Source organism: Geotrypetes seraphini, chromosome 1 (genome assembly GCF_902459505.1).
Source record: "Geotrypetes seraphini chromosome 1, aGeoSer1.1, whole genome shotgun sequence".
Classification (NCBI taxonomy): domain Eukaryota; kingdom Metazoa; phylum Chordata; class Amphibia; order Gymnophiona; family Dermophiidae; genus Geotrypetes; species Geotrypetes seraphini.
Genome location: NC_047084.1, coordinates 275,978,246 through 276,107,396, shown reverse-complemented (window position 1 = coordinate 276,107,396; position 129,151 = coordinate 275,978,246). Strand labels below are relative to the sequence as shown.

At 43.5% G+C, this 129,151-nt stretch overlaps 1 protein-coding gene across 4 annotated transcripts; it reads left to right on the top strand.

The window, feature by feature from the left end:
* Positions 1 to 23,852: 23,852 nt before the first annotated feature.
* On the top strand, positions 23,853 to 128,407 carry SMYD1 (SET and MYND domain containing 1). 4 transcript variants are annotated; one of them, XM_033952270.1, is made up of 10 exons: positions 23,853 to 24,123; positions 48,531 to 48,707; positions 61,057 to 61,270; positions 74,558 to 74,688; positions 83,684 to 83,722; positions 93,130 to 93,319; positions 101,109 to 101,201; positions 103,354 to 103,517; positions 127,510 to 127,678; positions 127,858 to 128,407. In XM_033952270.1, the coding sequence occupies exons 1-10, from the start codon at positions 23,987 to 23,989 to the stop codon at positions 128,017 to 128,019; spliced, it is 1,476 nt and encodes a 491-aa protein (XP_033808161.1). In that variant the 5' UTR covers positions 23,853 to 23,986; the 3' UTR covers positions 128,020 to 128,407. The 4 variants fall into 4 exon arrangements, with proteins under 4 accessions (XP_033808161.1, XP_033808151.1, XP_033808181.1 ...); XM_033952260.1 differs by having other exon boundaries at positions 93,130 to 93,352; XM_033952290.1 differs by lacking the exon at positions 83,684 to 83,722.
* Positions 128,408 to 129,151: the final 744 nt, after the last annotated feature.

Here is a 129,151-nt window from a genome sequence, read left to right as displayed (position 1 = left end):
CTGAGTCCCGAGACCATCCTGGTGGCCATTCTCTGGACCGACTCCAGTCTCAGCACATCCTTGCGGTAATGCGGCCTCCAGAATTGCACACAGTACTCCAGGTGCGGTCTCACCATGGATCTATATAGTGGCATAATGACTTCAGGTTTACGGCTGATGAAACTCCTGCGTATGCAACCTATGATTTGCCTTGCTTTGGATGAAGCTTGCTCCACTTGGTTTGCCGACTTCATGTCTTCCCTGACAATCACTCCCAAGTCTCTTTCTGCTACAGTTCTTGTCAGGATCTCGCCATTTAGGGTGTAGATCTTGCATGGATTCTGGCTTCCCAGGTGCATGACTTTGCATTTTTTGGCATTGAAACTGAGTTGCCAGGACCTAGACCAGTGCTCCAGCAGAAGTAAGTCATGCACCATATCGTCTGTCATTGTTTTTTTGTCTGTTGTGCTTTTGCTCACTACATTGCACAGTTTGGCATCATCGGCAAACAATGTTGTTTTACCTCGAAGCCCTTCTGTCAGGTCTCTTATATAGATGTTGAACAAGATCGGGCCTAGGACGGAGCCCTGTGGCACTCCACTTAACACCTCCGACATCTCGGAGGGAGTGCCATTCACCATCACCCTCTGAAGCCTACCTCCAAGCCAGTTCCCAACCCATTTTGTTAAAGTGTCGCCCAAACCTAAAGAACTCATCTTGTTCAGCAACCTGCGGTGTGGCACGCTATCAAATGCTTTGCTGAAATCCAGATAGACGATGTCCAGGGACTCACCAACATCCAGCTTCCTCGTCACCCAGTCAAAGAAGCCGATCAGGTTGGATTGGCACGATCTCCCCTTAGTAAATCCATGTTGGCGGGGATCCCGCAGATTCTCCTCGTCCATGATCCTATCCATTTGGTGTTTGATTAGGGTTTCCATTAGTTTGCTCACTATTGAAGTGAGACTCACTGGTCTGTAGTTTGCCATATCCACCCTGGAGCCTTTCTTGTGTAGTGGAATGACGTTAGCCGTCTTCCAGTCCATCGGGACGTTACCTGTACTAAGGGAGAGATTAAAGAGCGCGGATAGTGGTTCCGCCAAGACATCTCCCAACTCCCTGAGTACCCTAGGGTGTAGGTTGTCAGGCCCCATTGCCTTGTTGACCTTGATTTTTGACAGCTCGCAGTAGACGCTGCTGGGTGTAAATTTGAAATTACTAAACGGGTCTACTGATTTAATCCTTGTATGTGGTTGAGGGCCGATTCCCGGCACCTCGCGGGTGAAGACTGAACAGAAGTATTCATTTAACAGTTGGGCCTTTTCCGAGTCCGTCTCCACATGGTCTCTGTCTGGTTTTCTGAGTCGTACTATCCCGCCTGAGTTCTTTTTCCTGTCACTAATATACCTGAAGAAGGATTTATCTCCCTTCTGGATATTCTTTGCTAGAGACTCCTCCATGCGGAATTTGGCCTCTCTAACTGCCGCTTTGACGGCTCTTGATTTGGTCAGATAATCTACTCTGGAGTCCTGTGTCCCTGATTGTTTGTAAGAGATGAATGCTTTTTTCTTCTCTTTGATGAGGTCTGAGATCTCCATAGAGAACCACTGTGGCTTGTTGTTCCTACTTCGTTTGCTTACTGATTTAACATAGCGGTTTGTTGCTTCCTGTATGGTGGTTTTCAAAGTTGACCACATTTCTTCCACGCTGTCGGTATCTGCTTGGGTTTGTAGCGCCTGGTGAACGAAGTCTCCCATGTCCTGGAAATTTGTGTCCTTGAACTTGAGAACCTTGGTCAATGTGGTAGATTTCGTGAAACCTTTCCTGAGATTGAACCAAATCATATTGTGGTCACTGGAGGCCAAAGTTTCACCCACCGAGACCTCTGTGATACTTTCTCCGTTGGTAAGTACCAGGTCCAAAATTGCCTGATCCCTTGTTGGCTCAATTACCAGTTGCCTGAGTCCTGCTCCATTCAAAGAGTTTAATAGCTTCCTGCTGCTGCCGGAAGCAGAGGAAAGCGTGACCCAATCCACATCGGGCATGTTGAAGTCACCTGCCAATACTGTGTCCCCCCGCAAGGTGATATTCTCTATATCTCCGATTAATTCCAAATCTAGGTCTTCTTGATGTTTTGGGGGTCTGTATACCACGCCAAGATATAGGCATTTGTCCTTCCCTCTGGCCAAATTTACCCAAAGGGTTCCCCAGTGTACTGTACATCTGTGATTCTGGTGACCTTAATGTCATCTTTAGTATATAATGCTACCCCACCTCCCATTTTGCCCTCCCTGTCCCGACGAAGCAAGTTGTAACCTGGTATGACCATGTCCCACGCGTGGGAGTCTGTGAGCCAGGTCTCAGATATCGCCACCACATCCAGGTCGGCATTCCTCATTTCTATCTCCAAATCTAGGATCTTGTTTCCCAGACTGTGGGCGTTGACGTACATAGCCCTCCATGTTGTGTGCTTGTTGTATCTCAGTGGGGACAATCCCTCTATATCAACTAGACCACCATTAGTATTTTTCGCTTGTCTCTTACACTCCCTAGACCCAGAGCTACAGCTTGTACCTATCCCGGACTCCCCATAACTGCAGTGCGTTCCTATCAGAGACTTGGTAATGTGTGTACCCTGTGGGGGTATTCCCGTTTGGGCTACTTGAGCTCCTTTAGTGCAATTTGCAGCGTGTGCACTCTCGCTGGTCCCAGAATTACAGTGTGTACTCCCTCTAGACCTAGAATTGCTACGTGTACTCCCCTTAGACCCAGAATTGTAATGTGACCCAATGCAGTGTTTACTTAGTTCAGTTCCAAAATAGTATTGGTAGCCCGTACCCTCCCCCAACTCACCTAGTTTAAAGCCCGTACCCTCCCCCAACTTACCTAGTTTAAAGCCCTGTGTAGTAGGCGGGCTAGACGGTGTCCAAGGACATTCTTCCCCCTCTTGGTCAGGTGTAACCCGTCTGGTCCAAGCAGTCCCTGCAGTGCCTCTCCGTGGTGCAGGAACCCAAAGTTCATCTCCCTACACCATTCCTGCAGCCAGTCGTTCACCCTCCGGACACGATCCACCCTGGCACTGCCCTTGCCCCTCACTGGGAGGATCGAGGAGAAGACCACCTGCGCATCCATCCTCCTCAGCTTCTCTCCTAGGGCTCTGAAGTCTTCGGGTATGCTTTCTAGGGTGCCCCTGGCAGTGTCGTTGGTTCCGACATGGATGAGAATCATAGGGAAGTGATCTTGGGGCTTGATGAGTCTGCCAAGGCTAGCAGTTACATCCCGGATCTTGGCCCCCGGCAAGCAGCAGACCTCTCTTGACTGCAGATCTGGTCTACAAATCGGTCCCTCGGTGCCCCTTAGCAGTGAATCCCCGATGACCACAACTCTGCGCTTCCTAGGGGTGGGCCGACCTGTGGACTCTGGAATCGGAACCGTCTGTTCAACCACTTCTTGTACCTCGTTGTCAGGACCTTCCTGTAGCAGCTGGTATCTGTTCTTAAGGGGGATATGTGGCGTCGATGTAGAGCTGCCCTGTATGTGAGAGAGAGAAACAGAATTAGGTTTTCTGCGTTTACCTGTGGATGAAGTCACCAGCTGCCAGGTATCGGCGTCTCCAGTGACTTCCTGAATTCCGACGGTAGGATTCAAGTCTGAAGTTCTGGAAGCTCTGGGTGACTCAAGGATGGTCTTGTCAGGCTCTGGTTCGGCGATCTGAGACAGTTCCTGGATTATTCCGTCGATGAAGGTCTCGTCATCACGGATACTCCTTAAGCGTTGGATCTCTTCTCTCAGACTCCTCAGCTCTATCATAAGGCTTTCATCTGGTTGATCAATTGGTTCTGTCTGAGTGGAGGCTGAAGACATCTTTGAGGGGATGGCCTCGGTCTGTACAGAGACCTCTGTCCTCTGTCCAGGCTCCCCCTCAGTCTGTACGAAGACCGTAGCCATCTCCTGGGCACTCTCGGCGACTGAGCTGCCTGTCTTGACTGAAGTCTTGCTGCCTCTAGTTCTGCCTGCCATATATAAAGGTTTTTGTATTATTAATTATTTATTTAAAAATTTTTTATTTTTTATTTTTTATTTTTTTATAGATATGTCAGAATGTGTTGAGGTTTGATTTATTGTTGATTTATTGTTTGCATCACACAAAATAGAATGAACTTGGCTTACCTCAGCCAAGCTAATCAAAATTTACCTCAGCCAAGCACATACAGACATCAGTCTGTTTTCCCAAGACCTACCTCTGCCTATCTCTAAGGAAAATTTTAGAGTTCCTCTTTTTCTCTTGGGGACCTCCCCAGAATAAGCCTAGCCTAGGCAGAAATACCTCTCTGCTGTGAATCCTGCCCTTGTGACTCAACACTGAGCTCCATAGTCCAGTGCTTGCTAGGACCTGTAGTTTCACATTTGAACGCAAAACTCCAGATGAGGTCACACCATTGAGTGATACAGGGGCAATATAACATTCTTAGTCTTGTTAACCATCCCTTTTTTAAAATAATTCCTAGCATCCCATTTGCTTTCTTGGCCGACGCCTGAGTGTCCCCTTCTTTCTTTCTCTCTCCATGCCCCCTTTTGTTCTGTATGTCTCTTTCTCTCTCTTTCCGTGCCCCATTTCTTTCTTTGTTTCACCCTGCCCCTTCTTTTTTTCTCTCTCCATGCCCCCTTTCTTTCTGTATATCTGTCTTTCTCTCTCTCTCTCTCTCTCTCTCTCTCTCTCTCTGTGCCCCATTTCTTTCTTTCACCCTGCCCCTTCTTTCTTTTCTCTCCATGCCCCCTTTCTCTCTCTATGTCTCTCTCTGTGCCCCATTTTTTTCTTTTTCTTTGTTTCATCCTACCCCCTTTCTTTCTTTCTGGCTCCCTGTCCCCCCCTTTCTTTCTTTCTCCCTCCCCTCCCCTCCCCCATGCCACTGCCATTGGGAAAATGCTGCCACTGCCGCTGGGGTGTAACACATTCCTATATAAGTATAAAGAAACAGCTTCAAAGACTCAACAAGCTTAGAGAGCAGCAGTGGCATACCAAGAGGGGCGGGGGGCGGTCCGCCCTGGGTGCACGCCCCAAGGGGGTGCACAGCTGGCCACCCTCCAGTGTTCTCCCTAGGCTGGCAAACTGCGGCTCACGAGCCGCATGCAGCTCTTTAGCCACTTGAGTGCCACCGCCGCCATCGGGAACAGGCCAGCACCGAGTTTGCCCTCCTTCTCTTTCCCACGGGGCCGACCAACTCTCGCCACCCGACGTCAATTCTAACATCGGAGAGGACGTTCCGGGCCAGCCAGGTAGTGATTGGCTGGCCCAGAATGTCCTCTCCGACATCAGAATTGACATCGAGCGGGGAGAGTTGGTCAGCCCCGCGGGAAAGAGCAGGGAGAACTCGGCGCCGGCCTGTTCCCAAAGGCGGCGGTGGCACTCAAGTGGCTAAAGAGCAACATGCGGTTCGCGAGCCACAGTTTGCCGGCCTAGGGAGAACACTGGAGGGTGGCCAGCTGTGCATCCCCTTGGGGCGTGCATCCGGGGTGGTCCACCCCCCCCCCCCGCCCCCTCTTGGTACAACACAATGATGTAGACACAAAAATTGACCTTACTATCGACCCCCCAGGACAGACGGAGGAGACAGACTCAGAAATGATAGAGGAAATTAAACAAGAATGTAAGACAGGTAATAATCATGGAGACTTCAATTTCCCGGGGATAGACTGGAACCTGGGAACCTCGAACTGCGGCAAGAAGGCCAAGTTCCTGGAAGCACTAGGGGACAGCTTCCTGGAACAAATGGTGGGAGAGCCGACGAGAGGAAACGCCACCTTGGACTTGATCCTAAATGGCATTACGGGACCGACAAAAGAAGTAGAAGTCACGGTCCCGCTGGGGATGAGCGATCACAACATGATCAACTTTAAACTTGACGTTGAGAAAGGGAAACGTACCAAAACCTTAACCACGATCTTAAACTTTAAAAAGGGAAGAAACGATAGCATGAGAGCCATGGTGAAACAACGGCTCAAGAAAAAGATGGACAAAGTTAAAACGGTAGATCAGGCATGGTCCCTACTGAAAAATACTATCAAGGAAACACAAAATCTCTACATTCCGCAGATTTCCAAAGAAAGGAAAACTAAAGGCAAAGGAGAACCGGCATGGCTTACTATAGAGGTGAAGGAAGCCATAAAAGAAAAGAAGGACTCCTTTAAAAAATGGAAATGCACGAAAACAACCGAAGCTTGGAACAAACGCAAAGATGATCAGAAGAAATGTCACAAGGCGTTGAGGGATGCCAAAAAGGACTATGAGGAGAAAATAGCGCAAGAGGCCAAAAATTTCAAGTCCTTCTTTAGATACGTAAAAGGAAAAAACCTGCAAAAGAGGCGGTGGGACCGCTGGATGACCAGGGAAGAAAAGGGTACATCAAGGAAGACAAACAAATTGCAGACAGACTAAATTCCTTCTTTGCATCTGTCTTTACGAAGGAGGACACTGCAACAATACCAGAAGCAGTGAAAGTGTTCAAAGGAGTAATAGACGACAGTCTCACCACAGTAGAAGTGGACTTGGACCAGATATACTACCAGATCAACAATCTTAAAAGCGACAAATCCCCTGGACCTGATGGAATTCACCTGAGAGTCTTAAAAAAACTGAAGGTTGAAATCGGAGAGCTTTTGCAAAAACTTGCCAACCTGTCAATTAGAACTCGACAGATACCGGACGATTGGAAGATAGCGAACGTCAGGCCAGTTTTCAAAAAAGGATCAAGAGGAGAACTGGACAACTACAGACCTGTGAGTCTTACGTCTGTCCCTGGAAAGATGGTTGAAGCACTGATTAAAGATAGCATAGTCCGGCACTTGGATACACACGACCTGATGAGAGCCAGTCAACATGGCTTCAGGAAAGGGAAATCACTTCAGGAAAGGGAATTTACTTCAATTTTTTGAGACCGTGAACAAACAAATTGATAGTGGAGAACCAGTGGACATAATATACTTGGATTTCCAGAAAGCGTTCGACAAGATTCCACATGAAAGACTTCTCAGGAAACTACAAAGCCATGGAATAGAGGGAGATATACTAAGATGGATAGGCAAATGGCTGGAGAACAGAAAGCAGAGAGTGGGCATAAATGGGAAGTTCTCAGACTGGGAGAAAGTGACTAGCGGTGTGCCCCAGGTCTCGGTACTTGGGCCCATCTTATTTAATATTTTCATCAATGACTTAGAAGAAGGAACATCCAGTGAGATCATCAAGTTTGCAGATGACACAAAACTATGCAGGGCAATCAGATTGCAGAAGGATAGCGAGGAACTCCAGAGTGACTTGTGTCAGTTAGAGAAATGGGCGGAGAAATGGCAGATGAAGTTTAATGTGGAAAAGTGCAAAGTAATGCATTTGGGCAGAAAGAACAAGGAACACAGATATAGAATGTCGGATGCAACTCTGGGTAAGAGCAAACAAGAAAAGGATCTGGGTGTACTGATAGATAGGACCCTGAAACCGTTGGCACAATGTGCGGCAGCGGCAAAGAAAGCAAATAGAATGTTAGGCATGATAAAGAAAGGAATCACGAGTAGATCGGAGAAAGTTATAATGCCGCTTTATAGAGCAATGGTCAGACCACACTTGGAATACTGTGTCCAACATTGGTCTCCCTACCTAAAGAAGGATATAAAACTGCTGGAGAGGGTGCAGAGGTGAGCAACGAAGCTAGTAAAAGGTATGGAGAACTTGAAATACGAGGAACGACTTAAGAGACTGGGATTGTTCTCCCTTGAGAAAAGGAGACTGCGAGGGGATATGATCGAGACTTTCATTCTTCAATTGGCTATAATAAAGAAATTGACTAAATCCATGCCAATTTGGATTGAGACCCAGTTATGGAAAAGAGAGGCTGATATTCCGTTCTATTTAGCCGGCCAGGAAAGGCTCCCAACCAGCTAGATAGCACATAGCAGGCTATCCAATGATATTCAGTGGGGGATAGCTGACTATCTCACACTGAATATCCCAGTCTGTGGTTTGGCCAGTGACCAGCTATGTTATGTGTCATTGCAGGTCAACACCAATATGCAGTTTGCTGGCTAAGTTACTTGGAATCTAGCTAGGTACTTGGGACATTCAGTCTGTCCCAGTATGGCAATTCTTATGTCCTAAGATCGGCACCCAAAGACAACTGCCTAAAAGGGTGGAACAATTACTCGTGCCTTCTACCTATGGAGAATTCAGGAAACGCCTAACACACATCTGTTCCTGAAATACTTAAGAAACCAATCTAATCAAATCTAATCAATCTTAGTCCTCAACAAATGATCGCAAGAACTATCAATCATTAAGTCTGTACTTTGTTTATTCACTCAAACTGTAACATTTCTAATCATTGTAAACCGCATGGAACTTCACGGTCCTGCGGTATATAAACTATTATTAGTAGTAGTTGTAGTAGTATATGTTTGGCTATTAAGACTTAGCTGGCTAGCTTCTGAATATTGGCATAGCCAGCTATATCCCAGCCGGCCAAAAATAGACTGGAAATTCAATGCCAGGAGCTGGATATGGTGCTGGCATTGAATTTCTGGTATTGCTGTGGATCATAGGAGATCACTGGCGACCTCCCAAGGTCTGAATATGAGCCTGAAAGACAGCCCTCATACCCCTGCTAGATGACCATTACAGAACCCAAGACAAGGGATTTGCCTCGGTGTTAGGACTGTTGGATTTCTCAGCAGCTCGATACTGTAGACCACAATGTCATACTAGCATGACTGGCAGAAATAGGTATCAGTAACACAGTACTTGCTTGGTTCGGGTCTTATCTATCAGATAGGCAGCAACCCTAGGGTTATCATATGGCTCCAGAAAAAGGAGGACGGATTGCAACATCCAGGTTTTACTTTCATCAGAAGCAATGAAAATAAGGAGGACAGATTGAGATATCTGGGTTTAATTCCATTGAAAGCAATGGAAGTAAAACCCGGATTTCTCAATCCAGCCTCCTTTATCTAGAGCTATATGATAACCTTAAACAACCCATACTGTTTGGCAGCACCTCATCACCACCATAAGCACTGACTTGTGGGATACCACAAGGATCATTATGTATGTCACCTATTCTGTTTAATATATATCTCAAGCTACTAGCCAAGCTGATTCGGCTGATAGATACTCAGCTCTGTGTCACATGGATGACATGCAGCTACTCATATCTATTGAACCAGATGCCTACAGTCCTGAACTTGTTTAACAGCAATTCAAGAATCAACAAAAACAACAAACCTTTGCCTGCACTAAAGTAAAACTGAGCTCCTCTGGGTTCCTAACAAAGTGGGCACATATCCGACAATCAAAATCTCTTTTGGAAGATCCAAGCACCCTCCAAAATCACAAGTGAGGAACCTTGGGGAACATATAGACTCAACACTAATGCTGATCCCCCAAATCTAAGCAACATCCAAGAGCTGCTTCTGTCGTCTCTGATAACTATGCTGCCTCTCTCCTTACATCAAGAAGGCAAGTCTTGTCATAATGGTTCATGGTTTGGTGACATTTCATCATATGATACTTCACCGTGGGACAGATCTTCTAAGTCAGTTCATTGCATAACACTTCATCACCATAGACACTTTATTAGGCGAACCTTCATCACATATTCAAGCTAAATGTATTCAAATCAACACAGAAAACTTGCAGAAAATGAAAGGGGGAATGCCAGCACACATCAACACCTGTTGGGTTTTTTTGGGGGGAGGGGGATGCACCTAAATATTAGCCTCACTATAAATTCTTGCAAATAAAATTTTCATGGGGCTGATATTTAGGCACAGAAGAACATCGTTTTCATCACTCAACATTTCTTACATGGAAAGCTAAATGTACTTGTATTCAAAAAATACGCTCATAAAACTTGTGTGGCAAATTGAACAAAGATTTTTACTTATTTGTTTTTAAAAAATTTATACCGTTTACAACTAAACGGTTTACAAAATTTACATACATAGTTTTAAAACAGAAACATAATAAAATGAACATATAAACCAACCTTAAAAATCATGGCTAGAAAATAATGGCATAACTTTGCATAATAACAGTCAAACAATTTATCGATTCTACTGGAGAAGAAAATTATGTCTAGAAAAAGGCATCTACAAATAACTGTATTAAAAGTAATTTTCTAAACATATCCTTTTCACGACAATTCTGTATCTGACCCACCAAAGAGTTCCATATCTTAACTCCTGTGCAACAAAAGGTCTTTTTACCAGTGTCAACAATTAAAATAGCACTTATCACGTAATGCACTAGAAATATGCTTGGAAACTTGTGCACAAAGGTGACGAAAAGTCAAAACCTTGAAAGTTCATTACCATCAGTAACAGCACATATCGCATTTGGATTGGGGAGGATGGGAATGAGGTGAGGAAAGGAAGCGAGGTAACATCTTGGCATCGTGTATAGATAAAACTGGAAAGAAAATCAGGATTGTGCAGATTTTGTATGTGATAGTGAAAATGTGATCTATATCTAGAAAAATGACGGCTACATTTGCTGCAAGTTTTCTTCACATATAATTTGAATACATTTAGGGCCTCTTCTATTAAACTGCGTTAGCCGTTTTTAGCGCGGTGAGCCGTGCTGAATGGCCCGCGCTGCTCCCGACGCTCATAGAGTTTTTATGAGCGTCAGGAGCAGCACGGCCCCCCTGTGCTACTTACTGCTAGTGCAGTTTAATAGAAGAGGGGGTTAGTTTGAATATGTGATGAAATGCTGTGCGATGAAATATCCACAGTGATGAAGTATCACATAATGAACTGTCATGAGATGAAGAGTCTTGGCGATCAAGTGACTTGGCGATGAACTGTTGTGTGAAGCAATGTCAACAAACAGCTGGTTGGAGGGGAGTGGAGCTGTGCGGGAGAATGTGGAGATGCTCAGATAAAAAGGAGAGAGGTGAATGTGGGGAGGGGAGAGAATTGGTGTAGGACAGGGCTGCCCAAATCCGGTCCTCGAGAGCTACTGGCAGGCCAGATTTTCAGGATATCCACAATGAATATGCATGAGAGAGATTTGCATACCAAGAAGGCAGTGCAGGCAAATCTCTCTCATGCATATTCATTCTGGATATCCTGAAAACCTGGCCTGCCAGTAGATCTCGAGGCCCGAACTTGGGCAACCCTGGTGTAGGATGTACCCAGAATTGAAGTTTCAGATATTATGTGTGTTACGTATATCTTCATTTTGTTATCCCGCACCTCACAACCTACAATGTAAAATTTAATGAAGATCAGATGATATTTTGAGGATGCTCATGTCATCTGTCACCTAGTAATAAAACTTATAAAGCAGTCAGCAACCAGCTACTTAGCGTACATCATATATTGAACTAAAATCAACTGCCTTCACCGTTCAGACAAATTTGACAATGTATTTGCAACTTAATAATAATAATAAATTTATTTTTGTATATCGCCATACCCAGAAGAGTTCTAGGCGGTTCACATTGGTTAGAACAAATTACAAGTGGTTACATGCCAAATTGATCATAGAGTTGCGAACAGCAAGGAGAAAGAAGTTACGAGTGGTTACATTCCAAATTGATCATAGATTTGCGAAAAGCAAGGAGGAAGAAGGGGGGAGAGGAGGGAGACGGGGGGGGGAGAAGTTTCGGTAGGAGGGAGGAGGAGGATTGAAGAAGGGGCATTAAGGGTCTTTAAGGGTCTTGGTCTCGGAATAGGTGGGTTTTAAGTGTTTTTCTGAAGTCGAGGTAGTTGTGGGCTTTGAGGACCATTTGGGCCAGCCAAGGGTTTAGTTTGGCGGCTTGGAAGGCATAGGTTTTTTCAAGGAATTTTTTTGAGTGGCATAGTTTTAGGGAGGGGAAGGTGAAGAGTTGAATTTTGCGGGAATTCTTATAGTTGTGGTTTAGGGTGAAGTGAGGGGTGATGTAGCTTGGGAATAAACCAAATATTGTTTTGTAGCAAAAACAGGCGAATTTGAATATGATTCTGGATTCTAGTGGGAGCCAGTGGAGTTTGTGGTAGAAGGGGGTGATGTGGTCCCATTTTTTCAGGTCGAATATGAGGCGGGCAGCAGTGTTCTGGATCATCCTAAGTCTCCTGATGGTTTTCTTTGTGGTGCTCAAGTAAATGATGTTGCAGTAGTCCAATATGCTGAAGATGGAGGATTGTACTTAGAGGCGGAATGAAGTGTCGTCGAAGTATTTTTTTATGATGCGGAGTTTCCAACTTAAGTGATTCCTAATAATATTGTTGCAGCTTACAGCAATAATATTTATTGGTGGCAAACAAAATGTGTTAGTTATTGTTTACTGTCCAAACTGCAAGGAATCTCATATTTATCCAGCCAGTATTACTTTTTCACTTCTGAAAATACAGACCAGTGTTCTGATACAACCCAAAGGAGAAATTGCTTTTGTACCTCACGTTTAGTGATGTTGATATTGAAATCTTGGATTCGTTTTAATGCCCCTCTCGGCTGTGTCATTTATGACTGAGACTTGCTACAGTTTTTCTTCAGCTGCTCCGTCTCAGTTCTTCTGTTGCAATTCTTTTTAACGTCTGCTACCTGTCAATCATCTTTTCTAGCTTCTCAATTGTATTTCATTCTATGAGGGGCCACTGAAAAGTTCTCATCCCAGCCAGCAAGGGTGGGGAGTTTCCATTGAGGGCTATATACTTAGTCCAGTGATTTTCCACTTTTTTCGTTCCATTGGAAAAATACAGAATGACGGAAATGTAGTTGTACTAAGTTCCCTAATTACATATGGCATTTTGTTTGAGGAAAAGCAAATGACTACTGATGGTGATCTGTACAAGGGGCTGCTGAGAAGTTCTCAGTCCAACCAAGGCTTGGTAGGCTTAAATGGCCATTTTTTTCAATGGAGGAGGGTAAATAGTGGTATGCCACAGGGATCTGTACTGGGACAGGTCCTATTTACCTTATTTATAAATGATCTGGAAATTGGAACTACAAGTGAGATGAGTAAATTTGCAGATGTCACTAAACTGTTCAAAGTTGTTAAAACGCATGTGGACTATGAAAAACTGCAGGAAGACCTTAGGAAATTAGAAGACTGGGCGTCCAAATGGCAGATGAAATTTAATGTGGACAAATGCAAAGTGATGCACATTGGGAAGAATAATCCAAATCATCGTTATCGGATGCTAGGGTCCACCTTGGGGGTCAGCACTCAAGAAAAAGATCTGGGTGTCATCATGGACAATATACTGAAACCTTCCATCCAAAGTGCAGCGATGGCCAAGAAATCCAACAAGGTGCTTGGAATTATTAGACAAGGGATGGTAAACAAGACTAAGAATGTTATAAAGCTTCTATATCACTCAATGGTGTGACCTCACCTTGAGTATTGCGTTCAGTTCTGGTCTCTTTATCTCAAAAAAAGATAAAACGGCACTAAAAAAGGTTCAAAGAAAAGTGACCAAGATGATAAAAGGGATGGAACTCCGCTCGTATGAGGAAGGACTAAAGAAGTTAGGGCTCTTCTACTTAGAAAAGAGATGGCTAAGGGAAGTTATGATTGAAGTCTACAAAATCCTGAGTGGTGTAGAATGGGTACAAGTGGATCGATTTTTTTATTGTGTCAAGATTTACAAAGACTAGGAGATACTCAATTAAGTTAGAGTAATAAAAACCAGTAGGAGGAAATCTTTTTTTCACTCAGAGAATAGTTAAGCTCTAGAATGCATTGCCAGAAGATGTGGTAAGAGCAGTTAATATAGCTGGTTTTAGAAAAGGTTTGGACAAGTTCCTGGAGTAAAAGTCCATAAACTGCTGTTGAGACAAACATGAGAGAAGCTACTGCTTGCCCTGGATTGGTGACATGGAATGCTGCTACTATTTGGGTTTTTACCAGGTACTTGTGACTTGGACTGGCCTCCGTGAAGACGGGATACTCAGCAAGATGGTCTGATCCAGTAAGGATATTCTTATGGACAAATTCCTGGAGAAAAAGTCTATAAACTGTTATTAAGATAGACCTGAAGAAACCACCAGTTATTATTAAAAAAAAATGCAGGTTTGGAGTTTAATCAATGCATCTATACATGTCAGATACTTTTAATGAAATATGGGTGTTACATTTCAAATCACACAACTCAAAAGTGGAGGAAAAAGCCTCAGAACTCAGAATCACTCCTGCATTATTTAAGCATACTGTGTAATGACTCATTTGATAACTTCATTGGCGCACAAACTGGGCAGGTAGCACTTTGGTACTCTCCTTTCATCCCACATACCACAATATATATATGGATTTATTATGGCTGCAGCAAGGTGCTGCTTACATATGTTAACCACATATGCAATGACATATATGAATTCTTGTAAATATTCTATCTAGATCATTTCAGAATAGGGTGCCTACCTTTTCAAGTCACACAGCTTCCATTATTTTTCCATCTTTCCATTATTCCCCTCCTTAACCACTGACTCCTTTTCTGATGCCTTCAGCAACCCCTCCCCCCATTCCATCCTTCTGTTTCTCTGGCACTGAATCCATCCATAGAAGTGGGGGATTGTCCCAGTTCTTTTACATCATTCATGTCACTGCTAGCATGTGACAAAACAGCTTCACATTTGGCCACTGTTAAGCTTGATTCAGTCAAAACATACTACTGTGTGCTCTGTCAGGCTAGGACACCCTGCCACAGCCAAGACAGCAAAACCTCACTTGTCATGGTCTCCCACCTATTCTACTCAGAGCTGTGTCCATTTCCTAACTCAGATATTCATGATGCCTGGTGATAGTCAACTGTAACCCACATATAGGACAACTTCATAATACTATTTGTTTTAACAGTAATACAATTTGATGCCCCCTTATAGCAGCTAGAAGCCAACTGTATAAATGGCTTGAACACTCCCTCCTGTGACAGCCACCCTGGTTATGTATCCCGCCTAGGGTTACCAGACATCCGGGAAAACCCAGACATGTCCTCTTTTTAGAGGACTGTCCAGGTTCCCAAACAGACTTTCTAAAACCTGGCAGCTTGTCCAGGTTTTGAAAAGCCCCAATGAGCTCCAGTAGCATCTGGAGGGTCTCTGAGCATGTGCGGATGATGTCAACACAGCTGTGCATGCTCACCAGGTTGTTGTGTCTCAAAATATGGAAACGCTAATCCCATCCTAACTTTAAACTCTGTATAGGTAATAGGTGTAGGCATCACTCAGGTGCATCAAACAGCAGTATATTGAAGAATATATTTGCATATACAGTATTTATACTATTCACCATCCAGAAGGGTACTTATTTTTGCAGACTATCAAAACTCAATAGACTTGTAAAGTTGGAGTGTGCAATTTAGCAAATCTTTTGACGCACGTGTAGGAGTCATTTCATATAGGCTCCATAGGAATTCAATAAAAGGGAATTAAACTGCTATGATCTGCAGCCATGCCTGTCTGGCAAATGAACCAAGACAAGACTGGCACCAGAGCTAACCAGCTGATGGCATCATGAGCAGTGGAAGTTTAATGCAAGAATTTCATGTTTATTTTGAGTGTAAATCTTGTTATGAATGATTCTCTTCCCCATCGATTTTAATGACGTTCGTTTCCTTTTATATATTTGTGTTTTAGTTATTGTAAACAGCTTAGATCCTTTGATGATATAGGCCAAAGATTCTCAACACATGATGCGCATACCCCAAGGGGTACGAGTACCATTGTTAGGGGGTACACAGCACATTGCGTCTTATAATCCTCCTTCTGCCTTTGTATACCTCCCATTTTCCTCTTCTCTCCATAGCCCATCCCCCTCCCCCCAGACTAGCAGCTGCAGCTCACCATGTGACTTTAGCTTCCCCACACAGCTGCCACTAGCATTAGTTTAACTAGCAATTCCATCAGGCAGCCTCAGGTCCTTTGCTAGCCTGGCCACCTCTGACAAAAGAGGAGTGGAAGCTTTGCTCTGAAGAACCAGTGGAGGCTACCTCCCAGTGAATTTAAAATCACTATTGTGACGATAGGCATCGGACGGAGGGGGAGGGGACACAGAGGCCATGTCCTCCCTATAAATTGGAAGTCAGAAGAGCTCCTTTTACTAATGTCTGCTATGAGGGGCCACCAAAAAGTTCTCAGACTAACTAACAAAGTTGGGGCAGTCTCCATCGAGGGCTATACACTTAGTTCAGTGATTTTCCACTTTTTTCATTCCATCAGAAAAATACGGAACGCAAAAAGTGGAAAATGCTGGACTAAGTGTATAGCCCTCGATGGAGACTGCCCCAACTTGTGGGTTGGGCTGAGAACTTTTCAGTGGCTCCTTATATGTGAAATATTGTGTCTGTTTAATATTTATTATCCATAACTGATAAACTGAACACATTTTTTGCGTCTGTATTTACCAAAGAGGATATACACAACATACCAGAAGTCAACAGGCTATATGCAGGAAACGAAGATGGGAAGCTGACAGGGTTGATGGTAAGTCTAGAAGAGGAATGCAGTCAGATTGATAGGCTTAAAAATGATAAATCCTTGGGACCCTATGGCATCCATTCGAGGGTAATCAAGGAACTGAAAGGGACTATAGCTGACCTGCTTCAACTAATAGCCAATCTGTCGATCAAATTGGGAAGGATTCCGGAAGACTGGAAGGAGGCGAACGTTATGCTGATCTTCAAGAAAGGTTCAAGGGGAGATCCGGGAAACTACAGACTAGTGAGTCTGACCTCAGTACCTGGAAAGATGGTAGAGGCGCTGATAAAGGACCGCATCATTGAACACCTTGATGGACCCGATCTGATGAGAACCATCCAGCAGGAGGATTGTGAACATAAGAACATAAGAATTGTCGCTGCAGGGTCAAACCAGTGGTCCATCATGCCCAGCAGTCCGCTCACGCAGCGGCCCTTAGATCAAAGACCAGTGCCCTGAGTCTAGCCTTATCTGCGTACATTCTGCAACGTGACATAAACATGCTCAAGAAATGGGCTGCGACATGGCAAATGAGGTTTAACGTGGATAAGTGTAAGGTGATGAATGTCGGTAAAAAAAATCTATTACACGACTACAGGATGTCCGGTGTGGTACTTGGAAAGACCCCCCAGGAAAGAGACTTGGGAGTACTGGTCGACAAGTCGATGAAGCCGTCTGCGCAATGTGCGGTGTTGGTGAAAAGGGCGAACAGAATGCTATGGATGATTAAGAAGGAGCTCATGAACAGATTGGAAATGGTTATCATGCCACTGTACCGAGCCATGGTACGCCCTCACCTGGAATACTGCGTCCAGTACATGAAGAAGGACACGGTACTTACTCGAAAGGGTCCAGAGGAGAGCGACTAAAATGGTTAAGGAGATGGAGGAGTTGCCGTACAGTGAGAGATTAGAGAAACTGGGCCTCTTCTCCCTTGAAAAGAGGAAACTGAGAAGGGACATGATCGAAACATTCAAGATAATGAAGGGAATAGACTTATTAGATAAAGACAGGTTGTTCACTCTCTTCAAGGTAGGGAGAACGAGAGGGCACTCTGTAAAGTTGAAAGGGGATAGATTCCGTACAAACGTAAGGAAGTTCTTCTTCACCTAGAGAGTGATGGAAAACGGGAACATTCTTCCGGAGGCTGTCATAGGGGAAAACTCCCTCCAGGGATTCAAGACAAAGTTAGCCAAGTTCCTGCTGAACCGGATCATACACAGATAGGGCTGGTCTAAGTTAGAGCACTGATCTTTGACCTAGGGGTCGCCGCTTGAGGGGACTGCTGGGCACGATGGACCACTGGTCTGACCCAGCAGCAGCAATTCTTATATTCTTATTAGTATAGCTGTGTCTGGAATGAGATTGGCATAAAATAGGAGTGTGTTTGAGAAGTTTTATAGGCACCCTGTTTTCAAATTATGTTCATGAAAGCAATTTACAAAAGAGAATCCATAGTAAAAGATAATTCCTAATAACTAGTATATTCAACAAAATTTATTATTTCTAACATCATAATCATAGATAAACATATACAAACATACATACATATATAAAGTCCAGAAGGAAGTCCAGAAAGCTAAAATAAATAACATCAGGCTCTAGAGAACTCTCGAGATCCACACAATCAGCAAACGGATATTCCGAGTTAGATAAAGTGTAAACTTATCTGAAAACAGTTCCAACCAGCACAATATCCAATATCTAATATCCGTTGAAGCTGATTAAGATCCAATAGAGGCAGATGAGAAATTCATTGCAGTCAAGTCCTTCTGAGAGCTTAAATGTTCATCTGTTCTCATCTCTCACATCTCAGGCAATCAAACATCAATCATGAAGTGCAAGTGTAAATCCATTTCAAAAGTGACGAGTGCAAATTCATAAAAAATCAGTTCATAACATTCAACTCCCTGAACACAGATCGTGTTTCAAACATCTATTTGTCAAGAGGAAGATAAAGACTAGAGAGTAGAAAACAGGCATAACATATCACTACTGATAAAATCAAGAATCAATCTGTTTTCAGATAAGTTTACACTTTATCTAACTCGGAATATCCGTTTGCTGATTGTGTGGATCTCGAGAGTTCTCTAGAGCCTGATGTTATTTATTTTAGCTTTCTGGACTTCCTTCTGGACTTTATATATGTATGTATGTTTGTATATGTTTATCTATGATTATGATGTTAGAAATAATAAATTTTGTTGAATATACTAGTTATTAGGAATTGTCTTTTACTGTGGATTCTCTTTTGTAATTTATAATCTCTTTATCGAGTATCCTTGTTTTGATTTAGTACCTCCTCTGCTTTTGCTTTGTTGGTTTAACATGAAAGCAATTTGTCATTATTCAGGCACCCTGACAGGTCCTGCTCCAGTATTAAATTGCAAAATGGGGTATTCACAAGTTGACCCAGATGACTATTCTGGTCTGACCATTTTATTTATTATTTCAAGTTAATTTGGTCTTATAGTAAAACTAAAACACGTCCAATGATAAAAAGAGAACACCACACAAGAGGCTATATTAATCCAGAAGAATACTAGTCGCACTACGAACTGCAAACGGAGATAGAAGGAATCGATTTCTAGGATCACTGGATGATAACCAGCACATCCATTCTAGATAAAATTGCCCCCAAATGTAACAGCAAAAGCAATGTAAACAAATATAACAAATGGTTCGACATCGAACTTCTAAAAACGAAACAACTAGCCAGACGATTGGAAAGAACCTGGAAAAAAACAGGAGAATCAGCATACCGTAACAAATGGAGAGCTATTATAAAAATATACAAACAAATGATAAAAGACAAACCTAAAGCATTCTACTCCACTAAAATTAACTCATCTTGCAATGATTCGCAAGGAATCGATACAAAAGAGCTATTCAACCTGGTCACAAATTTATTCGACACCACTCGATACACTAAGTTACCCTCTGCAAATAACTTAGCACTGCACTTCGATTCAAAAATTAAAAACCTTAGAAACAACTGCTCAACAAACGACCCTAATGATCATCAAATAGCTAACACCCAAGGAAATGACATACCAGCAGACATGATCTGGAGCTCCTTTCAAGACCTAAAATGGAGTGATTACACCAAACTATACAACAAATACTCTAAAACTTTTTGCGTTCTGGACTCATGCCCCCCAGAAATTATGAAAGCGGCACCATTACAATTCAAACTATCGCTGCTACAATATCTGGCCCACAACTTAAAAAATGGGAAGTTCCTCTCTAATAACGGTCACATAATAATAACCCCAATTCTAAAAAAAATCGAAAAGAACCCTCCCCCCTAATAACCAACTACAGACCGGTAGCATCCATTTCGTTTATTGTAAAAATCATGGAGGGACTAGTACATACCCAACTGATGGATTATCTTAATCAGTTCTCTCTTCTACACGAAACACAATCCGATTTCAGACCTTTATTCAGTACGGAGACAGTAATTGCAGCTATTTTAGACAACCTGCGCCTACTGTTTAGCAGGGGCCTCAATGCATTGGTTATGCAATTCAATATGAGTTCAGCCTTTGACCTAGTAGATCATAGGAAAATGCTACTAGATGCCATTGGTATCAAAGACAAGGTGCTGAACTGGTTTTGTGGATTCCTTACATCCCGCACCTATCAGGTACGCTTCAATTATGAGCTTTCCGATACCTGGAGCAATCCATCCAGTGTGCCACAAGGGTCACCATTGTCTCATTGCTATTTAATGTCTACATGTCCTCACTGAGCTTGCAATTAACTCAGCTGGGGATAAAACTATTCAGTTATGCAGATGACTTCACGATTATAATCCCATTTGCTGATTCTATCTCGGAAACTATTCCCAAGGCTTCAGAAGCCATAAACATGATGGAGCAATGGATGACAAACTTCAAGCTCAAACTTAATTCAGAAAAAACAAAATTCTTCATTTCTTCACCACATCCGTTTGACACCAAAACACCTCTATGCATCAATGAACTTAATCACCCCATCCAGCCCACCATAAAGATACTAGGCGTAACTCTAGATCAATGCCTAACCATGAAAGACCAGGTGGACTCCTTAATCAGAAAGGGTTTCTTCACTCTCTGGAAACTCAGATCCATTAAAGCTTATTTCGATACGTCGGCATTCAGAATCCTGGTACAATCCCTCGTACTAAGTCAACATGACTACTGTAACATCGCCTACTTAGCTATTTCCCCAAAAAATATGCGACGTGTACAACTAATGCAAAATGCAGCGGTCAGATTAATCTTCGGACTAAAGAAATTCGATCATATATCACCCTACTACCGGCAGTTACATTGGCTACCGATGGAAGCACGCATAAAGTTTAAATTCGCCTGCTTCTGCTTTAAAGCGCTAAACGGACTTGCCCCTAAATACATAATTGACCTTTTCTTCTTCTCTGCCAACAGACACAAGAGAAGCTCTCATTCCTACTTCGTCCCCCCCCCCCCCCCCCCCCGTTAAAGGTTGTAAACTGAAAAAACACCATGAACACCTTCTATCACATCAAGCAGCATTGTGGGGTACAGACCTAGATCAACTGCTTTCGCCCACTACTTATGAGGAATTCAGAAAACGTTTAAAAACTCAACTGTTCCTAAAGTATCTAGACAACTGACCCACTCATCTTCTTTCTCCTCCATAGTGATTCCTCTGTCCTATTAATCTCTTTCTCCTCAACAACGCATTTCCGGTCCTATTAATTCTCCTCTTCCCCCCTCTTAAATTCAATCAATTTGTACCTCGCTTAATCTATTGTAAACCGCATAGAACTTAACGGTATTGCTGTATATAAACTGTTATTATTATTATTATTCAGCTCAGCCTCTTATCTGGTCCCAACAAAGTTAAATCACCCCACATTTAGCAGTTGATATCTCTTTGAATTGTGACTGCCAATGAGGTTGCCACCTAGTAGAAAGTTAGGAAACACTTATTTTAATAGCAAGAGTGCTCTGGAAGGAATGAAAAATTTCCCCAATTATTCCTACCAGTTAGCTCTCTTCCTAGATAATCTGGGTATCTTTTGAGTTGGAAAATCCATTCATTCTTCAGTGTGTCCACAATTACATCTATAGAAGCAGAGGGAAGGGAGAGACACTTCGTAGAAATGTCTTTCTATTTATAGGCAGTGATGTGATGCATTATACAGGCAGACTAAAGGCACCAAAAGATAAAAAAGGAATTTGTCCTTTTAAATATTTGACTCTGTGCTTGTTTTGTTCTTTGTCAGATTGTCTTGCAGTACAGCAGGCAAGAAATAGCTGTGGCACGAAGGTTCGCTTGGCAGATCCTAGCTGAATTGAGATTAAGCAAGCAGTAGTTGGATGGATATAAATTGGATAAAAAAAAGTTGGGTATGCAGTTGTGTGTCACCAGAAACAATCATTTATTTATTTAAGTTTATTCTGGGGACTATGGCTTAATGAAGAGATTTTAAAAAAATTAATATTTAATAGGTCTTGATATTCAGCCAATGCTGGGCAGTGCACTGTCCACTCAACTTTGGTGCTCAACCCAGATATTCAATGCCAGGGCCTTTCCAGTATTTGTTTTGTTTGTTTTTTTTGGTTGGCTCAAAATTAGGGTTCCTTTTACTAAATGGCGCTAGAAGTTTTTAGTGCAGGCCGGCGAGGTAAATGCTCCGAAGCTCATAGAATTTCTATGAGTATCAGAGCATTTACCTCGCCTGCTGGCCTGTGCTAAAAACCCTCTAGCGCAGTGGTCTGAAACTCGCGGCCCGGGGGGCCACATGCGGCCCGCCAGATACTTTTTTGAGGCCCTCAGTATGTTTATCATAATCACAAAAGTAAAATAAAACAGTTTCTTGATCATATGTCTCTTTAGCTATAAATTACAAAATTATTATTAAGACTTAGCCAAAAGGAAAAATTTATAAACTATAAAGAGTTTTACCTCATGCAAAATTGTCATTTCTTTAATAAGACATTAACTCTTTTTTTTCTGAGGCCCTCCAAGTACCTACAAATCCAAAATGTGGCCCTGCAAAGGGTTTGAGTTTGAGACCACTGCTCTAGTGTCATTTAGAAAAACCCAGTATTAACCGGCTGAATGGATATTCAACACTAGCTGGTTAAAAAACACACACACACACACATACACACACCCCTTTTACTAAGCCACAGTAGAGGTTTCTAACGCAACCTGGGGCACTAAACGCTCTGATGCTGATCCAACGCTCATAGACTTCTATGAACATCAGAGCATTTAACACTCCAGGCCACGGTAGAAACCTCTACCACAGCTTAATAAAAGGGGGTTTAAGTTAATGGTGGGCAAAGTTAGGACTGCTATTTATTTGCCCATTAAACTCAACCAGTCAGCTGTTAATTTGTGTGACATAGCCAGTTACCAGCTAGCCACTAACCATAAATATTCAGCAGAGATAATTATCTATCGCCCACTGACTATTTGCAGCAAGCTGATTAAAAGCTATTTAACCAGCCAGGAGCCTTTCTTGTCCAGTTAAATAGCGCTGGAGGATAATATCTAAATGCTTAGGCTACCTACTATTAAGAGGTGATAGGCTCCAGAGTAATCTAAATAAATACTTTTTTTACGGAAAGGGTGGTAGATGCAAGGAGCAGTCTCCCAGAAGAGGTGATGGAGACAGAGACTGTGTCTGAATTCAAGAGGGCCTGGGATAGGCACGTGGGATCTCTCAGACAGAGAAAGAGATAATGGGTACTGCGGATGGGCAGACTAGGTGGGCCATTTGGCCTTTATCTGCCACCATATTGTACTGTATTCTGTCATTACTATACACACTGTGATGATGCAAACAATTTATTTTTGCCTGGTATAGCTAAATGTGCTCTTGGTTCCCTTGGTCTCCACTTAACTGTTCAGGAGTATTTCAGTAGCATTGTCATATTTTCCTCTGGTGTTTCAGGCACAGAGACACTATTTATGCCATCTCAAAATTGTATACATGGATGACGTGTAGCCCTTACAACATTTGTCTAAGGTCTGGCAATCAACATAAGCTTCTTGGGAGTTTTGCACTGCAAATTAACGCTGCACTTTTGAAATTATCTTTCTTTCCATCACAGCCCAAAAGTTAGGACCACACACACTGCACAAGCAATGAGCAGTTTGCTGGTTATCAGTCTTTCAGCTGTCGAGGACTGAAAGGCACAAGCAACTGGTTTCTAAAAATACTTCTGTTAAACTCTTTGCTTTCCAGCTGGATGGGCACAGATTTGACACTAAACTGTACATTCTTTTCACTGTATATTCTTTCTTCTCCCATCAAATTATAAGCATATTTGTCTAAAATTTGTTGCCATAAGAAAGCAAGCTGCATTTCTGTTATATATTCTCCTTGTAAGTTTAAAGAATTACGGTAGGTTCAGTTTTGAAGAAGCTCTCCCCTCCCTCTCCCTCTCCCACTCCCTTCGAAAATGGGATTGACTAGGAGGAGGTGTGTAATGGAAGTCCATTTATAGAGATGGGCTTGAGGAATTTGAAGGCGCTGAAACTGAAGATCTGATACTCACGTAAAGCCTGCATTGGTTTCCTGTAATGACAGCAGACAGCATGGAGAACGTGGAATTGTTCAGCTCAGAAGGCAAAGGCCGGGGGCTAAAAGCAGTGAAAGAATTCTGTGCTGGAGATGTCATTTTTGCGGAGCCAGCTTATGCTGCTGTGGTGTTTGACAGGTATGTTAAACTTCATGGTTGCCTGGGACATATACATTTTGGATTACCAAGTTTCCAAGTTTTATTAAAATTTGATATTCCGCTTATCCAATTTCTAAGCGGTATACAGGTAAATATATAATTAAAAAGTACAATCAGGGGGCATGGACATTATGACAAACTGACATACCATACATAGGGGAAGAGGGGGAGAACAACATGTCAAATAGGATAGAGAGACAGGAAAGGGTAGCACAATTGGATGGGACCCTTCTGTAAGAAAGAGTCAAAGTAAAAGTAAGAGTAATATTCGTTACTAAGATTAGATTAAACGTCGAAAGCATCCTTGAATATGAATGTTTTTAATTTTGTTGTAAATCGTTCTAAAGATGTTTCTTCATGTAAATGGTCCACAGAGTAGGAGCTGTAACTGAAAAGATTGTGAATGATACCTGTAATTGAATGAAAGGCTTATAGCTAAAAGTCCTAAAAAGTGTCCAATATTTAATGGTAACGATTAGAAGGAAACGCATAGTGACAGAAATGCAGATTATAATATGGCAGTAAAGAGGCTCATCACCCAGATCAACCAAACAGGCCAAACAGTTCCACTCCTGGTTTTGCCCTGTTGCCTGTATGAATCGGTAGTTATGGTTTTCTGACTGACGTCCCAAAACCAAAATCTGTATTGCAAACCTATGCAAACAACGAGTATGACCGGGACCAGATCGGCTTGCTTGGCTCACTCGGAATCAGGTAGAAACTGTTATGTTGTTACACTTTATTTGCACTTGTACAGACTATAATGCAGACCACAGTTAAATTTCTCACAATACCTTTTCAACCAGCTTTAAACTTGGTTGAGGGCAATTTGATGGACCTATTGTATAAAGAGTAATTCTATAAACTAGGCGCTAATGTTTACACACCCACTGGGTATGTAATAACTGTGGAGTCCTATGATTGGGTGACCAGAGAATTGGATCAAAGACGCTAGATGTAATTTTTACTTAGATTTCAGCAAAGCCTTTGACGTGTTCCTCATAGGAGGCTCTTGAAAAAACTTGACAGGCTGAAGTTAGGACCCAAAATGGTGAACTGGTGTCGAAATTGAGAGGGTCCAGAGAAGAGCTACACGTATGATAAAGGGTATGGAAAACCTTGGGGCTCTTCTCCCTGGAGAAGCGGAGACTCAGAGGGGACATGATAGAGACATATAAGATCATGAAGGGCATTGAGAATGTGGAGAGGGGCAGATTCTTCTGCCTGTGGGGAACTACAAGAACAAGAGGGCACTCGGAGAAACTAAAAGGGGACAGGTTTAGAACCAATGCCAGGAAGTACTTCTTCACTCAGAGGGTGGTGGATACCTGGAATGCACTTCCGGAGAGAGTGATAGGACAGAGTACTTTACAGGGTTTCAAAGAGGAATTGGATAAATTCTTGAAAGAAAAAGTTATTGAAGGATATAGATAGTGAAGATATAGGATAAAGAAGGATACAGTTAGAAGGATATAGATAAGGAGGGACAAAAGGGATGGAAGGATATAAAGGATCACTTACAGGTCATGGACCTGATGGGCCGCTGCGGGAGCGGACTGCTGGGCGCGATGGACCTCTGGTCTGACCCAGCGGAGGCAAATTCTTATGTTCTTATGACACTGTGGCATACCGAGGGTGAGAGGTGCCTAGGGCAGTGGTGTCCCTTTCCCATCCTCTTCACCATTCCCCCCCCCCCCTCTTCCCTGCTCCTTCTGCTGCACGCATGCACCCCTTCCTTTCACCTGTACTTCTTCAACTTCCCCAGCGTGAGCAGCATCACCAACTTGCTGGTCTTGCCAGCATCGACTCCCCTTCTGATAGCACTTTCTAGGTGCAGGACCCAGAAGTGACATCAGAGGGTGAGCCGACGCCAGCATGAACAGCAGGTTGGAGTTGCTGCCTCTGTCGGTGAAAAGCTAGAGGTGCTTGGGGGGGGGGGGAATGAAGGTGCATGCGCAGCGGGGGAAGAATTAGAGGTAAGAGGAGGATGGATGCCGGCACCGCCCCCCCACCCCCCTTACTATTCCACTGGATGAGGGTGGTGCCAGAGGGAATTCACTTGGAGGAAGGAAAGGTGAGTAGTAGAGTATCTCAAGGATTGTTACTGCTACTACTACTACTACTATTTATTATTTCTATAGTGCTGAAAGGCATACACAGTGCTCTACATTCTAACACACAATAGACAGTCCCTGCTCAGAAGAGCTTATAATCTAATTTGGACAATTCAGGGTTGGGGAGATTATAGTGGGCATAGGTATCTGACAGCAGTGAGTGTGAGCTAAGAGTTGAAAGCAGTTTCAAAAAAGTGGGCCTTTAGTTTGGATTTGAACACTGCCAGGGACGGAGCACAACGTATTGATTCAGGCAGCCTGTTCCAGGCATACGGTGCCGCAAGAAAGAAGGGACGGAGTCTGGAGTTGGCTGTGGAAGAGAAGGGTACAGATAACAGGGGCTTGCCCAACAAGTGGAGATCACGGGGGGGGAGGAGCATGGTGGAGATATCAGGGGGCTTCAGAGTGAATGTACTTGTAAGTCAGCAAGAAGAGTTTAAACTGTGCAATATACAGTGCTCCCCCGCGAATTCATGGTCCGCAATTTGCAGTCCCGGTTATTCGCGGTATTTTCCAACCGTAAATGACCGGGCAGGAGAGGGCAGCCAGAGAGGCAGGAGAGGGTAGCCGGAGCTCTGGCAAGTGAAGGAAATCAGTCACGGTATGCTCCGACTGCCTCTTCCTGTACTAAAGTCGGGCCTCACCAATCAGGAGCTGCGTGTCAAAGCCTTCACTCACCGGCACTCCGGCTGCCCTCTCCTGTCTCCCCTGCTAAAAAACGTATCTGCGGTTTTTCAACATTTGCAGGGGTTCCTGGAATGGAACCCCCGCAAATATTGGGGGAGTGCTGTATTTGTGAACGACATTGCCAAAAGGTTAGAAAGTAAGGTTTGTCTTTTTGCTGATGATACTAAGATTTGTATAAGAGTAGACATAAATAATAGTAACAATACTAAGTGATTAAGCTGGATATTACCACAGTAACTGCTAAGGAATCACTTTAATTGCTGCATTAATAGCTAATGCAGGCTTATAAAGAGAGGTCCAAAGATTTTTTTCAGTCTATGAGCTAGATTCATTAAGGCAGTGGTGGGCAACTCCGGTCCTCGAGGGCCGGAATCCAGTTGGGTTTTCATGATTTCCTCAATGCATATGCATGAGATCTATTTGCATGCACTGCTTTCAATGCATATTTGCATTGAGGAAATCCTGAAAACCCAACTGGATTCCGGCCCTCAAGAACTAGAGTTGCCCACCCCTGCACTAAGAGCATGGATCGGATTCGATCCGTGTTTGGGGGACTGATTCATGAATCGCCCTAATGCAAATGAGGGTGATTGGAATCAGGCCTCAACCGAGCGCCCGGATCGCTCTATAGTAGGGATCTCAAAGCCCCTCCTTGAGGACCGCAATCCAGTCGGGTTTTCAGGATTTCCCCAATGAATATGCATTGAAAGCAGTGCATGCACATAGATCTCATGCATATTCATTGGGGAAAATCCTGAAAACCTGACTGGATTGCGGCCCTCAAGGAGGGACTTTGAGACTCCTGCTTTATAGCGATCCCGACGCACGCACAGATCATCTGTAGATGGTCTGCGGATGCGCTGGCCCTCCATGCCTGGCAGAGCAGGAAACTTCTGGAGTTTTTTTGCTTTTTTTTTCTTCACAAGCACATGGTTTTAACCCGCTTTAAGTCCGCGGGTTAAAACTACAGGCTTGCACTGCGGGGAAGGGCAGAAGAGTTGAGGCAGCAGGAGAGATTCGGGACTAGAGCAGGAGATGGGACAGAGAGCAGATCGTGGCAGGCTGGAGATTGGGGCTGAGAGCAGGAGATTGGGGCAGGCAGGAGATTGGGGCTGACAGCAGAGAAGCAGGGCAGAGAGCAGGGCGACAGAAGGCAGGGCAGTCGGAAAAGACTTGAGCAACTGGTCCTCAGCAGTCGCTTATTTTTGGATCGGTCAGCCCAGTCGGTGTCCCTCTTTTTTTTTTTTTGTGAATCGCTGCCTGCCTACATTTGAATACATTTGTCCCTCATTTGCATGCGCGGATTGGAGGATGATTGGGACAGAGGTTAGTGAATCGGGTCAGAGGGAAATCAGGTTGCAAAGGGGTCGCTAAGTGCTTGGAAGTTGATCAGTGGGCTTAGTGAATCTAGCCCTATGTCTATGGGAAAAATACCTGGGGTCCTAATTGATATTTAAACTAGTATCAGTACTTACTGGGGAAGAAAGTGGAATAAAGGGTGGTACGCAGACACATGTTGCCAATTCCCTGAGCAGGGATAGCTATCTTTGTGTAGACCAGCAACACAGTTATGGCCCAAACTGAGTGTCAGATGATTTGAAAAAAAGATTTGTTCAATATTTGTGCTGGTTAAATGCAACCAAACAATTTCTCAAGCAAATCACACAAATAATATTTTTAAATTATAAATTCTGAATTTTAATGGAGGAAAAAGACCTAAGAGCCCCTTTTACAAAGCTGCGGTAATGATGCCCGCACAGCAAATGAGATACAACTCATTCAATTTCTATGAGCTGTGACTCGCTACAGCAGCTTTGTAAAAAGGACCCATAGTGAAACTCTTATCAACAGCTCAAAACAGCTGTCTATTTTGTATTTTAAAATCATCAATATTCAAACAGATCATTTTACATCTCAAAACCCATGACTATCCCCCTCTTTTACTAAGGTGCGCTAAAGCATCATGGGCAAAAAACTTTCACACAAGTTTAAAGTGAGCATTTTCATTTCCCTTTTGGGTTTGTGTTTTGTGTTATAGGATAGCCTGGATTTAGCGCTAAGGCTCTGAAGCAGTGGCCTGGCCACGATCGTCGGCCTGGCCTGTTTGTGTTCAGTGGTTTTTACCATTAATCGTTCTCGGCTATTTTTTACTCCCACCTGCTAACTTTAAACTTGTACGAAAGTTTTTTTTGCCTATGATGCTTTGGTGGAAGAGTGTGGGTACACCTCTCCGTTTGTCTAAGGCTTTTCTTTCGCTTAAGTAATAAGCTAGCTTTCTTGGCTTGTGTGGCGCTTTTGTCTTGGAGTGATATTTTTGAATCTTTGTACTATAAAAGCATAGCGCACCTTAGTAAAAGAGGGGGTACGGGAAATTATTCCTAAACGCTTATGCATGATTACTTTTACAGTACATAAAATAGCATTGGGGCAAAAATCTGGCTTAGTGAAATTGACCAAAATGTCTAAAAGTGAAACAGAATGGTGACTGACTTTAGGCATCATTTATAGAATCTGCCAGTTAGTGCGCAGTAATGTGAATGAACTAGCTGGATAATGTGTCACGCCTATTCCCTGCCTATGCCACACCCCTTCCAAAATATAAATACAATAAATAAATAAATAAATAGTGCACAATTAGCATGCACAAGCAGGAAAACTTTGGCAAGATGATTTAGTGCATGTGTCCTACAGTAATTTTTTTTACATTTTCAGCTCACGTTAGGGCTTAGCATACCTTAGAAAAAGGGCTCCAAAATATTGCTACAAAGACCTTCTCCAAATCAGGTTAAATTAAGGCCCTCTTTTACTAAGGTGCGATAATCGATTTAGCGCGCGCTAAATGCTAACGCATGCATGTTAGTCTATGGACGCGTTAGCATTTAGTGTGCACTAATTAAATTAGCGCATGCTAATCGGTTAGCGCATCTTAGTAAAACAGGGGGTAAATCTTCTACATGGCTCTGGGATGCTATTCCCAGAAAGGCCGGCTTTAGAAGTTATCTTCAATTTAAAGAATCTGTCAAAGAAGCGTTTATTCGCCTTAGCCCTTAACCCCCCTCATTTACTAACCCCCCCCCCCTCTTTTACTAAGGTGCGCTAGCCGATTTAGCGCACGCTAAATGCTAACGCATCCATAGAATATAATGGATGCGTTAGCATTTAGCGCACGCTAAATCGGCTAGCGCACCTTAGTAAAAGAGGGGGTAAGTCACATTAGAGGTTTCTACCGTGGCCCGGAGCGCTAAATGCTCTGACACTACTCCAGCGCTCAAAGAATTCCTATGAGGGTCGGAGCAGCATCGGAACATTTAGTGCCCTGAGCCATGGTAGAAACCTCTGTTGCAGCTTAGTAAAAGGGGGGTGGGGATGAAATTTAACTCTTTCAATGTGAAATTAGGTTTTTGATACTATTACTTGTCATTTCTATAGCAATGCCAGGCATATGCAATGCTGTGCATTAAACATGTATGAGACAATCCCTGTTCAATCCCTGCTTATTGTAGCTACATGTTAATTAATCTTTAAGAACATAAGAAGTTGCCCCCGCTGAGTCAGACCAGAGGTCCATCTTGCTCAGCGGTCCGCTCCCGCGGCGGCCCATCAGGCCTAGTGCCTGAACAGTGGTCCCTGATTAATTTTGTAACTTACCTCTAATCCCATCCCTATAATCTACCTTTACTCTTATCTGTACCCCTCAATCCCTTTGTCTTCCAAATACCTATCCAAAGCTTCTTTGAACCCCTGTAGCGTGCTCCTGTTTATCACATCCTCCGGTAGCGTGTTCCATGTATCCACCACCCTCTGTGTGAAAAAGAACTTCCTAGCGTTTGTTCTAAACCTCTCCCCTTTCAATTTCTCTGAGTGCCCCCTTGTACTTATTGATCCCCTTAATTTGAAAAATCTGTCCCTGTCTATTTTTTCTAAGCCTTTCATGATCTTGAAGGTTTCTATCATGTCTCCTCTAAGTCTCCGCTTTTCCAGGGAGAAAAGCCCTAGCTTTTTCAGTCTGTCAGTATATGAGAGGTCCTCCATGCCCTTTATTAGCTTAGTTGCTCTTCTCTGGACCCTCTTAAGTACCTCCATGTCCTTCTTGAGGTACGGCGACCAGAACTGAACACAGTACTCCAGTTCTGGTCGCTGTACCTCAAGAAGGACATTTTAAATTTATTTTTAATTATTTGTTTGGATTTAGCTTGCATCTTTTCAGTAGTAAATCACAGTGTGTTACATGCAGGTACAATAGGGCTTAGTCTAATTTTGTACCTGAGGTTATGGAAAGTTAAGTGACTTAGCCAAGCTCACAAGGAACAACAGCAGGATTTGAACCAGGCTTTAGGACTAGCACTGTATTACAGCCTAGTGCTCTAACACAGGACTGGCATAACCTTTGGACCAGGTAATGCACTGGCTTAAGGTGCTGGCAATAAAGGGCGCCAAATGCCTGAGCCCGTGATGTTATTGGCCTCATAGATTAAGCCTGCATGAGGCTTACCTCAGTGCTGCCACTAACACAGTGCCTTTCTCTCCAGTATCCATCTGTTTCTTCCCTAGCCTCCTGGAGCATTGCTGCTTCTTAGTCAGCCGAAACCTGCTCTTGTCCATTGAAGGCTAATGTTGGATACTGGAGAGGGAGAAATAGGGAGCGGGAGATCCTAGTGGATGGATGAAGGTGGAAGAGACAAGGAATCTGACACTGGCAAATAATAGGGTAGAGGGATCTGCTGTGGGTACAGGAAGAAGACTGACTGGCAAATCATGGGGCTGGGAGAAAAGGGAGGATGCTGGGATAAGAGGGTTACGGGCAGAAACTGGGATTCTGTGTTGATTTGGGAGAAAGGGACTAATTTAGGGACAGGGGTCTGATGCGGGGGTTGGGAGAAGGAGGCTGAAGCCTAATGTTGGGGTTATGAACATATTTAGTGAGGAGGCTGGGGGATGATGTTGGGAAAAGGGGCATGAAGGTCGATACTGGGGTTCTGAACTGACTTAGTCAGAAGGAGACTGGGGGATGATGTTGGTCTAAAGGGAGAAAGAGGCAGAGGGTTGTGAAGAGGTTGAGCTACAAATGAAGGAAACAGCAGTCTACCTGACCAAGGAAACAGCAGACTACCTGACCAAGTCAAAAGCAGTCAAAACAGCAGTCAGGGAGGCTAAATTTCACATGGAGGAGTCTCTGGCAAAGAACATCCAGAAGAGAGATAAATCCTTCTTCAGGTATATCAGTGACAGAAGTAAAAACTCAGGCGGGATTGTACGTCTTAAGAAACCAGATGGAGACTATGTGGAAAAGGATTCCAAAAAAGCCCAACTATTAAATGAATACTTCAGCTCAGTCTTCACCCGTGAAGCACCGGGGCTTGGCCCTCAGCTACAGACAAGGGCTGACTCAGTTGATCCGTTTAGTAACTTCGAGTTTACGCCCAGCAGTATCTACGATGAGCTGTCAAAACTCAAGATTAACAAGGCAATGGGGCCTGACAACTTACACCCCAGGGTGCTTAGGGAGTTGAGTGATGTTTTGGCGGAGCCACTGTCAGCACTCTTCAACCTCTTCAACCTCTCACTGTCAGCGGTCTTCAACCTCTTCAACCAGTCCCGCTGGACTGGAGGACGGCTAACGTCATTCCACTCCACAAGAAGGGCTCAAAGATGGAGACAGCAAACTACAGACCAGTGAGTCTAACATCAATAGTGAGCAAACTAATGGAAACTCTAATCAAAAACCAATTGGATAAGATCCTGGATGAGGAAAATCTACGGGACCCCCGTCAACATGGATTTACTAAGGGGAGATCATGCCAATCCAACCTGATCAGCTTCTTTGACTGGGTGACGGGGAAGCTGGATGTTGGGGAGTCCCTGGACATCGTGTACCTGGACTTTAGCAAAGCATTCGATAGCGTACCACACCGCAGGTTGCTGAGCAAGATGGGTTCTATAGGATTAGGTGACACTTAGACGAAATGGGTTAGGAACTGGCTTGGTGGTAGGCTTCAAAGGGTAGTGGTGAACGGCACCCCCTCAGAAATGACGGAGGTGATCAGTGGAGTGCCACAGGGCTCGGTCTTGGGCCCGACCCTATTCAACATCTTTATAAGAGACTTGGCAGAAGGGCTTCGAGGTAAAATAGCATTATTCGCTGATGACGCCAAACTAAGTAATGTAGTGGGCAAATGCACAACGGACGAAGATTCAATGCCCGACAACATGATGCACGACCTACTCCTACTGGAGCGCTGGTCTAGGACCTGGCAACTTAGCTTCAATGCCAAAAAATGCAAAGTCATGCACCTAGGCAACCTTAATCCATACAAGACTTATACCCTTAATGGTGAGATCCTAACAAGAACGGTAGCAGAACGAGACTTGGGGGTGATCGTCAGTGAGGACATGAAGGCTGCCAGTCAGGTGGAGCAGGCCTCATCCAAGGCAAGACAGATCCTAGGTTGCATACGCAGGGGTTTCGTCAGCCGTAAGCCGGAAGTCATTATGCCATTGTATAGATCCATGGTGAGGCCCCACCTGGAATACTGTGTGCAATTCTGGAGGCCACATTATCGCAAAGATGTGCTGAGATTGGAGTCGGTTCAGAGAATGGCCACCCGGATGGTCTCTGGACTCAAAGATCTTCCGTACGAAGAATGGTTAGACAAACTGCAGCTATATTTGCTCGAGGAGCGCAGAGAGAGGGGGGACATGATCGAGACGTTCAAGTATCTCACAGGCCGCATCGAAGCGGAAGAAGATATCTTCTTTTTCAAGGGACCCACGGCAACAAGAGGGCATCCGTGGAAAATCAGAGGTGGGAAACTACAAGGTGACACCAGGAAATTCTTTTTCATTGAAAGGGTGGTTGATCGTTGGAATAGTCTTCCACTGCAGGTGATTGAGGCCAGCAGCTTGCCTGATTTTAAGGCCAAATGGGATCGACACGTGGTTTCTATTCACTAAGCAAAGGTAGGGGAGGGTCATTAGGGTGGGCAGACTAGATGGGCCGTGGCCCTTATCTGCCGTCTATTTCTATGAAACAAGTCTTTAAAGGAGGTGAGAGAAGGTGAAAGTGGGGAAGTAAAAGGGGACATGAGAGCCTTATAAGGGGTTAAGTAGTAGACAGGGGATGAGTGACAGGGAAGGAACAGGTATGGTAAGGTGATAAGAGTCAGGGATAGAAGAGACTAGGTAGGATATGAGTACAGAGAGTAGAGATTGGGAGTTACTGTAGAAGGTGTCTGAAAGACTGAAATGGACTAGAGAAGCAAGCAACCATATGAAGTCAAAGGACACAATACTGGCGAGGAGATAGGGAACGGTGGAATAAAATCTAGCTAAAAGATAATAAACCAGATAAGAGAAATGTAGAAATAAGCTGAAATCAGAGAGAAATGAAGATAAGAAGATGGGGTGGGGGAAAGGGGGAGATGAAGTCAGAGAAACATGAAGGAAAGAAAGAAAACAGACATGAAATCTTGGAAAAGTTCTCAGCCCAACCAAGAAGGGAATGATGTGAAGCCATGAAACTTACAAGTTATTCCACATATTCACCCCTAAGTTCAACATACTTGGCACATTGTGTCTGAAGTTTCTGTAATCCTTCCAAATAAACACTCTGATGTCTGGTCACTGAAATACTGCTCTGCAGCTGCAGTCACCTCTGAATCACTCGAAAATGTTGCCCTTTCAAACTCTTTTTAAGGTTTAGAAACAGAAAATAGATGGAACAAGATCTGGTGAGTAGGGTGGATGGTCTATGCACTGAAACCCCAACTGCATCAAAATATCCATCATTTTGCCAGCCTTGTGAGCTGCATTGTCTTGCAAAAAAGAAAAGTCCTTTCCGCAGCTTCCCTTTCCTTTTTTCTTTCAATGACTCCTTTAATTGGCACAGCAAATTACAGTAGTATTCTGCATTAATTATTTGGCCCCTTGGAAAATAGTCAGTCATTGCAATACCTTCCTGATCCCAAAACTCTGTGGCCATGACCTTTCTTGCTGACTCTTGGGTCTTGAATTTCCATGGCCTTGGAGAACCTGAGTGCTGTCATTGCATGGACTGTACTTTTCTCTCAGGATTATAGTGGTGTAACCATGCTTCATCAACAGTAACTAGTCGTTCCAAAATGTTGGCACCAACTCACTGAAAATGTTGCAAAATCAACTTGGAAGTGTCCACTCAACATTGTTTTTCATCAACATTCATACATCTGGGCACTCACTTGGCTGACAACTTCTGCATACCCAGCAGCTCATGGATTATACATCCAATACATTCCCAAGATATCTGTAGAATCTGAGCAATTATTTTAGCCAATATTCACTGATCTGCCAAAATCAGGTCATGGACATGGTCAACAATTTCAGAAGTAGACACTGTTTGAGGCCTCCCAGACTTTGCTGCATCTTCAGTCTTGAAATCTCCACACTGAAAATTTGATCACCATTTCTTCACTGTGGAGCATGATGGACATTTGTCATTTGCATCAAATATTCATGGTTTTCCTTTGGAGCTTTCTTATGCAGGAATAGGAACTTCATGACAGCTTGGAGTTTCACACTTAAAAATTCCTCACTTTTCGTTGACATGGTTCAATCAATGATCTGAAACAATGTCAAAACATAGCAATATGATTCTGCAAATTGGTACTTTGCAAAATAAAATAACACTCTTTTCAGCTATAGCAACAAAATAAAACTCAGAATTTAGGAAGTTGGGTGGGCTGAGGAATTACTAAAGACAGACCAAGACCAACCCACATGGAAAAATTAACACCCCCCCATACAAAACTGCAAAAGTGTTTTTTAGCACTGGTTGGAACGCTGAATGCTGTGTGCTGCTCCGACGCTCATAGAGGTCCCATGAGAGTCAAATCAGCACACAGCATTCAGCGCGCAAGCTGGTACGAAAAACCGCTTTCACAGTTTTGTAAAAGGAGGAGGTAAATGATTAGACAAAGTCACAAAATATTTATTTTAATTTTTTTTAAATGCCAACTTTGAAAATGTGCATTATTTATATTTCTGCAGCTTATTCCTCTAGATCAGAAGCAGCCAATTCCCGGTGCTCGAGAGCCACAAGCAGGTCAGATTTTCAGGATATCCACAATAAATATGCATGAGATAGATTTGCATCTCAAGGAGGCAGTGCATGCAAATCCATCTCATATATATTCATCGTGAATATCCTGAAAACCTGACCTTCCTGTGGCTCTCGAGGACCGGAATTGCCTACCCCTGCTCTAGATTGGCCCCGAGGCAGGAGGCAGAATAGGTGGGAGGTGGGGCCGAGGAGTGGGGCTGGTGAGAGGTGGGGCACAAGAATGGGGCAAGGGGGTACAAACCATATGAGTTCATGGGAATGAATTACTAAACATACACTTGACAGAGTTTGTATGTAACATTGTGTGATGTCTGGCCTTACAAAAGAATCTGTGGTCTGTTGTTCATCGCTACAGCTGTCGAGTTGTTTGTTCTGTGAAATGAAACACGCATCTAAAAAAAGCAAAGTTTCTCTGTTGGATTGATTCAGAATTGTTCTCATTCCCCTTGTCAGAGTCTGTCTTGAGGCTTTAGAGAGATACAGCAGCATTTTGAAGTGATTACTAAACCTTAGTTACTTTCCAGCAGTCATGTGAAATTTCTGCACTTCCAAAAATGTAAATGAATCTTAAAATTCTCATCTCTTTGTAGAAAATAGGTCCTTGAGGCAACTACAAGTGATACATCTTTATTCAGCCAACTTAATCCATTTATCATTAGCTCTCAAGAGCTAAAGTTCCCTTCAAGTCAAGGCCAAAAATATGCAATGAGGCCCTAGATCCCTCATCTCGCTATAATTGACCCCATAGGAAACCTCACAGCTGTTACTGCATGTTACGGCACAGTGGGATAATAATTAAACAATTCATTACCTCCCATTTCCATGTGGACTGAAATATTTGAATATGTGACTGCTTTACAATTAGCTCAGCAATGCCTATGCTAATTACCTCATTTGTGGCCACACAGGAGCTGTTGTAGCTAACATAGATTCACTGCTTAGTAGAGAATTGGCACGGGGACAGAAATCAAACCCGTCCCTGCCTATCCCCACTGGAATCAAAACCATACTTGCCCACTGCAATTGACTCCATCCTCATCCATCCCTGCAAGTAATCTCTTCAGTCCCTGCTCATCCCCATAAATTTCAGAAGTAATTATTTCATTTAATTATGCTACTGAATACAGAATGACATAGTGACTGTTACCCGCATGAATCGGGTGAAATATAAGATTGATGGCCGTGGGTATGGGGACAGGGCCATTCGCTACCCCACAGAGCAGTGAATGGCCTTGTTCCCGCAGTAAAGTATCTGTCGCATGTTGCCTCCCTTCCCACCCCTCCTGGTCAGCAACCTTCCTCGCAATCATGCAGTTCAGCAGCCCTCTCCTTCCTCCCTCCCAATCAACATGGTCCAGGCATCTCTTCCCCTCATCGGGCCATCTCCCTTCCTTCCCCTCACCTTTGCTTGAACTTTTCAGAGTTTTCTCTCTCCAAGCAGCCCAGACGCCACAGTCTTCTCACAAGTTGTATGCCACCCAGGAGAAAACAGGAAGTTGCATCAGAGGAGATGCTTGAGGGAACTTGCACACGACCTATGAGAAGGCTGGCATTCGTGCCACTCGGAGAGAAAACCTTGATTCTGAAAAGCACCCGCAAAGGTGAAGGGAAGGGAGGGAGATGGCTTGACGAGGGGAAGAGGTCAAGTGGCATTGAAGGGGAGGGGAGAGAAGAACAGACACTGAAGGGAAATGGGGAGGAGAGGAGGGAGCAGACGCTGCATGGAATTTGGGAGGGAGAGGGAAGCAGATGCCACATGGAAGTGGAGAGGGGAGAGAGAGAGAGAGAGGGGAACAGACACTAGAAGAAAGTGGCGAGGCAATAGAGGGGAAAAGACACCAAAGGGAAGTGGAGAGAGAGGGAGGAGCAGACGCTGGATGGAAGCATGGAGGGGAGAGAGGGGAACAGGCACTGAAGGGAAGTGGAGAGAGAAGAGGAAGGGAGAGAGGAACAGATGCCAAAGGGAAATGGGGAGGAGAAAGAGGAGCAGATGCTGGATGGAAGTTGGGAGGGGAGAGAGAGGGGAGCACATACTGGATGGAAGGAGGAGATAAAGAAAAAAAGGGCACATGCTGTATTGGGGGAAGAGGATAGAGTTAGTGAGATACTGGAAGGGGCGAGGGAAAGAGGTGGCAAGCTGTAGGTAGAAATAATGAAAGGGAAACTGAGGACTGAAAAGTACAAAAGTAGACAAAAGGTAGAAAACAAATTGAGAAGGAAGAGCAGAAAAAAGGAAAGGGAGAGGAGAGAGAGAGAGAGATACCAGAGCATTGAGGGAGGGGAAGGAGACAGATTCCAGATCTGAAGGGAGAGATATGCTAAAAACCACCTGGGGGAGGGAGTGAAAGATGGAAGGGAAGAAGACAGAGATGCCAGACCTTGAAGGTGAAGAAGATATGTACCAGCCCAATGGGGTGGGAGGGAGAGATGGAAGGGAAAGGCAGACAGTTTCTGGTAGAGGTATAGAAATAGAGCAGATGTTATATGGAAGAGGCAGAGAGAAGGCAAAAAGTGGATGGAAGGAAGAAATGACAAGAAGATGAGGAAAGCAGAAACCAGATAATAAAGGTAGAAAAAAAATTCTATTTCTTTTCTTTTTTTGCTTTAGGATAAAGTAGTACACTTCTCTCTCCATATTCATGGGGTTTAGGGGCAGACCCGGCCCATAAATATGGAAAAATTGTGAATAACTTTAGGGCCAACTCTGACCCACCCCTGCCTCCCTCCTGCCTCCCGGACCAGTCCAATGTGCTTACTTTTTAAAGCCTGGTGGTCTAGCAGTGAAAGGGGTAGGAGCAATCTTCCTATGCTCCTGCCCCATGCAGAACAAAAATGGCTGCCGTGAGTTGCCTCGAGACCATGGGAACTCACGGCAGTCATTTTTTTCTCAGTTCTGCACAGGGCAGGAGCGATCTTCCTACACTCCTGCCCTACATCACTACTAGACCACCAGGAGAGGGGTAATGTTTGCATAGCAACACTGGTGGAATATAAGTCATACAGTAGAATTTTGAACATATTGAAGGGGAGACATAGTTTAGGCGAAGACCTGTGAGAAGCTATTTGCAGAAATCTAGGTGAGAGGTGATAAGAGTGTAGATAAGGGTTTTGGTTGTGTGCTCAGAAAGGAAAGGTCAGATTATGGTGATATTATAGAGGGATAAATGACAGGCTTTAGCGGTCTGTTGGATTTGTACAGCGAAAAAGAGAGAGGAATCAGACCAGTGGTCCATCATGCCCAGCAGTCCACTCACGCTGCGGCCCCCAGGTCAAAGACCAGTGCTCTAAAAGAGTCCAGACTCACCTGCGTACATAAAGATGCAGGTGATGAATTAGACAGCACTTCTTCGAATGCAGATAATAATCACAATGATAATTGTAAAGTATGTACTATATGAAAAACAAGTGTTTCAGACAAAGTGTTCCCCAGAAACACTCAGCATCTCCCTTCCTCCCTCCCCTCCCCCCGCTCCCTTGCACCAGTCCTTCAGAGAAATTATCAGTGCCCTTCCCTTTTCAAACCCAGTATTTATTTCAATGCATTTCTTTTACCCCCACCTCCGGTTTGCCTCTTCACGCACAAACCTCTGAGTCAGGGTGTACTATGTGCTCTACACGCTGGTCTAGCAGTGCTCTCCTCTGGCTCAGGAGTCAATATAACAAAGTTTAGCTCAGCTTTTGTACACAATTTTATGCACTACTGTGGATATGCTATGTTAAAATGAGCTTTGCACATAAGCTGAGCACAAAGACTTGCTTTGATGTCAGCACCATAGACATCACTATGAGGGGGCAAGTACCCCCCTCCCATAAAATGGCTTGGCCCCCCCCCTTTGCTATCCCAGTTTCACAGACCTGCCAAGTCTCCCACTTTTATGGAAACTCCCATTTTGGCTGGTTATCTCCCAATAAGCAGCAGCGGCGGTGGCAAAACAATAAAAGGAAAGTGAGGAGCTGCAGGCTTCAAGCATGTGTTGTCGGCACTGCCGGTCCTCTGCCCCAGAACAGGGAGTTGACATCAGATGAAGTGGGGAACTGGCAGAGCCGACAGTGCATGCTTGAAGCCTGTGACTCCATTCTTGCTTTATTTTTTTAGTTTTTACCACCACTACCACTGTTACTTATTCGAATGGAAGAGAGGGGAGACGCTGAATGGGTAGAGACAGAAGATGAGGGGACATGTGGGAGAGAAATAGGTATGAAAGATGCTGATGAAGAAAAAAAGAGGGGAGACACTGGAAGGATGGAAACAGAAAGAAGGGAGACATTGGTTGCAAGGAGGAAGGGAAAGAAAGAGGGGAAATGCTAGAAGGATGGGGACAGAAAGAAGGAAGAGAAAAAGGAGGGATGCTGGATGGAAGGATAGAAAGAAAAATAGAGGAGACACTGGATGGAATGATAAGGAGAGAAAGAGAGGAGACGGATAGAAAGGAAGAGGAGAAAGAAGGGAGGTGCTAGATGGAATAGTGGGTAGAGAAAGGGGAGATACTAGATGAAAAGATGGAGAGAGGAAAAGATGCTAGATAGAAAGATGGGGAAAGAGAGGACATGCTGAATTGAAAAGGGTAGAGAGAGAGAGAGATTGCTGGGTAGAAAGATGGAGGAAGAGTGGGTAGATGCTGGATGTAAGGATTAGGAGAGGGGTGAGACACTGGATGGAAAGATGAGGAAGAAAGGGGGGATGCTGGATAGAGGGGTGGGGAAAGAAAGGGGAGATGCTGGATGGAAAAGGGAAAGAGGATAGCATTAGTGAAAGTGGGGAATAAGAGAAAGGGGCATGGAGAGAACAAGGGTGAGAGAAAGATGACAGGCTATAGGTAGATGAAGTTAAAATAAGGACATTAAAGACTGGAGTAAGAATTAAATCTGGAGAGAATGGCAGAAAAATAAATTGAAGAAAATTCAAAGAAAGAGAAGACAATGACAAATGAACAGGAAACCCTGTTAAGAGAATTAAGAGAAGATGAAGGAGAGCAGAAACAAGGCACTGGGACCAACACCATTAGAAAAAGAAAATCTATTTCAAAAAAAAAAAAGAAAAAGAAAATCACCAGACATCAAAGATAGGAAAAAAAAAAAGAATTTTATTTTTAATTAAGAACATAAGAAAGAAAATAAGAATATCTGTACTGGGTCAGATCAATGGTCTACCTAGCTCAGTACCCTTTTCCAACAGTGGCCAATCCAGGTCACAAGTACCTGGCAGAAATTAAAAAAAAAAAAAAATAGGGTCAAGTAAACTGGAAGCTATGTTAATAAAAGTTGATAAATGCAAATAAAACACAAAATAGAAAATAAGGCAATGCTTTATATTGAACTAATTTAAATACATTTATGACTAGCTTTCACAGACCAACACTTGCTTCCTTAGGTCAGGAGAAGATACCATAACAACAGTATACTGTTCTGACCTGGTTTAATGGGGTATGATGGGCTACCAGATTTTTGATTTGAAAAATGAGGACGTATGGACCTGCTCCTTTCTGCCTCTGGCCCACCCCATTCCACTTTGGCCTGCCCCATTTCACCTCTGGCCTTAACTCTACTCACAACCCTGCCCCATTCTGCCCCAGAATCCCAGCCCCACACAAACCTCATCTCTTCAAGGCCACTTCTAGAGGGTCCTCTAAAAACAGGACATGTCCGGGTAAATCCGGACATCTGGTAACCCTACCCCCTCTTATACCTAACTTATTCCCCCTGTTGCTACCCCAAATATTTCTGTCTAGAGATGCCACTGGTCAGCAAACATTAATGAAGATATTAACTATTGCAGCAGATGCAGACCAGAAGGCTGTGTGCAGGGTTTTCTAACCCAAGGATTTTAATGCACGGTCTGAGGAGAAGTAAAAGGTTAGCTTGGGGTCAGACTTAATAAGGATTTCATGCCTGTTTCTTCTGTTTGAGCATACAAAGCTGCTTTGCTGAAGAGGATAGATTTTAAAAAGAAAGACAGAGCTGAAGGGAGGTGTGCTGACTGGAACAAAGAGCAAAATGCTGGATTGCTGACAAATATTTGGTATTGCACAAATTGTATAGCCTTCTCTATGGCAATTTGTTGGACTGTGTTTGTTTTCAGTCTTTCATTGGCATTACATGTTATCTTTAACTAGGCAGACACCCTACTACCCAACTCAGGTACTCTCTATCTCTTTCTTTCTTTCTTTCTCTCTCTCTCTCTCACAAATTTCCCCCAGCACAGCAGCATACTCTGTCTTTCTCTCTTCCTTCCTCTCAATTCTTTCTCTCTCTCTTCCTTAAGTCCCTCACCAACACTGTCTTTCTCCCATCCAGGCTCCTCTGTCTACTTGTCTATGAATGCATGCGTGTGTGTGTGTCTCTCTCTCTCTCCCTCTCTCTTTATTGCCTTCCCTTCACCAGACATTCTTTCTGCTGCCCTGTACTCTCTCTCTTTCCCTCCCTTCTGCCCTACTGTCACAGCCTGCTCACCAGCTGCTGCAGCCCTTCAGTTTTCCTGGGCCTTGATGTTCAGAACCTAACTTCAATACTAGGGCAATTAGCACCAGAGTAGCACTCGCATTAATCTGTACAGGATATTTAGAAGGCACTAGAAAAGGAAACAATGTGTGGGCCAACGATGATTGCAGATTGTATTTAAATGTAGTCAAACAGATGTTAATGAGGTAATTTGGTATCTCCCTCCCCCCACCCCACCCCATGTTCAAAACAGCACAGAAACAAATGCTGCCTTTAATGCTGGAAACATTCCTTCAGCTTGAAGGTACGATTGGGCGGTTTAAAGAGAGAATTTATTCTGGATTTTATTCTTTAAACTACTCATTTTGATTTGGAGGGGAGGGGGAAGTGGAAGGAAGCCCGTGCAAGCCTCCAAGCACTGGTAGCGAGAAACAAATATCCGTGAGGCTAAGCAAAACTGAAAAGTGTAAGCACATATTGGCGCCTGTTTTCTGAGCTTAAATAAAAGCCTTTCAAGTGGGGAAAAAATGAAAACGTTATATTTAAAGGTGCAAAAGAATGGTGCCAATATGTACTTCACTTCCGGGTTTGGCTGGACATTCGCACAACAGCTGCACTAACCGCTAAACTTATGTGCATGTACCAGGCATATTCTTCTCCTTACTTTCAGTCTCATAGCATGCATATAATTTGAATGATAAGTGCCTTGCCTATTATGAGTGTTTAAATCAAACTTTAAAATATATTTAACACTGATTTAAAAATAGTACGGAGTTTTGTGAGACCTAGGATGTATTTCTCTATGGCAACAAAGCACTTGCCATAGAAAGTTTCCTCAGATTATTCTGGAAAAACACTGAGGTCTCTTTCTCCGTTTGTGGAAATTAAAGAGCAAAAGGCATTTGTTTCTGATAATACGAATTTAGATGAATATTATTTTTGTGTGGCCATAATTATTGAAGATATTCAGCTTGTATAGAAATTGATTTTGTCATTGAATAATGTCAGCCAGTGCACATAACAATTTTAACTGAGGGTCCTTTCTGGAGAGAAGTAGCCTGATTATAATAAAAATCATACGTCAACACTTAAAGGATGTTGATGTCAATACCCATTCTAACTGATATGGTTAGCTACTGTAACTATCCAGTATGTTTTTATCACTTCCATAGCTTTAATTTCCTTATAAGGAGGTAGCTTGCACTCCCATCTTCTTGCCCTCTTGACTTGACAACTGATACAAAGCAGGTTTCTGCTGCTCCCAAGTATCAACTTGCCATTTCAACACAAAGAAACTGTAGCACACGTTGCATACATTGGACCATAATCATTAAGAAATTGTTTTCCTGTTCTATGCCTCCAAAAAAAATATCTAAACTGAGATGGCTATAAATAAATAATGCTTTCTCCTTTTATTATTCAGTGTTATTGTCCTCACTCCTTTAATATCTATTCTCAGAATATATACTTGCATACAGTATTATTTGTGAAATAAATAGTTCTGAGATCTTATCTCATGAAGCCACATATGCACCTTCTGTAAGTTGCCTGTATAAAGTTGGCATAAAATAAGCGTCTTGTTTTTATAGGCATCCTCTTCTGAAATTACTGCCTACCTGTTTAGTAGTAGTAGAAAGAGAAGGAGATAAGAGGCTACAATTAATGGCATATCAAAAAACAACTTATTACAAGTATCATGGTAAAGGGTAAAGGAGTTGGGACTTGAATATCAAAGTGGTTTACATGGGGCAGTGAAGCATTAAGTGACTTGCTCAGTGGGAACTGAACTCACAACCTCAGGGTGCTGAGGCAGCTAATCTAATCACTTAGCTACTCATCCACCAATATACAGTGGAATCTTGGTTTACGAGCATAATTCGTTCCACAAGCATGCTTGTAAACCACATTGCTCGTATATCAAAGCGAGTTTCCCCATAGAAAGTAAGGGAAACTCATTTTGATTCGTTCTACCTCCTCCTTCCCCTCCCCCCCCCCGAGGCTACCGGCGCTGCTCCATCACCTCCTCCACCCCCGCCCGAACCAGCATCGCCCCCCCCCCCCACACCCGTGAATGCCCCTCCCCCCAAGAACCACATCGCACCCCCATGCTGGAAGCGGCATCCGCCCACCCTATCTCCCAAACAAGCTCCTTACCTCATCTGCTGCTTGCCGGTGCGAGTGACAGTAAAATCTCGCCTCTTCCTGGGCTGGGCCTTGAACATCTGCGCATGCTCAAGGCTTCTGGCTCTCGTTCTCTCTGAGATCTCGGAGATAAAACTGATGTCTTAATACATACATGATGCCCCACTACAAAGACATTTAAGACTGCTTTGGCATCCCTGTCTCCTGCTTACCACCTATCCCTCCCTCTTCCTGTGATACTATCATTAAAATACTTTCATGTTTTCCTTATATAGAGACATTTGTCAACATTTGCTTATTTTTGATCTGAAGAAAGAAAGGTTACCTTTAAAAGCTCGTCACACAATGCATACTTGTGCATGCCAATCTACACATGTAAAAGTTGCTATTTAGACGTGGAAATGCTTCTAAATTAAGAGCTATCGAGGAGTATTTTCAACATGACGTCTAATTACGATTTTGGACGTTTGGGGAAAAATACCCTAAAATCCAGTGAAGACAATGACCATCTTCAAACCAGAAAAACATCTTTTTGTTTTGAAAATGGCCATTTTCTAGATGTTTTTGAGCTTAGTGTGTCTATTTTTGACCAAAATATGTCCAAAAGGAAAACACACACAAACAAGCCATTGGGATATAGGAGGGGCCAGCTTTCTTAGTAGAATGACCACACAGACATCTCAGCAGAGCATTGGGGTATTCTAGGGGGCACTGCAATGAACTTTAATTTAAAAGGTCTCAGGTACACATCTCACCATAACTCGCTTATATTGTATGGTGAGCCCTACAAACCCCACCCCAAACTACCTCTACACACCTGTACACTCAGTGGCGTAGCGAGGGTGAGAGGTGACTGGGACGGTGGTCCTCTTCTCCGTCCCCCACCTCCACACGCTTCTTCCCTGCCCCCTCAGGCCACATGTGCACTGTTTCCCGTCCCCATCCCTCTAACGTTCCTGGCGTGAGTAGCAACCCCCAACCTGCTGTCGCACCAACGAAAGCTCTTCCTCTGACTTCACTCCTTAGGCGCGGGTCCAGGAAGTGACATCAGAGGAAGAACTGACACTGACGCAACAGCAGGTTAGGGGTTGCTGCTCATGCCAGGAATGTTACAGAGGTACGAGGGAAGGGAAGTGGTGTGCATGTGTGGCAGTGGGGGAGAGGGCGGGGAAGGAGCTGGAGGGTGGAGAGGAGGATGGGTGCCTGCGCCCTCACCAAGACGGCACCTGGAGCAGACCGCCGCCCTTACTGCGTCATTGTGTGCACTATAAAAATAGCCCTTATGCCTGCAGGTGTCATCTTTACTTATATCTGGCCAAAAATAGACCAGATATACAATTCCAGTCACCGGAAACGGCCCAGCATTGAATATCTGGTACACCATTGAAAGCGCACAGGACATTGGTACGCTAACAATCTTACCCTGACATTTGCAGCAGGACAAAGGTGCGCCATTGATTCTTCCAGTTTTAAGCCTTACTGTTTGCGTTCTGAAAGGGTTGGAGGGAACTCTCCCACTACACTTATAAGTCCTCATGCTCCCGTTGGGGGGGGAGAACCCCCCACTCCACTGAAAACTCTCGTTCTCCTTCCCATTTTCACTCTTCGGGAGTTTTCAGTGTAATGGGGGATTTCCCTACACCCACACACCCACACCCTCAGCGGGAGCGCGAGGAGTTGTTGATGGAGTGGGGGGGGGTTCCCCCTCAGAGCGCAAAGGGTAAGGCCTAAAACCAGCCGAATTGGCAGCACGCAAATGGCAGAGCGGGATTGTCAGCGTGCCAATGTCCTGCATGCTTTTGACGGGTCACCGAATATCCAGGCTCAGCGCCAACTGCAGGAGTTAGCTAGAATCCCTCCCACAGCCTCAATATTGGCCCCAAGCTGTTTAACATATTAATTAATGACCGGGAGAAAGAAACAATGAGTGTTTCTTCAGCAGTAGCAAATGGGGGGGGGAAAGCAGCATACATACTAGGGGGGGGGCATGTAATCTTGAGCAGGGCACCAGGATGCAATTTTTACGATGCCAAGGCAACCCAGCACCCAAAGGTTTTTCAAGCCCATTGAACAAATCCATAGTCAGATCATATCTACAGTACTGTCTGCAGTTCTGGCTCCCCCAACTCCAAAAGGATCTAATGGAACTCAAAAAAGGCCAGAGAAGAATGACAAAAAAGAAGAAGGGCTGGAACACCTCCCTTATAACGAAGGGCAAAACAAGTTAGGCTATTCAGCTTGTAAAGGAGATAACTGAGAGGGGATATGATTGAATTTATAAAATTATGAGTGGACTGGAATAGTTAAATAGGGAATGATTGCTTAGCCAACATTAAAACAGGAGGACACTTCATGAAACTAAGAATCAGTAAATTGACAACAAATTGTAGAAAGTATTTTTTATGCAGCTATGAAGGTGACGTTCAAAAGAAGTTTGGACAAGTTCAGGAAGAAAAGTTCATTCAAAATGATTAGCCAGGTAGAATTATCACTTGTAATAAATTCTGAGAAACTAATCAACCTTTTGGCATCTGCCAGGTACTTGTGACCCATCCTGGCCACTGTCAGAGACAGGTGTTGGGCTCGATGATCCTCACTCAACATGGCATACCTTAAGTTCTCATGTTTACTATGAGGTGACAAAAGTTTGAGAATGATTCAATTAAATGAATAATGTCCCTTGAAACTTCTTAAACTTGAACAAACTGGGGGAATGGGCGGCGAGATGGCAGATGAAGTTCAACGTTGAGAAATGTAAAGTATTGCATGTGGGAAGCAGAAACCCAAGGTACAACTATACGATGGGAGGGATGTTATTGAATGAGAGTACCCAAGAAAGGGACTTGGGGGTAATGGTGAACATGACAATGAAGCCGACGGCACAGTGCGCAGCGGCCGCTAAGAAAGCAAATAGAATGCTAGGTATAATCAAGAAGGGTATTACAACCAGGACAAAAGAAGTTATCCTGCCGTTGTATCGGGCGATGGTGCGCCCGCATCTGGAATACTGCGTCCAATATTGGTCACCGTACCTTAAGAAGGATATGGCGTTACTCGAGAGGGTTCAGAGGAGAGCGACACGTCTGATAAAAGGGATGGAAAACCTTTCATACGCTGAGAGATTGGAGAAACTGGGTCTCTTTTCCCTGGAGAAGAGGAGACTTAGAGGGGATATGATAGAGACTTACAAGATCATGAAGGGCATAGAGAGAGTAGAGAGGGACAGATTCTTCAAACTTTCGGAAAATAAAAGAATAAGAGGGCATTCAGAAAAGTTGAAAGGGGACAGATTCAAAACGAATGCTAGGAAGTTCTTCTTTATCCAACGAGTGGTGGACTACTGGAATGCGCTTCCAGAGGGCGTAATAGGGCAGAGTACAGTACAGAGGTTTAAGAAAGGATTGGACAATTTCCTGCTGGAAAAGGGGATAGAGGGGTATAAATAGAGGATTACTGCACAGGTCCTGGACCTGTTGTGCCGCCGCGTGAGCGGACTTCTGGGCATGATGGACCTCAGGTCTGACCCAGGAGAGGCATTGCTTATGTTCTTATGTATGTATTTCAGATCTCAGAGAGAAAAGTTCAATTTAATGACAACATGAATGAGGTTGCGAGTTCAATCCTGGCATGGGTCTTGTGACTCTGGGCAAGTCACTTAGCACTCCATTGCCCCAGGTACCACAGTTAAATCTATCCCGATAGGGAAAATACTTAAGAGTACCTGATTAATATTCAATGTACTGTAAACCACTTTGGGTGCATCTCTGCATAAAAAAGGTTGTTAATACATCTAAATAAATAAAAATTAATTTACAAATTGTAATGCAAGTGAAAACAACACATACTACTAAACTTGTATCATTTGGCCATTATAGTTGCTGATTGATGTTTTATTCTGGTGTGGTTTTCAGCCTTACTGCCCATGTGTGCCATAACTGCTTTAAGAGGCAAGAGAAGCTCCAACGTTGTGGACAATGTAAGTTTGCCCACTACTGTGATCGAACCTGTCAGAAAGATGCCTGGACAAATCACAAAAATGAGTGCTCTTCTATCAAGAAGAATGGGAAAATACCTAATGAAAATATCAGGTGAGAACTGATCTCTTACATCTTTTCTTTCAGACTTTTTTGCCCTCTCCTTGCTTTGCCCCTATCTAGCTCTTGAAGTTGAATCACTGTCGAGCAGTGACAGTCTTGAGTGCCTTAAAGGCATCCCCAAGATTTTGACTTTGACTCCATAATATATATATGGAGCTATTAAAATGGGATGGCATGTTGAATGAGTTCCAAGCATTGGCTAAATTTGCCTAGGATCCCAATATACAGAATTTTATTTCATTTTATGCATTTATTTGCGATGTGAAATAAAAGAAAAAAAATGTTAACATCATGAATGCTTGGACGACTGGTAAATGCAGGGTCAAGGAAGAAAGAAAACTAGTCAGCATATCGGAAGGAATGCTGGCAGAGACTCTTTATGTGCTAATAAATAATAATTGAGATACATTACTTGTGCTTTCTCCTTCTTTGACAGGGGAAGCTAAGCTCATGTTCCATTGTATTTTCAGCTGGCCTTAGCCAGTTCGTCAATGCAGTGGTCTTTAGTCTTCATTTAACAAGCCTTCTATTTATAAAACCTATAGAAATAGAAACTGTTGCCATGTGAGGCAAGAGAGGATTATAGTTCACAATGGAGCAGGCTCTCAACTAAAGATCATTTGGCTTCATCGATGATGGATGATGAATAAACCTGTCTGACCTTTTCATTTTAAACTTACATAGCTTCATACAACTCAAAGGCATTTTTGCATCTTGAATGAGCTTTATGGCTTGAAAGTTGGCTCCTAATTTTTTTCAGTTCCAGTACAGTTGGAAATAGAGAATGACACGGTGACAAAATTCATCACCGTTCCCATCCCTGCGGATAACCGCGGGAAATAATCCCATGTCATTTTCTAGTGTCTATTTCAATCTCAATCCTTCTACACCAGCATTCTTCAAAGCAAAGCTTGCGGGTCAGTGGTTGTGGCCATTCATACTCTGATTCTTCCCTCTTTCCTTAAAGAATGACATGAAGATGGTTTCCCGCGGTTATCCGCGGGGACGGGAACGGTGATGAATTTTGTCACCGTGTCATTCTCTAGTTGGAAACAGTTTTTAGTGAATTTACAGTGCCTGGAGTCTTCATTCACAGCTACCCCAATTGTATTCCCATTCTTACCCCTCTGTTCAGCCTGGTCATTGTAACAATAATCTTCATTCAGGGGTCCCTCAGGAACCCATTGCATGAGCACCCAGAGTCTGACCACTAGAGTTGCCATTGTGTGACTGGGTCTCTTTCTCTTTCCCTCCAGTTTTGAATACTGCTTCTGAAGTACACCGAATCCAGGCCACTCATGGGCAGGGCAGGATTAACCAAAAGGCCAAGTAGGCACGTGCCTAGAGCCCGAAATGGTCAGGGGGGCCCGATGAAAGAGGGCATTAACATTGTTTTTTCCAAACGGAGCTGGGCCCCTCCAGCATCGATCAGCAATGCAGACCCCCCCACCCCCAATTGGCAACGCAGCCCCGCCCCATCGATGGAAAGTAAGACAAGCAAGCAAAGTGGGTAAGAAAGGCAACTGGAACTGTAATTGTACAAGCGGTTCTGCTTGCCCTAAGCTTCCCTCTGGCGCAACTTCCTGTTTCCACCTGGGTGCATGGTGGGGTGGGGCGGGGCATGGGGGCCCAGTGTACTTGTGTGCCTAGGAGCCCTCGATGAATTAATCCTGCCCTGCTCATGGGAGCAGAAATCTAGCTCACTGGTTACATAGAAACATGATGGCAGATAAAGACTAAATGGCCTATCCAGTCTGCCCATCCGGAGTAACCATTATCACTTCCTCTCTCTAAGAGATCCCACGTGACTATCCCAGGCTTTCTTGAAATCAGCCACAGTCTCTGTCTCCACCACCTCTTCTGGGAGACTATTTCACACATCTACCACACTTTCTGTAAAAGAGTATTTGCTTAGATTACTCCTGAGCCTATCACCTCTTAACTTCACCCTATGCCCTCTCATTCCAGAGCTTCATTTCAAATGAAAGAGACTCGACTCATGCGTATTTACACCATGTAGGTATTTAAACGCCTCTCACTAGAAAAATAATAATAATAACAGATCCGTTTGTTTTCTGAATATCATCTGGCCCAATGGTCTTAACCAAAAAATAGAATGGTACACGTTCTACTAACTTATTGATTTTTTATTTTTGGGTGTATAAGTATTGTTCTTGACCAGCAGAGTTTTTGGCGGAAATGACGTAATGAGGCACGGAGCTATAAATCAGATGCTACAGTGAAGTCAAATTGTGGACGGAATAGGAAAGAACTCCCTGAAGCAGCCATTCGTTGTTGAAACAAGTGCCTTGTTGGACTTTTTATTTATTTATTTATAATTATTGAAATAATATACAAGTAAAACAACTTGTGTAGGCAATTCGAAAGAAAACAATATGTATCACAGAATATCAACATAATAAGAGTCCAATATTTCTCCTTAGACCTCAAAAAGTTTGGAAGGGGAGAATGCTTAATATTGGGGACCAAATTCTACATGAGGAAATGAAATGAAAAGGCATTAACGGCTTATTGGCCCCTTAACAGTCCAATTATTTCCCATTTTACCCCCTGGAGATTTTCTTCAAGCCTAGGAAGGCTCGTAAATGGTCTGGAACAAAGAAAATATATTTAGTCCCAGCATATTTAATAAGGCATTTGCATGGGTACATCAATTGAAAGACTGCACCAATTTCCTTAGTCTCTTGTCTCATAGTTAGAAAAGATTTCCTTCTCGTTTGAGTCTCTTTATTTACATCAGGAAAAACCCATATAGTTGACCCATAAAGGGAATTAGAGATTTCTGAAAATAAAGTTTCAATACTGAATTCAAATCTTGTTGAAAAATAAAAGACACAAGCAATGTTGCTCTTTCTTCGATTGTTGTAGTAGTCTCCAATATAGCTGACAAATTATCCAAATCCATGGTAGGAGGAACTGGCTGGATCTGATTTTCAATCTCCAATTCAGTCCCAGGGTTTTTTTTCATAGGCAAATAATAGATTTTGTTTAATGGAGGAATAGCCTCGAGAGAGAAGTTTAAATTTTGTATTAAGTACTTCCTAAACAGTTCTACAGCTGATATTTCCAAAGTCTTTGGGAAGTTCAAGAAACACAAATTGAGTCTTCTGTTAAAATTTTCTAGCTGTTCAATTTTTTTATGAACCACCACTTTATCTTTGATCAAACTATCAACTGTTGTTTTCAAGGTTTTTATATCTTCATGTACTAATTGAAATTTAGTTTCATTGTCAGCTTTAACATTTTCAACAGTTTTAGACAGAGTCCATTTTCCTCACCAGTTCTGATGTTTCTTGGGCAGTCTTCAGTACTGTTCCTTCCATTCTATGAAGAACTCCTCAGACGTCCAGCAGGGTGACCTCCGAATGGGCTGAGGATAAGACCCCAGCAGCTGTTGGTTTCACTGCGGGATCTCTTATCGCCTGATTACCCTCCAAAGAGTACAAACCCGCAACCATTTCGGTATCGGGCTCACTCTGACTCTCAGGCGATTGCACCGCGGGATACGGAGGGACAATGGGAGCTGGAGGCGATAAAGAAACTTCCAGCTCAAGCGCTGGTACTAAGTCCCCAAGTGCCGGCGCAACCAAGCCTCGCTCTCCAGTCACCAGAGGGGCTCTGGCGGTAAAGGCGAGTAGGGTCTGGCGCATAGGAGTTGATGTATCCGTTGTTGGAGGTCCCATTCGGACAGCATCTTTCCGTTTAGTGTGAGGCATTCTCTGAAGGAAAATCTAGCGAAACCACTAGCGAGGTAACCGCTCACCTGACTAAAACTCGCAAGCCTCCGCCATCTTGGCCACTCCCCCCCCCCCCGCCTTGTTGGACTTTGACATTGGTTCCTTATATTCACTTCGGTGCCATACATGTTTTTGCAGGAAGATCACTGCATCCAATCGCGATACTGGTTTTGATAACAGCTGTGAAGATAAGTTCTTTTACCTGTTCTCTGTGCACAGTGGCGGGATATGTTCCCGTTTTGAAAGATTACATTTTGAGGAATAGTGGAGTTTTTTTGCCCATGATACATAATAAGAACGGCTAAAAAACTCATTGGGTTGCCGTCTGTATATGAAATAAAGTTGAGGTTTTTTCTCCACTTTAATGAAATGGTTTTTCAGTGGGCATTTCCACCACTTGGTTAATAACATTTTTTTTTATTAGATTGATTTAAACGCCTCTATCATATCTCCCCTCTTGTGCCTTTCCATCAAAGTATGCATATTGAGATCTTTAAGTCTGTCCCCATACGCCTTATGATGAAGACCATGTACCATTTTAGTAGCTTTCCTCTAGACCAACTCCATCCTTTTGATATCTTTTTGAAGGTACGATCTCCAGAATTGTACACAATATTCTAAATGAGGTCTCAGCAGAGTCTTATACAAGGGCATCAATACCTTCTTTTTCCTACTGGCCATACCTCTTCCTATGCACCCTAGCAGCCTTCTAGCTTTTGCCGTCACCTTTTCAACCTGTTTGGTCACCTTAAGATCATCACGTACAATCACACCCAAGTCCTGCTCTTCTGTCGTGCACATAAGTTCTTCACCCCCTAAACTGTACCATTCTTTCAGGTTGAACTCTGGTCTCCCTTAAAACTGTACACAGCACTTTCACTGAGCCATAATAGGGATAAGCATTCTTTAGTGTGCATTCAGCTTCTTAAGGCATCATAAAAATAGTTTGCACTAAAATCAATGTGCATTAACCTATGAATTAATATTCAGTCAAGTTCCATGCCTTAAAAAGTTCTAAGCAGGTTAAAAAATGTTTATTAACAGAAGGGTGTGAAATGAACCACAAGAAGTTGAAAAGTACATGCTGTAAGCTTTGCTTAATGATGTGTTTTATGCAGTTGCAGCAGTGGCAGTAAAAAATTAAAGGAACCATTGATCTGAATTGGAGGCTCCCTGGATTGCCTTTAAAACATTTTCCCAAACATATGTTTATTGTCTATTTGTGTCTGGACTATATTGTAATCTCTAAAAAGACAATACTGTAATGTCTGTTATGTATATCTACAAATCTCTGCATATACCTTGTAATGCCAAAAAAATATTAGTCAATAGTATACCACATTCAAACATTAGGGAAAGGGATTGGGACTTGTATACCGCTTTTTATACCGCTTTTTTGTAGTTTTACAACCACACTCAAAGCGGTTTTATATACAGGTACTTCAAGCATTTTCTCTATCTGTCCTCAAGGTCTCACAGTCTAGGTAATGTGCCTGGGGCAGTGGAGGACAAGTGATTTGCCCACAAGTAGATCCATTTCCTTCTAGAAAAGTGGTTCTCAACCCTATTCAGCAGGCACATGTAACTCAGTGGCGTACCAATGGGGGGGCGTGGGGGGCGATCCGCCCTGGGTGCCAAGCACTGAGGAGGTGCTTCCGGTCCGGTCCGGTTCCCCCCCCTGCGTCGGGTGTCGCGTCTGGAAACAGCCTGCAGCAAGATCGTGATGCCAGCGATCTTTGCCTGCTTTGGCTGTTTCCTCCGCCACGGTCCCACCCCTCCTCTGATGTCAGAGGAGGGGCGGGACCGCGGCGGAGGAAACAACCGAATCAAGCAAAGATCGCTGGCATCGCGCGATCTTGCTGCAGGCTGTTTCCCCAGGGAAATGAAGCGGGGAGGCCGGGGGAATGAGCAGTGCTTCGTGGTGGTAGTGGTGGGGCTGAGCGGTCCTTCGAGCTAGTGGGGGGGCAGCAGGCCTTCAGGGTGGGACAGGCAGGCAGACCTTGTGGGGGGGGAGACAGGCCTTCAGGGGGACAGGCCTTCATGGAGAATAGGCAGGCAGGCCTTCAAGGAAGACAGGCAGGCCTTCGGGGGAGGGGTGATAGGCTGTCGGAGGAGGGTACAGGCCTTCGGGGGGGGACACGCCTTCAAGGGAGGGCACAGGCCGTCAAGGGGGGTACAGGCCTTCAAGGGGGGACAGGCAGGCAGGCTTTCAAGGGGGGGAAAGGCCTTCGAAGGGGGTGTAGGACTTCGGGGGGGGTGCAGGCCTTCGGAGGGGGTGCAGGCCTTCAAGGGGGGTGTAGGCCTTCAGGGGGGTGCAGGCCTTCAGGGGGGGCAGGCCTTCAAGGGGAACAGGCAGGCAGGCCTTCAAGGGGGGGACAGGCCTTCGGGGGGTGCAGGCGTTCAGGGGGGTGCAGGCCTTCAAGGGGTGGGGACAGGCCTTCAGGGGGGGCAGACCTTCAAGGGGAGCAGGCAGGCCTTCAAGGGGGGGGGGACAGGCCTTCAGGGGTGGGATGCAGACCTTTAAGGGGGGGAGAGGACTTCAGGGGAGGGGGGCCCTGGTGTAGAAGTACACAGAGGGAAGGAGGAGGGGTTCAAAGAGACGTGCATATGCCGGACTTTGGATGGGAAGAAATAATGGGTCTGAAAATAGAGGAGAGAGAGAGAGATAATGGACATGGGTTTTAGGGAGGGAAGGAACAGAAAGGGAGAGAAGTTGGACACAAGGGATGGTGTGGAGGGGGGAGATAGAGATACTGGCTAGAAGGGTAGTTGGGAAAAGAAAGGGAGAGATGGTGGACCCTGGGGTGGTGGGGAAGGAGGGAGAGCTGCTGGATGAAAGGGTAGTTAAGAAAAGGTGGATCTGTGGAGGGAGACAAAAAAAAGGAAAGATGCCAGACATCCGGGGGAGGGAAGGGAAATGGAAGGGGAGGACAGAGATGGCAGATGGATGGTTAGCACGGAGAAAGAAGAAAGAAGGAGACCCTGGCAAGCAAGTTATCAGAAGACAACCAGAGCCTTGGACCAACAAGATTTGAAAAATAACCAGACAACAAAAAGGTAGAAAAATTAATTTTATTTTCTGTTTTGTGATTACAATATGTCAGATTTGAAATGTGTATCCTGCCAGAGCTGGTGTTAGACCGCAAACGTGAGCTAGGATTTAACAGAGAGAGGAAAAGTCCTTTTTGTTTCTTTATTTTATTTACATCACAGCGCCAGTGTGGTTAGGAGAAGCCAAAGGGGGGTGAAAAAGCTATAAAATAAACCCACCAGGATGTTTGAAAAAAAACACCCAATTGGGCAGGAAAATCAAATCGAAAAACCAATTCAATAGGCTGAATCGAATCGAAATTTTTTTTCCTGAATCTGGCAGCACTAGTTTGCGCTACTGTCTTAGACTTTAGGACCTGGGATTGGGGAGAGATGGCATCCTCAGTACTTTATAATGCAAGTGAAACGAGGATTTGGTTAGACTTTTGAAGGGTCTGCAGAAGAAAAATATTGTATAGGCCGAGGACATGAGACAGCAGGAAATGGGAACTTTTCTTCCTTCTATTTTTGTGAATGGAAAGGCTGAGGATGTCAGAGAGTTCAGTTAAAATATGTGCTTTATAAGAAAATATAATAATGTGTTTTATAAAGTTTATAGCATTGCTGGCCTACGCGGTGAGGTGTTCCTAGTGGTGGTGGTGGCAGCGTGTCAATTTTGTTGAGAGGAAGAGGTGATCTGGGAAATTCTGCTGCGCAAACTCCGGGCCCATTTCCACCCCCCAGTTAGTCCACTCCACTCAACTGGTTCACACACTGAGTGGGGCTTTGGGTGTTGTTCCTGGGTAGTTGTTTTGGGATCTCTTCCAGTGGTTTGTCAGTATCTCCTTCTGGTCTAAGGAAGGAAACTTTGTTAACCTTAGCACTGACCTACAGAATATGTTTGTAACAGCGCTGCTTGTGTGGCATTAGTTTATGTAGTGATCGAAAGAAAAAACCAGACTTTTGCACATTTTTGCACTATATGGTGGGTGTATGAGGAGATTCACATTTCCTGCACAGCTAAGTCCGTGTGAAGTTATCTTGTGCTGTATTTGACATCTAGCAAAGTCTCTGTTTGGAAGGAAAGATCTCAGCTTAAAAATGAAGTGGCCAGAAGTTATGGTAAAAGCAGATAGCGTAGCTCGTTTTAAGAAAGGTTTGGACATGGGGGAAACATCTGCTTGTCCTGGATCGGTAGCATGGAATGTTGCTACTCTTTTGGTTTTGGCCAGGTACTAGTGACCTGGATTGGCTTCCATGAGAATGGGTTACTGGGCATGATGGACCATTGATCTGACCCAGTTAGGCTATTCTTATGTTATGTTCTCATCTGTAGGGGCCTTTGTTTTCACTTCTTATTTTAATGTATTTTTTTTCTGAGAACTTATCAGTGTTTTTTATAATGGGAACAAAAATGGAAGAGAATTAATGTGTATGGAATGGGGGGGGGTAACTAATTTCTTCAGCTAAATAATTAAATCCACCTCAACCAGACATAGGAGAACTCACGCACCATTCACACGCCCTCCAACCAAAAACGTCAAAAGGAAAAAACAGTTCGACAACCTCCTAGCCATTCGAGCTGCAACACTTGACCCCCAACTCTACAACCTATTGACCTCGACCACAAACTACAAAACCTTCAAAAAAGAAATAAAAACCCTTCTATTCAAAAAACACATAAAACCGAACTAACACAATCAGAACTGACCCAAGCATCACCTGCAACTACTCCATATGTACTTCTGATGTCATGACAATTCAGACATAATTTATGTTATGTTATGGTATGTTTGGAATAATGGTTACATATATGAGGTTCAATAAAAGAAAATTTTCACTGCCTGTTTCTATTATGACCATTTATTCAGTTTCATTGTTATTACAAAAAATATTTTTTACATGGGGGGTGTCAAAAAATTATGGGTCCCGGGTGCCACATACCCTAGGTACGCCACTGATGTAACTTGCTTATTTTTCCTAGATATCCATAATAAATATGTGCGAGATAAATTTGCACACATTTGCAAGGCGCCAACAATGTCAGAGAAGAGTGTGTTATCTCAGATAGAACCCTGTGGGAGGTATATTTCAAAGATGAGTATTGCTTTAACTTTGTTGAGTCCACTTTGGCTCTACTTCTTCATCCTTGCTCATGTCCCAATTCATGTCCCAAGAGTGTGCTGAGACTCAAAGATGGAGCACTCAGGCTTCCAGGAGAGAAGTGTAATTATAATTCAAGGGAATTCTAAGGGAATATTTGGAGATTAAGAGGCCCAGAAATTAAAACTGGTGAAAGGATGGGCAGGGGAGGGCTTCAATTGCTGGGAGGGTGTAGATGGGCTGGAGTAAGTCTTAACAGAGATTTCGGCAGTTGGAACCCAAGCACAGTACCGGGTAAAGCTTTGGATTCTCGCCCAGAAATAGCTAAGAAGAAGAAAAAATTTTTTTTTTTAAATTGAATCAGGTTGGGCAGACTGGATGGACCATTCGGGTCTTTATCTGCCGTCATCTACTATGTTACTATGTTACTATGAAAGAGGTTTTAGTTCCATATTCTTTAGAGAGTTACCTCAAGTATTTGAAGAAGCTGAAGTGAGCAGGGATGACTGTCAGCATATTGGACCTGATTCCAAGCTCCTGCTTAACAACGGTTATAGCAGAAGCTCACTTTCCATTCTCTTCAAGAGAAGAACTTAAAATTCTTACTGAAGATAGATTTCTGTGTTCCATTGCACAAGTACCAATCCAGAGAAAACCTTTAAGACCCCCCCTCCAAAGAGTGCCTTTGCTAGAGACTAAGGGCTCCTTTTATCAAGGCGCGCTACAGGGTTAGCGCGTCGGACATTTCATCACGCGCTAACCCCCACGGCAGCCTAAATTCCTAACGCCTCGGCAGGCGGTTTAATGCGCGGTATTCTGCACATTAAACTGCTACCGTGCCTTTGTAAAAGGACCCCAAATTGATGAAGAAGACCCTAGTATATGGAAATTTCAGTGGCTATTTTGTTACAAGACTTCAATGTTTGCAAAACAGTTCCTTTAAATGATATACCTCATTAGTGGTTTAATGCTGGAACAATCCCAGTCTGATATGTTTGAGGGCTTTGTTCTGAAGGACACTTTGCAGGTCTAAAGATCTACAAAGACTATGTTTTCCTCTGCCAGAAAAGACTCGGGAGCATACGTTGACAGATAGCCCATAAGCTCCCTGAAAAGCTCTTGAGTTCAATCAGAGGATGGGCCAGAGCCTACACATGAGAGACCCAGTAGTATATATGTAGATATATCTGAAACATATTCATTATGAATATCCTGAAAAATGGATCAATTGGAAACAGAGGAGGCACCTCCAAGATAGGGTGGAGAACTTTAGTTCTAGGATAAAGAGCTGGAATTCCAGGCTGTTTTACAATAAGTTTGACAAAGGTAATATAACCCAGATGCTCTGGTGAACACTGTTGAGATAGATGCTAGCTTGGATTTACTGCAGTATGTGATCAAGAAATGTGGGCAAGATTTCCTAGGACTTCTTTCCCATTTATGTTTTATGTGGAAAATGTGTTGCTCATTCCCAGACAAGCATAAGAGGCAAGCGAAATGTCAACATCAACCAACAGTGATATTTTCTAATGTAAAAGTCTCAATACAGTTAAAAAGCTGAGGTCCCAACTAGGATCCTAGATGGGACCTCAGCTTTTTGACTGTATTGCGACTTTTACACTAATAAATATCACTGTTGCATGATTTTCAAGTTTCAAGTTTTATTAAATATTTGATGAATCGCCTATTAAAAAATTTCTAGGCAATGTACATAATCAAAGCAATAATGTTCAAGAAACTAAAATATAACAAATATTGACAAGTTACAATATAATTTCAAACAAGACATATCTGAGGGGTAAGGAAAAGAATAAAGTTACAACGTTGGGTTAGAAAAGAGGGAAAAACAAAAGGCTGGGTTTAACATTATCAGAGCACAAGATAGAGATATCTCTAAGGAAGGCAAATACTTTAAAGCTTAAGAGGGTCTTTAAATAAATGGGTTTTTAAAAGTTTGTTAGAAGTTAAAAGCGTCTTTGAATAAATAAGTTTTTAAAAATTTTTATCCTGTAATATCCTGTTCGGTTCTGATATATTGGGGAAGGGCATTCCACCATTGTGGTCCCATTACTGTGAACATATCGGCTCTTCGTGTACCTATGATTTTCAAAGACGGTACGGTAAGAAGTTTTTGTTTGGATGATCGTAATGGGCGTTGGGTTAAATAAGGGATTAAAGATTTTGAAATGAATTGGGGTTCATTGGATAATAAAGTCTTAAAGATGAGAAGCATTATTTTGAACAGAGTCCCATGACTTATTGGTAGCCAATGAGCATCTATAAGTAATGGGGAGACGTGATCAAATTTTTTTGCATTGTATATTAGTTTTATAGCTGTATTTTGTATGGTCTGTAGTCTCCTTATTTCCTTTTGAGTGATGTTAATAACATCTCACTTGCCTTTTTTACTTGTTTGCTATACTTTGAGGCACGTTCTCTTCTTTCTTTTCTTTGGCTACTTGTTCATTCCCAGCCCATGTAATTTTAAAGATTTCCCCTGACATACAGTAAAAAGCTTGTTTGCAACCAAAATCAGATGCTAGCTGCATAAGGCCTTTTTTTTTTTTTAATGCCAGCAAGGGGAACACTTTTTTGGGCAGCTGTCAGTCAATGTGTAACTGTTATTTATTAAAAAAATTTATATTCTGCATAGAACTATGCAATTTCCATATCACATACATAAAATCTTGTTTCCCTTGATTACCACACATAAAACATACATCTCTGAACAACATCATAATCATCACTGTTATGAACATAGATAGAGCACAAATTCAATTAAAACTACAAACAAATCTTAAATCATGCATTAGTGGGACATATTTTAATTCCAACCACAGCAACTGCACAGATAAAATTATATGGATAACTTTACTCATGGATTTTGAGTGATCTGAATTAAATGGATAGGATCACTGAAAATGCACAAAGTTTTATATAGATAAGTTATCCATATAGCATGGCTGAATATTGATTACCTTGGAGAGAATGGCATGGTGACAGAATTTGTCACCGTCCCCATCTCTGTGAATAACTGCAGGAAACCATCCCATGTCATTCTTTAGTGTCTATCTCAATCTGAGACCTTCTACAGCAGCATTCTTCAATGCAAGGCTTGAGGGTAGGTGTTCGCGACCATTCATAATCTGATTCTTTCCCCTCTCCTTAAAGAATGACATGGTGATGGTTTCCCGCGGTTATCCGCGAGTGCGGGGATGGTGACAAATTCTGTCACCATGTCATTCTCTATGGTTTGTTGCATTGTGTTTCATGCTTATGTCATTCATATAAAGAAAGGCGAGAAAGAGAGATGGAATCTATGAAAATTTCAGAGATGAACTGATATTTCAGAGCTGTTGTGTCTGCATCATCACTGCCTTAGTGTCGCATGGGATATATTTGCATCTTGACTGCTCTGATAAAATGTCATGACACTGTTTCTAACTCAGGCTTGCAGCCCGTATCATGTGGCGAATAGAAAGAGAAGGAACTGGCCTCACCGAGGGATGCTTAGTCTCCATTGATGACTTACAGAACCATGTGGACAACTTTGGGGAAGAGGAAAAGAAAGAGCTCATGGCTGATGTTCAGACCTTTACTGACTTTTGGCCACCTTCAAGCCAACAGTTCGGAATGCAGTACATCTCTCACATATTTGGTGTGGTATGTCATTATAGAAATATATGCTTGTATTCTTGGGTAAACAAAGGGATAAGCATTAATAACTAGTAAGCTTAACTATGGAAGATAAAAAGCAAAAGGGACTTGTATACCACCTTTGTACTTATTTTGTACCCGGGGCAATGAAGAATTAAGTGACTTGCCCAGGGTCACAAGGAGCAGTACTGGGATTAGTCCTACTTCAACATAACCTAACAACAAATTTCTAGACCTCATAGCCATAAGTTCAATGCGGTTAACAAAAGATTACGCTATGAAAAATACGAATTATGGGTTACGAATACTGAGCGATCTAATTGGGCAGAAATTTTGAGAAAAGAAAAGTTTTCAACAACTTTCTAAAGTGTTCATAATACTCTGAAAAGCAATTATTGGTGTAAATTGGTTTTAATTAAAATTTAAGTGCATAAATTTAGATGCGGGCTCCAGTGCCTAAATTCTATGTGCGAGTCCAAAAAGGGGGCAGGGAAATGGGAAGGTCGTGGGTGGATTGGGGGCATTCCTCCAGTTATGTACATAATTAGAGAATAAGGGCGATTCATGTTTAATTTAGGTGCCAGGATTTGCCCCATGGCTGTGATTAAAGTTAAGTGCAGTTCCCAGCACTAAGCTCTATTCTATAAATGGTACCGTAACTTTGAGAGGAAGATACAGTGGCATAGCGAGGTTGAGAGGCACCCGGGGTGGTGGTGGTGCCCCACCCCTGCCCTCTTCTCCACCCCCGCCTCCACACCCCTCCTACCACATGCACACTGCTTCCTTTACCCCATACCTCTGTGATATTCCTGGCACGAGCAGCAACTCCCAAGCTGCATCAGCGCCAGCTCTTCCTCTGATGTCACTTCCTAGGTGCGGGTCCAGGAAGTAGTGTAAGAAGAAGCGCAGACATTGGCACGACAGCAGGTTGCGGTTTCTGCTCATGCCAGGAACATTACAGTGGCATGGGGGTAGGGAAGCGGTGTGCACATGCAGCAGTGGGGGGGCAGGGCAAGAGTGATGGGGCAGAGAGGAGGACGGTGCTTGCACCCTCACCAAGACAGCATCCGGGCGGACTGCCCCCTCCCCTTACAATGCCACTGGGAAGATAAAAAGGTTCAAACCAATCTTTTATTAGAAGATCAAGTAGTCCCCAAAAAAGTTATTTAAAACACCTAACATGTTTTGGCACATTAGCACCTGCATCAGGGCCAAAATCATTGGTTTTCAGTACTTTGGAAGACTCTACCATTATTTAAAGTGGTGCAATTTGAAAGTTATATATGTTATCTACATTCTATCAGACTCATGTTATAATTTGTAATTGGTGCCCCTGATACAGGCGCTAAGGCACCAAAAGGTCCCACAGATTCCCTCACAGGTTTTCTGCTTTTGATGTACCTTAAAAAAAATAGTTACTATAAGTTTTTGTCTCTTTGGCAAGTTGTTCTTCAAATTCTTGTTTCATTTTCGTTATCAATGCATTGCATCTAACTTGCCAGTGCTTATGTCTCTTCTTATGTTCTTCATTGGGATCCTTTTTCCATTCTTTAAAGGATCTTTGATTGGCTGCAATAGCCTCTTTCACTTCACCTTTAAACTATGCTGGCTCTCATTTTCCCTTCTTTACACCTTTGTTAATATGTGGAATACATCTGGTCTGCGCTTCCACAATGGCATTTTTAAACAACATCCACGCCTGGTTTACATTTTAGAACTTTGCCACAGACCCTTTTAGCTTCATTTTAATCATTATCCTCATTTTATCGCATCATCCTTGTGAAAATTAAATGCTGCTACAGTAGATTTCTTTAGCAATGTCACTCCAGTTAGCTCAAATTTGATCATGTTATGATCACTATTTCCTAGAGGGCCCAACATAGTTACCTCCTGTACTATGTCCTGCATTCCACTAAGGACCAAATTTAAAATATCTCCCTCTGTTGTCAGTTCCCGGACCAGTTGCTCCAAGAAACTGTCATTTATGATGTCTTAGACTTTTACCTCCCTAGCACTCCTTGATGCAGAATTTATCCAGTCGATGTTGGGGTAGATGAAATCAAGTGGGAGTGTGTGGTGCAGTGGTTATATCTACAGCCTTGGCACTCTGAGGTTGTGGGTTCAAATCCTGCACTGCTCCTTGTGATCCTGGGCAAGTCACTTAATCCCCATTGCCCCAGGTATATTAGATAAAGTGGGAGACCGCCGGGACAGTTAGGGAATAATGCTTGAGTACCTGAATAATTTGTAATCCGCATAGAATTGTAGGATATGCGGAATATAAATTATTATTTTAAAAACAAAACCAAAAAAAGTACAACAAAAAGAACATACTCTATAAACAACTATAGGACACACACACACACACACCCGGCTGAGATAAACATCCGAGAAATTCACTTAATACTACATTCAAACTTAATGTCTCTCAATGGCGATATCCAGGAACTAGAGCAACATCCTACCAGCAGGCAAACTTCAGAAAAGACCCTTCAGTGGCCCCCCAGTCTCTCAATGTCCATTGAATGAGCATTATCGAGCAGCTAAATACTTTTTCTTTTCTTTGCCTGGCACTTGGATGTAAAGTTTTTGTATGAACTGTGTCTGCAGTTATATGGAATAATTCCTTCCTGTGCTGAGATTACTATATGAACTTGCAGAAGAAGAAAATGAACGTAATGAAGAAACACACCACGCCCCACAGGAGGAAGACAAGAGAGACAATACACAAAAGTCTGCAGAACGAGAAGGGGACGGAAAGGATAATGAATCGCAAGGGAAACCAACAAGAAAACAAATCCATCGAGACTTAAACTGTATGTACACTAATGCAAGAAGCCTGACGAAAAAAATGGGGGAACTAGAAACCAGGGCCAAAGATGAGAACCTAGACATCATAGCAATCACGGAAACATGGTGGAACGAGGACAACAAATGGGATACAGCACTACCAGGGTACAAGCTCTACCGAAGAGACAGGACACATCAGAAAGGAGGAGGAATAGCACTTTACGTAACGGATACAATTCAATCGATCGGAGTGGACACACCAACAATTAATGGCCAACTGGAATCAATATGGGTTAAAATACCAGGAAGAAAGGGAACCGAGATAAAGATGGGGCTGTACTACCGCCCGCCCGGGCAAACAGAAGCAATAGATGAAGAACTGAGAGCCGAGTTGAGGCGAGAATGTAAAAACGCAAACACCATAGTTATGGGAGATTTCAACTACCCAGGGATAGACTGGAGCCATGGAGTTTCCAATTGTTCAAAGGAATTGGAGTTCCTAGAGGCTGTAGGGGACTGCTACTTGGAACAGCTCGTCAAAGAACCAACGAGAGGGGCAACTATTCTGGATTTAATCCTCAATGGGCTGAGAGGACCTGCCCAAGAAGTGGAAGTAGCGGGACCTTTAGGGAACAGTGACCACAACACGATCCAATTCAAAGTTGAACTAAGTATGCCAAAGGGGAGGAGAACCACTGTAACAACGTTCAACTTCAGGAAAGGGAATTATGATGCCATGAGACACATGGTAAAGAGAAAACTCAAGAACAGCTCCAGAAAGGCACTGACAGTGAACCAAGCCTGGACCTTATTTAAGGACACAGTGAACGAGGCGCAAAGCCGGTATATACCCAGATTTAGAAAAGGGGGCAGAAAGAATCAAGCAAAAGACCCAGCATGGTTAACAAAAGAAGTTAAGAAGGTGGTAGGAGATAAGAAAAAATCCTTCAGGACATGGAAAAAGGATAAAACTGAGGAAAATTGGAAAGAGCACAGGAAGCACCAAAAAGAATGTCACCGCGTAGTCAGAACAGCAAAGAGAGAATATGAAGAGAAACTTGCAAAGGAGGCACGGAACTTTAAACCTTTCTTTCGATATGTGAAAGGGAAACAGCCGGTGAGGGAGGAGGTGAGACCCCTGGATGAGGGGGATAGGAAAGGAGTGGTAAAGGAGGAAAAGGAAGTGGCGGACAGATTAAACACGTTCTTCTCGTCGGTCTTCACGAAAGAGGACACATCCAATGTTCCAGAACCGGAAAAATTCTTCAAGGGGGACCAAGAGGAAAAATTATCGTGCATGGAGGTAAGCCTCGAAGACGTACTCAAACAGATAGATAGGCTAAAAACTGACAAATCGCCGGGCCCGGACGGAATTCACCCAAGAATACTAAAAGAACTTAGAAATGAAATAGCGGAGTTACTGCAGCAGATTTGTAACCTATCCCTGAAAACAGGGGTAATACCGGAAAACTGGAGGATAGCAAATGTTACACCTATCTTCAAGAAGGGAACCAGAGGCGACCCGGGGAATTATAGACTGGTCAGCTTGACCTCAGTTCCGGGAAAGATGGCCGAATCATTGATCAAGAACAGTATCAGTGAGCACATAGAAAAAAATAAGCTGATGAGAACAAGCCAGCATTGTTGCTGCACTTCTTCAAGGGGATAAGCGGACATTTGGACAAAGGTGACCCCATAGATATAGTATACCTAGACTTCCAGAAAGCCTTCGACAAGGTACCTCATGAGCGCCTTCTAAGGAAACTGTGGAACCACGGGGTGGAAGGGGACATACACAGATGGATCAAAAACTGGCTGGCAAACAGGAAACAGAGGGTAGGAGTAAAGGGACACTATTCTGACTGGAAAGGGGTCACAAGTGGCGTCCCACAAGGGTCAGTGCTGGGATCGCTGCTATTCAATATATTTATTAATGACTTGGAAACAGGGACAAAGTGTGAAGTTATAAAATTTGCGGATGACACAAAACTCTCCGGTTAGGTTAGATCTGTAGAGGAATGTAAAAAACTCCAAAGGGACCTGGACAAACTGAGTGAGTGGGCAGATAAATGGCAGATGAGTTTTAATGTGGAGAAATGTAAAGTTATGCACATAGGGAAAGGGAACCTGATGTACAACTACACGATGGGGGGGATGACATTGGGAAAAGGCAACCTAGAAAAGGACTTGGGGGTTTTGGTGGATAAAACAATGAAACCGGCAGCACAATGTGCAGCGGCCTCAAAAAAGGCGAACAGAATATTGGGCATTATCAAAAAAGGTATCGCTACCAGAACCAAGGAAGTTATCCTCCCGCAGTACAGGGCAATGGTGCGACCGCATCTGGAGTACTGCGTCCAGTACTGGTCGCCGTACCTGAAGAAAGATATGGCGATACTCGAGAGGGTCCAGAGAAGAGCAACAAAAATGATAAAGGGCATGGAAAACCTCTCATATGCTGAGAGGCTGGAGAAGCTGGGGCTCTTTTCCCTGGAAAAGCGGAGACTTAGAGGGGATATGATAGAAACTTATAAGATCATGAAGGGTATAGTGAAGGTAGAGAGGGACAGGTTCTTCAGACTGGCGGGGGCAACAAAAACTAGAGGACACTCAAAAAAATTGAAGGGAGATAGGTTCAGAACAAATGCTAGGAAGTTCTTCTTCACCCAGAGGTTGGTGGACACCTGGAATGCGCTTCCAGAGGGGGTAGTTGAGCAGAGTACGGTTTTGGGTTTCAAAAAGGGATTGGACGAGTTCCTAAAGGGTAAGGGAATCCAGGGGTACAATTAGAGGGTTACTATACAAGACAAAATGCTCTTGAGTAATAGATCACTACAGGTCATTGACCTGGGGGGCTGCCGCGGGAGCGGACTGCTGGGCATAATGGACCTATGGTCTGACTCGGCAGAGGCAATGCTTATGTGCTTATAAGTAAAAAGTGATCTAGAATATCACATTGTGGAATATAGCTAAGTGGAGTTTTTTCAACCAATGAAGCTCAATTGAGGTTTTCTCTCCACTTTTTAATAATTTTTCCTGTAATTCTCCTGCAGTTTGACTTTCAGTATAGTATTAAGTGAATTTCTCAGCTCTTTACCTCAGCCTGGGGGGGCTCCTATAGGTTGTTTATAGAGTACAGTATGTTCTTTTTGCTGTAGTTGATTTATCGTACTCTCTCTCATATTTTGGGGTAGTTGAAATCACCCATTATTATGCTGTTGTCCAATTTGCCAGCTTTCCTGATCTGTGAAAACATTTCTTCATCTGCTTATTCTGTACAGTGGGATGGTAGTATAACCCCATCCGTATATTCTTTCCCTTCTCACATGGAATTTTTAGCCATATGGATTCCACACTGCAGTGTTGCTTAGAATGTTTCTTTTGTTTGATTCAATTCCATCTTTAACATATAGCACCACCCTCCCCCCCCTCCAATTTCATCTACTCTTATCATTGCAATATAATTTGTACCCAGGTAATCCTAGTATTTTTGAAAAAAGTAAACAAGTGATTCACATCTACCCATTTTGTTCCACTTAGTATTTTATAGACCTCTATCCAGAGGCGTACCTAGGGTATGTGACATCCGGGGCCCATTGTTGTTTGACACCCCTGCCATCATTTTTGAGACCCCCCCCCCCCCATGTAAAAAAATATTTTTAGTAATGTTCCTCCCAGGTGCTAGCCATGAGGGGGTGTTCCCGGCCTAGGAGTCATGGTCCAGGAACTTCCCTTCTCACGGCCCGATGCCAAGGCTCTGGATAGTCCCCATGGCCCAGCATGTTCCCAGCCTTCTCTCCCTTTACCTTCCGTGAAGCTGAAAAAACTGCTGGCCTCGGCAGTGATTCAGCTACGTCGCCCGCGGCTCCCCTTCCTGCTTTCCGTGTCTGCCTCTGCAATCCACCCGGGTGGAAACAGGAAGTTGCATCATTGGCAGATGTGGAAAGCAAGTAGGGGAGCCATGGGCGACGTAGCTGAATCACTGCCGAGGCTGGCAGTTTTTTTCAGCTTCACGGATGGTAAAGGGAGAGAAAGCTGGGAACATGCAGGGCCACAGGGACTATCCAGAGCCTTGGCATCGGACCGTGAGAAGGGAAGTTCCTGGACTATGACTCCCAGACCGGGAACACCCCCCCCATGGCTGGAACCCGAGGCGGATCGCCCCCCCCCCCCTTGGTACGCCACTGCCTCTGTCATATCAACTATCTCTTCTCCAAACTGAAGAGCCCTAGCCTTTGTAGCCTTTCCTCATAGGGAAGTCGACCCATCATTTTAATTTTGTTCTAAGAAGTGGTAACCAAAATTGAACAAAATATTTGAGGTATGGTTGCACCTTGGAGTGATACTAAGGCATTATCATATTCTCACTTTTGTTCTCCATTCTTTTTTAATAATTCCTAACAATCTATTTACTTTCTTATTCACCACTGCATGCTGAACAGAGGGTTTCAACATATCATCAACAACAATATAATACAATACAACATTTATTTATATTCCATAAATACCTCAACAAAGTTCATTGTGGTTTAACATTAATAAGAAGTAGAGACAATATCCAGAAATACAATCTTAAAATCAACACTGAATCTACTGCTCCTTTAATACATGTTCATTAAAACTTTTATAGTTATTCTCTGAAGTCATATGGTCTGATAAGTTTTTTCAAAGTTTTGTAACTTGATATGCAACTGTAGAAGTACTTTATTCCTCTAAACCTCTGGAAATCGAAATGGAGAATTCTGTCTTAAGACATATAAGATAGTGCTTCTCCTTGATATATTTAAACATCATGCAAAAATCAGCACATGGACATTTTGGGTGGGCAAAACGTCTAAGTGCCGATTTTTGGATGTCCAACAGTTTCAATTATGCCCCTAAATATCAACTAGCTCTCCTCTGTTCACATGTTTATTCACCCTTTCAAAGAAATGTAGTGGGTTGTTGTGCCAAGATTTCCTTTAGCCAGGGCTGGATTAAAGGGAAGGCCCAGTAGGCACATGCCTAGGGCCCAAAATGGTCAGGGGGCCCGCTGAAGGAGGGCAAAGAGACCACTAAAAATTTTTTTTTCAAACGGCAACGGGCCCTCCTCCCCAGCATCGATCGGCAACACAGCCCCCTTCCCAGCATCGATTGGCAACACAGGCCCTTTCCCGCTGACCCTCCTATCTCTCCCTCCCATTCGAACCCCCTCCCACTGCGAGACGACCGACCGACAAACCTCCCTCTAGCAGCGTCGGCAGCGGCAGCACTCTACACAGGCTGCTTCAGGGTCTTCTCCTGCCAGTGATTCCCTCTGCTGGGTCATTGATGACGTTATCAGTGACAAGGCAGAGGGAATCCATGGCAGGAGAAGGCCGTAAAGCAGCCTGTTTAGAGTGCTGCCGCTGCTAACGCTGCTGGAGGGTGGTTTGTCGGTCAGTCATCTCACGGTGGGAGGGTTGGCGGGGTTCACATGGGAGGTAGAGGGTCAGCGGGGGTTTGGGGGAAGCGGTCTGCCTTAGGTGCTCCATTAACTTCTTCGGACAGCAACAGCGTTTACAATTCACTGCTGTTGCTGGCTTCAGGCCTTCCTCTTTGCCGGGTCCTGCCTACTTCCTGTTTCCATGAAGGCAGGACCCAACAGAGAAGAATTATGAATGCTGCCTCTGCCCGAAGAAGTTCATGATGCCAGGCCTTGGGTGACAGAAGGAGGAAAGGGAGCAGAGGAGGAGAGAATTGCTGCACCCAACTGGAGGGAGAAAGAGAGGAAGAAGAAAGATGAGGGAGGGAATGAAAGGAGATGCCAGGGCTTGGAGGGAAGGGAGAAAGGAAGAGATGCCAGGGCATGGAGGGAAGAGAGGAAGAGATGCCAGGGCATGGAGGGAAGGAGGAAGGTATGCCAGACCAAGGGAAAAGGAAGGGGGAAAGGAAGGAGGTGAAGTCAGAGCATGGAGAGGGAGGGAGAGATGGAAGAAAAGGAAAGGAGGAGATGCCAGGGAATCAGGAAAAGGAAGATGCCAGACCATGGGATGGGAAGGAAAGAAAAGAGAAGAGAGAGATGCCAAAGCACAGGGGAAGGGGTGGTGATAGAGAGAGAAAAATGGAGAGGTGGCAGAGCTGAAATCAATTATGTACAAAGGAGAGAAGGGGCACAGGATAGACAGTTTACGGAAGGAGCATAGAAAGAGGGAAGATGCCATATGGAACGGGGAGAGGGCGGACAGTGGATGGAAGAGGCTGATGCTTCATGAAACACAGAGAGAGGACAGATGCTGGCTAGAAAAAAGAGAGTGAAGACAAGATGATTAAAGCAGAAACAACAAAAGGTAGAAAAAAAAATTTGTTGCTTTAGAATGAAATAGTATTGTAGTTGTATTGATAAAACTTTTATAAACAGAAAATAAGGTAATCTTTTTATTGTCTAATTTAAATACATTTTTTTACTAACTTTTAGAGACGAAAACCCCCTTTCTCAGGTCAGGACAGTATAATATAATAGCAGAACTAAAGAAGGAGGCTATGACCTCTGAAAGTTAATTGAAAATGGATTAGTCCAATAAAGTGGTATATTCTTATTTTTTATTTTTGTTTTATTTCTATTTGTTCATTTGTAAAGTGGTGATTATCAGTTTCTTCAAATTTACATCTGCTATATTATATTTTGCAGAGTATTAGGGGGCTATGTCATTGTTTCTGTGGTGTTTCACTGTATGCAGTTTGACTTCTTGGCGGTTCAGTATTACCTTTATCTATTCTACTTATTTCTATTTTTAGTTTGTGATTACTTATTCCATACTGGGTAAGGATGTATCTGTGTTCTGTATGTATGAAAGGCATGGTTGTCTGTTAGCGTTGATTAGCCTTGTTTGGCTAAATGCATCAGGCATAGTTCTTGAGAGCACCTTGAATAAACGTGATTTGAATCCCCTTATTTTCTGCCGATCTTCTTTTGTTTCATGTTGGATTCTTTGGTGGACTGCTTGCCTTGCTGTTTTATTACAAGTTAACATACATGGAGTGGAACGTACTAGAGGAGTTACAGATTTGGTTGTTTATACATACATATAGGTTACAGTTGGTTGACACAGAGTGAGGCAGTTGAGAGGCATTGTAAACTTGGTTATAAATATAGACTTATATTTTGGATAGTATTACTGCTTTACAATATATTTGAACACTTTAACTCTGAACCCTTTCCATTCATATCTAAAAGTCTTTGGTAAGTAGGTGGGAAGGGAAGGAAGAGGGATTTGTTCAGAGATGTTTGGGGGTTGCATAGAAGAAAAACTGTGCACTGGTATGCTAATCTTTGTTTGTTTTAAATTAAAAAAAATAAATAAATACAAGTGGAAATAAAGAAGTAAATAAGAAAACAGATAAATGGGGGGGGGGGGGCAGGAGGCAGGGCAAGGCCTGTGGGGTCCAGTATACTTGTGTGCCTAGGGACCCTCGAAGAATTAATCCTGCCCTGTCTTTAGCTAAAACCAATTTTGATTTTGTCTCATTAATCCATGCCTATGTATATGTTCAATAATTTAGTTCCAATATGCTGCTACTACTACTACTTCTATTAATTATTTTTATAGCACTATCAGACATATACAGTGCTGTACAGAGTCACAAAGAAGAAGAAAACAGTCCCTGTTTGAAAGAGCTTAAAATCTAAACAGCCAAGACCAATCTAAACAGCCAAGGATGTCATGGATACATAACGTGACCATTTATTTTTTTCATCAAAAGGGGACATCTATTAATTGTCAGTCCCGCCCCCAATCCTGCCCTAGCCCCGCCTCAACCCTGCCCTAACCCCACCCACAATCCTGCCCCCAATTTCTTCCATTTATTTTTCATGTACACATAATATCTTCATATTAATTCATAATGGTAACCTTAAAATTAAAAAAAAATACAAAGCACACTATACGCAGAAAAAATGTTAATTATCATTTATATTTGAGGGGTTTTCAAAGATGTCAAGGCAAATGACTTTAAAATATGCAATGTCACCTCAGTAACTATAGAAAATAGACAAATATAGTGCAAAATATAGACAGCAGATATAAATTCTTAAAACTGACACCTTTTGATCACTAAATTGAAAATAAAATCATTTTTCCTACCTTTGCTGTCTGGTGATTTCATGAGTCTCTGGTTTTGTTTCCTTCTGACTTTGTATCCTTTCTTTCATTTCTTTCTTTCTGCACTCAGGCCCAACAATTGTCTCTTTCTATTCCCTCTCTCCTTCCTTCCTATATCCTTAGTGCCTCCTTCCCATGTCCATAGTGCCCCCAGTGCCTCTGTCCTGTGTCATTAGTGCCTGCCAGTCTACCTCCCTGCTGCGCTGATTCAAATTCTGGGCCGCTTCTGCTGCCTCTTGCCTTCTTCCCGATGTCAATTTTGACATCGGAGAGGAAGTTGGGCCAGCCAGGCAGCGATTGGCTGGGCCGGAACGTCCTCTTTGACATCAACATTGACATCGGGAAGAAGGCAAGAAGCAGCGGCGGCGGCGGCCTAGAGTTTGAATCAGTGCGGCAGGGAGGGAAAGTGATCACCTGTCCTGGTGTCCCCACACACATCTTCGGGACGCTGTCCCTAAAAACAGGACATTTCGGTGTCCCGAAGCGGTGGGTCAGGACAACGGGATGGTCGGTCCGAAAACGGGACTGTCCCATTGAAAAAGGGACGTACGGTCACCTTATGGATACAGTTAAGGGAAACAGTTAATCAGCTGCCTGGGTTGGAGGGCAGAGGAGTAGGGTTAAGGATTGAAGGATATTTCAAAAAGATGGGTTTTTAGTCTGCTTTTAAACAAGGGAAGGGAAGGGGCTTGGCGGACAAACTCAGGTAATTTATTCCAGGCATAGGAGGCAGTTAGATGAAAGGAACAAAGTGTGGAATTAGCAATGGCGGAGAAGGATACAACTAAGAGCAGCTTATCTGAGGAACGGAGTTCTCTGGGAAGTGTATAAGGAGAGAGAAGAGAGGAGAGATATTGAGGGGCAACAGAATTTACACATTTGTAGGTCAGCAATAGGAGCTTCAACTATATGTGATGGCGAATAGGGAGCCAGTAAAGTGATTTAAGGAAAGGGCATAGGATGAAATTAAGAAGTAGTGATAGGCTCAAGAATAATGTAAGAAAATACTTCTTTACAGAAAGGTTGGAAGATGCATGGTGGAGGTGGTGGAGATGAAGACTATCTGATTTCAAGATAGCGAGGGACAGGCATGTGGGATCTCTCAGGAAGAGGAGGAAATAGTGGATGCTGTAGAGGGGGCTACTCCTTGCAAAAAGAAAGAAATAGAGATGAGTATAAATTTGATTGGATTTTATACTCGATTAATCCTACTATAAGAATTATAGAGGTTATTTTAGATCAAATTTCACAATTAATTCAAATACAGATGATTTAGGGGGTCCTTTTATCACCTGCAGTAGGGGTTTAATGCGCGTAATATCGAACGTTAAACCGCCTGCCGCACTAGCTGCTAACACCTGCATTGAGCAGGCATTAGTTTTTTAGCCAGCCGCGGGGGTTAGCGCGTGATGAAATGTCCGACGTGCTAACCCCGCTAGCACGGCTTGATAAAAGGACCCCTTAATAATGAAATATTTCTATATGTTGTGGAAATTATGGACTATTTTAAAATATGGATCATATTTTAAAGTTTCTTCTTTTAGATCTGTTGATAAAGCCATTAATTCTAAGTATTTTGGATTATTGTAATATAGTTTACTTAGCAGGTTATCAGAAAAATCCTCATAGATGCCGCATCATACAAAATATGGTAGTACGATTGTTTTTCAATCTGAAAAAATCTGATCATGTGACACTTTATTACCAAAGACTACATTGGTTACTAGTCGAGGCTAGAGTCAGATTTAAGTTTGGTTGTATATGCTATAAAGTCATACATAGTTTAGTACCTGATTATCTTATGAAAACATTTTTTATTCATTAATTCACAATGCCCAAGACGTAATTGTAATTTATTTGTTTGTCCATTGGTAAAGGGTCGTTTATACAAGAGCTATTTCCAATGACCCCTATCTTTTCAGGCAGCTTCTTGTGACAAAGAGTTTGTAAATCTGTTAGTTAGCTCTGTCTCTTACCAGCAGTTCAGGAAATTATTGCAAACCTACTTATATAAGAATTTTTTGTAATTTCTAGGTCACTTGTTTTTACTGTTTCAATTTTCTTTTGAAACTGCATAGAACTCCTAAGGTACTGCGGTATATAAATAAATTTTTATGTTATGTTATGTACTGAATAACAGTTGTTAGAAGAGTCATCCATATTCTCTCTATCCCTGAAGGGCATCCATATTTAACAGCTGTTGTTCACTTCCTTCTTTATTTGCAGAAGTTAACATGAGTCTGGCCTGTTCAAACCTGAACAGTCAGGGCAATAGAGAAAACTAAGCTGCCTGACAGAGACATAAATCAAAGGAAAATCATTTCAAATCTACAGGTTATCTTTATTTCCTAACTTAAAAATAAAACTTTCTTTGTGTGGACAGATCAACTGTAATGGTTTTACCCTGAGTGACCAAAGAGGACTGCAAGCAGTGGGTGTAGGGATTTTTCCCAATCTTTGCCTGGTGAACCACGATTGCTGGCCAAACTGTACCGTTATAGTCAACAATGGCAAGTGAGTACCCTGCTGTTTTGTGCATTGTGGAGATGTGCCTCTGGAATGAAACATCCTTCAAATAAGTTACAAACAGTGATATAGACTATCAAACATTACTTCTGCTGTTTTCCATTAATACTTTGTCCTTTTAGCGTATATGGTAAGAACTGACGATGTGGGGCTCATTTTCAAAAAAAACATAGACATCCAAAAGACAGAATAAACCAGCATTTGGACGTCTTACTAGTCAAAACATCAAAGTATGCATTTTCGATATCTTTCTGGTCATTTTGGGCCTAATTCTGTATAGGATGTCTGATTTTAGCAGCCACCTAAATGGCTTTTGAGAATCACACATGGGCGGGCGTCCTATATAGAATCGCACCTAACCACCCCGATTCTCTAACCAGCATCCATGTCACAAACACTATTTAGAGAATCACATTGCCGCTGAGCAGATCATGGCAAAGGAATCTCCCTGCCACAATCAGCTGAGAAGCAGCGGCAGGGAACCCCCAACCCCCCCCCCTCCTCACACATACACATACACACACACACACACACACACAACCCACACAGACTGTCCACAGCAGGAGGGATGCCCAATCCCTACCTTCCACAAATGCCTAAACAATCCCCGGCAGGAAGGATGACCACTCTTTCCTGCCGCAAACCCCAAAACATCCCTGACAGGAGGGATGCCCATTCCCTCCTCCTGGAAACCCCTCCCCCCAATATTCCTGGCAGGAAGGATGTCCACTCCCACCTGCTGGCACCCCCGGAACCCATACCCCCCAAAGCTCACCTAGCCCCCCCCCCCCCTGTACCTTTAACATGAAGGTTGGCCAGAGGGATGCCTACTCCCTCTAGTCTGCAAGCCTTCTTCAGAATGGTGTGCCTTCCCCTTCCCAGTACATCCTGGGAAGCACTGTGGAGGGGCCTAAGGCCATGATTCGCCCAGTCCCTCACTATACCTGCCTCCAACATACTGATTTTTCCCTTTCAGATTTCCTCCCATTTTTCTTTTCTGCCTCTGTCCACTCAAATCTCGCCCTCTTTCATACCCTTCTCCTTCTTTTTAAATTTTCAACTATTAATTTTCCACCTCCTCTCAGTCCCTAGTGCTCCCATTTCCCATCTCACTCATTTTCCAGCCTACTGTTTCTTGCTATCTACTCTCCATTACATTTCTACCACTGTACTCACTGTTCTCTCACTCATCTTCTTATGATCTCCCTTTTAAACTCTTCTACATGGGTCACAATTCCAGATCCCCCTCCCTCTCTCTACTCATCAGGCTATAACTCCTTCTCCCTTTCTCTCCATCTCCTAGCATCTTATCACACCTCTCTTCCCTCCTGCCCTCTCATGGGTTCATCTCTCCTCCTTAATCCCCATTGTCCAACATTTTACTTCCTCTCTTTTCTATGGTTCTTCATCCCTTTACCCTTGATACTGAACAATTGAATGGAGATTTTAAAAGTAATGCTTCATCTCTCTCTCCCTTCCACCCCAACATTTCTCTCTCCCTCCCTTCCATGCCTATGTCCAACTTCTCTCCCTTTCTCTTCCCAATTGCCCTCTCATCTCAGATATCTCCCTGACTCCTTTCCTCCAGGTCCACCATCTCTCCCTTTTTCTTTCCAACTACCCTACCCTACTCTTCCATCCCATATCTCTCCCTACTTCTGCACCACTCAGGTACAATATCTCTCCCTTTTTCTTCCTTTCAAGTAAGTCTTTCCCCTTTCCTCCACACCACACCATGCCAACTTCTCTCCCTTCAGACCACTGCCCACCATCTCTCTCTCTCTCTCTCTCACTCTCTCTCTCCCTCTTCTGTTTCCATCCCCTTAAGCTCTTCCCCTTCACTTCCCTCCATGCCCAGCCTGTCAGTTCTTTTAACCCCCTTTCTACTTAAAAAAAACAACAACAGCTGCTCCAGGGGGGCTTCCTTGGCTTGGCATGTCCTCCCTTGTCTCTTTGTGCCAGTCCAACATCGCCTGCACCTATGGTCTCGTTGACAATTCATTTTTGGTGCGGGAACCGCGGTCCATAACAGCCATTCTAAAGCATTGCCTGCAGCTCCCTTCTCTGCTTTCCTTCTGCCGCAGACCATCCACAGTGATACAAATTCCTATTTCTGCCTGAGTAGACTGTGGCAAAAGGAAAACAGGGAGGGGAGCCACAGGCAGTGCTTCAGAATCGCAGCAATAGCTGGCGGTCTCCTGCAACAAAAATGGATTTGTCAATGACCAGCGTGGATAGAAGGGGGAAGATAAGCAGGCCCATGGGAGGGACAGAGCCTTAGTAGCCCTGTCTGCCCCCCTCCCCAGAACACCAGCCCTGGGACCACAAAGAATGAATGTTCCATTATCATCCTATCATTCCAAACATGCCTAGGAAGATTGATTGATTCACCCAAATACATGCACACTTCCTATACTAACTAAGTCAGTTCCTTATACCTTGTTTAACTGTAAAAACAACTTGCCTTGAGTTTAGCCTTCCATCTGTTTATCCCATCGCACTCTGTACCATGCATTTTGTCCCCATCTAATATCTGCTTTTGACCCCTCAGCTATAGGATATGCTGTATTATAGAAAAGTATTAGCGTCATATCTGTTATTTGAAAGTTCTATTTTGTGCTTTTTAGATGCTTCATAAGAATTATACAGTAGTAGTACTAGTACTAATACTAATATTCAAATCCAGACTAAAAGCCCACCTTTTTGAGATTATTTTTAACTCATAATCCCCTTACCCCATAGCACCCACTGTAGCCTCCTTGTGACCCTGGGTAGGTTGCTTGGCATTCCATTGTCCCAGATACATAAAAACCCTTAGGGCTCCTTTTTATTAAACGTGGTTTCTACCGCGAGCCAGTGAGATAAATGCTTTGACACTGATAGGAATTCTATGAGCGTCAAAGTACTTACTTCGCCAGCCCCACAGTAGAAACCTTTACTACCATTTAGTAAAATCTAGCATTAGACTGTGAGCCCACTAGGGACAGAGATAGTACCTGCTTAATCTGTACAGCACTGTGTATGCCTTGTAGTGCTATAGAAATTATTAACAGTAATAGTAGTAGTATTATGCCTCCCTTTTAATATGTATTATATCTCTCTTCTTTGAATTCCAGTGCTGTTAATAAGTATATTTTTGAAACTGTTTCATGGTAGTCCTATTATTAAGTTTCAATATACCGAATTTAACTCTACCTCATTCATTATATTTATATTTGGTCTTTTTACTACTGTTATGTTGTCAACAAAAATGTAAGTTTTATATTAAATTACACCTGCTGTACACCGCCTTGGGTGATTCTCTTCATAAAGGCAGTTAATAAATCTCAATAAATTAATAACCCCCTTCTTTACAAAGTCGTGCTAGTGTTTTATAGCGCTGGCTGATGCAGTAACTGCTCTGACGCTCATAGAATTCCTATGAGCATCGGAGCTGTTACTGTGGCGGCCAGTGCTAAAAACGTAAGCGCAGCTTTGTAAAGGAGAGGATAAATTTGGCTCTGCCAGGCCTCAGACCCAAGTATATTAACTGTTGCTCGAGGTGGAAGTAACTGTGAGGAGCAGAACTAGACCCTCTTAAGAACAATTATAGTTTATGTAAATCTCCAGTCTTTTTTTTTTTTTTTTTTTTTTTTTTAAAAACTATAGTAGTAAAAATTACAATAAATGAGTTGTTACTGTATGCAAAAGAAAAGTCTCTGTGCATATTTGAGTTTGACGATTCAATGGTTTTCTTTAATGTCCGAACCAGAAGATAGAAAAAACAATTCCTCATGGGATTAAGAAAAGGAAAAAAACAGTAGGGAAGACCAAGAAAGGACCAAGGAGACCTGATGCAAATGAGAATCCTTTGTTAAATTCAACAGAAGGATTCAAAGCACTCAACAGAGACCATGTTTCAATACAGGAGCCTGCATCAGGAATCCAAAGTTCTGGTGGAATAAATAAAACAGCTAAACTATTGAAATGTAACACAGAATTGATTGGTAAAATTTGTGTAAGTAAAACACCGAGTAGTACAGACCACAGGCTGCAAAATAGTACTTGGGCCGCCTGTGGCCCCCCAGGCCGTGAGTTTGAGACCATTGCCCTAGAGGGAAGGAGAGACAGGGGAGAGATGATTCAGACGTTCAAGTACTTGAAAGGTATTAATGTAGAACAAAATCTTATCCAGAGAAAGGAAAATGGTACAAACCAGAGGGTATAATTTGAAGCTGAGGGGTGGTAGACTCAAGAGTCTACTCAAGAGTAAGGAAATTCTTCTTTACAGAGAGGGTGGTGGATGACCCCAAGAGAGGTAGTGGAGAGGAAAACGGTGAGAGTTCAAAAAAGCATGGGATGAACACAGAGGATCTAGAATCAGAAAACAATAGTAAATATTGAAGAACTAAGGCCAGTACTGGGTAGACTTGCATGGTCTGTGTCTGTTTATGGCTGTTTGGTTGAGGATGGGCTGGGGAGGGCTTCAATGGCTGGGATGGTGTAGATGGGCTGGAGTGAACTTTGATGGAGACTTCAGTAGTTGGACCCTAAGCACAGTACCAGACAGAGCTTTTGGATTCTTGCCCAGAAATAGCTAAGAAGATAAAATATATATATATTTTTTAAATTGAATCAGGTTGGGCAGACTGGATGGACCATTTCGGTCTTTATCTGCCGTCATCTACTATGTTACTATGTATGTTACTACTTTTAATTTGGTGACACTTCATCACCTAACACTTAAGAACATAAGAATAGCCATAGTGTGTCAAAGCAAAGGTCCATCTAGTTCAGTATCCTGTTTCCAATAGTAGCTAATCCAGATCAGAAGTACCTGACAGAAATCCACTTTCATCACCTCACAGTTCATCACTGGGACACTTCATCACTCAATCCATCACATTGGACTTTTTATTTATCACATAATATTTAATCAGATATTGAAGTTAAATGTATTCAAATAATATGCATGGAAAACTTGTGGCACATGGGGAGGGATGCCAGCAAACATCCATGCCTGTTCTTTTGCACCTAAATATGAACCTTGCTCAAACAACTTACACTTAAAGAGCTCCTTATACAATTGGCATTACTGATTAGCAGTACGCTGAATGTGAAGTTCATTCAGTTCCTATGGGCCTCTTCGCATTCTGATCAGTAGTGCTGCTTTGTAAAAGGAGCCCAAAATTTTCACAAGGCTCATTTTAGGCACAGAACTGTGTTTTATCACTCAATACTTCATCTCGCACAGAAAGCTAAATGTACCCCATGAGTGCCTACTAAGGAAACTGTGGAGCCACGGAGTGGAAGGTGAAGTGCACAGATGGATCAAAAATTGGCTGAAGGACAGGAAACAGAGGGTAGGAGTAAAGGGACACTACTTTGACTGGAAAGGAGTCACGAGTGGTGTCCTACAGGGATCAGTGCTGGGATCGCTGCTATTCAACATATTCATTAATGATCTGGAATCAGGGACGAAGTGCAAGGTTATAAAATTTGCGGACAACACAAAACTCCAGTAGGGTTAGAACTGTTGAGGAATGTAAAGAACTACAAAGGGACATGAACAAACTGAGTGAGTGGGCAAATAAATGGCAAATGAGCTTCAATGTAGAGAAATGTAAAGTCTTGCACATAGGGAAAGGGAACCCAATGTATAACTATACAATGGGAGGGATGGTACTGGGGGAAGGCAACCTGGAAAAGGACTTGGGGGTTTTGGTGGATAAAAACAATGAAGCCGGCGGAACAATGCGCTGCGGCCTCAAAGAAGGTGAACAGAATGTTGGGCATTATCAAAAAAGGTATCACTACCAGAACGAAGGCAGTTATCCTGCCACTGTATCAGGCGATGGTGCGCCCGCATCTGGAGTACTGCGTCCAATACTCGTCGCCGTACCTTAAGAAGGATACGACGATGCTCGAGAGGGTCCAGAAAAGAGCAACAAGGATGATAAAAGGCATGGAAAACCTTTCATATACTGAGAGACTAGAGAAGCTAGGGCTCTTTCCTGCTAAGCACGATTCTCCAAAAAAACTTAGGTGCCTTAAATGTAGGCCTTAAAAACACTGGCCTGCATGTCAGGCACCTAAGCTTTTACATAGGCACCACTAGCCACCATTATGTAAAAAGTGCCGAAGTGTGAATGACATGCACTCTTTAAATCTTTGCAAGCATGAGCAGCTTCTCCAGGTTGCTGCTTGCACCGGTGTTGGCTTTCCCTCTGATGTCACTTCCTGGCCCCACGACCAGGAAGTGATTTCAGAGGGGATGCAGGCCAGTGCGAGCAGAAGATCAGAGAAGTTGTTCATACTGGTGAAAATTTAAAGAGGTACAAGGGGTGTGAGTATGGTAGGGGGGGGCAGAAAGGTGCTGGCATCCCCACCAAGACAGCGCCCGGGACAGTCAGTCCCCTTCCTACGCCACTGGATAGTGAGATGTCATGTGATGAGCTGGCATATTAAGGTGATGAAAATACTGTTCTTCTATGCCTTAATATGAGCCTTGTGGCAATTTTATATATAAGGTTTAGCAAGACTCATATTTAGGTGCAAAAGAACAGGCATGGATGTATGCTGGCACACCCTCATTTGCTGCATATCAGTTGAATATGTTTAGCTTGAATTTGTGATAAAGGATCACATTATGAAATATCCATGGTGAGGACGTGATACAGTGATGAAGTGCCTCAATGGTAATCTGTCAAGTGATGAAATGTCCATACACCTAGCTTTCATTGATTTTTCTATGAACAGTGCTTGGTACTTTACTTACGAGTATATACTATTCATCGTACACTAGTGATTCCAATCAATTCTATGTTACACTTCTATTGTTCTGCTGTTTTATGTATTCCACTAGAACTCTTACTGTGTGCTTCCCTGATCTGTCAAGCTGTGGCGGCAAGAGTGTGCATGCGCCAGGACTCGCGGAGCATCGGCTGCCAGGAGGAGGGCTTCAAGGGAGGCGGCTGTCGGCGGAGGGCAGACGCTGAGACAGGATGGTCTGCAGATAGACGGCTTGCTCCAGCTCGCACCTCCTTCAAAATTAAAAATAAATGGCCCACACCGCCTCTCTGCTCGCGCAGACCTCCATCAATGAAAAACGGCACTACCGGCCGAAGTTTATTTTAAAAGTTTAAAGCCGCTGCGGCAGCTCCACTCATGAGCCGCACCTGTATCGGAGAAGGCTTCTGACGCAGGCAGCGATTGTGAGAGGAGCCACCGCGGCACCTTTAAACTTAAAAATAAACTTCAAATGATAGTGCCGTTTTTCCATTTCCGGCTGTGCCCTCTCATTAACTCAGCGCTCAAGCTGGTCCCCGGCTCTTGCCAACTCGCAGGATTTGCGGACAACAGAGCAACGGTGCGGGGAGGAGAGAAGGGACGTAACCGTGACAACAGGTGCGTGCTTTTTGCATCTCTTGACTGACCGAGGTATTTTTACCCATCGCAGGATTCAACATATGTGCTGGAGGGAGGAATACATGACCTAGGAGCCCCAGATTCTAAAACCCAACCAACAATTTGCTCTGGGGAGGGGGTGGGGAGACATAAGGGGGCCACGGAGAGACAGTCAGGCATGGCACAACAGATAAATACAAGTAGGCAGGGGGCCAGGAGAAAGACAGAGAGACATACAGAAAGAAAGACAGGGGGCCAGGGAGAGAGACAGACATAAAGAAAGAAAGACAAATAGACAGGGGGCCAGAGAGACAACAGATTAATACAGGTAGGCAGGGGGCCAGGGAGAAAGACAGAGAGACATACAGAAAGAAAGACAGGGGGCCAGGGAGAGATTCTGAGAAGAGAGACAGACATAAAGAAAGAGACAGGGGGCCAGAGAGACAGATAGAATAAACACAGCCAGCATGCAAGGAGAGAGAGACAAAGAAAAAAAAGACAGCCAGTGGCCAAGGAGAGAGAGAGAAAGAAAGAATGACAAATAGACAGGGGGCCAAGGAGACAGACAGAAAGACAGACAGACAGCATCTAAGGAGAGAGCGAGAGAGAGAGAAAGAACCCCCACCCCCAGACAAACACTAGCCAAGGAGAGAGAGAGAAAGAAAGAATGACAGACAGGGGGCCAGAGAGACAGACAGAAAGAAAGACAGACAGACAGACATGGATTCTAACACCCGTTAATGTAACGGGCTTAAAGACTAGTTTAATATAAAATTCTCATTTGGGCATCAGGTCTCCTTGGTCTTTGCTTTGCCACCTCCGCTATTTTCTCCTTTTCTTTAATGTCCTGCAACCTCTTGTGAAATCCATAATGTTATTTGCTTGATGGTTTTGTTTTCCCAGAATACTGTCACATAACGAATTATCCTGCATCCTGTGTTAAGGCAATATATAACATGATTTTAAAATAATTTTTTCTTATAGAGCAATTAATGTAACTATTTTACTCCTCCCCCCCCCCCCCCTTTTTACTAAGCCACAGTAGAGGTTCTACCACAGCCTGGAGCGCTAAATGCTCCAATGCTGCTCCAACGCTCATAGAATTCCTATGAGTGTCAGAGTATTTAGTGCTCCAGGCCGCGGTAGAACCCTCTAGCGCAGCTTAGTACATGAGGGCCTTAATTTTTAAGCTGAAAAGTGTACGCAATAACTAAATCTTTCCATACAATATTTATCAATTTTGCACCCTGTACATATGCAGAAGTCTTGGGGAAATAGAATGAAACAAGAAAATGATACCATCTGAACATTGGTGCCCTTGGTTAATTTTTCTCTTGACACACCATACACCATTTCCTATAATATCAACCTCTTTATCATTTCCATAGGCTTTCTGTGTCTGACTGAATTACAGCTGCTGCCCAGCACAAACTGGAAAAACCTGACTATGCAGCAAACTTCATATTTGCAAGGCACTATAGTTTCCTCTGCTACTGAGTTCATTTGCATAAAACTGTTGTGATAGTTGTGGTTGTATCTGTAGAGCTTTCAGTTTGTCTTCCTTTTGTGCATTGTTGCTTTTCATTTTGTCTTTCAGTCATGAGGCTGTAAAGTCAATGTTTCACACTCAAATGAGGTGGGTTGGTCTGTTCAGCATATGCCTTTTTCATCGTTACCACTCACATTTCTTGTGTTGTGCTAAGGCCAGGTACCATTCATGAGATGTTAGGCTTCTGTATGAGCTTGAAGATCTTCATCCCTTCTTGTGTGTTAGAAGCCTTAAAACACCTCTTTGTTAAGTGATGCACTTTTCCTTTCCTCCAATTAATATTTGTCTCGCTCATCATACATCTTGTATGTCTCTTTCTATATATGCACATTCTTACCCTTTCCCAAATATCCGCATGAAAATTGCACAACCCAGCTAACCTTGTAAACCAAGACTTGTGAAACTACTGTGCTAATACACTAAAGAACAGTGTGTCACTCAGGTTGGAAGTTAATCTCTCCATAACATGATCTATAGACTTAACTTGATTGATTACAGCACTAGTTGGTTTTATCCTCTAGTGATACCTTCGGTATTTTTAAAGGAATTGCCTTGACTGCTATGCTGAAAATTTGGTTAACATATACTTGCTCCTCTTTTGAAGTATTTCATTTTTCTGTATATATCAAGAATAAAACCTTCTAAGGGGGCAATAATCAAAGCCCTTTCTGCAAGTAAAATACTATGTTTCCCCAGATTATTGGTCTAACCTACAATATTTACAGGCAGTATGTGCATTATTTAGGCTATATATAGTTGCAAATAGAAAAAACACACCATGAAATTATGTACTGCTGAGATGACTATTTTATTCTATTGCTGACGTTTATTTGGAAAATCTAAACATTATTATGAATATGAATGTGAATATAATGGGGTGAAAAAGCCTCAGAGTATTGAGCAATTAACCCAGCTGGGTTTCAAACGTAAACAATTCACTCGCTCCCAATAAGATCATAGGTGAAAAACGCCTTCCTTCCTATTAATGAAATAAATATACAGATATCTTATTTTTATCTCTTTTTATCTTTTTTTTATAAACGGTAGTAATGGAATAAAATAGTCATCTCAGCAGTACATAATTCCATGGTGGGTGTTTTTTCTATTTCTAGTATTTTTGGACCACATGGTTAGACAATTATTAGGATTTATTGGTTATATATAGTTGCACCCACTTAGGGCAGAGACAAGACCAGGGTGGGGTCAGGGCAGAGTTTAGAGATGCTTGTGGAAACCCAAAACAGCCCATATAATTTTTGATGGAAAAAGTGCACACAGAAAAAGCAAGTGAATTCTCCGAGTGCGATTCTTCCCAGGGTAATGCAGGAAAAGTTTGCATGGGTAAATGTACCTAGAGTTTGCACTAGTTTAGCAGGAAAAAAAGGTGGTTGCAGATAATCACAGAACTTGGAAATACATTGCCTAAGGCAGAAAATCCCCTTGGTAGAGCAATCTTCTAGTTTTGTGTCTAGGGGAGTAGTTCTACAGTAACCACAAAACCAAAGGCTTTATCACACTAGTAGCACCCAAAGAAACGATGCCAATGTTGAATATTGTAGCCACACTGCAGCCCTAGGCCGGGGCTCAGCAGCGCCTTCAGTGGCCACCAACAAAAGTACACCAGCGTGTGACCCGGATTGGAGTCACCCTGCAGGTTTTCCACATAACTCAATCAAAAGTCCAAACACGGTGGTTAGAATGGCAAAAATGCAAATTTTACTTGTCAATCATAAAAATCAGAATGGCATAAAGTTCAAAGTAACAAACAAATGTTCAAACTGGAAATAAAAAAAAGGCCAGAGAAAAACTCTGGCAGCTTTCAGGATTTTTATTCCTCATGAAATAGTTCTCTCTGTGATTTGCTCTCACACAGAGCAGCTTTACACTATAGCTTTCTTTCCCCTCCAGTCTGCTCCTCAGCAGGACTCAGGTAAGTTCATAGCATTCAACACAGTTCCTAGAGATATTCCTTTTCACTCTATCCTCTAGGCAAACATACAAAAAATTAAGCCTCCAGCCTAAAACTGTAGCAGGACTGGGTAAAGAGGAGTCCACTAAGTTTGTCTTTCAGAAGCACACAAGATAGCTTGCAAAATTCCCACCTGGTTGTTGGCAAACTCTTAGCTTATCAAATAATTGTACAGTCTAGAAAAGTCTTTGCCAGGGACTAGGAGCAGAAAAGAACCTAGCCACAAAATAAGAGAAAAAAAAAAACAAAAAAACTCACAGTAGTTCAGCTCAGGCTGAGCTAACTGTCATTCCCACGTCCATCGTTTCCGTGGCTCCACATACTTCTTCAGGAGGAAGCTCCATTTGTATCTCCATGGCAGCCTCCTCATCAGCTACTGGCAATTGGTCGCCGTACCTCAAGAAGGACATGGCGATACTTGAAAGGGTCCAGAGAAGAGCGACGAAAATAATAAGAGGGATGGAAAACTTTTCATACGCTGATAGGTTAGAAAAGCTGGGGCTCTTCTTCCTGGAAAAGCGGAGACTTAGAGGAAACATGATAGAAACTTTCAAAATCATGAAAAGCATAGAGAAGGTAGACAGGGACAGATTCTTCAGACTATGGGGAACCACAAGTACAAGGGGGCACTCGGAGAAACTGAAAGGGGACAAGTTTAGAACCAATGTCAAGAAGTTCTTCTTCACCCAGAGGGTGGTGGCCATATGGAACGCGCTCCCAGAGGTTGTGATAGGGCAGAGAATGCTACGGGGATTCAAAGAAGGATTGGATAAATTCCTGAAGGATAGGGGGATTGAGGGGTACAGATAGAAGAAAAATGGGGATTATAGGGCTAAGTCAAGGAACACCTGACTGGTCATAGACCTGATGGGCCGCCGCGGGTATGGGCTGCTGGGCACGATGGACCTCTGGTCTGACCCAGCGGAGGCAATTTTTTATGTTCTTAATTCTGAGGACATTCCCGCTTACTCAACCTCCATAGGGTCATAGCCATTGCCACTGTTTATGCCAGGCAGGTTCTCGCTGGGGATCACCCTAAGCTTCTTCCCCAACCTGCCTAACAACTTGTTCCAGCCTGCTGGCTTTTATAGGGAAGGGACACGCCCTGCTCTGCTTGAGTCAGAAGGGAACCGAACCTCTCTTGGGCTCCCCTGGTGGTGACCTGGATACTGGTTACTTTGTGTGCTCTTAGTTCTGCCTTTGTCCTCCTGGGTCCTAGTTCTACTGTGTTCCCTAGGTGTGTGACAAGTTTTCCCAGCCCCTGACTCTGGATGGTTAGTAGGCTCTGGGAAATCCACATAGTGACTGGGCCGGGCCCTAGGCATCCCCTTTCTGGGTTTCTTATCCACTTTCCTCCCAGCACCCACAGGGACCTTGGCAGGCACGGAGCCTGACTGGTCACAATATATATTATTTATTATATAATAATAATTAGCAAAATGGCACATAAGCAGACAAAAGAAATTCTACTCAGATTACACAAAAGATATAACCATACATTACACAAAAATAGTTATCTAAATATACGTATATTCTATTACAGTACAATACAGAATACTGACAGGCAAATATTCTCAGCTAGTAAACCATGCCCCTGAGACAACACTGTCTTTGGTAGACTAGAAAGGTATCTAGGATCCCCAACTATAAGAGTAAACCTCGCATTCTCACCATGACCATGCTTCATAGCAGTCCTCTGGACAAACAGTAGGATTCTGTCTTTCTGGCTCACGCTGTATACACAGCAAGCCAACCAGATAGCATCTGGATAGTGTAGAGATAAGTCCCAGATCCCAGCCAACACCGACAGGTGGTTTTTCACACAAGGTTAGAAGCCATAATTATCAGTTTGTCCTTCTCTGTAAAGTGGTGTACAGGGAGACTCAGAACTTAGATGGCGTAGAGAGAAAACCTCATTACAGAGCTCTCAGATCTGTGTCAGCTCTCATCTTGCACCAAAACTCTTCTTTTCTTGTTCACACAAAGTCCAGTCCCATACTTCAGTCTACTGTTCTCAAGACAAAAAGCAGGTCTGGAGAGCAATCTGGTACATGTTGCTTCAGACACCCTCCTTGCGAGTGCCAGTGCTGACCAAGGAAGCCCACTAGTCTTATCTTATACTTGTGTTGGTGTAAATCTGTCTTGTTAGCAACTTCACACTTGGAGATTGGCAGTCAGTATGTAGATGCAGGAAATAGGCAGGCAGCCATGACAGTTTGGTTCAGGCCTAGTCAGGGTTTTGTTTATAAGCTTCAGGTTGCCCAAAAGGTGATATACTGGGGACACCCCTGCACTCATATGATCAGTTTTGATTATTGCGACCTTCAGGGCAGAAGGTCTTTGGAATGCTGGGTTCACCTCTGGTAGAATTCTGATGGCATGGGAGCTTCCAAGGTCTCTGATGATTTCTTCCCTCTGCTCATTCCTCTGCCCTCTTACCCCGAGCAGCATTGATGAGGGGTTTCTCCCTAGCCTTGGTAATATTGCATAAAATTAGTAACTCTATGCTACTTCTTCAGTGATCTTATTCAGGCTGGGGTATGGCACCAGAAGGGGACTCTTTGGGAAAAGAGTAGTAGCCTAGTGGTTAAAGCAAAATGTTTTTACTGGAACGCCAAGCTTCAGTTCCCTTTGCTATTCTCATATACAGGCTTATGGGTCAATATTCACCAACTTTAGTTAGGGCAAACTACCTCGTAGAAGTTGGAACTCTGAAGCCCTGAGTGTTGAGAGATTGGGCTTGGAAACAAAATTTTAAAAAAAGAGGGAGAGATCTGGCTAGTAGGAGTGGCACTGTTGAAAGGCTCTGCCCTTTCTTAGGGTCCTAATCATGCTGTTGCAGAATGATCAGGTCACCTAGAGCTCATCAAGTAGATTTGGGCTGGCAGTTATTCAAGTACCTCAAGGTGATAGTTCCCTTTCTATTCATAATCAAGTCATTTGGTGATCTTCTGCCGAGTTAAATCATTCTGAATATCAACTGGATAGTTTTCTTCTTGTATGCATGTTTATATTATCCCTTTATATATTTCCTTAGACTCCTGATCTGTGCTGAAAGCAGCTGAGTTAGGTCATATCTATACTAAAGATTCATTTGGTGACCTCTCTTGGTTGTCCTTCCTTCCTTCTAGCTATCTCTGCACCTTTTGTGTTTTGTGGTCCTGATTTTTTATCTGCAGCATATTTTAACAATCTGATCAATATGTGGGAATTAGAAATTCAGTTGTATATAGGCTAACAAAACTTCCAGTAAACCAATCTGTTCACTGGAATATAATCACACATCACACCAGTTTTGAAACAGCTAAACTGGCTTGCGGTTGAATTTCAAGTGCAGTATAAGACTGTGCCAGGAATTCATCAGACCCTGTACTCAGTAGTTCCATGGTATTTTTCGCAGGCATTGGTGTTTTACACTGTCCTGGAAGACAGTTGTGAGCTGAGGCAGCAATCATCTGTCTATTGTTGGGATTGTAACAACACGATATGCCGCAGCTTTTCAATGGCTGGTCCTCTTTTGTGAAATGCACTGCCAGGGGCATTAAGACTGTGCCCTAGTACCAGTGGCGTAACAAGGGGGGGGGGGGTGGGGGGGGCGGTCCGCCCCGGGTGCCAAGCCCTGAGGGGGTGCTCCCGGTCCGGTCCGGTCCGATTCCCCCTTCCCCCTGCGCCGGGTGTCGCATCTGGAAACAGCCTGCAGCAAGATCGCGATGCCAGCGATCTTTGCCTGCTTCAGCTGTTTCCTCCACCACGGTCCCGCCCCTCCTCTGATGTCAGAGGAGGGGCGGGACCGCGGTGGAGGAAACAGCCGAAGCAAGCAAAGATCGCTGGCATCGCACGATCTTGTTGCAGGCTGTTTCCCCAGGGACTGAAGCGTGGAGGCCGGGGGAATGAGCAGTGCTTCGTGGTGGTGGTGGTGGGTCCAAGCGGTCCTTTGAGGTAGTGGGGGGGGGGCAGCAGGCCTTCAGGGTGGGGCGGGCAGGCAGACCTTGTGGAGGGGGGGAGGCAGGCCTTCAGGGGGACAGGCCTTCAAGGGGGACAGGCAGGCCTTCAGGGGGGGGTGACAGGCCATCGGGGGGGGTGCAGGCCATCGGGGGAGGAACAGGCCTTCAAGGGGGGGACAGGCCTTCAAGGGGGGGGACAGGCAGGCAGGCCTTCAAGGGGGGGACAGGCCTTTGAGGGGGGTGTAGGTCTTCAGGGGGGTGCAGGCCTTCGGGGGGGTGCAGGCCTTCGAAGGGGGGGCAGGCCTTCATGGGAGCAGGCCTTTGGGGGGGGTGCAGGCCTTCAGGGGGGGTGTAGGCCTTTGGGGGCAGGCCTTCGGGGGGGTGCAGGCCTTCAAGGAGGGGGAAAGGCCTTCAGGGGGGCAGGCCTTCAAGGGGAACAGGCAGGCAGGCCTTCAAGGGGGGGACAGGCCTTTGAGGGGAGTGTAGGCCTTCGGGGGGATGCAGGCCTTCGGGGGGTGCAGGCCTTTGGGGGGGTGCAGGCCTTCAAGGGGGGGGACAGGCCTTCAGGGGGGCAGGCCTTCAAGGGGAACAGGCAGACAGGCCTTCAGGGGGGGCAGGCCTTCAAGGGGAGCAGGCAGGCAGGCCTTCAAGAGGGGGACAGGCCTTCAGGGGTGGGATGCAGACCTTTAAGGGGGGGACAGGCCTCCAGGGGAGGGGGGGCCCTGGTGTAGAAGTACACGGAGGGAAGGGGGAGGGGTTCAAAGAGACGTACATATGCCAGACTTTGGGTGGGAAGAAATAATGGGTCTGAAAATAGAGGAGAGAGAGAGAGGTGATGGACATGGGTTTTAGGGAGGGAAGGAACAGAAAGGGAGAGAAGTTGGACACAAGGGATGGTGTGGAGGGGGGGATAGAGATACTGGTTAGGAGAGCAGTTGGGAAAAGAAAGGGAGAGATGGTGGACCCTGGGGTGGTGGGGAAGGAGGGAGAGTTGCTGGATGAAAGGGTAGTTAAGAAAAGGTGGATCTGTGGAGGGAGACAAAAAAAGGAAAGATGCCAGACATCCGGGGGAGGGAAGGGAAACGGAAGGGGAGGACAGAGATGGCAGATGGATGGTTAGCACGGAGAAAGAAGAAAGAAGGAGACCCTGGCAAGCAAGTTATTAGAAGACAACCAGAGCCTTGGACCAACAAGATCTGAAAAATAACCAGACAAGAAAAAGGTAGAAAAACTAATTTTATTTTCTGTTTTGTGATTACAATATGTCAGATTTGAAATGTGTATCCTGCCAGAGCTGGTGTTAGACCGCAAACGTGAGCTAGGATTTAACAGAGAGAGGAAAAGTCCTTTTTGTTTCTTTATTTTATTTACACCACAGCGCTAGTGTGGTTAGGAGAAGCTAAAGGGGGTGAAAAAGCTATAAAATAAACCCACCAGGATGTTTGAAAAAAAACACCCAATTGGGCAGGAAAATCGTATCGACAAACCAATTCAATAGGCTGAATCGAATCGAAATTTTTTTTCCTGAATCTGGCAGCACTAGTTTGCACTACTGTCTTAGACTTTAGGACCTGGGATTGGGGAGAGATGGCATCCTCAGTACTTTATAATGCAAGTGAAATGAGGGTTTGGACAGATTTTTGAAGGGTCTGCACTCTGCAGAAGAAAAATATTGTATAGGCCGGGGACACGAGACAGCAGGAAATGGGAACTTTTCTTCCTTCTATTTTTGTGAATGGCAAGGCTGAGGATGTCAGAGAGTTCAGTTAAAATATGTGCTTTATAAGAAAATATAATAATGTGTTTTATAAAGTTTATAACATTGCTGGCCTACCCGGTGAGGTGTTCCTAGTGGTGGTGGTGGCAGTGTGTCAATGTGTTGAGAGGAAGAGGTGATCTGGGAAATTCTGCTGAGCAAACTCCGGGCCCATTTCCACCCCCCAGTTAGTCCACTCCACTCAACTGGTTCACACACTGAGTGGGTCTTTGGGTGTTGTTCCTGGGTAATTGTTTTGGGATCTCTTCCAGTGGTAACAGTATCTCCTTCTGGTTCAAGGAAGGAAACTTTGTTAACCTTAGCACTGACCTAAAGAATATGTTTGTAACAGCGCTGCTTGTGTGGCATTAGTCTATGTAGTGATCGAAAGAAAAAACCAGACCTTTGCACATTTTTGCACTATATGGTAGGTGTATGAGGAGATTCACATTTCCTGCACAGCTAAGTCCGTGTGAAGTTACCTTGTGCTGTATTTGACATCTAGCAAAGTCTCTGTTTGGAAGGAAAGATCTCAGCTTAAAAATGAAGTGGCTAGAAGTTATGGTAAAAGCAGATAGCGTAGCTGGTTTTAAGAAAGGTTTGGACAAATTCCTGGAGGAAAAGTCCATAGTCTGTTATTAAGACATGGGGGAAACATCTGCTTGCCCTGGATCGGTAGCATGGAATGTTGCTACTCTTTGGGTTTTGACCAGGTACTAGTGACCTGGATTGGCTTCCATGAGAATGGGTTACTGGACATGATGGACCATTGGTCTGACCCAGTTAGGCTATTCTTATGTTATGTTCTCATCTGTAGGGGCCTTTGTTTTCACTTCTTATTTTAATGTATTTTTTTTCTGAGAACTTATCAGTGTTTTTTATAATGGGAACAAAAATGGAAGAGAATTAATGTGTGTGGAATGGGGGGGTAACTAATTTCTTCAGCTAAATAATTCAATCCACCTCAACCAGACATAGGAGAATTCACGCACCATTCACACACCCTCCAACCAAAAACATCAAAAGAAAAAAACTGTTCGACAACCTCCTAACACTCGACCCCCAACTCTACAACCTATTGACCTCGACCACAAACTACAAAACCTTCAAAAAAGAAATAAAAACCCTTCTATTCAAAAAACACATAAAACCGAACTAACACAATCAGAACTGTCCCAAGCATCACCTGCAACTACTCCATATGTACTTCTGATGTCATGACAATTCAGACATAATTTATGTTATGTTATGGTATGTTTGGAATAATGGTTACATATATGAGGTTCAATAAAAGAAAATTTTCACTGCTTGTTTCTATTATAACCATTTATTCAGTTTCATGGTTATTACAAAAAATATTTTTTTACATGGGGGGGTGTCAAAAAATTATGGGCCCCGGGTGCCACATATCCTAGGTACGCCACTGCCTAGTACTCTTCAGTTTAAAAAGCTCTTAAATCTATTTATTTATTTTTTGCTAAAAGGCACTCTTATGATCTCAACTCTTATTTTGAGAAGAGCCTAGATGAGCAGGTGACAGCATAATAGGCATATAATGAATTTATTATCTGATTTATTAAGTGAGTTTCTTGTAATCTGCTTAGGTTTTAGGTGGGCTAATATTTACAATAAACAAATAATAAATAATTAGGTTTTACATACATCTGAATAAATTCATCATTGAAACGCTAAATTAAATTATGTTACTTGAAAATAGACTATTAGCTGAAAAGACAATACAGTGTGTCAATAGAGTGAATAACCTCTATTTGGAATTGAGTCACTCAAAATAGCCTAATTTTCCATTCTGTTTCTTGAAACCCAGAATTGAGTTGCGTTCACTTGGTAAAGTTGATAAGGGAGAAGAGCTGAGTGTGTCTTATGTGGATTTCCTGAATCTGCGTGAAGAGCGAAAGCAGCAACTGAAGAGACAGTACTACTTTGATTGCACGTGTGAGCACTGCACAAAAGGACTCAAAGAAGACTTAATGCTGGGTGTGAAAGAAGAGAGCAAGGTACCATGCAATGTCCCGCTCACAAAATTACCGGTAACTGCGCATGCCATTTTCACTTAATCTATTTGTTCACAAATCCACAAAAGGAGGAAAGTGTCATATATTTAAGGTGGGGGTCAATCCTTAAGGGACACGACTCACATCAAATATACGTGAAGATTTATTTTTTTTAATTTCTTATGTTAGAACATAAGAACATAAGAAATGCCTGCACCGGATCAGACCCGGGGTCCATCTAGTCCGGCGTTCCGCACACGCGGAGGCCCAGCCAGGCACATCCTGGCGAATACAATGTCACTCGTATCCCTCAATGTCTTCTGCAAGAAGATGTGCGTCCAATTTTCCCTTGAATCCTAGAACGGTGGTTTCCTCCACCAGCTCTTTCGGGAGAGAGTTCCAGGCGTTCACCACTCGCTGTGTGAAGCAGAACTTTCTGACGTTTGTCTTGGCCGTGTCCCCTCTCAGCTTCAGGCCATGACCTCTGGTCCGAGACTGGGTTACATTTGCCAATGTGAATAACGCTGTTTCTTGCTCACCATAGGTATGTTCTACCTATAAGCTGAACGGATGTTGTAAGGGCATACATTCAGAAACAGGAAGGCTCATAATATAAAAGTCTACCTGAGGCAATGAAGTAGTGGTCTTTAAAACTGTCCATGAGGCAGATTTGCATATAAGAGGTGACAGGCATATAAATCTGCCTCATGCATATTCATTAGGGATAGCTTAAAAACCTGACTGGCTAAGGGTCCCCCGAGACAGTTTTAAGAATCAAGGTCACAAGGAGCTGCAGTGGGATTTGAACCAGGTTTCATTGATTGTTTTCATTACATGCAAATATACCTCATGCCTCCCCATGTACCTTTTTGCATCCCTGGTGGTCCAAGCTTTCCATGCTCCTGCCCCGCCCTGAGCCCTTCCCTGAATGGCTGTTGCGAAATCTCACGGCCCAGCGGTATACCGAACATAAGCAAGCTTTCCACGCTCCTGCCCAGTGCTGGGCTGCTCCCTGAATGGCTGCCGCAAATTCTCATGAGTCCCACAAGAACTCGCGACAGCCATTCAGCGAACGGCTCAGCGCCGGGCAGGAGCACGGAAAGCTCCTGCCCGGTACACTGCTAGAGCATAAGAACTTGCAACAGCCATTCAGAAGGGCTCAGCGCTGGGCAGAAGCACAGAAAGCTTACTACTGCCCAGTACACCGCTGGACCACCAGGGATTCAAAAAGGTACGCGGAGGGAGGCGGGAGGGAGGTAAAAAAATTATCAGAGTCAGCCGGGACAGGAGAGGAGAGGGATCTCTCCTGTCCCAGCCCATCACTGGATCACCAGGTCATATGGCAGGCCTGGTGGAGGCCAGCAGGACATTGAGAGAGGGGGAGGATGGGGTGCAAGGCAGGGAGGTGGGGCAGGGTGCAGAGCCTGGCAGGGAGGGCAGTGGAACAGGGTGGAGAGCCTGGCAGATCCTGGCTGCATTAATGATGATGATGATAAGGTCTCTTTCAAAAATTCTTCAACCCGCTGCTCTAAATGTCCTAATTCATTCCCTTGTCATCTCAAAACTTTACTACTGTAACTCTCTGTACAAAGGCATATCACAAAAAGAAATAAGACATCTGCAGCTAATCCAGAATACTGCAATAAGAATTATTACAAACACAAGGAAATTTGACCGTATCACACCACTTCTCAAAAATGCTCACTGGTTACCAATCCCTCACAGAATCTATATATATATAAAATCGGAGGTATGTATGTGTGTATGTATGTGTGTATGTGCCGCGATCACGCAAAAACGGCTTGACCGATTTGAACGAAACTTGGTATGCAGATCCTTCACTACCTGGGGTGATATGTTCTGGGGGTCTCGCGGCCCACCTGCACACGTGGGCGGAGCTACAAACAGAACATCAGATTTCACCCATTCATGTCAATGGAAAAAATATAAAACGCTGCCATTCTCACAGTAATTCCAACTACCTGGGGTGATATGTTCTGGGGGTCTCGCGGCCCACCTGCACACGTGGGCGGAGCTACAAACAGAACATCAGATTTCACCCATTCATGTCAATGGAAAAAATGTAAAAAGCTGCCATTCTCACAGTAATTCAAAAATGGCTTGACCGATTTGAACGAAACTTGGTATGTAGATCCCTCACTACCTGGGGTGATATGTTCTGGGGGTCTCGCGGCCCACCTGCACACATGGGCGGAGCTACAAACAGAAAATCAGATTTCACCCATTCATGTAAATGGAAAAAATGTAAACAGCTGCCATTCTCACAGTACATCAAAAACGGCTTGACCGATTTGAACGAAACTTGGTATGCAGATCCCTCACTACCTGGGGTGATATGTTCTGGGGGTCTCTTCACCCAAGAATTTATATGTTCTTGCTCCTGGAGGTGAAACTAAAAATGTTGTTTATAATCAAGTTTTGTGTTAGTTGTATTGTATTCATTTTGTCAATTATTTCACATTATAATTTGAATATTTTACTTTTTATAAAGCTGTAAAAAAATAATTTCATTCACCACTATAAAGTATCTTTATTTGAATCCATTTACAGTGTTATTGCTATAATTAAATACCCGTGCAACGCCGGGGCATCAGCTAGTCACCTATAAAATAACCATCCTAACTTTTAAAATTCAACAATCAAAGCTACCAGCATTCTGTACTTGATTTCAAGGACTCTCAGAAATCCGCAAGTCAGCACCACAAGACGTACAGAAATTTTCTAAATCACCGCACCCCAAATCTGGAACCATCTACCACTTTACCTTAGAGAAGAATCTACCCTGGGGAAATTTAAGGGTTCCCTTAAATGCTATGGGACTCAACATCAAAAACACGTCTAAAAAGTGGCCTAAATGGGTACTTATACGATCAAAAAGCCTGATCGTCCAAGTACCCATAACCAAAGCTGGTTTTAGATGTATCTTAAACCATCTTAGGCCTTTCCCCTGCCTCTAAACACATAGAGCGAAAAGAGGCATTTTTAGAGGGGAAAGGGCAGGAGGTGGGTCGTACAGCAGGTATAACCAAAGGTTTAGGCAGGTTGCCTAGTCGGCACTTATATGTTTTAACTTAGACCAAGTCAAAATAGGTATAAGTGCCGAAAAAGGGGCCGCTGAGCTGCTGCTGCCTCAGCAACCTGCCTACCACCCCACCCCTTCCCCCAGCAACTATCGCGGCAGGAGAGATGCCTTGCCGCAATCCTCACCCTGAAGTGCCGTGGTCCACCCCCCCAACATGAAGGGGGCAGGAGGGAGCCCAAGCCCTCCTGTCCAAAGAACTGCCACCCTCCCCAACACGATCGGGACAGGAGGGAGGCCAAGACTTCCTGCCCCGGAGACCGGCACCCTCCCCAACATGATCGGGGCAGGAGGGAGCCCATGCCCTCCTATCCCGGAGACCGGCACCCTCCCCAACATGATTGGGGAAGGAGCAAACCCAATTCCTCCTGCCCCAGTGACTCCCCTCCACTCACTAAAATACAGGCAGGAGGGATCCCAGGCCCTCCTGCCATGATGCATCACCCCCCATGTCCAGCCCCCATGAACCCATGATTGGCACCCCCAGAACACCCCCACCTGCTGACCCGCGAGACCCCCCACTGACCCCACGACACACAACCCCCATACCTTGGGTCCCAAGCCCATCCTTCCAGCAGGCCTGCCATCCTCAGAATGATGGACCTTAGGGCCTGATTGGCCCAGGTGCCTCAAGCCCCGCCCACAGGTGGGGTCTTAGGTGCCTGGGCCAACCGGAATAGGCCCAGTTGCCTTAGGCCCCTCCTGTGCCTTAGGCGCATGGGCCCAACCCAGGTCAGCGGGTGGGGGGATGTTCGGGGGGACTGTTCAGGGGTTCGGGGGGGGCAGATGTGGGGGGGATGCATCAGGGCAGGAGGGCCTGGGATCCCTCCTGCCCATATTTTAGGGGGGTCACCGGGGGCAGGAGGGCTTGGGCTCCGGCCTGCCCCAGTCTTGTCTGGGAGGGAGCCGATCTCTGGGGCAGGAGGGCTTGGGCTCCCTCCTGCTCCGACCGTGTCGGGAGGGTGGCAGTTCTTTGGGCAAGAGGGCTTGGCCTCTCTCCTGCCCCGGTCATGTCAGGGAGAGGGGTGGATCGAGGCAGGGGAGATGAGCCATCTCTCCTGCCATGATCATTGATGGGGAGGTGGGGTGGATTCTGTAACCGGTATTCTTTTTGGCAGATACCAGTTACAGAATCCAGCTTTTAGGCGAAGGACTGGTTCCTCCTTCGCCTGAAAGCTCTTGTGTTCGGCGTTTAGGACTTAGGATTTTTTTTCATTGAATATATGTTAGAAAATGACACGGTGGTTGTTACCCGCGGCTACCCGTGGGTAACCTGCCGAAACGGTGACCAAAAAAAGGTCACCGTGAGATCGGGGACAAGGCCATTCACGCCTCATGGAGTGGTGAATGGTGAGCATGTGCGGTGAACAAGCATGCGGTCCGGCAGCCCCCTTCTCCCGCCATCTGTGCATCTCCATCCCTCCCTCCCTTACCTTCTCTTGTGCCAAAACTGTACCTTCTCCTCGCCATCCCCCTACCCCCAGCACCCTTTGCGGTCTAGCAGCTCCCTCCCACCGGCCAGCCGTGCATCTCCCTCCCTTTCCTTTACCTTCTTTTTGTGGCGAAACTGGCGATTTCTATAAGGCGCTTTATTACAGCCGGAGCCTTGAAGTCGCGTCGCGTTGCATGCTGGAAAAGTCTCCTCTGACACAACTTCCTGTTTCCAGTTGCATCAGAGGAGACTTTTCAAGCAGGCAACGCGATGCGACTTCAAGGTTCCGGCTGTAATACAGCGCATAGCCTTATAGAAATCGCCAGTTTCGCCATAAGAGAAGGTAAGGGAAAGGGAGGGAGGGAGACGCATGGCTGGCCAGTGGGAGGGAAATGCTGGACCGCGTGAAAGGTGCTGGGGGTGGGGGGAATGGAGAGGAGAAGACGCTGAAGCAGACTGAAGGGAAATGGGGAACAGAGAGTGGGGAGAAGACGCTGGAAGGGAAGAAGACAGAGATGCCAGACTATGGGGGAGCGGCGGGAAGAAGATGGGTGCCAGACCAATTAGGGGGAGTGAAGGGAGAGGCACAGTAACAGAACAAATGGAAGACACAGAGAGACAGCAGACAGTGGATGGAAGGAATTGAATGAGAAACAGAGCAAATGGAAGACACAGAGAGATGGCAGACAGTGGATGGAAGGAAATGAATGAGAAGATGAGGAAAGCAGAAACCAGACAACAAAAAGGTAGAAAAAAATTTTCTATTTATTTATTTTGCTTTAAGATAAAGTAGTATATTAATTGTGTTTATAAAAATTTATAAACAAAGCCCTGCCAGCTGAATATCTCTTTCTCTAGTTCAGCAGCCAAAACTTTGATTTATAAGGAAGGAATAAGCTAAATATTGCAGTACTGAGGCTTGTATGCATGCTGTGGGGACGGGGCGGTGAATGGGATGGCAGTGACAGTGATGGGTCAGTGAAGGGGATGGCGGTGACGGGGCGGTGAAAGGGACGATGGGCTGGGGATGGTGCAGTGACAGAGACAGACTTTTTTCCCATGTCATTCTCTATTATATGTGGTAAGTGTAGACGTTGTAGTTCTCTGGGCGTTTAAAGAGCTGAACATAGAGGCAGGCCATTATAAAAAAAAAAAAAAAACACCTCCTTTTGGACATTTTTATAGGAGAATGGACATTTTCCCTGCTTCTACTTTCAGCGTTTAGGGCCTAGGCCAAAAGGGGACTTAGACTTTTTTTTTTATTATGCCCCTCCACCTCTATACAGATGCATTCGAAAGATAATACAATACCTAGGTATTTTGACACCCTTTACTTTTAATCGCAGTCTAGGTATAATCTAAACAGCAATTTCTTTAATTCTTACTCCCTTCCTGGTGTTTTTTCCTTTTTTGTGCTTTCCTATCTAAATTGTAGTTCTCCCTTCTATCCTCCCCTAAAGTATGTCATGAGTAGCATCTTTTGTTTATATGTCTCAAAGAATATTTTTATTTATACTGTAAATTGCTAAGAAATTTTTATAAGCGTTCTTATCAAATTTTAATAAAAAACCTGAAACCTGAATATTAACCCCCCACCCCAGCTTAAATTCGAGTAAACCTTTTTCCCTCCTTTTTTGGGGGGAAGGGGTACCTCAGCTTATATTCAGGTCATCTTATATTCGAGTAAATACAGTACTAGGAAAAATTATGTTGTTGCTATTTAGGGCCTGTTTTACAAAGCCATGCTAGCGGCTGCGCTGCGGTAACAGCCCCGAAGCCCATAGAGATTTAAAGGACTTCGGGGCCGTTGCTGCACAGCTTCATATAACAGGGGGTTAGTATATAAAATCAATTTTTATGGCATTAAAGTAACATGTTTTATTCCCTTGGTCTTCGTTCCCAGATCTGAAAGGCTGAAAGCAGGTCAGTTTTCAGAGTACTCCTATTGAATGTACAAGATAAAGATTTTCATACAGTGGAGGTAGTGGGCAAGCAAACTTCTTTCTTGCATAGTTATTAGAAGTATCCTGAAAACCCAATTTATTATCACCCCGTGAGGACTGGGAGTGAAGATCAAGGTCTTATATGGAAGTAAGCAGTTTTTCAAGAGTTCATGTGTATTTGAAAAATGTATGTTTGAACTTCCTTCTACAAGAAAAAAAGGGCAGTGAGAAAGGCAGGTTAGGACAGAAAAAGGGTGATAACAAAGGCAGGGTTAGGGCAGAGAAGGGAAAGTACACAAGTAGTATAGATTGTTAAATCCCTGAATATCATTTCCTATGTGATATATGCCAGTAGATGAAACTTGTGTAGGGTCCATGGAACTTTGGTGCCCACAGATTTTGCCAAAGGAAAACTATCCAGGTAATACTAACACGAAGGTCCATGATTATAAAAACTAACTTCAACAACAAGAAAAGTTGCTTCATAAATCCAAATAATTATCTTCATAATTAGAAATCTGATCAATGGTGTAGTAACCGTGTAGAGTGGGTGGGAAATTCCATGGGCCGCTGAGCCTGGGGGGGATTCCTTAGGGTTGCCAACCAGCTGGTATTCCTTCAGCCTGGCTCGTTTTTGAAAGGCCAGGCCAGCTGCCGCAAATCCTTCAAAGCCGAGGATTTTTTCCAAGTGCAGGTGCCCCAGTGCTTCCCACTCTCTCTCCACCCTCCTTCCATGATCCAACATCTCCTAGTCTCCCCTAAACATGTTTACCATATGATTCCCAGTGGTGAAAGGAATTCAGAAATGCTGCCGGCAGCCTGCTTAGAGCCTCTCTTCTGACATGAACTGTCCCTCTGCCACAACTTCTTGTTTATGCCAGGGCAGTTTGCATCAGAAGAGTGGCTCCAGGCAGGCCACCAGCAGCATTTCTGAATTCCTGCCACTGCCAGGAACCCAGTGAAAGATGCACTTAAAATAGACTGGGAGCAGAGGGTAGGAGAGAAAGACAAAGAAAGAGGGAAAGATGATGGGAGGTGAAGAAAGAGAGAAGTTATTCACCTGGGGGGATGAAGGGGAGGGAATAGAGAAAAATGATGGACTGGGGGATGAAGGAAGAAGAAAAAAAAATGATGGGCACAGGGGGTTAGAGGGCAGGGAAGAAAGAGAGAAGTGATGGGAGAAAGAGAAAAATGGGGGGGGGGGCCCTCAATATTTTTCCCATGGGCCTCTGATGTTCTAGTTATGCCACTGGGTCTAATTGAACAGAGAGAATTTTCTCCATATTCAGATCTGTTTCTTCCCAATATTTCCCACAGTCATCACAGGGAGTTGCGAAGGAAGTTATTCAGTTTTCCAAAGAAACCATGGAGAAAATTAGCAAGGCACGCTCTGAAGGAGCATATCATGAAGTAAGTAATCTTTTATCCATTTCTCTTTCACTAGAAAAATAGAACTTCCTGTAGCAATAGGGCAAAGAAGTATACATATATCTGTGTTAGAGATACTGTGAAATTTACTGAAATCATTCTGTAAAGGCTTAACTCTTAGTTACCTAGAGGTATTGATGTGGCTAGGGAACATTTATTTATCATAGCCTTCTTGCTTCTCTTACTGCTTCCATAATTACATGGATTGAGTAAGAGCATCGATAGGCTACACAAATGTATTTTTATGTGGAACAGTTGAAGGCAGAGCCAGGGCTGGCATCGCTAGAAGGCTAACTGGCACATAATCTACTTTCTCCACATGCTTCTCACAGTCAATAAATCAGTCCACAATGTTTAATATGCTCAAATTGCGGAGAGTTTACTGGACTTGGATAGTCAATTATCAAGGGTAATTATCTCCAACAACTATTTACATCACTTGTATATACCAGTAAAGTTCATGAAAGTAACAAGTAGCACTTACTGTCCTCTAAGGTAGCACTTCTGCTTTTTCCTGCCTCTGTTCCTCTCAGGTAGTGGTAGAAAATAGGTTCCCCATCCTGGAAGCAGTCCTTTATAGCCAACTCCTGGCTCAAGTACAGCAGCTGTGTAGCTTGGAGGTTAGGAGAGATTTCAGTTCCCTTGCATTGTTGCTAAGGAAATGGCCAGGAATTCTGCCAAAGCATGGTCAACTTCTATAGATTATTACTACTACTACTAGGGTTACCAAATTTTAATGAGGGAAAATCTGGTTCCAGGGCCACACCCTCCCAGGCCTGCCCAGTTCCGCCCATGTCATGCCCCCATCTCCTTAACCTGTTCGTGCATCAGGATGGCATCCGCACATGCAACATGATGACGTTGCGCATGTGCATGTGACATCACCACTATCCCGATGTCGGAAGCTTTTTAAAACCTGGACAAAGTGCCATCTGGACCCCCGGACATGCCCTCAAAAGGAGAAAATGTCTGAGGAAATCCAGACATCTGGTAATCCTAACTACTACTCCTATTTATCACTTATACAGTGCAGAAAGGCTTACGTAGCGCTGTAAATTGTGACATTTAATAGATGGTCCCTGCTCGGAATATATTGCAATATAACTTGGACAGAGATGCAGAACCCAAGGTGAGAGGTGGGCATTTAACTTGAACTTGAATACTGCTAGAGACAGGACCCGCTGTAGGGATTCGGGCACTTTGTTCCAGGCATACAGCGCAACAAGACAGAAGTCTGGAGTTATCAGAGGAAAAGAAGGGCAGAGATAGGAGGGACTTACCAGCTGAGTGGAGAGAAACATAGGGAGAGATAAGTGAAGAGAGATAGAACTATGGCTGGGGATCAGAAGCTAAAGACAATGGGGCTGATAATCAAACTGTGGGAGTTAGCTAAGCTGACTTCCAGATATTCAATGCTGGGCCATTTCCAGTGACCAGCATTGAATATCTGGTTTATTTTTAGCCATTTAAACTTAGCTGGTTAAGTCAGTATTCAGTGCTGGCTAGCTAAGTTTATAGTAGCCAAAGATAGGCCCAATTATTTAGACAGCCCAGTTAACCGAATATGGCCCTGGCATTTAATATCTGGGATAGCCATGGACCACAGGAAGTAGTTGGACAGCCCCCATGGTCTGAATATTGGGCCCTTGGTATGTTATGTTTCAATTAGTATATCTCCTATAATGGAAGTTAGAAGATTAGTAGTATACATGCTGGTGCTGGTGTCTTTATTTATTTATTTAAAACATTTATAAACTGCTTAATATCTAACAGCAAACATTCATAAAATTAACCATAAAACATATTAACATAAAAACAACAATCTCTATTATCCCATTTTATGGTACGTCAAGGCAGTTGAAGAAGAAATTTCATTCTCATTTCATGTAGGCATCAACAAACAGTTGTGTCTACCCAGATACTCAGCACTGTGCAGTGCTCTAACTTGTTCAGCTAGTTATCCAGGTGTTGGTACTGCATATCAGCAGTACCTGGATAACTTCCAGCCCTGCCCAGTACTACCAAGATAGTGTTCATGCTATTTAATGTGGTCCTCCGTGAATTAAACAGAAGATATTAGTCTTTTGTATAGCTGATATGCTCACTTTTTCTCTTACCTCTTTGGGGCATATAGGTGGTAAAGCTCTGCCGTGAGTGTCTGAAGAAACAGGAACCTGTCTTAGCTGATACTAACATTTACATGCTGAAGATTCTGAGTTTAACATCTGAGGTGCTGTCTTACCTCCAGAACTTCGAAGAAGCAGCAGAGTATGCCAGGAGGATGGTAGAGGGTTACCTGTAAGTGGATTAACATCCATCATTTTGTAAATATTTTCAGGTTTTCCATGGCAATGATGAACTGAGTCTTGATGGAAGAACTTAATTAAAGATGCTAAGACACACCGCTCAATATTCAGTGTTATTTAGCTGGCCAGGAATAGCTCCCAACTGGCTAAATAACATTAAGCTGGCTTACCATCAATATTCAACGGGAGATAACCAGATGCAGGACTGGCTCAAAGCATGGACTAAGTCAGCATTGGCTCAGGATGCTAAGCCTCAAGGGTGCCGAAAAACTTTCACTTGATCCCTTGCAGTAGCTAACTCTTCTCCCCAGCAATCTCTCCTTGTCCTTGGATTGTTTCTCTCTCTTTCTCTCTTGACATATACCCCTACCTTACAGGCAGAAACCAGCTGCTCCCCCAAGCAAACCTTTCAATGCTTTCTTCTCTCACCCAGTCCCAGCAGCAGTAAAGTGTCACATAAGCCTGCCTGGGCCAGCCCAACGTCTTTCCTCAGCCACACCCCACCCCCTTCATGTAACTTCTTGAGGGAGTACGTCAGGCCAACCTAAACAGCTTTCTGTGACACTACTGCTTCCAGGGCTGGGTGAGAAAAAAAAGTGTTGAAAGGTATGCCGGGGAAGCTGCCAGATCACCCTCGAAGTAGGGGGAGGAGTTTTGTGAGAAAGAGGGGGAAGTTGGAAAGATGCTCGACCCTGCATGGAGAGGAGTTAAGAGAAAGATGAGGGATGATATCTGACCCTGGAAAGAGAAAGGGAAAAAGGCTGACTCAGCAAGGAGAAGAGGAGAGAGACATGCTTGACAAGGGGAGGAAAAAATAGGATGCTGGAACCATGGAAGGGGCAGAGGGAAGAGTGAGATGTTAACAGTGGCGTACCTAGGGTATGTGGCACCCAGGGCCCATCATTTTTTGACACCCCCCAAAAAAAAATATTTTTTGTAATAACCATGAAATGGAATAAATGGTCAGAATAGAAACAGGCAGTGAAAATTTTCTTTTATTGAACCTCATATATGTAACTATTATTCCAAACATAACAACACAACATAAATTGTCATGACATTAGAAGTACATATGGTGTAGTTGCAGGTGATGCTTAGGACAGTTCTGATTGTGTTAGTTTAGTTTTATGTGTTTTTTGAATAGAAGGGTTTTTATTTCTTTTTTGAAGGTTTTGTAGTCTGTGGTTGAGGTCAATAGGTTGTAGAGTTGGGGGTCGAGTGTTGCAGCTCGAATGGCTAGGAGGTTGTCAAACAGTTTTTTTCTTTTGACGTTTTTGGTTGGAGGGTGTGTGAATGGTGCGCGAGTTCTCCTATGTCTGGTTGAGGTGGATCGAATTATTTAGCTGAAGAAATTAGTTACCCCCCCCCATTCTACACACATTAATTCTCTTCCATTTTTGTTTCCATTATAAAAAAAACACTGATAAGTTCCGAGAAAAAAAATACATTAAAATAAGAAGTGGAAACAAAGGCCCCTACAGATGAGAACATAACATAAGAATAACCTAACTGGGTCAGACCAATGGTCCATCATGCCCAGTAGCCCATTCTCATGGTAGCCAATCCAGGTCACTAGTACCTGGTCAAAACCCAAAGATTAGTAACATTCCATGCTACCAATCAGGGCAAGCAGATGCTTCCCCCATTTCTTAATAACATACTAGGGGGGGCGTGGCTTGGAAGCGCATGAGCACGGTCGGGTAAATGGTGAGCTCCCAATAGATCTTTTTAAAGATTTAATAGGTTACAAAAACTGATTTTTTTCCGACTTAAAAGGGAGGATCTGTTAACCTATGGCGTCCATTAAGCAAATTAAGGCTGATTCAGCTTTTATCACAACGGGAAATGCATAAAGAGTGAAACCTGAGCCAGCGACCCCCTCGAAAAACTTAACATTGAAGGATAACCTGGATAATAATGAAATCCTTCTAGAGCTGCGAGCTATTAGAGAAATTATATCTGATAACTCTAAAAAGATCCAGGAGGTGAAAGAAGAGATCACTATTCTTAATAAGAAAATGGAAATAGCTGAAAACAAAATGCTGAACCTAGAACACAGAATGGTGACAGTTGAAACAGAGGTAATTCAAATGAAGCCTGATCATAAGAAGATTGAAGTACTTACTCAGATGCTGGAGGATTGCTATAATAGGGAGAGAAGGAGTAACTTGAGATTATTAGGGCTTCTGGAAGGGGCAGAGAAAAACAATATGACTTCCTTCTTAGAGAACCTCCTCCCTAAAATCCTGCCAATTAAATCAAAGTATCCTCTTGAAATTGAAAGAGCCCACAGGATACCTTCAAGGAGGATTGAAAATCAAAAGGGGCCGCGTCCAATAATCTTTAATCTCTTAAGGCAGTGGTTCCCAAACCTGTCCTGGGGGACCCCCAGCCAGTCAGGTTTTCAAGATATCCCTAATGAATATGCATGAGAGAGATTTGCATACCTGTCACTTCCATTATATGCAAATCTCTCTCATGCATATTCATTAGGGATATCTTGAAAACCTGACTGGCTGGGGGTCCCCCCAGGACAGGTTTGGGAACCACTGTCTTAAGGCATCAGCAAGTATTGGGGTTATGTCGCCTGGCTAAAGAGAACAAGAATTTAAAGTTTCAGGACTCTCATATCCACATTGTGCCATACTTTGCACCGGCCACTGCAGCTAAGAGGAAGAGTTTTCTTGATTTAAGACCGCAGCTGAGATGCATCGGAGCAAAATATGGTTTGATTTACCTGGCGATTATGAGGGTGACCTACAGAAATAAAACTACTAATTTCAAGGAACCGGTTGATCTGCATGAATTCTTACAGCAATTGGAAGAACAAACTCTGTATTATGGAAACTTGAATAAGGCGGGAAGATTATTGGCAAATTACCTTAAAGCAAAGAAAAGAAGGACAAAAATTATTGCAATAAAGGATGAGAAAGGAATTACCCATAACCAAATTGGAAATATCTTAAGTCAATTTCTAAATTTTTATAATGACCTATATTCTTCTGAGCCTTATGAAGACAGGGAAAAAGATGGTTTAGAATTTCTTAATTTAATTATTGGACCGAAGGTTCCTGAACATATAAAAAGGAGCTTGGATGAGCCTATATTACTAAAAGAATTAGAAACAGCGTTGAAGTCTCTTAGAGTTGGATCGCTCCAGGTGGTGATGGTTTCACAGTAGAATTTTACAAATCATTTCAAATTACTCTTTTACCTCATTTGCTAAATTTGTATCAGTCCCAACTAACTAAAGGTTGTTTTTCAGGTACTATGGCTGAATCATTAACAATCATTTTGCCAAAGCCAAACAGAGACTAAAGACCTATTTCGTTAATAAATGTTGATGGAAAATTATTGGCTAAGGTTTTAACTTTACGCTTAGCTAGGGCTCTACCTTTTATTATTGATATGCACCAAACAGGATTTGTTGCTAAGAGACATTCCTCTAATAATTCTAGATTGGCTTTTCATATGTTAAATTTAACTAAAAGCATGAATGATCCGGCTTTTTCTGTATCTTTAGATGCGGAAAAAGCTTTTGACCGAGTTGAATGGACTTTTATGTATCAAGCATTAGATTGGTTTGGCATAGGTTCAGGATTTATACAGATTACATTATATTACATTAGAGATTTCTGTTCCGCCATTACCTTGCGGTTCAAGGCGGATTACAAAAGATATAAAAATGGGGGTTACAAAAGATATAAAGAATGGGGGTTACAATGGAAGAATAATTGTCATTTCTAGAGTTGTAAAGAGTAGATCATTTGTAGAGAATTGTAAAGAATCGATCTAGAGTTGTTAAGAGTAAGTGTTGTTAAGAGTAAGAGTTGTTAAGAGTAGGTGAGGTTAGGACTGTTTCAGGAATTTCTTGAAGAGTATAGTTTTTATTTCTTTTCTGAAAATCTTGTAATCTGGGGTGGTTAACAGTAGGTTGGAGATTTGGTTATCTAGTTTTGCGGCTCGAGTGGCTAGGAGGCCATCGTATTGTTTTGTTCATTTTGCTTTTCTTGATCGGGGGAAGTGTGAATGGGGAGTGCGTTTTTATATGTCTGATTGAGGTTGCTTGGATGAGGCGATTGTTTAGGTAGGCTGGGATGATTCAAACATTGTATAGCTCCCCTTCTGCAAGATTGTATATTAATAATAATTTATCTGAGTGCTTTAAGTTGAGGGGGGGGTTAACAAGGCAGTCCATTATCTCCTTTGCTTTTTGACATTGTACTAAAACCCTTATTATTAGCTATTCAACAAGCAAAGGGGATACAGGGTATTCCCCATTCAGATTGGGAATATAAAGTTTCAGCTTACGCAGATGATATTTTGCTTTATTTGAGAAATCCTGAAACTACCATTCCATGCTTGTTAGAGTTGATTGATACATTTGGAAAATTTTCAGGTTACAAAATAAATTGGAGTAAGTCAGAAATTCTTCCTCTTAATGTGCACTGCACTAAATGATTGTTTGATTCTTTCCCATTCATATGGAAAGAAGATGGATTAAAATATTTAGGTATTAGGATAAAAAAATCTCTGAAAGACACAGTGAAAGAGAATGAAAAATTTTTATTAAAAAAGTAACGGAAATGTGTGAGCAATGGAATCCTTTACATCTTTCTTGGTGGGGGGAGGCCAAACTATTAAAATGATGATTTTGCCTGTTTTTTTTCAAGGGTCATTTTATAAAAAGTTAAAAGGTATTCTTACAAAATTTGTTTGGCTGGGTAAAATGCCTAGAATTGTTTTAGTATCTTTACAAAAGCCAATTGAGGAGGGTGGGGTAAATTTTCCAAATTTTTATAGGTATCATCAAGCATATATTTAATGCCAGGGTATGTATTGGGTCCTCCCAGAACTCATGGAAAATGCCCCGGATTGGTTATATTTGGAGTGGCGTCTCTTGTTTCCTTTAAATTTATCTCATGTTCTCAGTATCAAAATGCCTAGAAAATATAAAGAAAACAGAATATTGATTGATACATGGAAAACATTGCGTTACATTAGTAATTTAACACCTATTCCAATAAATAAATCAATCTTTATGGATAAACTCCAAGATTCAAATTGGCAGATTTCAAATCCCATGGAAGCATTGGATTATTGCAGGTATACAAACACTAAATGATGTTATTTCAAATGGTAAACTGCTTGATTTTTCACAGTTGCAACATAGATTTGGTCTTAATAAATCAAAAAGTTTTAAATGGTTGCAATTGAAGCAGGCTATTCAGGTGGGCTTCCCTGAATGGAAAAATCTTAATAATCAGTATACTCTGGAGTTCCTATGCTTTCAGGCGGACTTCCTGGGACATCAGGCCGCACAGTGGTATAAATTAATATCTGGATATATGAATAAAAAAACCAAAGACTGGTCTTAGAGACATTTGGAGCATTGAGATCAAGCATCAAATTTCTGCATCTCAATGGCCACGAATTTGGTCTTGGAGAATGAGATGTACAGTGTCTGCATCTATGAGACAAACTTGGTTCTTTTTGTTACATAGAGCTTTTTGGACCCCAGTTCGTTTACAGAAGTTAGATAGCACATAAGCACATAAGCATTGCCTCTGCCGAGTCAGACCGTAAGTCCATCATGCCCAGCAGTCCGCTCCCGTGGCGGCCCCCCAGGTCAATGACCTGTAGTGATCTAGTACTCTAAAGCATTTTGTGCTGTATAGTAACCCTCTAATTGTACGGATCTCCTTTTCCTTCAGGAACTCGTCCAGTCCCTTTTTGAAACCCAAAGTCATACTCTGCTTTACCACCTCCTCTGGAAGCGCGTTCTAGGTGTCCACCACCCTCTGAGTGAATAAGAACTTCCTAGCATTTGTTCTGAACCTATCTCCCTTCAATTTTTTTGAGTGCCCTCCAGTTTTTGTTGCCCCCGCCAGTCTGAAGAACCTGTCCCTCTTTACCTTCGCTATACCCTTCATGATCTTATAAGTGTCTATCAAATCCCCTCTAAGTCTCCCCTTTTCCAGGGAAAAGAGCCCCAGCTCCTCCAGCCTCTCAGCATATGAGAAGTTTTCCATGCCCTTTATCATTTTTGTTGCTCTTCTCTGGACCCTCTCGAGTATCGCCATATCCTTCTTAAGGTACAGTGACCAGTACTGAACACAGTACTCCATATGCGGTCGCACCATCGCCCTCTACAGTGGGAGAATAACTTCCTTGGTTCTGGTAGTGATACCTTTTTTGATAATGCCCAACATTCTGTTCACCTTTTTTGAGGCCGCTGCGCATTATGCCGCCGGTTTCATTGTTTTATCCACCAAAACTCCAAGTCCTTTTCTAGGTTGCCTTCCCTCAATATTATCCCCCCCATCATGTAACTGTACATCGGGTTCCCTTTCCTTATATGCATAACTTTACATTTCTCTACATTGAAGCTCATCTGCCATTTGTTTGTCCACTCACTTAGTTTGTTCAGGTCTCTTTGAAGTTCTTTACATTCCTCTACAGATACAACCTTGCCGGAGAGTTTTGTGTCATCCGCAAATTTTATAACTTCGCACGTTGTCCCTGTTTCCAAGTCATTAATAAATATATTGAATAGCAGTGGTCCCACTCGTGACCTCTTTCCAGTCAGAATAGTGTCCCTTTATTCCTACCCTCTGTTTCCTGTTCGCCAGCCAGTTTCTGATCCATCGGTGTATGTCCCCTTCCACCCCGTGGTTCCACAGTTTCCTTAGTAGGCGCTCGTGAGGTACCTTGTCGAAGGCTTTCTGGAAGTCCAGGTATACTATGTCTATGGGGTCACCTTTGTCCAAATGTTTGTTTATCCCCTCAAAGAAGTGCAGCAAGTTCGTTTGGCAAGATCTTCCAGTACAGAAACCATGCTGGCTTGTTCTCATCAGCTTATTTTTTTCTATATGCTCATTGATACTGTCCTTGATTAATGATTCGGCCATCTTCCCCAGAGCTGAGGTTAAGCTGACCGGTCTATAATTCCCCGGGTCGCCTCTAGATCCCTTCTTGAAGATAGGTGTAACCTTCACTATCCTCCAGTCTTCCGGTATCACCCTCGTTTTCAAGGATAGGTTGCAAATCTGCTGCAGTAACTCCGCTATTTCATCTCTAAGTTCTTTTAGTATTCTTGGGTGGATTCCGTCCGGGCCCAGAGATTTGTCAGTTTTTAGCCTATCTATCTGGTTGAATACGTCTTCGTGGCTTACCTCCATGCACGATAATTTTTCCTCTTGGTCCCCTTTGAAGAATTTTTCTGGTTCCGGAACATTGGATGTGTCCTCTTTCGTGAAGACTGACGAGAAGAGCATGTTTAATCTGTCCGCTACTTCCTTTTCCTCCTTTACCACTCCTTTCCTGTCACCCTCATCCAGGGGTCCCACCTCCTCCCTCACCAGCTGCTTTCCTTTCACATATTGAAAGAAGGGTTTAAAGTTCCATGCCTCCTTCGCAAGTCTCTCTTCATACTTTTTCTTTGCTGTTCTGACCACACGGTGACATTCTTTTTAGTGCTTCCTGTGCTCTTTCCAATTTTCCTCGGTTTTATCCTTCTTCCACGTCCTGAAGGATTTTTTCTTATTCCCTACCACCTTCTTTACTTCTTTGGATAACCATGCTGGGTCTTTTGCTTGATTCTTTCTGCATCCTTTTCTAAATCTGGGTATATACCGGTTTTGCGCCTCGTTCACCATGTCCTTGAAAAAGGTCCAGGCTTGGTCCACCGTCTGTGCCTTTCTGGAGCTGTTCTTGAGTTTTCTCTTTACCATTTGTCTCATGGCATCATAGTTCCCTTTCCTGAAGTTGAATGTTGTTACAATGGTTCTCCTCCTCCTCCTCCTCCTCCTCCTAAGTCTAATAGATGCTGGCATTGTAATCTGGAAGCGGGGACATTAGATCACTTAATTTTTTTGCTGTCCCTGTATTATGACCTTTTGGAAATCAATTTGGTCTCAAATAAATTGTCTATTAGAAAACCATGTAGCATTGTCATATGATACTATTCTGTTTGGTATGTCTATGAGAACAAAAAGTCAAATTTCATCATATAATAACAAACTTTTATTGATTATGACAGAAGTTGCCATGCAACATATTACCAATAATTGGGAAAATTATACTAATCTTAGTTATTCATTCTGGTGGAATTCATTGTGTCACATTTATAAGATGGAAAGAGTAATTGCTTTGCAAAAAGGGAATTACAATAACTTTATAAAGATCTGGGGGCCAATGGCAAATTATTGTAATGAGTAGACATCATTTTCTATTGATAGTATATTTATACATAGGGGGGAGGGGATTGGTAGGAAATTTTATCAATTAATTAAGATTACAATATATGCATGATATGTTTGTTTGAAATAATTGAGGAAGGGTGGGTGGGAAGGGAATAAACTCTACTTATGTTGATAATAGAAAGAATTTTAAGTGCTGTGTAAAAGTTTTCAATGTTGTAATCTTGTGCACTTGTTAAAAGTTTTAAAATGAATAAAGAATTTAAAAAAAATAACAGACTATGGACTTTTCCTCCAGGAATTTGTCCAAACCTTTCTAAAAACCAGCTACGCTATCTGCTTTTACCATAACTTCTGACCACTTCATTTTTAAGCTTAGATCTTTCCTTCCAAACAGAGACCTTGCTAGATGTCAAATACAGCACAAGGTAAACTTCACACGGACTTAACTGTGCAGGAAATGTGAATCTCCTCATACACCCATCATATAGTACAAAAATGTGCAAAGGTCTGTTTTTTCTTTCGATCACTACATAGCCTAATGCCACACAAGCAGCGCTGTTACAAACATATTCTGAAGGTCAATGCTAAGGTTAACAAAGTTTCCTTCCTTGGACCACAAGGAGATACTGACAAACCACTGGAAGAGATCCCAAAACAACTACCCAGGAACAACACCCAAAGACCCACTCAGTGTGTGAACCAGTTGAGTGGAGTGACTAACTGGGGGGTGGAAATGGGCCCGGAGTTTGCTCAGCAGAATTTCCCAGACCACCTCTTCCTCTCAACACATTGACATGCTGCTGCCGCCACCACCACCACCACCACCACTAGGAACACTTCACTGGGTAGGCCAGCAATGCTTATAAACTTTATAAAACACATTATTATATTTTCTTATAAAGTACATATTTTAACTGAACTCTCTGACATCCTCAGCCTTGCCATTCACAAAAATAGAAGGAAGAAAAGTTCTCATTTCCTGCTGTCTCATGTCCCCGGCCTAAACAATATTTTTCTTCTGCAGACCCTTCAAAAGTCTAACCAAATCCTCGTTTCACTTGCATTATAAAGTACTGAGGATGCCATCTCTCCCCAATCCCAGGTCCTAAAGTCTAAGACTGTAGCGCATACTAGTGCTGCCCGATTCAGGAAAAAAATTTCGATTCGATTCAGCCTATTGAACTGGTTTTTCAATTCAATTTTCCTACCCAATTGGGTGTTTTTTTCAAACATCCGGGTGGGTTTATTTTATAGCTTTTTCACCCCCTTTGGCTTCTCCTAACCACACTGGCGCTGTGGTGCAAATAAAATAAAGAAACAAAAAGGACTTCTCTTCTCTCTGTTAAATCCTAGTTCACGTTTGCGGTCTAACACCAGCTCTGGCAGGATACACGTTTCAAATCTGACTTATTGTAATCACAAAACAGAAAATAAAATTAGTTTTTCAACCTTTTGTTGTCTGGTTATTTTTCAGATCTTGTTGGTCCAAGGCTCTGGTTGTCTTCTGATAACTTGCTTGCCAGGGTCTCCTCTTTCTACATGCTAACCATTCATCTGCCATCTCTGTCCTCCCCTTCCGTTTCCTTTCCCTCCCCAGGAGGTCTGGCATCTTTCCTTTTTTTTTATCTCCCTCCACAGATCCACCTTTTCTTAACTACCCTTTCATCCAGCAACTCTCCCTCCTTCCCCACCACCCCAGGGTCCACCACCTCTCCCTCTCTCCCTCTCCTCTATTTTCAGACCCATTATTTCTTCCCCCCCCCCGAAGTCCGGCAAATGCACGTCTCTTTGAACCCCCCCTTCTACACCAGGGCCCCCCTCCCCTGAAGGCCTGTCCTCCCCTTAAAGGTCTACATCCCACCCCTGAAGGCCTGTCCCCCCCTTGAAGACCTGCATCCCCCCGAAAGCCTGCCTGCCTGTCCCCCTTGAAGGCATGTCCCCCCTGAAGGCCTGTCTCTCCCCATGAAGGCTTGTCCCCCCCTTTGAAGGCCTGCCTGCCCGCCAGACCCTGAAGACCTGTTCGCCCCACCCCCACCCCAAAGGACTGCTTGCCCCAACCTGAAGGACTGCTCACCCTTCTGGCCTCCCCGCACCATTTACCATATAGAAGCAGCCTGCAGCAAGATCGCGATGCCAGCAATCTTTGCGCTGCTTCGGTGCTGTTTCCTCTGCCGCAGTCCCGCCCCTCCTCTGACATCAGAGGAGGGGCGGGACAGCGGTGGAGGAAACAGCACCGAAGCAACACAAAGATCGCTGGCATAGCGATCTTGCTGCAGGCTTCTTCTATACGGTAAATGGTGCGGGGATGCCAGGGGGGAAGCGAGATGCCAGGGGGGGAAGCCGGATGTTGGGGGGGAACCGGACGCCAGGGGGGGACCCGGATGCCAATGACGCCAAGACCGGGAGCACTCCCCTCATGGCTTGCACCCGGGGCAGACCTCCCCCCCCTTGGTACGCCACTGGATGTTAAACCTAGATTTAGAGTTTGAGGAAGGAGGGATTGGGAGACTGTGGACAGTAGGGGAGAGGGGGGAAAGAGGGAGGGATATTGGACCTTAGGACAGAAAGCAAGGTGAGAGGATGGATAGATGTTGGCAATGGGATGGAAGGATAGAGGGGAGGGAGAAAAGGAAGAAAGGAGAAAATATATTGCAGTAAATCAAAAGATAGACCTCTCTGAGACCTGATGGAAGGAATATAACCAATGGGACACTGTTATACCAGGGTACAAATCATATCGCAGTGATAGGGTGGATTGAATTGGATGAGGTGAGGTGAGATGACGCATTATATATTAAGAAGAGCCTTGAATTAAATAGACTACAAATTCTACAGCAACCAAAACACAGCTTGGAATCCCTATGGATAGTACAGAGGGAGTGTTCCAACTGTAGCCAGAGGACAATAGTCAGATGACAATGAAAACCATTGGCTAGATTGATGTAGAATTAAAGCCTTGTGGTATGTCAGAAAATCAGGTAGTAATACACCCACCGCAGTTTTGGGAGCCTTAAGTTTTTTAAGGGCAATTTTTGGTGGTTTTTGACTCCATAGAAAGGATGAAACATGTTTGTCAAACGTTTTGTAAAACAAAGTTGGAATTAAACGTGGGATAAAATTTTATCTTAGGAGCTATGACCATTTTAATTGTTTCAATTCTGCGCCACCAGGAGATATGAAGAGGGTGCCAGGAATGTAATAGAGTCTTGATATAGGCAATAAGTTTTTCACTATTGTGGTGTATTGTAGTAAGCAGAGTAGCATATAAATCAATTCCTAGGTATCTCATACTTGTGGGAGACCAAAGAAGATGAAAAAGTTGAACTAAAGCCAGTTGAGAATAAGTGGTAAGTGGTAAAACTTCTGTTTTATGTTGATTGATTTTGTAACCAGAAAAGAGAGAAAAAGAACCTATTAAATCAAAAAGGGCAGGTAGAGATTGATCAGGATTAGTAAGATAAAGTAGTACATCGTCTGCATAAGCCGTAAGTTTATATTCAATGTTGTTATGGAGGATTCCAGAAATTCTATCGCAGGAGTTAACTGCTAGAAGAAGAGGTTCAAGAGCGATATTGAATAAATAAGGAGAGAGGGGACAACCTTGTCGGGTACCTCTATGCAGCTTAAAAGAGGATAATAGTATGTTATTGGTAATTATAGATGCTTTTGGGGAAGAGTAAAGGATTTTAACATAATTAATAAATTGCGGGGGAAATCCAAACCAGTGCATCGTAAGAAAGAGATGGGACCATTCCACCCTGTCAAATGCTTTTTCAGCATCAAGGGAGAGGACTATACAGGGTTCTTTGAAGTTACGTGTTCTTTGAAGTTACGTGCAATGGAAGTAAGATGGAAAAAGAGACGGGAGTTGTCTGTTATAAGCCCACTTGATAGGGAGAGATGAACGAGCCTATTGAACGTTGAAGTTTATTGGATAGTATAGTAGCGTAGATTTTATAGTCAATATTAAGTAGAGAAATGGGTCTATAGTTTGAAATTAAGTGAGGATCTTTGCCAGGTTTTGGGATAACAGTGATAATAGCATCTAAAAAATGACTGTTAGATACTTTTTGTAGATCTAAGGAATTGAATAAAGCTGTGAGAGTGGGAGAGTTTGTCGTGAAAGAGTTTGTAAAATTCAACTGTAATGCCATCAGCACCAGGAGATTTACCAGAAGATAAATGTTTTATAGCTAACAGAATTTCAGAAGAGTCAAAAGAGCATTGAAGTTTTTCAATGTCTGATGAATCTAATTTAGGAGATTGCAGCGTGGCCAGGAATTCTTCGGCACAGGGTGAGTGTTGTGTGATCTCAGAAGAATAAAGTTGAGAGTAAAAATCTTGGAAGGCTTGTGAGATGTCTGAATGTGACGAAAGGAGTTTCCCATCTGAATCTGTAATAGAGGAAATGTAATGTAATGTAATTTATTTCTTATATACCGCTACATCCGTTAGGTTCTAAGCGGTTTACAGAAAATATACATTAAGATTAGAAATAGGAAAGGTACTTGAAAAATTCCCTTACTGTCCTGAAGGCTCACAATCTAACTAAAGTACCTGGAGGGTAATAGAGAAGTGAAAAGTAGAGTTAGAGGAAAAATAAATATAAAATAAACATTTTAACAAGACAGCATTGATCTAAATACTTTGGGAGGTAGAAGAGAGGAGAGAAAGGAATAGAAGCAGAAGGGGGAGACGTTGAACAGTAGAATTCTGGAGAAATTTAAATGATAGAAATAGAACAAAACAAAGACAAAATGCAAAACAATAGATAAGATTAAAGATAAATCATAAGCTGGAAAGAAAAATAAAATAAAACTTTGTCTTCAATCCACGGTTTCAGCATCAGTGATGAAGTGGAGCAAGTAAGTTTAGGAGGAGCGATGACGTTTCCAGAAAAAGGGCTTCTTCAGGGAAGAGACTTGGCCGACAGTCCCAGGATGTCTATGTCTCCTCCCCTGCAATGTTCTCCCATCCATGCATTCCCTCCCAGACACACTGCCCGTGCCCCAGCCGCTCCAAGGAGGCTGCCCCAGATGAGGCCCACGGTGAATGCAGGATTCTCTCCTCTGCGGGAAAGCCGCCCGGAGCCGACAGTCGATCTTCATAGCGGATTGCAGGGGGGGAAGAGTTCACACTCTTGGTAGGATCGGGTCTGTGTTCTCTTGGTGGTTGTGGCTGGTCTCGTTGCTGCTTAGGTGTAAAAGCAGTTGATCTCCACTGCTGCTGATATTTAAAAGCAGGCAGATTGATCTCTCCAATGGACTGCAGGGGGAGGAGTTCACAATCCTGGCAGGATCGGGTCTGTGGGCTCTTGGTGGTTGCGGTAGGTCTCGCTGCTGCTTGTATGTAAAAGCAGTTGTTTTTCTACTGCTGCTGATATTTAAAGCAGGTAGATTGATCTCTTAAACGGGATATAAGGGGAGGAGCTCTCGATAGTGGCGGCTGGTCTTGGTGCTGTTTAGGTGTAAAAGCAGTTGATCTCCTCCTTCTGATGATATTTAAAAGCAAGCATATTGATTTTTCCAACGGAATGCTGGGGGAAGAGCTTACTTGTCTGGCTGGATCAGGGCAAAGGGCTCTCGGTAATGGTGGCTGGTCCTGTTGCTGCTTAGGTGTAAAAAACAGTTGATCTTCCTAGTGGACTGCAGAGGGAGGTGGAGCTCACACTCTTGGTTGGATCGGGTCTGTGGGCTCTTGGTAGTTGCGGATAGTTCCGCTGCTGCTGAGGTGTAAAAGCAGTTGATTTCCCACTGTTGCTGATATTTAAAAGCAGGTAGATTGATCTCTCCAATGGACTGCAGAGGGAGGAGCTCACATGCCTGGCTGGATCGGGGCAAAGAGCTCTTGGTAGTGGTGGCTGGTCCTGCTGCTGCTTAGGTGTAAAAGCAGTTGATTTTCCTAGCGGACTGCAGGGAGGGTGGAGCTCATATTTTTGCAGGATCGGGACTGTGGGTTTTTGGTGGGTTGGTCCCGTTGCTGCTGGGTGTAAAAACAATTGATCTCCCACTGCTGCTGATATTTAAAAGCAGGCAGATTGTCCAGGGAGAGGAGCTCTGCACTCAAACTGCCATCCTCCTCGCCTCCAAGTTCCGGAATTGTACTTTAGTTTGTTTTAGCAAGCATTTTACTATTTTTGTTCTTCTCCATATAATATTTAGTGGAAGTGGTGAAAATGTCTTGTTGTGCTGCCATAGTTGCTAATTTATTATAAGTGTATTTTAGTCTATATATTTGGGGAGGGGTTATCTGTGTTCTGGTAGGAATGAATATTGAGAAGCATACAGTGTGCTTTGTGTAGTTTAATTTTGTGGTTAACCATTATGTGTTGTTAATACGATTATATTGTGTGTGCATATGTGAAAAATGAATGGAAAAAATGGTGTTACAATTAGTACTATTATGGGGACCGGGTCTGGAGCAGAGATTGGGTGGAGATGGGCGGGGTTTGGTCCACGACTTAGCCCAGTGTTCTTCAACTGCCGGTCCGTGGACTGGTGCTGGTCCATAAAATAATTATTTTATTTCCGCCAGTCCATACGTGTCAAAAGGTTGAAGAACACTGGTCTAGAGCAGTGGTTCCCAACCCTGTCCTGGAGGACCACCAGGCCCATCGGGTTTTCAGACTAGCCCTAATGAATATTGATAGAGCAGATTTGCATGCCTCGCACTTCCATTATATGCAAATCTCTCTCATGCATATTCATTAGGGCTAGCCTGAAAACCTGATTGGCCTGGTGGTCCTTCAGGACAGGGTTGGGAACCACTGGTCTAGAGGTTTGTCCAATATATAACAATTTGCACGGGCAGATAAGAGAATATATGAAATTGCTCAGGGGCGCATAGGAGATGCGGGCATTGCTACATTTGCTCTATGATGATTAAGACCTCTGATTTTTTTATGGCAATACACAGAAGCATATTAAATTGAAGTCTATGACTTCTTGAAATTCTAGCAATGTCATCCATGCTCTGATGTGCCTAAAGAATATTATTAATACATCAGGCACCACAAAAACTTAAAGAAATATTCACTTATTTCAACAGGGTGTCAGTGTGTGGTCTTCAGGAATACTGTCTTATTAAAGAACATTATGTGAAAAGAGCATAGATTTAACTAAGAGCACCATAGCACAGAATTAACTAAGGAATTAATTGAGATGTTTTTAATAACATAACATAATTCTTTATTTATATACCGCACATATGCCTTTCACCAAATCTTATAAAAACTTTTATAGATTTTAAGGAGAAGAGGTTTCTATGCTTGTGAGGTTGCTCCCTTGGAATAATCTATCTGTACAAAATAAGGTGCGGCAGGTTGGAGTCTGAAGCTTTTCCTCCTCTTCTGTCAGTCAATTTGCTTGAAGCCCTTTCCTGGAGGAGACGATGTAAGGGTTCTTTTTTGTGTTGTGATTATTTTGCACCCTTCGACCTGCAGTTGTTTGATGTTTAAAAGTGGGGTTTCCCAGGACTCTGTGCTATGAAAGTTGCTTTTTAACATATTTATCAATGATCTAGAGATGGGAATAACTGGTGAGATAATTAAATTTGCTGATGACACAAAGTTATTAAATCGCAAGAGGATTGTGAAAAATTGCAAGAGGACACTGGGAGACTAGGCATCAAAATGGCAGATGACGTTTAATGTGAGCAAATGCAAAATGATGCATATGGGAAAGAGGAATCCAAACTTTAGCTACATGTTACAGGGTTTCACGTTAGAAGTCACTGCCCAAGAAAAGGATCTACAGTAGGTGTCATCGTTGAGGAAGCATTGAAACCCTCAGTTCAATGTTTGGTGACAGTTAAGAATTATGTTAGGAATTATGAGGAAAGGAATGGAAACCAAAGATGAAATTGTAATAATGCCCTTATATCACTCTATGTTGTGGCCGCACCTCGAATATTGTACGTAATTCTGGTTGCAGTATCTCAAAAAAGATGTAGTGGAATTAGAAAAAGTACAGAGAAGGGAAATGAAAATGATATAAGGGATGGGACAACTTCCCAATGAGGAAAGACTAAAGTGGCTTGGGCTCTTCAGCCTGGAGAAGAGACAGCTCGGAGCAATATGATAGAGGTCTATGAAATACTGAGTAGAGTGGAAAGGGTAGATGTGAATCACTTCTTTACTCTTTCCAAAAATGCTAGGACTAGGGAGCATGCAATGAAGCTACGAAGTAGTAGATTTAAAACAAACAGCAGAAAGTATTTCTTCATTCAATGTGTAATTAGACTCTGGAATTTGTTGCCAGAGAATGAGGAGAAATCAGTTAGCTTAGCAGGGTTTAAAAAGGTTTGGTTACATTTTCTAAAACAAAAGTCCATAAGCCATTATTGGCTCTGACAGTATTCAAGTCCAAGTTAAACGCCCACCACTTTGAGACTCCTTTCAACTCCTATTTCCTCTCACCTTGGGTTCTGTATCCCCAACCCTATATGTCATGTCTGTCTGTCCAAGTTAGATTGTAAGATCTTCCGAGCAGGGACCATTTCTTAAATGTCATAATTTGCAGTGCTGCGTAAGCCTTTCAGTGCCATATAAGTGATAAATAGTAGTAGTAGTATTGAGATGGCTTGGAAACCCACTGCTTATTCCTAGGACAAGGGTCGGCAACTTTTTTACAACAAAGAGCCAATTTATTCAAAATGTTTGACCCAAGATTTACAAATAACGCAAGGTGTAGCTTCTCTCCCATCCAACTCCTCGCAGGTCTCTGCACTTCTCATCCCTCCCTCCCACCCCTGCCCATAGCCAATGTTTTCTCCCTTCTCCAGGCCCTGACCCTTTAATCTCCCTCCCAACCCCACAATTCTTCCTTTCTCCCCCCCCCCCCGGGTCCTACCGAGGTACTTGGCGGTCTAGCAGAAGTCCTTATGACAGGAGCACAGCCCTCTTGCTCCTGCCTACTCACGGGTTCCTTCTAAAATGATTGCCACAACCTCTCACGGCAGCTCATGGCACTACAGGAAATGCCACGAGCAGCTGCGAGAGGTCACGGCAGCTATTTTAAAAGGCAGCTGCAAGGAGGCAGGAACGAGAGGCCTGTGCTCCTGCCACAAAGACCCCCACTGGACCACCAGGTATCTCGGAAGGCACTGTGGGGAGATCATGGGGTTGGGAGATTAAAAGGTCATAAGAACTGCCATCTCTGGATCAGACCTTAGGTCCATCAAGTCCGGCGATCCGCACATGCGGAGGACCTGCCAGGTGTACCCTGGTATAATTTTAGTCACCCGTATCACTCTATGCCTCTCATAAGGAGATGTGCATCTAGATTACCCTTACCTGTATCTCTCTATGCCTCTCATAAGGAGATGTGCCTCTAGTTTACCCTTAAATCCTAGATCGGTGGATTCTGCAATAACCTCCTCTGGGAGAGCATTCCAGGTGTCCACCATTCACTGCATGAAACAGAACTTACTGATATTTGTCCTGAACTTGTCCCCTCTCAGCTTCATTCCATGCCCTCTTGTCCGTGTCACATTGGACATTGTAAATAACTGTTTTTCCTGCTCTAAATTGTCGATTCCTTTCAGAATTTTGAAAGTCTCAATCAGATCCCCTCACAGTCTCCTCTTCCCAAGGGAGAACAATCCCTTGGGAACAATCTCTTAAGTTGTTCCTCGTATTCCAAGTTCTCCATACCTTTCACTAGCTTCGTTGCTCATCTCAAGCAGTTTTATATCTTTCTTTAGGTATGGATACCAATGTTGGACACAGTATTCCAAGTGTGGTCTGACCATTGCTCTATAAAGCGGCATTATTACTTTCTCTGATCTACTCGTGATTCCCTTCTTTATCATGCCTAGCATTCTATTTGCTTTCTTTGCTGCCGCTGCCACACATTGCACTGATGGTTTCAGGGTCCTTTTCTTGTTCGGTCTTTCCCAGAGTTGCACCTGACATTCTATACTCTATATTCTATACTCAGGGCCAGGAGAGCTGCAGCCACATGCAAGAAGAGCTGTATGTGGCTTGTGAGCTGCTTGTTGCTGACCCCTGTCCTAGGATAAGCAGCACAAAATTTGTTTTATTCCTTAGGATCTTGCGAGTTACTTGTGACTTGGGTCAGCCACTGCTGGGCTTGATGGACCTTCAGTTTGTCCCAGTATGGCAATTCTTTTGTTCTTAAGTGCTGATATTTAATACTTATCCAGCCAAGTTAACTGCATAAATACTGTAGGACCATGTAAAAGCCAGTCCTATCCTTATGTGGTATCCCCTAGGTCACATGTGTCAAACACAAGGCCCGCGGGCTGAATACAGCCTACCTGGCCTTTTTATGTGGCCCGCAGCAACATTCCAGATCTTCCCCTTCTGAGCCCAGCGTGTTCTCCCCTCCACGCTGGTCCAACAATGACGATGCCACGCAGGAAAATCCGCCGGCCTCGGCAGCAACTCGGCAGTGCTGTTCTTGGTTTCCCCTACTGCCCTCCGTCCGCTGTGGTCCACCTGGGCGGAAACAGGAAGTTGTGCATCATTGGAGACAGACCGCGGCAGGCAAAAAGCAGGAGGAGCAACGCACAGTACTCGTGAATCGCCAAGGCCGGCAGATTCCCCGGCCCAGCAGCGCTATTGGACCGATGCCGGAGGGAAAGGCACGACGGCTATGAAGAGAGCAAGATGAAGGGAGAGAGGTTGGACCTGGGATAGTGTGGAGAAAGAGGGAAAAAGATACTTGAAGGGAGAACCGTTGGGAAGAGAAAGGGAGAAATGGTGGACCTGGGGGGAGTGAAGCAGGCAGACAGGGGGAGAGATGAGATGGGGGGCAGTTGGGAAGAGAAAGGGAGAATAGTTGAATCTGGAGATGGAAAGGGATGGAGAAATGTTAGGCCTGGGGATAGAAGGGAGAGAGAGATGCAGCATCTCTATTTTTTTTTTCCTTCCATCTCATTGTTCAGCATCAAGGGGGGAGGGAAGAAGAACAACAGAAAAGAGATGGAACAAAATGTTGGGCCAAGAGGAGAGAGGAGAAATAGAAGGAAATAGGAGGCTGGGAAAGGAATGAGATGGGAAATGGGAGAGCTGCAGAATAAGAGAAGATGGAAAATTGATAGGTAGCTGAAAATTTAAAAAGGAGAAGGATGAGACAGAGGGCAAGATTTGAGTGGACAGAGGCAGAAAAGAAAAAAGTTGAAAGGGAAAAATCAATATGTTGGAGGCAGGGACTAGAGAAAGAGAGAAGAGGAGAAAAAAAAATGGACAGCAGACACTGGAAAGAGAATTAGAAGATATACAAAATCAGAAAGAGAAACTGGGACCAAAAGCAAAATGACCAGACAGCAAAAGGTAGAAAAAATAATTTTATTTTCTATTTTGTGATTACAATATGTCAGATTTGAAGTATGTATCCTGCCAGAGCTGGTGTTAGACAGCAAGCGTGAACTAGGACCTAAAAGAGAGGAAAAGTCTTTTTTATTTATTTTGAAGCCGGCATGGGGTTGGAGAGGTTGCATCCCTATACTTCTACTAAGACTAACCCCCTCCTTTGCTGGCGCGCAACATGGGTTTTGGCGCTGGTGCCGGCGATTGATCCGACGCTCACAGAAGTGCTTGGTCCCTTTTTAAGGACACAGTCACCGAGGCGCAAAATCTATATATACCACATATCAACTAGGGATCCAAGAGGAAAAAGAACAAAGAACCGGCGTGGCTCACTGTAGAGATGAAGGAAATGATCAGAGACAAGAAAACTTCATTCAAGGAATGGAAAAGGTCAAAAATGGACAAAAATGGAACAAGCACAAACAATATCAACGCAGGTGCCATAAGGCAGTAAAAGGGGCCAAAAGAGACTACAAGGAAAAAATAGCTCAGGAGGCGAAGAACTTCAAGCCGTTCTTTCGATATATTAAGGGGAAACGACCCGCGAAGGAAGTGGTGGGACCGTTGGATGACCATGGAATAAAGGGAGCGCTAAAAGAGGACAAAGCAATTGCCGACAAACTGAACACATTTTTTGCGTCTGTATTTACCGAAGAAGATGTACACTGCATACCGGAACCCATCAGGCTATATGCTGGAAACAAAGACGAAAAGCTGACAGGATTGACGGTCAGTCTAGAGGAGGTGTGTAGGCAGATTGATAGGCTTAAGAGCGATAAATCCCTGGGACCAGATGGCATCCATCCGAGGGTCATCAAGGAACTGAAAGGGACCATAGCAGAACTGCTTCAACTAATAGCCAATCTGTTGATCAAATCGGGAAAGATTCCGGAAGACTGGAAGGTGGCAAATGTTACACCGATCTTCAAGAAAGGTTCGAGGGGAGATCCGGGAAACTACAGACCTGTGAGTCTGACCTCGGTACCGGGAAAGATGGTAGAGTCATTGATAAAGGACAGCATCATTGATCACCTTGACGGACACGGGCTGATGAGGACCAGTCAGCACGGTTTTAGCAAAGGCAGATCGTGTTTGACGAACTTGCTTCATTTAAACTAAACTAAACTAAACCTTAGGTTTGTATACCGCACCTTCTCCGCAATCGTAGAACTCAGCATGGATTACAGGGCTGGGATAGAAAGAATCTCCAATGGAGGGTTATAGGATTAAGTGTAAAGAAGGTATAGAGGGGTTTAGGGTACCAGAGAGGGGGGAAGTGTTACATTTTTGAGAAAAGCCAAGTTTTCAGATGTTTACAGAAAAGTTGGAGGGAGCTTGAATTTAGGAGAGGGGATGTAAACAGACAGATAAACAAGGGCGATCTGGTCAACATTGTATATCTGGATTTTCAGAAGGCGTTCGACAAGGTTCCGCATGAATGACTACTTCAGAAAATTACGAGCCATGGAATCGAAGGTGAAATACTCACGTGGATTAAAAACTGACTGGAGCATAGGAAACAGAGAGTGGGGGTAAATGGACAATACTCAGACTGGAAGAGCGTCACCAGTGGGGTGCCGCAGGGCTCGGTGCTTGGACCCGTGCTCTTTAACATCTTTATAAATGATCTGGACATAGGTACGACAAGCGAGGTGATTAAATTCGCAGACAATACGAAGTTATTCAGAGTGGTGAAGATGTAGGGGGATTGCGAAGATTTGTAACGTGCCATAATCAGGCTCGAGGAATGGGCATCGACATGGCAGATGAGGTTCAACGTGGATAAGTGTAAAGTGATGCATGTCGGTAACAAAAATCTCATGCACGAATACAGGATGTCCGGGGCGGTACTTGGAGAGACCTCCCAGGTAAAGGACTTGGGAGTTCTGATCGACAAGTCAATGAAGCAGTTCATGCAATGTGCTGCGGCGGCAAAAAGGGCAAACAGAATGCTAGGAATGATAGAGAAGGGGATCACGAATAGATCAGAGAAGGTTTTCATGCCACTGTACTGGGCCATGGTGCGCCCTCACCTGGAGTACTGCATCCAGCACTGGTCACCGTACATGATGAAGGACACAGTACTACTCGAAAGGGTCCAGAGAAGAGCGACTAAGATGGTTAAGGGGTTAGAGGAGCTGCCGTACAGTGAAAGATTAGAGAAACTGGGCCTCTTCTCCCTCGAACAGAGGAGATTGAGAGGGGACATGATCGAAACATTCAAGGTACTGAAGGGGATAGATTTAGTAGATAAGGACAGGTTGTTCACCCTCTCCAAGGTAGGGAGAACGAGAGGGCACTCTCTAAAGTTGAAAGGGGATAGATTCCATACAAACATAAGGAAGTTCTTCTTCACCCAGAGAGTGGTAGAAAGCTGAAACACCCTTCCGGAGGCTGTTATAGGGGAAAACACCCTCCTGGGATTCAAGACAAAGTAGACAAGTTCCTGCTGAACAAGAACGGGCGCTGGTAGGGCTAGTCTCAGTTAGGGTGCTGGTCTTTGACCAGAGGGCCGCCGCATGAGCGGACTGCTGGGCATGATAGACCACTGGTCTGACCCAACAGCGGAAATTCTTATGTTCTTCTGGGGCCCACACTGCACGTCAGCAAAGGAGGGGGCAAGTATCTTAATAAAAAATCCTACCCACGACTTAGCCTGTGTTTTAGATTTCGGACCCTTATGTGATTTGAGTTTGACACCCCTGCCCTAGGTGGTCAAGTGCTGAATATAGCCAGTTCTTTGGCCCAACATTGAATTTCTGGGTTTAACGCACATAACCAGTTATAACAGCTCATTTACCCATTTTATGCGTATACCCTGTTACCATACCCCAGACACGCCTGGATGCCATGCACCTTATACCAAATACAATAGCATCTGGAGCCATGGGCAATGAAACCTGGACCCCTATGCCATCAGCACCCATGTACAGGTCCTTGCCTATCTCGGGGCTTGCCCCAGTTTGAGCTTGTTGGTCATGCAGGATCCAAATTGTAATATGCCACCCCCCCATATTGTAATGCCATGTCTTACAGAGTTCATTACTGTTCTATGTGATATTCAAAGATGACTGAGCACCCTAAATCACCATTTCTGTAGAACAAAACTGAGAATATTGTGTGCAATTTTGGTCACCACATCTCAAAATAGATATAGCGGAATTAAATAAAAATATAGAGAAAGGTGACAAAAATGATAAAGGTTAAAGGACAATTTTCCTATGAGGAAATGCTAAGGAGACTGGGGCTCTTCAGCTTGGAGAACAGATGGCTGAGAAGAAATATGATAGAGATCTATAAAATACTGACTGGTATGGAATGAGTAGACATGAATTGCTTGTTTACTATTTTAAATAATACTACTCAGTAGTAAATTTAAAACAACTTTGAGAAATTATTTCTTCACTCATGTAACAATGCTTAAAACAAGACAAAATACCAACAGAAGACCCACTAAACCGCCATCTTTTATCTTATGTATGTTTTAATTGATGTACCGTTTCGTTTTTTTGTAAACGGTATAAAAAAAGTATTGTTATCAAATGGAATTCTAGGCCATATATCTTTTATCTTTGTTTTTCAAATAATTTTACATACTTGTAAATACCAACCTGCTAGATCATTATGGACAGAAAGTCAGGAGATGTTGGTAACTCCTTCTGTAAAACTGAAACTCGTGCCTTTATCTTTCCATGCAAGTACCTGTCTTAACAAATAGGTTACTGAAGATTTTGAGAGCAGAGAAATATTTTATGTGACCATGAAGATGGGATTCGAGGCGGTTGCACAGACCAGAAACAGAAGCAGTGGGGGGGGGGGCTGCAATGGCTCCAGTGTGTGGGGGGAGTGTGATCAGGAGCAAGTGTGGAGGCCAGAAGCAGATCCTGAGCACAGTGGAGCAGCATCAGTAGAAATAGCAATACGTAGACTAGCTGAAGGGAAAGAGGGAGACTGACCGATTGGTATAGAATGGCTGGAAGGAGACTGCTGGGAGCTTAGGGGAAGAGAGAGACTTGCTGGGGAAAGGAGAAGGAGAGCTAAATTGAGACTGGTGGGGACTGATTGGAGGGGAAAAGAAAGACTGATTGGAGGGACTGGTTGAGGGAGAGAGAAACTAGTGGAGACAGGAAGGAAAAAGGAGATAAGGCTACTAGGGACATGCTTGATGCTGATGGAAGGAGGTGCAGGAAAAACATGGTGGCAAACTGGGGGTCCCTGAACTTTTAGAAAGTATATAAGGGATCCGCAGAGCCAAAAAATGGGAAGTTCAGAATTAAATGGACCTTTTTCGTCTGCAATATTCTATAGTATGTTATTTCTCTTACAATTTCTATGTTATTTATTGTCTATTTTGTAGAATGCTTATAGGGCTGGTTTACAATTGCTGAAAAATAAAATTGTGTTTCTAGAAATAAAGCAATTCTTTTTTCTTTCTTTTTTTTTTCCAGAAAACTGTATCATTCAAACAATGCACAGTTAGGGATGGCAGTAATGCGGGCAGGAGTGACACATTGGCATGCTGGTCTCATTGAAGTTGGGCACAGTATGATATGCAAAGCCTATGCTATTCTTTTGGTGACCCATGGACCTACCCATCCTATTACCAAAGACTTGGAGGTGAGCTATTTTAGCTTGAAATCTGTATGGTTTAAAGTATGGGGAGGTTTACTACATCCAAAACTCTGGCAAGACTTGTCCAGCATTTCCATTTTACCAACCAAGCAGATAAATCTGAAATCATAAAAATTTGACTGTGTCTTTCATTTCTGGACCCTTCTGTGGTTTTCTCCCATCAGGCCATGCGTGTTCAGACTGAGATGGAACTACGCATGTTTAAAGAAAACGAGTTTGTGTACCACAAGATGCGAGAAGCTGCCCTCAAAAATCAGCCAATGCACATCATGCCGGAGCCCAGAAACAACAGCATATCCAGCAGCATATTCCACAAGAAGCAATAAAAGTCTCTAATCTATATGTCAATTCGAGCCACCATCAAGGGTGGCAAGTAAAGAGAATTTTGATACATCTGAAATGTGTGCAGCTATATCTGAAGTTTGATTAAAAGTGTCCACCAAATTCTCCACCACAACTTACCATGTATTTCTGTAGCATTTGTATAACAGCAAAGAGTGAAAGCAGCAGTGCTATGTGTGTATTATGGTTTGATCAAATCTAAGTGACACCCATGCTGCTGATAAAGTAAAGAACCTACATAATGTGAGCAATTACTGGATATTGTGAATGTAATCCTCTTGATTTTTCAAATACCATCCATTTTGTGCATGTCAATCCTTTGCATAGGCCTTGTTTTTCAATCCCATTAGCTGAGTAAATCAGTCAGTTTCATCTCTGTCACATTTCTTACAATACTCCCAGTTTTGAGACTAGTTATATTATCCCTATGGTCTCACAAGCCCATTTTTAAAAGAAAACCTTGCATGGTGTTTCCCTTTCAAATTACAACTGTTCTTTGAACATGGTTTCTATTTTGGTGCATTCATTTCACATTGTTTGAAGCAGGTTCGTACACCAAACACAATGCAGCAAATTATCCATGATACTTTCAGAATGAAAGTCCCTGAGCTACTCTGCTTCCTCCACCTAATTAGAGAATGACATGGTGACAAAATTAATTACCGTTCCCGTCCCTGCGGATAATCGCTGGAAACCATCTCCATGTCATTCTTTAAGGAGAGAAGGAAGAATCAGAGGAAGAATGGGCACAACCACTGACCCTCAAGCCTTGCATTGAAGAATGCTGGTGTAGGACTGAGATTGAGATAGAGAGTAAAGAATGACATGGGATCATTTCCCGCAGTTATTCGTGGGGATGGGAATGGTGATCAATTTTGTTACCATGTCATTCTCTACACCTAGGGCTCCTTTTACGAAGGTGCGCTAGCGTTTTTAGTGCATGCAGAAGATTAGCGTGCGCTATAGCACGCGCTAGCCAAAATATTACTGCCTGCTTAAAAGGAGGCGGTAACGGCTAGCACACGTGGCAATTTAGTGCATGCTATTCCGTGCGTGAAGGCCCTAGCACACCTTCGTAAAAGGAGCCCCTAATCTCTGCCTCCTCCTGCCTTGTGT

What these genes read in the sequence shown, in the direction of transcription:
- SMYD1 (XM_033952260.1), top strand. Translation starts at nt 23,987, where the DNA reads ATGACAGCAGACAGCATGGAGAACGTGGAATTGTTCAGCTCAGAAGGC. An exon ending in TCCCGCTCACAAAATTACCG is followed by an intron (nt 93,353 to 101,108) that starts GTAACTGCGCAT and finishes TATTTCCCACAG; the next exon opens with TCATCACAGGGAGTTGCGAA. An exon ending in AGGATGGTAGAGGGTTACCT is followed by an intron (nt 103,518 to 127,509) that starts GTAAGTGGATTA and finishes TTTTTTTTCCAG; the next exon opens with AAAACTGTATCATTCAAACA.